The sequence below is a fragment of the Cinclus cinclus genome, chromosome 9, assembly GCF_963662255.1.
Source record: "Cinclus cinclus chromosome 9, bCinCin1.1, whole genome shotgun sequence".
Taxonomy (NCBI): Eukaryota; Metazoa; Chordata; class Aves; order Passeriformes; family Cinclidae; genus Cinclus; species Cinclus cinclus.
In genome coordinates this window covers 1,171,495-1,312,433 of record NC_085054.1, presented here as the reverse complement: position 1 = coordinate 1,312,433, position 140,939 = coordinate 1,171,495, and the positions used below count along the sequence as shown (strand labels likewise).

At 39.8% G+C, this 140,939-nt stretch overlaps 7 protein-coding genes and 1 long non-coding RNA gene across 15 annotated transcripts in view; 5 read left to right on the top strand and 3 right to left on the bottom strand.

Moving 5' to 3' along the window:
• The window catches only part of BOLL (boule homolog, RNA binding protein), an 18,776-nt gene extending 7,323 nt beyond the window's left edge, over positions 1-11,453 (top strand). The window contains exons 4-11 of the mRNA XM_062498400.1: positions 74-128; positions 1,527-1,605; positions 3,905-4,071; positions 4,596-4,667; positions 5,354-5,401; positions 6,438-6,563; positions 8,028-8,102; positions 11,436-11,453. Coding sequence (XP_062354384.1) covers positions 74-128; positions 1,527-1,605; positions 3,905-4,071; positions 4,596-4,667; positions 5,354-5,401; positions 6,438-6,563; positions 8,028-8,102; positions 11,436-11,453 — 640 coding nt within the window. The remainder of the gene's footprint in view (positions 1-73; positions 129-1,526; positions 1,606-3,904; positions 4,072-4,595; positions 4,668-5,353; positions 5,402-6,437; positions 6,564-8,027; positions 8,103-11,435) is intronic.
• A 10,795-nt stretch (positions 11,454-22,248) lies between these two features.
• On the top strand, positions 22,249-48,546 carry RFTN2 (raftlin family member 2). 2 transcript variants are annotated; one of them, XM_062498511.1, is made up of 9 exons: positions 22,249-22,396; positions 27,272-27,455; positions 29,369-29,480; positions 31,391-31,703; positions 34,609-34,809; positions 37,114-37,235; positions 38,342-38,445; positions 43,996-44,074; positions 48,277-48,546. In XM_062498511.1, the coding sequence occupies exons 1-9, from the start codon at positions 22,258-22,260 to the stop codon at positions 48,544-48,546; spliced, it is 1,524 nt and encodes a 507-aa protein (XP_062354495.1). In that variant the 5' UTR covers positions 22,249-22,257. The 2 variants fall into 2 exon arrangements, with proteins under 2 accessions (XP_062354495.1, XP_062354494.1); XM_062498510.1 differs by having other exon boundaries at positions 22,258-22,396; positions 31,391-31,712.
• A 4,461-nt stretch (positions 48,547-53,007) lies between these two features.
• Positions 53,008-63,035, bottom strand: MOB4 (MOB family member 4, phocein). 2 transcript variants are annotated; one of them, XM_062498081.1, is made up of 8 exons: positions 62,948-63,035; positions 60,870-60,932; positions 60,331-60,431; positions 58,988-59,030; positions 58,656-58,742; positions 57,029-57,108; positions 56,186-56,297; positions 53,008-55,337 (listed from the first exon to the last, which is right to left on the bottom strand). In XM_062498081.1, exons 1-8 carry the CDS (start codon positions 63,005-63,007, stop codon positions 55,206-55,208), a joined length of 678 nt encoding a protein of 225 aa, XP_062354065.1. In that variant the 5' UTR covers positions 63,008-63,035; the 3' UTR covers positions 53,008-55,205. The 2 variants fall into 2 exon arrangements, with proteins under 2 accessions (XP_062354065.1, XP_062354066.1); XM_062498082.1 differs by lacking the exon at positions 60,870-60,932 and having other exon boundaries at positions 62,948-63,026.
• A 158-nt stretch (positions 63,036-63,193) lies between these two features.
• Positions 63,194-67,613, top strand: LOC134047140 (uncharacterized). The gene is made up of 3 exons (XR_009933415.1): positions 63,194-63,316; positions 65,417-65,584; positions 66,543-67,613. It is a non-coding gene; the product is annotated as an uncharacterized LOC134047140 (long non-coding RNA).
• Positions 67,614-67,756: 143 nt separating this feature from the next.
• HSPE1 (heat shock protein family E (Hsp10) member 1) lies at positions 67,757-72,075 on the bottom strand. Of its 2 annotated transcripts, none has more exons than XM_062498086.1 (4): positions 71,996-72,075; positions 69,938-70,102; positions 68,630-68,719; positions 67,757-68,113 (listed from the first exon to the last, which is right to left on the bottom strand). In XM_062498086.1, exons 1-4 carry the CDS (start codon positions 71,996-71,998, stop codon positions 68,063-68,065), a joined length of 309 nt encoding a protein of 102 aa, XP_062354070.1. In that variant the 5' UTR covers positions 71,999-72,075; the 3' UTR covers positions 67,757-68,062. The 2 variants fall into 2 exon arrangements, with proteins under 2 accessions (XP_062354070.1, XP_062354069.1); XM_062498085.1 differs by lacking the exon at positions 71,996-72,075 and adding an exon at positions 70,263-71,058.
• Positions 72,076-72,519: 444 nt separating this feature from the next.
• HSPD1 (heat shock protein family D (Hsp60) member 1) lies at positions 72,520-81,451 on the top strand. Its single transcript, XM_062498080.1, has 12 exons — positions 72,520-72,586; positions 73,372-73,547; positions 76,106-76,358; positions 76,879-76,961; positions 77,544-77,639; positions 77,963-78,056; positions 78,179-78,347; positions 78,612-78,711; positions 79,544-79,789; positions 79,987-80,161; positions 80,785-80,963; positions 81,052-81,451. Exons 2-12 carry the CDS (start codon positions 73,374-73,376, stop codon positions 81,202-81,204), a joined length of 1,722 nt encoding a protein of 573 aa, XP_062354064.1. The 5' UTR covers positions 72,520-72,586; positions 73,372-73,373; the 3' UTR covers positions 81,205-81,451.
• A 124-nt stretch (positions 81,452-81,575) lies between these two features.
• COQ10B (coenzyme Q10B) lies at positions 81,576-99,261 on the bottom strand. 2 transcript variants are annotated; one of them, XM_062498083.1, is made up of 5 exons: positions 98,834-99,261; positions 90,163-90,309; positions 88,512-88,704; positions 86,310-86,411; positions 81,576-83,724 (listed from the first exon to the last, which is right to left on the bottom strand). In XM_062498083.1, the coding sequence occupies exons 2-5, from the start codon at positions 90,282-90,284 to the stop codon at positions 83,557-83,559; spliced, it is 585 nt and encodes a 194-aa protein (XP_062354067.1). In that variant the 5' UTR covers positions 90,285-90,309; positions 98,834-99,261; the 3' UTR covers positions 81,576-83,556. The 2 variants fall into 2 exon arrangements, with proteins under 2 accessions (XP_062354067.1, XP_062354068.1); XM_062498084.1 differs by lacking the exon at positions 98,834-99,261 and adding an exon at positions 93,668-94,022.
• A 59-nt stretch (positions 99,262-99,320) lies between these two features.
• SF3B1 (splicing factor 3b subunit 1) lies at positions 99,321-122,247 on the top strand. Of its 4 annotated transcripts, XM_062498531.1 has the most exons (25): positions 99,321-99,452; positions 105,270-105,436; positions 107,377-107,478; positions 108,165-108,279; positions 110,106-110,185; positions 111,369-111,536; positions 111,720-111,954; positions 112,716-112,928; positions 113,314-113,435; positions 114,070-114,267; positions 114,359-114,460; positions 114,936-115,115; positions 115,551-115,637; positions 115,765-116,035; positions 116,322-116,467; positions 116,555-116,701; positions 116,847-116,972; positions 117,359-117,580; positions 117,822-118,004; positions 118,097-118,208; positions 118,298-118,418; positions 118,700-118,831; positions 119,708-119,980; positions 120,460-120,676; positions 121,623-122,247. In XM_062498531.1, exons 1-25 carry the CDS (start codon positions 99,425-99,427, stop codon positions 121,779-121,781), a joined length of 3,906 nt encoding a protein of 1,301 aa, XP_062354515.1. In that variant the 5' UTR covers positions 99,321-99,424; the 3' UTR covers positions 121,782-122,247. The 4 variants fall into 4 exon arrangements, 2 of the variants coding, with proteins under 2 accessions (XP_062354515.1, XP_062354516.1); XM_062498532.1 differs by lacking the exons at positions 99,321-99,452; positions 105,270-105,436; positions 107,377-107,478; positions 108,165-108,279 and adding an exon at positions 108,353-109,794; XR_009933441.1 differs by lacking the exons at positions 111,720-111,954; positions 112,716-112,928; positions 113,314-113,435; ... (14 more) ...; positions 120,460-120,676; positions 121,623-122,247 and adding an exon at positions 109,739-109,794 and having other exon boundaries at positions 111,369-111,430.
• The last annotated feature ends 18,692 nt before the right edge of the window (positions 122,248-140,939 follow it).

The following is a 140,939-nucleotide window of genomic DNA, read 5'->3' as shown; positions in this document are numbered from 1 at the left end:
GTACATCAAGTAACTACATGCTGTGTTTGTAAATACAAATTTTAGAGGCTTAGCTTCTGTCATTTTTGTTTAGGTATGGCTTTGTTACGTTTGAAACCCAAGAAGAGGCACAGAAGATTTTACAAGATGTAAGTGACAGTCCCCATTGTGTTTGTCTCTTAAATGAACTAATTCCTTTCATACTAGGCCTGAGTAGTTTGGTCCTCTGTTTGCCAAGTAGCATTTAAAGATGAGTTGGTCTGATTGTTAATAAAATAGTCTAAAGAGAGCGAAGGTAGAGATTTGGAGATCTTAGTATAAAGCTAAGATTTATACTGAGATATTCTGGAACTAAGGAAGGAAGTTCTAGTTCATAGTACTGTTTTTGACTTTGACATTGGTCTTTATTTTCTTAGTCTACAGTAGATATAGAGTTAGGAAAATTTTATCCTTCACGTTCCACTGCTGTCAAGATTTTTGTCTGGAAATTAGGAAGATCACTGCTGTCTTTTATTCTGTCATGCTTCTTTGTCAGACCTGATTTAGTTCCTTTTAGTAACTATTGGGTTTCCTTGAAGCCTTCAGTGATGAAGCTCAAGTAATTTAATTTTTGCTTCTCTTAGCTATGTTACTGTATTGATGCTCCTTGTAGAGCCTTCCTTGAGACATGGTCAGCTCTTCAGTTCCTTTGGTTTTGTGAAATGTGTGCTCTTGTAATTTGTTTGGAATGTATTGGAGACATCTGTCAGTCAGGAGTTACTCATTCACATGAGGGTTATCAAGGTGCAAGGGAAAAAAACCCAAGAAAATGGCATTTGAGATTTGCAAATTGCCTTCTCACAATTAGAGGGCTGGTTAAAATGTTGGAAATTCCGAACCTTTGTTTGACGTTAATGGAGCTAAAAACGTGTACAACCAGCAACTTCTTGAGTCAGCTGGCTTTCCTGCCTTGGCGTTTTTTAAATTGCTTCATTTCTGTGAGCTAAACACCAATGGTACTGAGTACCATTTTGTAAATTGTACCATATTGCCCCTTTTGTAACTGAAAGGTTGCTCCATGTGAAGTCTTACTGATGTCTTACTTTGCCTGCTCTAAGTTCTTTAATACAGATGTACTACAATATTACCACCTTTTTCATCTTTGCACATTTCTACTATTTCATATTTGTCTTAAGCTCATGTAGCATCTAGGTCTTTCTCCATTTAGGCTGAGTTTCTAAGCTTCAATTTATGTATGAAATTAATGGATTTTTGTTTTATGCTGTTGAATATTTTCGTATGCAACTCTGATTTTTTTTTTTGTCCTTTTGTCCTATTCTTCTACTTTGAGTAATATCTCCAGAACTTCCTTTTATGTTGCAGTCTACTAGCAATGTGTTAGTATTAAAAACAGACCTTGGAGTTTCACCAGGTTCCAGACACAGATCCTAGGGTCTGGTTTCAGCATAGTTGCTCTCATGTATCTAACCTACTAAGTTATTTTTTACTTCTCAGATGCCTAGGTCTGTGTGGAAAATAATAAAAATGTCTTCCTTCTTTAATTCTAGGCTAAAAAACTCAACTATAAGGATAAGAAATTGAATATTGGACCGGCAATAAGAAAACAAGTGCGGAGTCCTAATGCTCGTATGTATTTTTGCTTGCTTTTGTCTATTGTCAGTATGAATGTAAGTTTTTAACAAAGATGTACCTGGTCTTGCACTGCACTAGTGCTGTGTGTGGTATGTGCTCAGATGGTTTGCAGTGGAAGGAAATGCATGTGACTGGAAGTGTTGAAATAAATAGATTTATGGTCTCTTGGTTCTTTTGTCTCTCAATATGTTGTTTCTTTTACTTTATTGGAGAGAGTTACCTATCTAGGAACAAACTGGATGGAAATTCGAGTTGCCTGGCAGAACATTTTATCTAAACATTTAGTGTGTCCTCACAGGTTCCATAGGATAAAGCAGGCTCTGCTGGTTAGTTTCATTGTTATTTATGGATTTATTTATGATATTAAAATCCATCAGGATTGTTTCATCTTGGTTTCTTTGGAAGAAACCATAAGGAATGGGTGGTTGCAGCCCTCACTCTCTTCTTGAGCTGTTCTAAGATACTGGATGGATACTGAAAATGTCAGCTATAAATCACCAACTTTTAAGATGAGATCTGTCAGTTGTCTTCAGTAAGGGCTGTGTGCCAGAGGTGTAAAATAGATTTCTTTTTGAAGTGCAGCAGGCAATGAGGTGTACTTTGGGACTTTGCTGCAGTATTTGTCCTATGGTAACTTTTGGAAGAGTTAGGAAAAACCCATCCTTGTGCTCATCTTCATTCTGATGCCAAAGTACAGAAGAATGTTGGTTTAATTCTGAAACTTTCTTCAGTTTTGTCATGCTCTGTTAGAAGTAGTTCATGTGTGCACTAATGCTGTTGCTGCCGATACACTTGCTGAAGACAGGAAGTTTGCCTTCTCCCCACCTTGTGGCTAAGTATGCCCTTTTTCCTTGTGAAAGTGTGTGGGTTATTTGCCCACAGGAAATGGAATACTTTTTCCAACTGTATAGTTTCTTGGCTGTAGAAATTATTCAGTATGATCTTTGCTCAGTCATTATCAAGAGGTTGTATGCCGTTTTCTTGCTATGCTTTATTTCACTTAGCATTTTTGACTTGTGTCACTTTCCAGCTTGTGTTGCCTGACTTGTGAGGCTTCGTGCCTCTGACTCTTATAATGTATGTGTATATTGGTAGAAAAGAGGCGTATCTCTGTGCTTTAACTGAGACATGAGGCTTTAAAAAAATCTTTCAAGAAGCTTTTTGAAGAAAGCTGCTGCATTCTTTTGAGATCTTTATTTGTGGACCTGTTCAACTACCCGTTGTCTCTCATGCCTAGGGTAGGTCTGTGTTACAAGATCATATTGGCATCCAGACACATCCTAGGGCCTTGTTTCAGTACGTCTGCGCTCATGCTTAGCGTGTATCAGTCACTAGGATGCTTTGCCCTACTGCAGCTCATCTTGGGTTCATGAAGCCAGAGCAACTGGACTTTAAATGGCACTGTAGAGCTGTGGTTCCATTATATTTTGCAGAATTAAAGAGCTGTCCTCTATAGCCCACGTATATAGCTCTTGTCTTTCATTGTGTGAAGCAAAATGATTTTTAGCTCTTCTGTCGTCACAGGATCCCTTGTGGTAAGAGCTTTGAACATAACTGGGAGAGCCACTTGGTTTGCCTTTCCCCTGCATCAAAATGTATTTTGAATTGAAGTGAATTGAATGGAAATGAATTTTCTGTGTTTGATGGAGAGGATTTCCTTTTTCTTTGCCAGAGTCTTGCTCAACACTGGCAGAAAGTCTGTGCAGCGTACTTGGTAGCTGGCATTGTTAGATGTGGGATCGTGTTGATCTCATCTGAGATACCAGTAAGTGCAATTCTAGATTGCTTACTGGAGCTAAAACAGCCTTTAGTTTTCCTAAGGTGTGCTTAATGTTATCCTAACCAACATCTTAGCTTGTCTGTGGATAATATTTCAGCTGTGTTGTATCCAGGTGTCTTGATGTTGTGATATTGTACTGATATTGTTTATATTGTGTTCTTCCTGATTTTTTTCGGTACTATGTTACTATTTTGTGGTTTCAGCTTCAGTTACGGAATTAATTTTCCCTTTTTTTTCCTCTCCAGAAATATCCCCATATTGTGTGTTACATTTAGTAGTTTATATGGATGTCATTCTCTGTAGCCTTTCCTATCTAGCTGTGGAGACAATCAGTGGCCATCTGCTTTCATGATTGTGTTTGAGGGAATTGAGATGGCATTAGACACACTGCTCTATGTTCTTTCCTTTGAATGTTTTCTTTCTGTAAAGATCGGAAGTGATCATCTCTTTTTTTCATTGTGTAAACATCTGAAAAAAGTTATTTGTAAATAAATTTTAAAATATTTATTCCAGGTTCTGCTGTAACACCACAAGCTGGTACAATGTATGCAACTACTGCTGTATCACCAGAAGCTGGTACAATGTACTTGACCACTTCCAGTGGCTATCCATATGTTTACCATAATGGAGTGGCTTATTTTCATACATCTGAAGTCTCTCCTGTTCAGCAGCCATGGCCAGTAAGGAATTTATTTTGGTATTTATGCTTTTCTATGGACCAGGATAACTGCAGTGTTTTCAAGTCCCTTCTGCTTCAGTTTCTTCAACTATGCCTCCTGCTAGACGTTTAAATGGCTTCCTTATCTTAGACTGTTTATTTTCTGTTGTTTTGTTTGTTTTTTTTTAAATAACACTTCAGTTTATTTTGCTTCTACAGAGGACTTTTCCTTTGGTGTAACCTATTGAACAGGATAGTTCATAATCAGTCTGGGCCTTGCCCCAGGAACAAGTTTTACTATCTCTAGGTAGTGATGGCCTAGTGCTTTCTAAAATGGTGTGGGTGAATGTGCCAGAGATTTTTGTTTGATCTAACAAAAGCCATTAGAGACAGTGGATTTGAAGCAGTTAAAGTGTAGGTTAAAATTTCATGAAAATTTTTCAAAAGGAAGGGGATGGTTCAGCATTATAGTGTTCCAGAGCTGTAATAGAAGTGACAGTTTATGAAATTGCTGCATTAAGATTTGTAACTTCTTTTCTTTTGAAGTCTCGCTCTGTTTCCAGTTCACCTGTGATGGTTGCTCCACCTGTTTATCAGTCTCCTACGTACCATTATCAGGTATCTGTTTGGAAATTATTTTCAGACCATCACTAATCCTCCAGCCATGCAGTACTGTTTGCAGCACTGTCCCGGATCTGCTTATTCTTAGGAAATAAAAAGATTATTCGTAGTAGTCGTGTGAAACATATTTTAACTTCGTTGAAGACTTTTCACTAGAATACAGTTTATTTTGTTTATGTAACTACATGAAGGTTCAATAAATTGCATTTTCTTTTGTGTTGCAGGACAATTGGCTTATCATCTAAGCCAAACTCCTGCTCGCGGGTAGGGCTGGTTAAATCAGGTTTCTTGGGTACTTGTCAGGTTGAGTTTTAAGTAGCTCCAGTGATGAAGGTTTCACACAACATTACTGGAGAGCCTCTTCCTCTACTTGACCCTTCTCATCATAAAAGACTTTTTCCTTAAAGCTACAGCATTTTTTAGTTGTCCAGCCTGGGTCTCTTGATTCTTGTGCTCTGATGTCCTCTTCTGAGAATCTGACTTAAGTATTTTTGAGGTTTATGAAATGGTAAAGTTAGAGTCTGAGTGGAAATAGCCAAAACCACGTTAGTGAATAATTTGTGGCTTAATGAAAATCATATTTCCTCTTTTTAATTGAGAATGAACTACAGATTTGAGAATAAAAGTATTCTATGTGTGTTTGTTCTTCGCCACATTAGTGACATCTTCTTGTTCAATTTTAGGCACCAACACAGTGTCTTTCAAGTCAGTGGCAGTGGTCTGTTCCACAGGTAAATGCAATTCATAGTTGCAGCATTTTGCCATTACTTTTCACCTAGTTTGAAGGTATGCTGTGCTTATCTAAGAGTGGTGTTTCTCACTATTGGCAACTTGGTTGAAATTAGTATTAATTGCTGTATTTTAGCAGTGTATTTACAACACTTATTGCTACAACAGAAGGCATAAAATAGCATCTGTTGAAATATTAAATGTAAATGTGATGTAAAGAAAATATCTTCCCCTCCCCTTCAATTTAGCAAAATATTTGTATCAAATTACGTAACAAATTCTTAAAAAACAGGTAAAAACTGCCAAATTTTATCTGATTTAAGAAATGGATAATAACTGTGACATTTCATAGGAGAAGAGTTAGCAGAAGCATGTGGACACACACAGGGTGAAATTAGACCCAGGCTCTTGAAGTAGGAAAAAGATACTGTTAGCTTAGTTATTGTGGGGGAAGAGTTTATCTGTTTTGTGAAAGAGCAGCTTAATATGGAAATCCTGACACTTGAAAAACTCAAAGAGTTTGAACCTGGAAGGAGGACCAAATCCCTTAAGCTTCAACTGTTACAATGCAGCCTCATTACTTCAATAGCAGCCAGCCTTGTCCAGTTATGGCCTGTTCCTCTCTAATAGATTAATCCACTGCTTTGAAATCAGGGTGCTGAATTAGAGAAACTCTCATTATCTTAAAACAAAAAATTTGTTTTGCTGGTGTCACAGTGTTGCAAGGGAAATTTTAACTGTAGTGTATTTCTGAGATCTTAAGTGTGAATTTTGCAAGTTTTAGGATTCTGCAATGCTCTCCAAAATGTAAATAAAATCTGAAAGCCACATAAAATTGCAGGACTTTTTTTCTCCTACTACCTAACCTTTCTATCCATTTATTTTCTTTAGGTTATCAAAGATTAATTTTACATGTTAAAATAAAGCTCTGTCTTTTATCTTTATATACATATATATATAGCAAAGAAGTCTGTAAAATAAACTCTTCTCTTTATCCTGCTTAAATCATAAAATTTATTAGAATGTGTTTTATTTCAGTCTCCTACCTCTTCACCTCCACTCCTGTACCTGCAACCATCTGAAGTCTTTTATCAGCCAATAGGAATTAACCAGGAGAATGGATGTATATCTCCACCTCTCCTAATGGAAGCTGCAATTCCTGAGGTATTTTTTAAAATGTAAAAAAAGCATGCTGAAAATCAGAGTGCTTATTTGCAATTGAAGAATACAATCTTTTATTTAGTAACTGGCTGCTGGAGCAGTTAAATACTGGAATGGTTGGCCTCTGCTGATGTTTAATAATTTCAGGTGTCTTCAAGTTAGAATTTCTCTTTTGGTCTAGGAGATTTCTTTGATTCTGGAATATTCTAGAGAGTCACAAATCTATTACAGACAGCGGTAAAAGGACTTATCAGTTGGTTTTGTATGCAAGTAATGTTTAAGTAAAATGGGAGTTCATTCTTTGGAATGTTTGGTTTAATATCCCTGAACCACAATAGTTTCCTGAAGGAATTATTCTGTGAGTAGAAGCTTGTTTCTAAATATTCTAATGATATGAATTAATTAAGAGTGCTTTATTGTACTTTAAAAATCTCTTCAGCATTAGAAATATTACTGATAGAGAATCAAAAAGCTGTAAGCAAAAAATACTTAATCTTTCAATCAATCTCTTCATAATTTGATTTTTAAAATGATAGTAAATGGCTACAGAAAGACTGAATTACATTTTCAATTTGGTATTAATTGGTGCTTCTCAAATATTCATTCTTCATGAACAGGAACGCCAAAATAGATGTTAAATTAGGACGTCTAATTACTAATGCTAGTAATCAAGTATTGTTCCAAAAGTAAATGGGTATTTTATTACTACAATAGAAATTCCAAAACTGGTATTTCAGACATCTGAAGTGGAAAATTCTGACATGCTGAAGTAATTAATTTCCCTACAAAGACAGGGAATAATACAAGGCTTGGGTTATGGGGGCTTTTCTTCCTTATTGAAAGTGCATAAATGTTGGTATTTATTTTACAATCATAATCTTTTTAACAGTACTATGATACCTGTACTGGTTCATGATTTTGATACAAAGGTGTACAGAGATCTGAACTCTGTGAGCACTAAGAAAATAGATGAAATTATTTAAGCAATATTTGATGTGCTCTTGGTTTACAGGTAGGCAATTCCTTCATGTTAAAGGAAGCAGTCTGTCAAATTTCAGAAGAATGGTGTAAAATTCCAAGAATAGTCTGTAGTACTTGTATGAAAATATTTTACAAGTCTGATACTGCTGGGATTTACATTTTCAGTGTACTAATCTACACATTTATACACTGTTACTATTAAAGCTGAGTAAAATGGATTTGTAATAGAGAAGCTGCTGCTTCTGTCAAGGAAAGCAATTTGTGACACTGATTTAAGATAAACAAAGTTTACTAAACTTTATTGATCAGTTGGGAAAACATAGATTTAAATACTGAAATGGTGTTTTTTAAAAAAGGAAGTAGTTCAGATAAACATAGCCCTCAATTTGAAGTTTTAAGGATTCTAAATTCATACGAAGGGCTTGAAAACTTAACATTGTGAAACAAGCTTTTGTGCTAAGTTTTTATACTTTTTTTTAATACCAGCTGTATTCTGATCATGGAGTTCAAGCTCTACATCACCAGCCCTATGTCCAGAGCCACATAGCCATGCCTGCAGCTGTGAGTATCAAACCAAGATAGTTATACAGCAAGTAAGGCAAGAGGGGAATGGATGAAAAAAATCTTTTATTAATTGGTAAATAAGGAAATGGGAAATGTTGGAGGGAAACTTGAGATTTATTTTTTTTTCAATTGAAGTTTTGTTACAGAGGGACAAACATGTTTTGTATATGGGAAAGCTAAGAAGTCAAAATATGACTAGTTGTTTTAAAACAGAGCTACAAAGTAAACTGCAAATAAGAAACATTTTGAGAGGAAATGGTGAACCTTACTTAGTTCTTTAAGATGATGGTTACAAATGCTTGCTTCTTTCTCTGGGTCTTGACCTTATATTCATTACTTCAGCCTTAGAAGAACACCTCATGTTGTGAACAGTTGAGATTTTGAAGCATGGAGAACAAAAACTGTCCCAGTCAGTCACCTCTGGGTGTTTTTCTGTGCAGTTCTGATTTAGGAAGTCCATTTGAATATTATTCAAATGACATGAATATTATTATGAATATTTGAATATTGTTATTATTTGAATATTATAATGTCACATGATGCAAGTTGTTGAAACGTTTTCGTTTCCAGTTTAACGTCCTCTTGTCTAAATTAAGAAGGCTGTTCACACCATACATGAAAAAAATGTCAAAACTGATTTGCCTGACAGAGATCTAAAGTTGTCAATAATTATACTTGATATTACAGCACTTACTCTTCTGTGAAAGGTGCTTACTCAGCTGCAAGTGGAGGATTAAACACGAGTGAATAAAAGCCATGTTATAAGCTCTCTTTCCTGTCCATTTTTAATTTATTTTACTTTACTTAGCCTTTTTTCCGACTCTTGTGTAACAATATGTACTAGATATTTCCAGCAGAGGGGGCTGTAACCTAAGCGTTGTCTTGGAAGAAAGTGCACCGTATTTCTTGCCCATTCTTTCATTTTTTCTCAGAAGTCTTGTTACCTAGAATTGAAACCCTGATCTCTTTAGGTCTTGTGTAGATTCACAGATAGTTAAACTCTTCCAAAGGCTTACCGAACTCTGATAATTTTATTTATTACAGCTCGATGCTGAATATCTCTGGGTTTTATTTATTTAATTAGCTGCATTTACTAGTAATTAGTGATTCTAAAATACAGCTCTCCCTTTTAAGTTCCCATATTACCATACCCACTTGGAGTTTGAATATGTTTCCCAGGTAGTGAATATGATCATCTTGTACTGTGTCTGTCAGTGTGGCTGAGCTCTCATCAATGATGGAAAAAGGCAAATGTTGTCAGCACACTGCTATGTGTTAAGCAGGTGGCTGTGGTATTACCACCTGCTCCCCAGCTGCAACAGGCGACTGCCTGGTGGCTGTAGTCTTCTTAAAATACCCAACAAATGCATCTGCTGCTTAAAAACTGCCAAGCACTGGTCACATAAGAGAAAGCAGGTGCCTGAAGTAATGACTGTACCTTGGAGGTAATCTGCTAATTGCCTCTACTGCACTGTGTATTCCCAGTGCCATTCCTGGGCTTTATCGTAGGAGCTGTAAGTCAGGTGGTGAGAGTAAGATGCTACAGCTGGGATCAAGATCTTTCGGACAGTTGTAGAATTCTTACAGCTTTCAAATGTAGCTCACAGCACATCATTCTCTCTGTTCTACCATCAGTAGAACCAGTAGTAACCACTGAGTTACATCAACAAAATGCTGGTTTTAAGTTCAAAGGTTTTAATAGTGCTAAATGAAAATTAGAAGACAACATTGTCCAATTTCCAAGTGTAAATTATTTTGAGATCCAAATTTGGTATTTAGGATCAAGTTTGAATCAAAAATACTAATTCCATCCCTGTGATCATGTGTTTGCTTATGACATTGAATATATTTACTTTAAGCTTATTCTTTTGGCAGTTAATAGAATGTTCTGTTTATGAGCATGTGGAAGTGACTTCAGATATTTACATCTATACAAATAGATAAGGCTAGCATTCATTCTCAAAGGCTGCTAGGTGACACCTTTTTTAGGAAGTGAAAAGACTTCTTACTTGTACTGGATGTTTCAGATCCTATATAGTTTTCTAATGTGGAGATGAATGTTTGGATGCCTCCAAAGGGTATATGCTAAATAATGTCTGGTAGTAAAAGTTAGCTGGGCTATAGTAATGGTGGAAACTTGAGGGAGGATTGAAATTTGTGATCTTTGATTTCAGGCCCAGGACCAGTATCTGTGAATTAAGTTTTGGTTTTGTTAAGTGGTTATCTTAAGTTCTGAGGCACTGGCCTGGTAAATATTTGTTGTATATTTTATGTGTATATGAGGGAGACCCCTGAGGCCTGAGGAGCTGAGCACACAATTGCAGTCTACACAGAGTGAGCAAAGTGTAAAAGGTTCTGCTACAAGGATGGAGTGGGTGGGTAGGGTTTGTTTTATTTAATTCTTTTAGCTTTTATTATTAGTATTATTATTAATATTAATAATATCAATAATAATATTAATAATAATATCATTATCATCATCTACCTTTTTGAGCTGCAGTCTCCCCTTTGGGGGGTAGGCATGGTTTGAGTCTGTCACAGTTACTGCTTTCCCATAGTTTGTGTCAAGCAGTGTTTTTGGGGGGCATCAACAGTACCAGACAATAAAGTGTCATTTGTATTGTAGTTCCTGGTTGTTTGTGTTCAGATCATTGTGGTGCATGATGGCCTTTGGGTTGTGAGTGTTCTGTAAATTTAACTGAACATAGCACACTGCTTTTTCTCTGCAGTTAAGAGTAATAAGGGAAGATTTGTGTTCAGTGTGTATAATATACATAAATATATGTGTGTTTGTAAATGTTTGTGTAGATACACATGCAAGTAGATTTGCATAAATTGTGTCTTTCATAAGAGTTCTAGTGTAATAATTTGGGGAAAAGTTTAGTTATTTTATACTTGTACTGCATGTTATTGTCTGATATTGCATCTGAAACAACAAAAAATATTGCTGCATATTTTCTGCATATTTTGTTTATAGATATGTTAGTCTAAAAAACATGAATCTTCCAGTTATATGATTGCCAAGAGACTTGTCACCAGCTGCAGCTAGGTCTGTTGTCTCTAAAATGGCTATTTTAAACTCCACTTGCTAATTTGATACTAATATGGGAAGGTACAGGGGGTGTGTGCTGTTTCTCTCATTATTTCATTTTGTGTTCTCTTTACAAACTTCTCTTTTTCTTTTCTACTAGTTTGCTCTTACTTCAGTTCAATGGGTTTTTTCTTTTGCTTTCTCTTTACTTGATGACCCTATGGAGCATTCACTATTAAAGCATTTGGGCCACTCTAGTCTATCTTAACTGATTAATTTTTTTTTTTTTCTATGTCCAGTCCTTCCTGTGTGGCTGAGATCCATCATCAGCATAACAGCTAGCAGCTGCCACTTATGGAATTTGGGGTCAGTTGTTTCATTGCAATGCTTGCTATTTATGAATTAGTGATTCATAAAACATGCTCAGATCTAGCACAGTCTGCAGCATCACTTACCTGCTTCCTGCAGTTTGACACTTGCTAATAATTCTCTTCATAAAACAAGCTCTATATACAGTGTCATTCTTATCTGGGATGGTAATGTATATGTAAACTCCATCATAATTTTATGTAGGTTTGGATTGTTTTCCTGCAACAAGAAAGAAATTTTCAGTACTTCCAGTGTAGGATTTTTTTTCTTTCTGGAAACCATTCTAATTCCCTTTTGACAGCTTCTTCCCTTTTCCTCTCATTTCATGCAATTTAGAGTAACTTGTGTTTATAGGGCTGTGCTCTGGCAGGTGCTCAAGCATGCTTTTACAGTGAAAATGCTGCCTCTTTTTGTTGCTTACTCTTTTTTAAAAACTAGGATTTTGGTGAAAGGAAGCCTAGGGAGGAATGTGTGTTTTGCACAATATAAAATTAGAGTAAATTCCTTACTTGCTGTCCTTTAAACAGCTTACTGGTTTGTAGCAGGGCCTTTTGCTACATGCTAAGAAGTGACTTCTTGTCTGTGTGCCTGTATGATCTATCCCCAGCTGTGGCTTTTAAACACATATTAAAAGCCTGCCCATGTAAAACTGAGGATAATTTTTGCAGTAGACAAAGAGAATGTGTTTGTGTCCTACCTATACTAATAGGAGTTAAACTTAAAAGAAAAGAGAAATACATTGGGCTTTAAATCCTGTAAAGTTGATATGAAAACTAAAGAGCATGGAACCTTGGAAGTTTTGAAAAACAGTGCACAACATGATGGGGGGTTAGTAGATGATGGAAAGAGTCTGATATCTTGAGATTATAGCAGGTTAGATATTCTGATAGAGGTGTGTGAACTGCAGCTGTTGTATTGGGAAACTGTCAGAGCCAGAAGGGAGGGTAAAAAGTTAAATTTAACAAAACAAAGCAAGAAGTTAGTGCTGAAAAGGCCTGGGATAAGAAATAAGGTTGGACAAAAAGGACAGTTTGAGTCTATCATATGGCATAGTTAAGAGTAAAAGAGATGGACAGTGCAAATTTTGGATATAGAGCAAATTTTGGAAATAGGGGGACTGTGAGAGAATTTGATCTTTGGAAGAAGAACCGGAATAGTACAAGTAGTCTAAAATCTCCAATTTTGCCAGCACCTAAAATGGTAGCTGTGTTTTCTGCATCTTACCATCCTGTTGTCAGGAGCTAGCGGCATCCACTGACAAATTATGTAAACACAGTCCATTGCCTCTCAGTTTACAAATAAAACAGCTTTCAGTTCTTTACCTCAGGTTTTGTGTCAGCTACTAAAATCTTAATGTAAGCATTATTATAAGTACCCATAGTAATGCATTGCTCTAATATATATTACAGAGAATGTCAAAGTAAAAAAAAAAAAAAGTAGAACTGGTTATATAGTTTTTCACTGTACACTTTGTAAAAATTATTTTCTCCAATCCAATTATAAAGAGGATACAATTGTTTTAATAACTTGACATACTTTAGTAAGACTGTATAATCAATGAACAAGACTGGGTTTTTTATTTTAGTTAAAGAATTCTGAACTCATTCTAAGATTCCATGCTTGTAAATGAAGGAGGGTATTTCCTGCCACTGTGGGCTTCATGAACTAGGTGCTTAATGAAAATCTGTTTTTCCTTTTTGAGCTGAGCTGGTCCAGCTGACACAGTAGTGGACTGTAGGTATTCATTGAAGCACTGTTAATTCAGTAAGTGGGACACACTTTGGAATGGAAGAAACGACACAGCGTTCTTCTCTCTCTTTAGGAACCGAGGTCACGTTCTGTGAGAAGTCATGTTCTGCATCATACGTCTGTGAGTCTGAAACCTCACTCTGCATGAAGTCATCACTTTCATCCTAGAAAAGATTACAGGATGGAAGATAAAATTTTACACTACCTTCTACAGATGCTGTAAAACACTGGGGGTTTTAGTCATGTATTTTATTAAAATGCCTATTACAGGGAGGGTATGTTCTTCCTAACTTCTGACATTTCCCTGGAGATTCCCCAGTTAAAATACCACTACTTTTGGTTAAGTAACAACGTGAGATTTTGTTGTTTGGGCAGGTAAAACCACGTGAAATAATAATTTTATCCCTGGACTTCTTTTCCTATTATAAACCCTGTTACAGGAGAACAGGGTGATTCCTGAAGCACAGCCTGCTGTATGTATTCCAGACGCTGTGTAACCCGGATTAAAGCCAGCGTACTTTAATTTCTGGGTTGCATAAACTTTAAAGATTCATTAATTACAAAATTGAAGCTATTTTGCCACGTACAGAATTTTTGTACTGTGGATAAAATCTGGTTATTTAAATCTGTGAATTTTATTTCCATTCCAAAACAATTTGTCTAGCTTAGTTTTTCTTGCTGTCAGTATTCTCTGCTTTTACAAGGATTTTACTTGTGTGTCATTTTAGTGTTTGCAGTAATAACTTTTTAAAATAAAATTTGGACCCATAGTTTAATGATGAATTGTTCCTATCCTAATATTTCTCTTGCATATGCATTTGATTTTATAGTATGTTTATAGATATTGAAAACAGCAAGAAATGACTACTTGAATTAGCAAAAACATTGACAGTTTCTCTTTAGCATTTTCTGTTGTCTGTATGAAAATAAGGAACTCCCTGGCACTGTCAAAAATTGAGATGAAATACAAATTTTTCCCTTGGTTTCAGGGAATTTTTTTTGAGGGTTTTTTTGTTTTGTTTTGGGTTTTGTTTTGGTGTTTTGTTGGTCTTTTTTTTTTGTAGTGGTGGGTTGTTTGGTTTTTGTTTCTCCCCTCACCTTCCTATTCATTACAAAAGTCAGATTCCCCAAAGGTTGAAAATGCAGCCTCTGTATTTACAGGAGTGCAAGGTATGGCTTATTGCTTCTTGTAGCACTGAAGTCTTTATTTTTTGTATGTAAAATATCCTTGAGCTGTTAAATTTTATCTGTTTTGTAGTAATTTGGGGGTTTTCTTTATGTGTGGATTTATTTTGTTGGTACTTTTTTCCCTTTTAATCATTCCGAGATCTTGCCAAATGTGCATTTTAGTCAGTGAATAATCCATGTCTGATTTGTAAATCTCTTTAAAGATTATTCATAAAGCAGTGCTTTATGGTGGTGTCCAGGAAGAGAGTTGGAGTCCAGTTCTGGTTTTATGCTGTTTTGAAATTGTTAGGAGATGCCATGTACTAGGTGTTGGTTGCAAGTTTCCTCAAGTGACTTTGCACCTTCTGCTAGATAGAAAAAAGTAGTAGTAAAATTACAAATGTAATTTTAATAGTTTTTCTTCTTAACAATTTGTTGCTGTAGCAGCTGTAGTGGATTGTTTTACCACTAAGTATCAAAAGAAATACACAGTTTTTGGAGATATGTAGAGCTCAGCATATTTTTGAAGGGGGAAGTATTAATTTGTTTTAGGTTCTCATGTTTCTGAGCAAGTCTGTACCACTAAATGCATCTGTCCAGTGCCTTAATTTTCACATTGTAGAACTCATCAATACAAATATATCACAAAAATCTTGGCTCATCAAAGCCATAATTCATTTCCATGGAGAACTTCTACACAGTAAATATTTTTTAATGAAGTTTTGTCTCTGAAGATACCAAAGAAATACTGTCTTCTTGTAGAGCCTTACTTCTTGTGTCAGGAAACAACATATTTGACCCAGGATTCTGGAGATTTAGTCCCAAGCCCTTATTATTTGGAATCTGCACTTTGTTTACCAAATGTGACTTGCCTGTTTTTAATAATGCTTCAGAGATTCAAGAAGTAAATTTTACAGTGAATACTAACTTAAAAGAAGAGTGCTTAGAGAGAAGTCTCTTGAACTAATTGCTTGAAAGTGTACAAATACTGTGCTGTCACATGTTATCAGATAGTGGCTCTATTCCAGACATTACAAAATGTAGTTTATTTTCTCTTAATTGGTACAGATAACAGATTGTTGACAATGAGTTGATCCCATGGCCTTTGCTTCAGAGATCACTCACTTTCTTTTTAGTTGTATGTGAACTTGATTGTTTGTAAGGATCTTCAGTGTCAGGCACTTAACCATCCTTGCAGTGTTCCCCTGTGGGGTGTGTAACATCACTACTGTTAGTTAGGATTGTATCTTCAGGTCTTAACAAAGCTTTGTTTAGATTTGAGAGACAGAGAAGAAACCAAGTAGCTCTGAATATTGGTTTTCCTCTAGGAGCTGGAAGTCACTGTTGAAATACTGAGGCCTTTTCATATATGTTATAGCTCATCTTTCTTCAGCATGCTTGCCAAGAGTGATGGTGTGACATCAGACAGCAGTGACTGAACCAGCCTTTCAGGAGTTGAATCTCTGTAGGCACTGTTGAGATGTGACTGACTTACCTGTAGTTGAATTAAAGATCTGCTGAGGAAGAACTGCATTTCCTCAGTGCCTACAGTTGTGCTATTTTGATGTTCTAGCATTCATTACTTGTTCCTTTACACTGCACAGTTCTATTCTGCTAGTTCAGCTTTCCAGAATGGGGAAATTCCCATGCTGTTAAACAGAAATAACACAGATCTTCAGATGAGGATTTTGGGGGTTGGAGAAAGGGTCACGTTCTCTTTGGCCTTCTGCAGTTTCCCACTGATAATTGTGAGTCTCCACACTTATGCTAGGAGGGAGTGTATCTCCATGTGCCCTGAGGGTTTGCAGTAACTGATAGCAAATCATCCTTGTGCATTGGCTGTTCCCATATTAGCAAACTAAGTTTCTGGCTTCCACCCCTTAGAATTTAGGAGAATCAGTTGGTATCTTCTGTTTCCTACTAAGCTAGCTGTTATTTCTAGCAACTGCTGCCTGCTTTGATGTTATGTTGCCATTGCAGAAGGTTAGTTCTAGTACTTTTTATTTAACACTGGATTAACCTTGGACAGGCAGAAAGCTACTGAAGTTGTCTCTCATATATTTTTATATATCTGGTTAACTAATTTTTTTGTAAAATGTAGAGTTCTCTAGTTCACTAGCATCTTTGGTTCCTGCTACTTCAGATCTTACATGTCAGAAGTCCATTTATTATCCCTGGAAAACTGTTTACAGTTTTCATTTTTAATTGGCAAGTCTTTATATTCTGAAAGTGATTTTCCAAAATAGCTAGTAAGTCATTGAGTAAACTGCATTCCAGTAGTAACTGAGCAGAAACTAGCAGAACACATGGCTCTCTTGAAATGTTTTTCTCTGTTTAACATAGATATAAGATGTGAAAAATTGTATGGCTGCAAAATACCTTTTTTTTTTTTTTTTTGGAAAATAGGTTTGTGCCTTTGTAACGTTGAAGTACAACAGTAGATTCAGTTCACCTGCTGTAAAAACTTCATAAGTTTCCTATTGAAATAAAAATATTCAGCTTAAGTCCTTTCTTTAAGGATCCAGAATACAGTGCCATGTGTGCAGTCCTGCACACTAATCCATATATAGCTGTTATGCAGAAAATCCAGATCTAGACCATCCAGTTTCCTTCTAGAGTCCATGGGTTTAGTTGGTGACTAACATATGGCTGTAGTGTTTGATACAGTATTGGAGATTGAGATGATGCACTTGCTACTGCCTTGATAAATGAGACACTGTGAATGCACTGAGAGAAAAGTTTAATAAATTTGCAGATCTCATTTTAGAGAACTGTTAACAATTTTAGAAATTAAAATCTCTTTCTATTGAAACTCCTTGTAATACAGCAATATAAGCAAGCTTCTGTAGTTTTGGATTTCTAGTAAATTTCTGAGTTGGTAGCCAAAAGTTTTATTCCAGCTGGTCTATATTTACTGTTTGGATTGTAACTTTTGTTTATTGTGGTATCAGAGTTTTAATGTGACTTTAGAAAAACATGAAAAAATGAAATTAAACTTTGATCATTAAACTATGTTTTAATGACTACAAAAGCAAACTATTGTTGTCATCTCTGTTCATTACTTTTAGAACATTTAAATTAAAACTTACATCAGAAAAGCTGGCTTTTCTGCTCAAGTTAACATGTTTAACAGGACTGTTCCTGTCACATTCACAAAATTTTTCCTTCAAAGGAAAAACTTTTAGGCTGAAGAAAAAAAGGAGATTTCCAAACCTCAGAGCCTTCAGAATGGAACGCTGCTACTTTGTTAGTATCTTTAAATTGAGTCATTCTAGTGAAAAGAAAGAAATGTCAGTGTTCTAGCTAGAGTAGCTTGGGAATGGGATATGAAAAATATTTCACAACTTAGTTACAGAATTCTTCTGATGGAAGCTTTTTGCTTTTTCTGTCATTATCCCCTCTCAAGCAAAAACTTTACATTTGCTTTAAGTCATAAAACGATGGAAATAAGCCTAAAAAAAGGTTTAAAGAGGAACTGAAGTTCAAAAATGTTGCAATTTGAGGTAGCAGTTCAATTACCTTCAGTTTCTGAAGAAATCTTACTAATTGATGTTGTGTTTGTAATTTGTTGTGTTGTATCTTATTAATGACTGTCCTCTGCTTACATTTTGTCAGTGATGACTGATCTATAGCCAATAATAATGCCAATTCCTTTTTTTTCCCCCATATATCCTTTATAAGATGAATAGGAAGTGTGCTTGGTCCAAATATTTTATGCATTTTCACTTTGTCAGAGGGAGTTATCATTTTCATTTTTCATGGAGTCAGTTTTAGTCCTAGAGAAATCTTTATTAATAATACTGCTTTAGGTAATTGGTAGAGGTTTAAGTATTTGCATTTCTGCTGCTCACTACATCAACTTTCAGAATAGGAATGGATCTTTACTGGTGGTACATCTGTGAGAAGGTTATTCTCTCAAAATTTTTCACTAGTGAGCTTACCTGGAATAAATTCACTGATACAAGCTGCCCAGACTAATGGCTTTGTCCCAGTGGTGACCTAACAGGCTGGAAGATGGGAGATGTTCTCTTGGAATCTTCATCCAGTTCTAAATTGTGGGATTGAGCAGGAGTCATGTCATGGCTTTGATACATCTTAAGTTTATAGCCCTCTCATAAAATCTGTGATTTATGTTTTGAAATGTAAAATTGTAATACTGCTGCTTTTGCTTATTTTTGAAATTAATGTAGCATTAAAGTGGTGTGATTCCTCTTGCTTTTAACTCACTAGCCAGTGTCCTAACCAGAAAGAGACAGGGTTGTCTCTAAGATAACATTTGGTATGGATGCTGGTGTGTCTGACTGAACTGCAGATTCAGTAATTTAGGATCTTCCTTGAGTTTAGAGTCTTCCTTCCTTTAGTTTTGGTTTAGATATTGTTAATACAGACAAGGAACATCTCTTGTGTACCTGCATTGTATTCATAGTTTCCCATACATTTCATGATTTTAATTAAGAGGAAACTCTGATGATCAGGTACCATCTCCCATTCTTGATGAGGTAAATGGGGCAGGAAATGTGTCAACTGCATTATTTAATGGTTTATGCAGACCATACTGGGTTTTGGAGAAGTCAATAGCTTTATTCCCATAAATAGGCTTTGTGTTCAGGTGGGTTTTTCACAGATGTTCCAGACCTCAAGATGGGTTGTCTTGACATTTCTAGCAAGAGAGATTTGATCAAAAAGGGATGCCAGTACCACTTGTTTGAAAGCAGCAGGGTCGTAGACAGAGCCTGCCCTGGCTGTCATATTGACTGCAGCTCAGCACGGAGTCAGGAACGGGGGCCATCTCTTTCCAAACTGCAGTTTAAAGCATGGGGTGGTGTCCTTTTGTTCAATAAGCCTAGCAGTCTAACAAGGAACACAAAAATGCCTCCCACATAAACGTTTTCAAGCCTCCCCCAGACAAGAAGGAGCAAAGATCATGAGCAAAGGGGAGGAGCAGCCCTGAGGTGTGGTAGACAGCGAGGCGTGTTTGTCTCACAGTCTGGTCAGAGCTGCTGTGCAGAGCTGCTGCTTCTGTTTCTCATCCTGTGTTGCCAACAGGCAGTCGGTAATCCAACATGGGACACACATCCATCCCTACTGATGTGCTGCTCTTGCTGTCTTTTTATCGTTTTTCCATTTAATCAGAATCAAAACTTTTTTGGGGAATCCTGAAAGCCTTCAGTGGAGGCCAGGTTCCTTTGGATTCATTGGATGCTTTGTCTGGCTGTCTTTGCTTTTAAAGTCTAAAAAAATTACATCAAGCTTCAATGAAGGAGTCAAATGCCCTTTCAGAGGGGGTGCTGTAAATGCAACATGCTGGTGAATCACAGTGTCATTTTAGGGATTTGCTCTTCTCACATACCAGTTCCCAGAGCCTTTGCACTTTGGGTCACTGAAAAAGATTATTTTGTAGTTTGTAGCCACTTTGCAACAGGAAATTGCGGCTCTTTAAACAGCTCTTGAATCTTAAGAATCTTGTGATCCTGTGTCTCTCCTGAGTCATTGAAGTGTTTTGATGGAGTTTTGAACTCCTGTGGGGGATGCTGCTCCTTCTTGCTGATTCTTCTTGCTGATTTTGTTTAATTTTCTTTATTTTGGTCTGTGGGACCTTTGGTGTACATTGATGCAGTTTAGTGACTTGAGTCAGGTCTGCAATGAGAACTGTTGACTGACTTCCAACTTGGAAGCTTATAACTGTTTACACTTATCTAGGATTCCACAAAATATGGACCATTGCATCTATCTCTAACTGGGATTCTTCACGGTGTTGTAAGAGTTTGCTTATACTATGGAAAATCCTGTGTTGGTGAGAGGGTTGTAATATTGTGTAAGCCTTGCCATGAAGAGTTCAAAATACATGTTCAAAATAGCCTCACTAAAAATGTAGATATTTTAAGTTAAATATAAATGAAAAAGCAGCCTGCTGACAACTGGATCAGTGTTGCAAAAAGTTATGCTCACAGCTACCTTACTCATACCATGGCTTCATACAAGCAGTTACAGTGAATCTTAAGGGGTGTGTGGAATGAAGCAGCAGGATTCTCAAGTTTGAATGGACAGTTTACATGTATGGCTGATATGGCAACAGTTGAGGGATAACCTTCACTGAATAAATAATAGTGTTTGGGAGCAATTTCTCTGTGAGAAGACTTGCAGGAAGATGAGGAATTCTGCATATTTTCCATGTTTTCCTGGGTTTTAATTGAGAAGACAATACTTGAGAATTTCCTTTCTGTTTCAGCACCTGGGATTTTGTTTGAAAGATTGCAGTAATTACAGCTTCAGTTCTAGGCTCTGCGCTAAGTGATTTTTAAATTTGTTTCAGAATTTTCTTCAGTCTATAATGTGTATTTCAAAGGGTTGTCATTTCTAGATTTATTATTCCTGGTAAGTCACTTAAATAAAAAGTTAGATCACTTTGCTTGCAGCAGAACAGAAATTAATAGTTAATGCCTAACTTGGTGTTACTTTTTAATAGAAAATATTAGCATTTTTAATATGGTGTGTATATATTTCAATGCCAAAAACAGAAAAGCCTTTTGAATGTAAATATGCAGTTCATGTAATCTACTGTGGTGTTATGAACCTTCAGTTTTCCTTAGATGACCCTTAATTTCTTTGGGTGCAGTCTAAAAATAAAAAGGCAAATTGCTCACAGTTCATCCTGGGAACAGCATAGAAAATAATTCTTGTTCCTTTCCTTTTCCCCCTATGCATTACTGTGGTCTGCACCAGGTGTAATGCAGTTACAACTGACTTGCAGTAGTTAATGGATGAGTAATGAGAGCCCTTAACATTATACTCAATTTTTAGAACCTAAAGAAAAGTTTACATAGGAAACTTTTTACAGTTTTGAAATTCTGTGGCTGTACCAACTAAGGTGACTGTAACGGAGGAGAAAAGGATTCTGTTTATTCAATACCCAGGAGTAATGGAAAACAAAGTTTTGTAACTTTTTTCATATGTAGTGTTGAAAAAGTCTTTCCCATTTGAAATGAGGAATATTTCAGTGTGATTTTTTTCGTGTGTTTTTCAAAGCCAGTTGCATAAGTTAATTTTCATGTTGAAGATTCCTGTTGATTTTTCTGGACAAGAAACTAGTATATATTTTTAACACTTACACTGTGCTCATGCTGGTTTTTTTCCTCTGGAAGAAAGTCCCTGTAGAAAGGAAATAGGAGCCAGCTCTGAAATCTAAAATAAGGACTAAACAGCTTTTCGTTTGCCTTTCTACCCTTTGAGATGCCAGAAGCAATTTCCTCTTGAAGCTGACTTCCTTTCTGGAAGTGATTTTCGTCTCCAACCATGTTGAGGCTCTTTTCTCATTCTTTCATTCTGACTAACTTGCTTTTTTCCTGTCTGACTTTCTACTGCAGTTGGGAACTTCTGGAGGTAAGTAATAACAGAGAAGTTTCTCTGTAACTTTCTTTTTCAGTTCTTCTTCCCCCCTCGCCCCCCCTCACCCGGTCAGTCTAGAAGGACAAACAAAGCACTCTTGGTGTCCTCTGCAAGAGAGCACTGATAGGGGCTGGCTGTAAATTGACGTGGCATGGAAAATCTCTGCTAGTTTGGAGCAGCTCTAATGTTGCTGCGAAATCAAGCCTACTCTTAACCAAGTTTGTAGCTTGAAATTATCACATGCTTCCTGCTTCTATATTAAAAATGAATGGAAAGTACCTTTGCTTTTTGGTCTGGGAGCTGGTCTTCTTCTCTGTTTGGATTTACATCTAACAGAAAAAAAAAATCAAGGGGAATTACTTGGTTCCTTTTTTTTTCCTGTAGTAGGAGCGACAGATCTTGCTGCTCCCCCCACCTTTTCCTGCGACTTAATCACTTGCAGATCTTGCCATGGGGTGCGGACTGAGAAAGCTGGAAGACCCAGATGATAGCAGCCCTGGAAAAATCTTTTCTACACTGAAGAGACCACAAGTTGAAACAAAGACGGATTCTGCTTATGAATACGTATTGTTGGATTTTACTTTAGAAGGTATTTTTTTTTATGCTGTATCTTTACTATTCTGAAATAAGAAAGAACAGGTTTTAACTTAGTTTTGTCTTGTTTGACTTCCAGTAAATCTTAGGCGCTTTTATCAAAGCTAGCCAAAATATAAGACTTTTATTTTGAAACACAAATCATGACGAAGGTTCTTACTTGTATAAAATTACAGTGGAAACTGCTGAAGTATTTTTAACAGCTAAACCCTCCAAATTATACAACTGTCCTCATTAAGGAAGCTGGCTAAAAGCTGTTAAAAGATTTTTCCTATTTTCCTGTGAGTCAGATGCTGCCATCCGTATTCACTTTGAATAATGGTTGTCTGAATTCAGTGTGACGGTTCAGAAAATACACTGTGCCTGAGCCTTAATTGAATAACAATTTTTTAAATGCACTCGACTTCCGAAAACAGGCTGTCATTGTCCTTGTTACTTTATGCAGAAGTAAGTGTGTTCTTTAGTTGTGCATCAGGAGTAACTTCCCCTCTTACGCCCACCGCAGTCTCTTGATAGATGTTTCTGTAGAAGTCTGAGTTTCATCATACTTTTTTGTCCAAAGGCTTTACTTGTAGTTGTTGAATGGCCTTTTTAAATTGTGACTGAAATGAAACAAAATCTGTATGCATAGCTAGAGGCAGACAGTGCTCAGTGGGATACTTCCTTCCCGAGGGTGTCCCATCTCTAACAGAGCAACTCCCTGTTCCACAAAGTTGAAAACATAAACAAGCCCAGATGGCTGCCCTCAGAGAACAGACAGCTCAGTTTTACACTCACTCTGTAGTAACTTGCATTTTGCAACAGCCCAATCTACTGGTAATGCTTAATAACAGGGATTTGAAGTAAATGCTGTTACTAGAAGGACTGGATAAAGGGAAGCAGTGTAAGTGTAGGTCTTACTGCAATTACAGGAACTTTTTCATAAACAAAACTTGTCTTCTGATTAGTTTTAACTGTTGTAATATTTTCATTTAAGATACAGAAGTCTTTTCAGTAAAAAACTGCAAGGTACTAATAGAAGATATATTCTGCCAGGTTACTGTACTGGAAATCTAACACTGCTCTGTTTATTTACAGTAAAAGTTTCTCATTGTCTCTTTCCTTTTGAAGAAACAAAACTGTTGAGTAAGTAGTGGTAAGATGCTGGAAATAAATCTAGGTTGCCTAATGCATACATGGGTTGCCTACTAATCTACTGATATAGAAAGAATAAATTTTTTGGAAACTGAAGACCATTCAGTGTTCTTAAATAGCCTCTGTTCAAGATAGTTCTGCTGTGTTTTCAAGTTACAGTTTCTAGTAATGTTATATAAGTTATTTGTTGTAAAGGTCGTTGTAACTTTTTAAGTAAAAGCCCATCAAACAAGTGCAATTAAAAGTGTATCTCTGTTTTGATAACCTAGCAGTACAGCAGTAAAGATGAGTTTTCTGTTGTCTGATAATCAGAATTGCTTTGCATCAGTGGAATTATGAATGTTAAATAACTGAGGTCAGTTTCAGAAGAGTTACCTCACTCTTCATTAGGTTTCTCACTGGAAGTAAGGGGATTTGTAAACACAGTTATCTTTCTGTTGAATGCTTCTAGTTATGTGTGTATATAACCTTCAAATATATTTTTTGAAGTCCCTGTTCTTTAGAACTAAGATGAATACAGAAGGAAGACATGGTGCATATATATACTGTCTTGGAGGCATTTTTCAGTTCTCAGTGTTTCTGTAATTGGGGGATTGGCTCAAGTACTGTGGAGAATATATTGAGCTTTTTTCTTTTTTCCTTGTACTTCAGTCAGCTTGCTCGTGTACTTGTTGCTATTTGAATATCCTTTGGCTAAGTTAAACTAAGTGAGAGCCCTTTATCACTTCAGACCAAAGTTTTTGCTCTGCTGTCAAGTTGTGTATTTATGGCACTCATCCTGCTTTGCCTATTTCCAGAGCAGAGCCTTACCCTGCCTAGGGGATTTGTGTGCCTGAGTGATTTCTTGTCACTAGATCTTGCACTAAGTAAAACAGAAAATCTGCACTTAATAATGTTTTAATATCTTACAGGAAGCCATGTCCTGCATCAAGATAAAAGCAAAGCAAACATAAATGTTATTTCAGTTCAGTATGCCATATTCTGTGCTTTATCAGATATATGCAATGTGAAGTCAAAATGAGCCTGCTGGAGAGACTTTCAGCAGTCCCTGACCTTCTCCCAGGCTATGATGCAGATTAGGTCAACCTTGCTGTAGTCTGAATTTGCTGGCTGGAGTCCCTATGCATCTTAACTAGTTATTACCTGTGCACTGAACCTTGGCTTCTCCCTTCCTGGTCCCCAAAATGCTCCCATCCCTACTGTAAAAAATTGGCTTTGAGTTCCATGGAGGATGATGTCCATCAGGGGAATCGCATACAAGAAAATTACAGCCAATCTTTTATTTTGGTAGAACAAATAGTACAAAGAAAAGGGAGCACTGGACTCTGAAGTGTAATTTTGAATGTTGGTCAATGGTTGTAAATTCCAAGGTCTCAGTCGTGAGGTATACGCCAGTCAGGCAAACAGCTGCTGTTTTTTGAAGTCAGCTTAACCAGAAAGTAGGGATAGTTTATATATTTCTACTAAGCTGAATGCTTAGGCTTTTTCTACTACCCTCCTATTAGGGAAAAGAAGAAATATTGATGCAGCCTGCTGAGATGACACGCTCTCAAGTCCTTGTCACTCTGAATGCCAGTATGAATATGTATGAAATGGCTGTTTTGTTATCATCTTCAGTATTCTGCATCTAAGGCTTACTGTGCTGCTGGAAAGTTACTGCTACAGTATTTTGGCTACCTGTTGAGAGCACATCAGGAAGGAAAATTTTCTCATGCAAAAGGGATTAAGACATTTATAAAATCAGGGAAGTGATGATGATATTGCATCATTCCTGCTTTTTTTGGCCTGTGGGCTGCAGAGCAGTTATTTTTCAATACATGTGTCTCCTGGATTTACAATGGGTGGAATCATGGGATGGTGGTATTGCTAACAAAATATCATCTAATTGCTAGCATCTAATTGCATCATCTATTGCTAACAAAATATCATCTGTTTACAAAAGGGGTGCTGTGATACACTGCTTAAAGAAAAAGTACAACAGCCCTGTCCTTATGACTGAGAATATCTGACAGCTTAGTTTAATAGATTGAATTTGCTGGTTATCAGCAATAAACCATCAAAGTGTATATTGGTGATAATTTTTGGTAGTGACAACCAGAGTAGGCCACCATTCCTTTGTCCCATTAGTAGAAATTGGTATTAAAAAGCATTTGAGTGTTGTGAAATACTATGGTCTGATAGTTTGTGGGTTTTTTGTGGTCTTTTTTAAAAAGTCCTCCATAAGTGTAGGTATGTCAATATTGTCCTCATTTTATAGTGGGAAAGCAGTATAGAGAGGCTTTACAGAACGCTGCTTGTGAAGCAGCAGAGTTCTAATTCAGTTTATTAAAATCAAATATTCCTGCAAACTAAGGAGTCAGATCTCTGGTTTATGATAATTTAAAACAGTAGGGTAGGCAAACTTAGTGACTTGCTTTATCTTAGGTCCTTGAATTCCTTGCTCTAACCAGCCTGCACTGTAATGCAGATAGACAAGAGAAGGTATGAACAAGAAATTAACAAAGTGATGAGAGATTTATTTTATGCATTTTTAAAAAATTACAGAATCAAAAGAGAGTTAGTGTATTTAATTATTTTGTGTGGTTTGAAAGAGAATGTTCAGGGCAGCACGGTGAAGTACTTTGTATCTTGGAAGAAGTGTTGTGAGATCACTTAGTTTTGATTGAGACATCCTTTAATGCAGATGGGCACTGGTCTTAATGCACAGAAAGTCCTACAAAGAGGGACCCATCAGAATCCAGACAAGTAGGCTGCTTGGAATGGGGGTCACCAATAGACCAGATTTCCAGCCAGGCTGTTTTGTTATCAGAGCTCCTAAGTGCAAAGGATGAAAGCTTTGGCAGATCTGTGCTGGCATAATTACTCTGTTTGTGTATGAGTATTGATTTCCTGCTTTCTGGGAGCATCTAGAGTTCCAGCTGTACTTGAGACAAACAGGAATTACTGACCCATCAGACTGACTGTAGCAGAATGTCATCTGTTAGTAGTGTGGAATCTTTCTTTTCTCTGCAAAAGCTGTGGACCATTGAAAAAAGATTCTCCAACAAGTTTTCCCATTATCTCTGTAGTTTTCCCTAACAATAATGTATTATCTAATACAATAATGTATTATGTAGGTGCTCCCTATTGATGCAAAATGCCTACACACACTGAGAGGGACCCCCCCTTAGAAATCAGTGACAGCACAAGCTTACTTAGGTGGTGTGTAAGTCTATTGAAAAAAGGAACTGGGACTGTCAAAATGTCAACTGATACTCCACAGATCATTTCTAAGGAAAAAAAAAAGTTTCCTTTTCAAAAGAAAATGAAAACAAATCAGTTGTTGTAGCCTTAAATGTGTTACGTGGACATTTACCTCAAAACTAGACTTGAGGGATACTGGATCAGTATGTTTAAGGCTTTGGCTAGACAAAATAGTTGCTTTGTTAGGTTCTGCCCTGTTATGTGTTTAGATGTTAATGCAGCTTTTAAATCAGCTTGGCAGACCTTGATCAAACAGAAAATGTTGGCAAGTATGTTAAAAATAGATCATATTAAGTTGTAAAAATAGGTACTTGAAGTAGTTGAATAGTGTTGAATCATCCATGAATCTGCTTTTTCTTTTATAAATAGAGCTGTAGTTTTAATAAATGCCTGGGGATAGGTTTTGTGTGGTTTGCATAAAAGGAAGTCACCCAAAATGTTTATAGATGTACACAGTATCACATGCTTCTCTTCTGCTTTCAATGCTTTTTAGCCTCCTCCAATCCAGAAGTCATCAAGATCAGTTCTGTGTTGGATATAGCATCTCGGGTGGAAGACTATTACAGCAAAGGCTATATTGTAGGAGCTGTTCATCCCATTATGCTGCCAATTGGACAGAGAAGGAATTTCCCTGCAAGTCACATGTATCGAGTGGTACTCTCACGACTAAAAGCAAGGTACCAGTGAAATAACTTGAGTACACCAATCCTTTACTGAAGCTGTTTGTGAGTGGACTGCTTGACATTCATTAACTTATCAACTTGGAATGAGCACCTTAGATTAGCCAGTTAGTCATGTTTTTAATTAATGCTAAGCAATAAGCTAAAGTTTCCTTTCCCTTAGTAAATACACTTTTGATTTTTGTAAGGATAACATCATCTGTCTTAGAACTTGTAGCAAATAAAAGATTAACCAAAATACTAGGAGAGTAATAAGCTGCTTTAAACTATCTTATGCATGATTTTTCTTGGTTTTCAAAACTTTTGTCCTTTCCCAGGGAAAAAATGACATATTTGCGAATTAATTTATCAGGGATGGTTTGGTTTGATTTTTCCTTATTAAGAAGGAAATCATCATTCTGGATCAGAGTCATACAAAATCTTTGTTTTGACACTGAGGGAGAGGTAAGAGCTTGTTTATGTTCCAGATCCATGGTCTTATTAGTCCTGTTTTTACTGCATTGTAATCACCATGTGATCCTAAGGAACACATACAAAGCAATTTACTATTCATTAGTTCCTTTGAATGCAAAGAAGATAACTTCTTGTTCTTATTTTGAATAACTAGAAAAGTGGATTTCTTACAGCATTAAAACCTGTCAAACTTCCCCTACTCTCCTCAGTCCTTATGTGATGCACAAAGGTTCTTGCCTTTATTTGTGGTCTGGGTGAATTGGAAGCTGCCTCACTGCCACTCCAGTAATGCTTTCATAAAATATTCATCTGAGAGAAATTCTCAAACCCTTTGATTAAACAAGCATTGTCCAGAGTATTTGCTGCTCATACAACTTAACCTTTAGAAATTCATCTGCAGACCAGGTGAATGTTCTTCTTGTGGGCAAAAGGTTGAGCAAGAAAGCAAAATGCTTGCCCTGGAGTTGAGGCTTCCAAGACACTGCCAGCACACAGCTCCCACAATTTGCCTTATCCCTGTAGATGGGGCATCCTTTGGAAGTTGTTGTTTGGCCCTTAAGGCCCTTGAATGGATGAAGGATGAGACTCTGTAGCCTACGTGTGAAACTGGTGTAGGTTCCAGTTTCCTTCCCAGGTGCCATATGTACCAAGGCTGGTTTTGCTGTAGGCAAATATTCCTTCTCCAGCTACTGTTTGGAAAATAAACTTTTATATTGGAATGTGTCTAATTAATATTATTTTCTAAATTAAATTATTATACAAAGGAAGCATCCGATGAAATCCCATTATATTATTGGCATATGCAAAATATTGTCTTGACTAATAACACAACTGGCTTTAGATGAAAGATGAGTACTAATCTGTAACTTTAAATGGAAGTTAGAGTTTGTCAGCTTAAATATGAGTGATTTAAACCTTATTTAACCCTCAGTAAGTGTTTTTGCACTGTATTCCTAGTATTTGCCTGTACTATTTCATTTAACAGCTGTAGTTCTGCTTCAGTTACAAAAACTAAGCAGCAGGATGTTAACAGTGTAAAAGGACCATTTCTATTCATGGTGTTTTCTACAAAACTGAACCTGCTTTGTGCTTCCTAAATTTATAGTTTAAATTTGCACGTTTTGCATTGTCAGCGATTTTTGCATTTATTTATTTATTACAAAGGCAGAGCTGTTTGTCAGTAAAGCACAATTTCCAAAATACCTCTCTGCGTGGTCTTCAGATTAAATTTCTGTTAAATATTAATATCCCTATCCTGGCATTGAAACACATAGTACCTGCCACTTTGTGTAAGAAACAGAACAAAACACTGAAACCCACTGAGTTATAAAAAGTATGAAGAAGCGTTGTTAGGGTTTCGTTCATAACTATTCCAAAAGAAAAGAATTCTATATGCAAGCATTTGCTCAAGTCCGCAGCAAACTCCTGACAAAGACTGCTTTCTTTGTGTGTTCTAGCCAGAAGCATGCAGCACCCAGAGGACAAAGGCATCCCAGGCTGGTGATTGAGGAATGTCCTTTAACATATGAAACACTGACAAATGAAGTCGTGAAAGAACTGCTAGAAAAGGTAATGGAGGTTTTTTCCAACTTCTCTTCAGATTTTTTGTTTCTGTCATACATGTGAGTTACAGTTAGCGGTTGTCATTTTAGTTTTGTGTTTGTTTTATAGAAGCTACAAAACTTTTTTCAAAGTGAGAAAAAAATTACTTACTGTAATGTAGGACTAGGTATCTCTGTGAAGATTTGGAAGTCTTCACTGAATGCAGAATCAGGCTCAAGCTGGGTCACTCTTTATAAAATACTTGTATGGTATGTGAAGTTTCATGGTTTTTCTGAGTGAAGTACCCAAGAAGAAATGTTCTCTTCATTCTTTAACAAAAAATGCAACATGTATAGAAACTATAACAAATATTTACTTGGCACAGCTTTTGAAAACATTGTATAGTTACAGTAAACTTCTGTTGGAATGCAAGTTATAGTTCTTGTTCTTTTTGTGTTTAACTTCCTCTGCAAACTTGAAGACTTTCTGAAGCAGGAAGCTGTTGTTATTACAAGAGTTAGTGATATCTTTTACATTAGTTGCCAAGGAGGGTAGTAGAAGAAAAAGCATATTGGAGATCTTTAATCATCTTTGAAATTTCAAGAGTTGTTTATATTTTCTTAATGGTTTGTTTTGACTTTGTCAGGCGTTTCAAATTTAAAATGTGATTCTATTGAGTTTATAATGCATATACCTTTTCCAGGTTGGTGGTGTAGTGTACCAGACAAAGATTAGAAGGAAAAACACACTTGAAATGAGCAGTGATGGAGTCTTGGAAGCCTATCTGTTACAGAAGTAGTGTGTGAGAATAATTTGATCTCAAAATGCTCTCACTTTTAAAAGACGGAGCCATTAATCCAGTCATATCTTAGTACTTTTTTTTAAGATCTGAAGCAATAAGACTTTGTGGTGTTTCAGCAAAAACATGTTGTCTGTTTTCTCTGTTGCTTGTTAAATTTAGAACTATTTTGGTTGTCCTTGAAGCAGCAGCTCTGTATGTATAACCACAGTGATTGGCATATTGTATCATTGCTGAACATAAATAATGGCAGTAGATAGACTGAAGTGTCACCATCATGATATTAAACAGGGATTGCAGTACCATCAGGTGTTTGACTTTTATTCTCTCTGGGAATTAATAGTTTATGTGAGTAATCTAGATAAAGATCCTTCCCCCTCTGCCCTCACTTAATCCAGTACTTCCCCTGTGATGTCTCCTTTCTGAGCTGAAGCTCAGAGTCTTTACCTGTAAAGACTTTACAGGGGAGCTTGTAGTACAAGATGTCACCGGGGTCACCTTCCTAAATGGCAGCACTCCTTAACCCAGGAAAAAACAGCACCTCCAAGAACAGGCACATCCCACAAGTGGCACGGATGTTACAGTTGTGTTTTGAGACTTCAGTGCAGAGAAGACACCACTGGCTGAAATGAGAGAATTTTCATTTGCTTCTAGCTCCCTCCTTTCTCTGCTCCTCCACTATCCTCAGTAATAACAAAGCTGGGTAGCCTCCAAGGGAACCAAAGGGTAATGGCTCATGGCAAAGATACTTATGTAGTATTGGAGGTGGTTATTTTTAGTATGACTGGCATCACATATTTAGGGAAATACTATTTATTGCTCTACTATATTGCTTATCAGTACAACACAGGAAACAAAATACTTTGAGTTTGTTCTAAATGAAGGATTTTGTGTACTCTGAAGTCAGTACCAGTGTTGGCCCCCTTTCTTGGCCTGACTCCAAAGACATGCTGGACAACTTCCATTTACTTTGAAGCAGGGGCAGCATCAAAGACAAGATTACCTTCTGTAATACAGTGTTATGCCTTTATATCCTGAGCAGTTTAGTAATGTGATTCATGTATGTACAAGCTTTAAAGAAGAAAAAGGTCCATGTAATTCTAAAATGACTTTGCAGCTAAGTTTATTTGTATTGCAGGTTAATGAAGCTGCTAAAAGAGGAAAGAAGTTTGTGGGATTTATAACACAGCATTTTCCTCAACCTAAAACCTGTAATGGAGCAAGCACAGGTGGAGGTGCAGAGCTGGAATCAACGCTGGGCAGAAGAAACAGGGAGCACAGAAGGGAAAACTTGGATGAAAACTATAAAAACTGGAATGAAGGGACATTGAGCGGTCACTGCTCTGAGAGTGGGCTAGAGGAGGAAGTGCACGGAGAAAGCAGACTGTTAGAGGATTCAGATTGCCAGTTTGCAAAAGAAGTCAGCCCTTCTAGACCACAAAAAGGAGATGGTAATAAATGCTGCTTGTTTGTTGTAGAAGTAAAGTATTTTATTGAGTTGTTGAGGTTTTGGAAAAAATAGAATAGCATTTTCTGTCACATCAAATGCTGGTTTTGGAAGATTCCTCTTCACGTGCATATGTTAATGCATACATATTTCTAAAAGAGTTGCCAGTAAAAGAAGCAGAAGGAATACTTCTGCTTTATGTATGTGAGCTGTAGTAATATATTAAAATGATATATCAGTTTTCATATAGGCTATTATAGAGGTGCTGTCAGAATTCTAGTTTGCAATTTAAAGAAAAAAAAAAAGAAAACCACAAACAAACCCCCCAAAATCACCCATGGTGGCTTGAAATGTGCTGCATATAGAAAGGTTTTTCACTCTATATGTGTGTAAGAAACATGTGGCAGTAAAAATCCTTCCTTTTAGTAGGATGCAGTTGTTACAAAATATTTTCTGCAGTGCACATGTAGTTTTACTTAGTATTAAATTATAAACACGTAATGATTTCCAAGTATATGTTATGATTCCAGTTGTGCCTGTTTCAAAGCTGACAACAAAGAGAGCCCCTTTCAGCTAGAGCCAGAATTTTACATGCTTCCAGGCAACTCACATAATGTAGCAAATAAATCTGTTCATAATGGGTTTTTTTCTGGCTAACCTGCCTTCAAGACCCGTCCTGAAAGAGATCACTGAAATTAATGCATTGACCATGAAATCGAAGACAATAGTTGTTACAAAATTAATTTCTTAGAGAAAAGTAAGCATTAGAAGTAGAGGAAGAAAGAGCATAATTGAAAAAATGCTGGTGCTGTGATAGACAGCTTAGTTGTAGAAAAATGAGGTACTTGGTGTAATCTCTGTAAAAAAATGTCCTGAAATACTGACTTCTGGTACTGAAGTCTCTAAGGCCTCCTGGCTGCTGAGAGGAGAAGGTAAAAAGGAAGTAATTGAAGTCAGAGAACTAATGCAGGACAGTATTGTTTGGAAAGCAGGCAGCATGACACTTTGATGTCAGGCTGCATTCCCTGATGAGCCAGACATGTTTTAATTGCTCTCTAAAGCAACCTTTTCGTTTTCCTGTTAAAGCAGCCTCTCCAGTTTGTAGACTGTGAGAAAAATTACTCTAAGCACAGAGATAATCAATGTCCCTCTTATGTTTAACACTTGAGTAAAAGCAGTTTTTCTACAAGTGAGCATAATCTGTTAAAGCTTAACTCTTTTCTTATTTCTCTTGAAATAGTGGATTTGCTATGTATAGCAGAATAGAAGTCCTTTAAGGAAGAAGTGGAAAACTCTTGGTTCTGTTCAGGAGCATTGTTTGTGCAGGCTGGTGTGACCAGGTAGATCAGCAGCCAATGCATCCCCTACATGTAGTGTTCTCAGAAAACTTCAAAAAGCTTTGGCAAGGTTATGCCAGGCTTCTCTACACTAGTCAAATAGAATATCACTGGAGTTCATAAGATATAACTTCTGGAAACGTTACCAGTATGTTTTATGTAATCATCATTTTGAAATTTTATGTAATTTTTCCAAGGCAGTCTTGCATATGTGTAGGTATGTACTGTTATGCCAGTGTGCCATTTCCATTTAACTCTGCTCAAAAGAGGCAAAACTGTGTCCAAGTTACAGATTTGGGGATTGTAAGTATGAATTTTTACTGTTATGTTGCTTTTTTGAACTATTCTATTGAATTTTGACTATAATACATTGCTCACAGAGGTGAATTTCTGGTAGATGAGAGGAACTGAATAGTTGTATTGGGAAACAGTTTTTTTTTCAGAAGAATAAGGGATCTCATTTAATATAGGGGAAAAGAAATTAAGGTTTGTTAGGATAAACATGCCTATTCTTATGTAAGCACCTGTGAAAGTGATAAAACTGTATAAAAAGAGCCACGTCTTGCTGAAAGTTCAACATTTTGTTCCAGATTTGTCTTATTCTAGGCACCTGATGTCACCTGCAGTGGGTGTAGTAACACTTCTCAAAGCAGAGAGGGTTTCTTCCAGACAGTGCAGATTACTTAAGATACAAATCCTATTTTGGAAATGTCTCTGTTTCTGGAGCCTAGAGAGACTGACTTCTTAACTGGGGTCATATAAGCATATTCCTTTGTTTTGACAGTGTGAAAACCTGAGTGTTCAGAGGTTGGTTTGTGTTGATTTAGGCTGCCCAGCAGTATTAGGCAATCTCAGAATATTTCTGTGCAACTGCTTTATCCTCACCAGTGATACACAAGTGTAATTGTAGAACACAGTCATATAGTTAGGATTTCATAACTTGTACCAGTGATTTCCTGAAATGCTGTGGATATGTCAGTTTTTAATGAGTGCATGCTTGTGACTGGCTTTGTTACAGTGCTGTATTAATACCTAGACAGAAAAACAATTTGAGGGTATGTTGGTTTTGTATCCTTAACATGCACTGATCATCAGTTACTATGGGAAATTTCTCTGTTTCTGTAAGCAGCTAATTACACTGGTACTTAACTCAGAGGATAATGGGTAAAAATCAGTACAAGGCATTCCTTGTATTTGCAAGCTTAGAAAATTGTCTTTGGTTTTTATAATTGCAAATATTTATAGCCAGAAATTCCAGAGTGGCAGAAATGAAGGCTGTTTCCACTGGGTTTTTTCTTAGTCCTTATATGTTTTCTTTATGCAAATCTCAATTACCTAAAGAATTCAGTGACAGCCCAGCACTAATAAGTTCACATTTTCCTCATACCCCAAAGTGTACCTCCTCTCATACCCTGTCCTGAGTGTGTTCAGGTCTTAAGCAGAGCCACATTAAGAAACAATTACTAAAGCTGTTGCTTAGAATTAGAAAATAATGTTGAAATAGGAGATTAATAATATTACTAATTTTGGAGCACTGTCTTTGAGGTTCATTCTTCGTTTCTCTCTCCTTAGACAAGCTCTATTCAGTCTTCAATGTTTTTGATGATGATTCTACCTGCTGGACCTATTATGAAGGTGTTTTGTCTATGAAAGTTGCAAGAAAAGGGCCAGTTGTTAGTACACTGGAAGCAGACTGGCTAGAATTAACTACATTTTATTATAAACAAGGATTGGCCTTAGTTGATTCTTTTGTACACTGGGAAACTTCTAAAGGTGAGTACTGTCCCAGGATATCATTAAGATTTTGCTTGTTTATGTAGAACTACATAACTTGAAAAAAATTATATTTTGCTTCTTGGTGGGAGGGTATTTATGTAAACATGTTCAGATAGATCTGTAACTGTCCAGAAAATAAATGATTCCCTTTTAGGTATCAGATTCCACAGATTTATAATAGACTAAGTAATGGAAATTTTTGCTTTTTTTAATCAAATTGACAATTTACAAAGCAGAAAACTAAAGTAGCTTTATAACAAAACAGACCTTCTGTGCTAGTTCTTCTGGTTTGGTTTGTGCTTTTTCAAGGAAAAGGCAGTGGGATGAAAAGTATTTAGAACTCTCAAACTCTGTTGCTGGTAAAATATGTAATTGAGAGATTCATTTCCTTTTGAACTGGATTCGTCTGAAAGCCAGAAGTTAAAAGCGAGCAAAAAACAGTAGGTAGCTGCTGCTGTACAATTACTTGGGAAAAAAAAAAAAAGAAAAAGTGAAGGAAATGGTAGTAGCCTAGGGGTACAGACCAAGACAAACTGACATTAATAAATTCCAAAGCAATAAAGTATTTTCACAAATGTTGTTTGATAGCAAACCTACACTTTATACTTCACTAAGGTGATGCTTTGGTTGCATTTGCACCTGTCTTGCTTGTACTAAGTTGCAAGTTGTTGATGTTCCTTTAGAATTAATTCTTGCAGTGTAAGAAAGCAAAATACAAGGTTGCAGTAAGGAAAAGCCCTGTCAAATGTTTGTTGAAAAGGTTTCTGGGACCTTAAACAGTTTTTTGCAATGCTCAGGATGATTAGCTAGTGCAATAGATAATTAATAATGTCTTAAAGTGGCTTTCATTAGTAATTCTGTCTGCTTTTTTACATTAATTACAGGAGGAGGGTAAAATTACTGTCAGTTTGAATAGTTGTTATATTTACTATGCTTTATGCTTCTTTCTGATAATTTTGATTTAAAACAATGTGCACTCCCCTTTGCAAGGCTTGTATTATCGAAGGCCTGAAATTTTAAAAAAACCTGCAAAACATCAGATCTTTGCAAGTTAAATTATGATTCTTCAAAAACAAATGCCTGACACTAATGACAGCTCTTCAGTTTTCATTGCTCTCCACGGTTTTGAGTGTGAATCACTGTGTTTCTGTAGCTCTGCAGTAAATTTAGTGACTCAGAGGCACAAAAGCTCATCAGTGTAGATTTCCTTCTGATGGAATTTGGCAGCTAGTCCTTCTCAAACTGCCTGTCTTGTGCACGTGAACAGTCTAATGCCACAGTTCCTAGCAAGCATCTTTTTTACTCTGAAACTGTTATTCCCGTTCATTTAAGTCAGTGCAAGAATCAGATTTCCTTTGGTGGAGGAGAGGTGAGAATTCAAACTTGCAGTTTTCAAGATGGAGTTTTTTAGAGCTGGAAAAGAGCTCTCTGCAGATCTGTTACAGTTCACTGAAGGGTGGTTTTGGCAGCTGTTGACATTAATCTTTGCAGCTGTTGTCCAACAACAGTTTTACAGTCTTCCCATTTCCCGCAGAGAGAGCTTTCTGCTCTTCTCTGCATGAATAACTCCCTGTTTTTAATACCCAGGTAATAACATACCTCATCCAGTATTGGAGGGGATTTCATGCTGCTGTTCTGAGGATTGCATAATTTTGCCATACCAATTCAGTTTGTTGGACAGCTGTCAAGATAAATCTCCACAAAAGGCTTCCCAAAGGCTGTTAGGAGAAGCAAAACCATAAAATGAACCATTTGATGCACAGCTTTAGTTTGGGCCAAGCGGATGCTACTGGGCTTTGACATGTGAGTCAGGGAGTTGTGCTCTGAAACTTCCTTCCCATCAGGAATCCTCCTACAATTACTTGTTTCAGGCTCTTCCTGTGGCCATTTATGTATTTAAGTAGCCATAGTTGAGTTTTTCACTTCATGGTTCACTCATTTTTGTGCTCTCTCCCACGACACCAAAAGCCACATGGCTTGTCAGGAGAACAATACTGAAGTTGAATAAAAAAGGGTTGTGCTCATCCTCTGCAATGGATACGTTGAATATAGGAAACTGGAATTCATACTGGAGTATGGAAGGGGTTAATGCTTTTGAGAAAGTAGTTAATAGTTCAATTTGTATAGAGAAAAGAGATTTTAATAGTAAGTTGAATTGCACACTCCATAAATAACCACAAATTTGAGTTTGCTGAGTCATTTAATGTTATTTTAGAGGACTGTTCAGTGAGAAAGAAACATCTTGTGTAAGTCTTGGTAATCTATTAACCTAAACCTTAATGCTTATGTTTCTGTCCACAGGGGATTATTTGCCCAAATCTTTAGAAGGATTATTTATCTATGAAGAAGAAGGTGCTGGGGTACCAGGTTCTAACAGGAAAGGAAATGATGCAATAGTTGTTGAACAATGGACAGTCATTGAGGTAAATAGGTGATGATTTAGCATTACTATTTCCTACTTGTATTTTTCTTTGTTTTTTCCTTTAGGATGCTGGTATCAGTGTTCCATAAACATTCAGGATGGTTTCCTGAAGTCACCTGCATAGGCTTGACTACAGCCCCAAAAATGAAATCAGATTTGTGATTGGGCATTGGTAAATGTGTATAAAAGAAATATGCCAGAGGAATTCTGTCCTGACATTTGTAAATATTCATACCAACAAACACAACTGCAAAAGAAAATGTCTTAAGGGTTTTTTTGTGTGTTCAGACCAATTTAGGTCTAATTTCAGCAAGTATACATCACATTGATAATGTGAAGTATTTTTTTTAAGAGGGGGAGAAAATAGCTAAAAGTAGAAAAACAATAAGAGAAAATTGTTAGTGAATTAATTCAGGATGATATTCAGATACGTATTTTTATGAAAATGTTCCTGTTAAATAGGAAAGATTTGGGTTTCCTAATAAATTTGCATCTACTGCTGTAGTAGGTTACAGCAATAAAATTACTTAAATTACTCTTTAGTAATATTCTAATCTTTTAGGATTATTGGTATGAATAATGTCTGAAAGCAATTGTTGTTGGATTAGGTCTTACTTTTGAAGTATCCAATGATAAATACATTTACCAGTGTGAAAAAAAATCAACATCAGACTAAAAACATGTATATTAAAAAAAAAATAAACACCACAGCCAAAAGCACACACCAAAACCTTAAGTATGTAGCTAAGTGAGGTGCTTATTTTTCACATGCGGAGTAAACAGTTTAAAGATAACAGTGCTTAAAAAGTTTCAGGCACTAATTTAGCAAAGTGACAAATTTAATGAGTGAGATATGCTTTGAATTATGTCTTGATGAGTCAGGGCTCATACGTAATGTTAATAAATTCTGTTTCTAATGGATTTTGTAGTCTTCAACTTTACAAGTTGTGTTCAGTTTTGGATAATGAATCTCCATCAAACAGCAGCTTGATGTCATCTCAAAGTATTATCTCATTAAAAGCGAGAGGGGAGGTGTTGTAATTGTATAGAAATGCAAATAAAACCTGTACAGAGTCTCTTTACTACTTTTTATAATTATTAATGTAGGGGTGTGAAATTAAAACAGATTATGGACCTTTACTGCACACGCTGGCTGAGTTTGGATGGCTCCTGACCTGTGTCCTGCCTACACCAATTGTACGACACGACAGGTACTCCGACTATTGGTTACAGCATTTTTGGTGGGAATGGCTGAGAATTACCAAATAATCACTTGGGTACTTAAATGTAAAAGGAAGAAAAATGCCTATGATGTTAAATGTGTGTAAAGCCTAAGGGATAAGTAGCATTTTCATGGAGTGCTTTGCCACTTGTGCTTAGGACTACTGATTTCAGTGAGTCTAATTCTTAAATTTAAAATACATTCTGTAAACCTAAACATGAAAGATTTTATTTAGGAAACGTTTTAACACGTACCCAGTCCACAGCAATGGGCTTACTCATGCTTCAGCTAGAAACAAGTGTTGAAATATTTCACTAGTTTGGGACCTTGGTGGATGACTGATTTAGACTATGGAAAAAGTCATGTTGTCACAAGACAGTTATGGAGCATTTGTTACAAATTAGGGCAGAGAATGTGCTAATCCAGCAAGTTATTGAGCTGTTTCTTTTCTCTAATTTAGACATTATGGTTCACTTCAAATACAGTACCAGGGAACTGGATTTCAGGTCTCTAACTGTAATACTGATTTAGAGCATTGATGGGACTCTTTTCTGCATAAGAAGAGCTAAATTGCATGGATTCCCCATAAGGTTCCAGGTTTTTTTTTCTATTGACACCCCCACCTCCCATCCCCCCCAAAAAATAGGTATTCTGGCTTTCATCACAGTATCAAGCTAAAAATGGCAAATGAAACACTAGACCAAGCATTCTTAATGCCTCACTTCTCTCCTCGTTTTTTTTTTTTTTTTTTTTTAAAGATCTCCACCCATTAGATTAAGATTGCCACACTTCAAAAACAAGCAAATGTACTGAGGCAGGGTTTAGGGCTCATTAACAGCTGTGGAAAGAGTGGATGACTTGAGTAATCTTTGGATCCCAGACCTCACTGTGTTAAATCAAGACAGCATGAAGAAGATGTGAATGAAAGCTTCTAAGAAATCTGCTGCAAGAAATTTAACCAACTGGTTAAATGCAAAAACAAAGAAGTTGTGGGAAAATATGGCGTACTCTGTTGCCTTATTTTTATTTTTTTTAGGGTTTCTGGTTTGTTTTCCTCTGGAAAAAGAAGCAGTTTCCAGAAAGTGAAACAAATAGTTATCCCTTAATTTCTTCAGTAATTTTGTAGTCCGAGTGTATTAGCTTTGCACATGGAGAGTTATAGGCTATATAAACTACTGGGCATGGTTTTCATAAACAGCTGAAATTTTGGCTAAATCTTAGCGCTTGAGAGTAAGTCTTCAGAATCTGGGTATAATCTCTGAAGAATGCCAGTGAAGAATGGGAGGGAGATTTTAATAGTCGTGGTGTGTTCTGAGTCATAGGATGAGAGAATATTTAACTTGCAGCCTTTTGTGTGCCACAAGCAGTGTAGCTGCACCCATCCCCGCAGGGTTTGGACAGCAGGGTCAGCAATGTCCTGAGCAGCTGCTGAGTGACACTCTGGGAGCATCAGCCTGTCCTTACAGCACCTCAGATGGTGCTGCTTTGTACCTCCGAGATCACACAGCAAAGGCAGGGCCCACTAAAAGAGGCAAAGTGCTGTAATAAGAAAATAAATAGGATGTAGTGCTGCAGGAAGCATTAGCAGATTGATTAGGCTGGAGCTGGTCCTTGAATTAGTGAGAATGTATCAGGAAGGTACTTGGGTCTCAAATAGTGCTGTATGCCAGATGTGAAACAATCAGAGCATTAATAGCACTGCTCATGCTAAAGGGGTTGTAGCCTAGCCAAATCTGAAACTGGATGCATTCTGTATCCACACTCTAGAGTAACTCAGCCTAATAAAAAACATTTGTTTTCTGGCCTAAATGGTTGAGTAGCAGTCTGTATGGATTGTCTAATGCTTGGTGTATCCCACTGTAGCTTGTGAGTTACTCTTGGAAGAAATAGGATGAATCATGTTTTGTGTGCCTGTAGTACATTTCATACACAGCAATTCAATTTGCTTTAAAAAAGGAAAAAAGCTTATGAACAAGAATTCCTAATTAGGAATTAAGAATTCATGAGAATCAGAAAATGACTGTCTTCCTGTTCTGATAGGCTGAGTAGTGATTGATAACTACTATTTTTAGGCATTGATGTTGGTATTTAAATAGGAGGGGAAATTCCTGGATAGTTACTGTGTGTCTGCTATGAAAGATGCCATTACTGTGGTAGTGTTGGGTTATCCAAGGAATGCAAAAGTCCTAATAAAGAAGGACACTTTATGCTGCTCAACAGCTGTTTTGTTTTTTTTCCCAGACTTGAAACTCGGAGCTCAAAACCCAGCCTGAATATTAAGAGGCTTCAGAAAAACTGAAAAAACAAAATAAGCAACAATTTGGGATGATTTGACAAAATTATGTTTTAATGTTTATTTTTAAAATAGAATTTGTACATAGTATTTAAATAAAATTTTATCTATTATCCCCCTTTTTGCTCACTGTAGTGCTTCTCTCTATTCTGTTTTCCTTATCTCCTAATTTATTGCAAAACTGTCCCTCGGATCTTTTGTGAGTATCTAGAAAATACTTTGCTTGTAAATTAGTGGCTACTGCAGCTTTTAGTATGATATTACCATGAGTTTGTAGAAGTCCATACATGTTGGTGGTTGAAAATTAGCATTCTCTTTAAGGCTTTTTAAATTTTTCATTGACTAGTAGATCCTTTAAGCCAGGACACTTAGTATCCCAGGTTGATGTCTGTCTCAAAACTGAAAGTCTAGATACTACCCAGTTCCAAAGGAGTGCAAATTTTATTTTGAGAAATTTAAAAAAAAACAACAACAACAAAAAACTGAATACATGAAAATACAATTTTCAGAAAATCTCATCTAACATCTATTCTAAGTGCTTTTTATATTAAATGTTCATGCATTTTAAAAAATGCATCTGTAAAAACCAGAGCTATTGGCAGTATCACTGAGCTTGTAGCCTCATGGTTGTTTTGGAGGACTTAAACACAGACATGTAAGAGGACACAGTTTTTGCCTATACAGCATAAGCAGACAAACAAATTGCTGGTGTTTCAACAAAAGAGTCTCTGTTGCTCTTCATGACTCTTGAAAGAAGAGACAGGAAAAAGGCTTCAGCAGCCTTACTCTGCAGTGACCTTTGTTTCCCTTCACTGATTGCTCTAGTCCCTGAAAATGGGCAGAGCAGACAATGGGCAATGCAGTGCGAAAACACTGACTTTATGTTTATTAATTTATCCTGGCTCACTGCTTACTCTGTGTTTGCAAAATGCCCTGACTTATGAGGCAAAGAGGGAATGTAGAAACGTGAGGGAAGCCATGGGGCTTCCCATGCTCTAAGCACTTTTTCTCATTTAAATTCTGTGGAAATCCCACTGTCATTCAGTTCTTCGTGAATTAAGCTCATAGCAGCTTTGTCGTGTGAGGCATTTTAATAAGGTCAGACTTAGAAATCTGTTAATTTCCTTCTTGTCTACTCAACATCGTGTCCTTTTTCTGTTCTAGTAGAATTTGTACAAGCTGTAGTTTAATGTTTGGGTTTTTTTTCTTTTCTCTGAAGGAATGCAGAGACACTGTTACAAAATAAGCCTTAGGCTCTTCCCCTGCCAGGGACTGTGCTCAGCCTTGTTGCTTGGAAGAGACATTTTTCAGTTGATCAAAAGAGACATAACTGAGGCACAGAGAAATACCTAGCCAAGTGGAATAAGGTTGCAGGATTGCAGATTTCCTAGTAATGAGACAAAATCTAAACACTTTTAATGAATGCAAATGCTGAGGTAGGGACCCTTGGAACAGGAAACGATGTTAGGCATAAGGAAATTAATTCATTTGTTCTCCTCCATTTTTGTTTTTCCCACAAGCTGGAGTTTTTAGTTCTCTGTTCTCATCCAAGGAAGACGTGCAAAGATATGCCATGACCTGAATTCAGCCAGACTGAAAGGAAGATTGTGAGGGACCAAACACAATCACAAATCTCTAATCATCACTAACTGTTGATCTGAGGGGCTGTCTGTGCAGAGAATAGTGTACTGGTTTGTGTACTTCCTCAGAGCCTACTTCCAGAAGCTTTACTAGGGCAGGCTGTTGACAAGCTCTTCTGCTCTCACAGGAACAGTTTTAATCCCTGTTTTTTCTTGGAGCAAGTCCCTGATGTAAAATCCAAAATAATTTTCAGTTATGAAACATGCATCAGTTACCTTAACTTAATGTGTGTGGTTGTTAACCTTGTGACAGATGCATACTGAAGTAAAAGCTTACATTGTTTTAGTAGTTCTTTATGTAATGTTATGCATAGTAACAGTTTTATGATTGATAGAATAGGTAGAATCATAAATACTTGAAATGAACTCCCATCTCTCTGGTGTTTCTATTTTGTGCCTTATATTTAGTGCACTCTTAAATCTGTAGTCACCCTTTTGCCAAACAGTTTCAGTGTTTTGTCTTTACATGCTTAAAAATCTTACTGAATACTGCCCAGAAGCAGCTGGGGGAGAAGAGCTTATAAAAATGTAGTATTTGATATTTAGAACACAGGATTTTTTAAAATCTTCTCATTCTAGAGTTCTCATCTTGAAATCGTTTCGCTTTCAGTGACGTGGAGTTGGGGTTTGTATTATATATTCTATCAGTGGGGTGGCATGTATTTCTGGTGGAAGGGTGATGGAAATACATTAAAACTTAGAGGATATATTTATCACCACTACTGAGGGGGTGTAATGCTTATGAAACATCATATCAGTAATACCTGGTCTGGGGAGCAACCTCACTTGTCTTGTTCATTTTTCTACACTTACTCCCTTTTGGCAAAAACCCAACACCTTTGCTTTATCTACCACAACAGTATTAGCATCTGTAAAAGTTGCAGGACTGAAATTTCTCTTTTTTTTCCCCGCCCCTTTATTTTTCTTACTAAATGGTTCTGTTGTCCTGCCTATGCCAGTACCTCCCTTGTACAAAACACCTGGTGTCATTCATCTCATTCTTAATATAAAGCTTATTAAAACTGAGCTGAAGCCCTTTAGGTGATGAGGCAGCACGCTTATCCTGCTGTGTCAGTGAGATGACATTTTGCAACTTCTGTTTAGCAATAAAGAATGTTAATTCCCAAGTTTCATACCACTAAGTATTGAGAGATTTGTTGAAGCTGTGGATCTATTAAGATTTGACCTGGTTGTTGTGACATCATAATGTGTTGCTGTATATTTAACAGTGAAGCTTAAGCTAAAAAAAAAGAACAAAACTTGTGGAGGTTTGCTTCAGACATAAATGTGCAGACTTGGATTAAAGTAAGAGCTCTGATATTTAAACTTTCAAGAGCACACATGTTAAATAATTCCAGTCATGGTAACACAAGTTACTGGTCTGTCCAAATTTTCATGTGCATCACCTTAACCCAGTTCCATGCTTCTATTTTTTTTAAAAAATATCACTATAGAACCATTGAGGAATTGATAAACTGGATAATACTCTGTATGTAGTCTGTCCTCTTCACACTTGTGGTCTTTCGCCCACCTTAAAGTTGGCTTTGAATATGTTAGTGACAATTATTGCCTTTAAAACATGGAAACTATTTTCTTTACATTTTAGTGAAGGAAATCTGGCCACAAAGCAAGTAATTTTTCTTCAGAGACCTGTTATGTGGAGTTCTGCTGTCCAGGCACCAGAGGTGAGTAACACATTTGTGGTATTAATATAAAAAAATTCGTGCTTCACATAATGGTAAGATACAGAGACAAACTAGACTCAGGATTAATGGGGGAAAAAGTGGCAGAACAGGGTTTCCCCTCAAACAGGTTAGAGTTTGTGGATGTTTTTTGCAGCTGGATCACATTACTTTTTTCCTCAGCAGTTATATTTCAAGCTATGGAGGAAAGCATAAGTATGCTAAAAACCTGTTTTGTGCTGAGGAATTACTGTGTCTCAGGTGAATGAGGTTGGCTATGCTATATTTCCTTGGGAGTTTTAAAAGTTCTGATCAAAATCCTGCATCTCTTGTGCATGATACAGAAACCTCTTTTGACCTTCAAAATGTCTACTTTCACATTTTTAGAAGCAAGGAGTATGGAGCTGTGCTGTAAGGGATACTGTAGTCTACAATGTTATCAGGGTGGAGGGCTGTTGTTGCATGAAAAGGTGTGACAGAGATAGAGGCTTTACAATTCCTGCAGCTGAATCTCAACAACTCGTTGTCCCTTTTGAGTGGAGCTCCCATAACAGTAGTTCTATCAGCTGCTTTGAGGATTAATTGATTGAGAGTCTCCACATTGTGCTCAAAATCAGTGTCACAATTACTGCACCTGCAAAGTACTACAGTAAGTCCTGCTATACCCAGAGAAGAGTGAGCTCCTCTTCTGACGGACTGTGATGGGTTTCCATTTTTGGTTCTTTCTTGTTTTCAGTGGCTGGTCAGCCTTTCTCTATTCAACATGTCTTTCCTGTGATAATCTTAAGCAGTTAGGAAAGCTATGAATGTTTTCACTCATGTCCAGCAGCAGAGTAGTAACTTTACAAACTCATTCAAAGCATATATAATTACATGGCAGTGATACCTAGCTACTTCTTTCTCTATTTGTATGAATACTTCCATAAGTCTCCAAATTTCTTGCCTTTGTATATGATCTTTGTGCTTTTTACTGTCTGTTCAGTGTGTTGCCATAATCTGTGTTTTCCTTTGTTTAGTGTTTGTAAAATATACTCTTCCTTTTTTTGTTCTTCTCCAGGCTTCTGCTTATCTCCAGCCTAACTTCCTTCTCACTGTGTCCCCTGATAATTAGTACTTGCATGCCTGGAAGAATTTGCCTTCATTATGCACAGTTCAAGTCCTGTTTTATTGTATTTCTCTCTGCCACTGTCTCAATTCCCAAATAGTTCTAGTATGCTGTCATTTATTTCTTCATTTTCAGAATGGGATCTTTTGCTTTTTTGCTCTTCAGTGTTCCATGTAGTCTCCTTTGACAGTGTCTTAATCCCTCTCCATTCATACCCTCTTCTAAGTTCTGCCAGCAGAATTTTTCCCTAACCACCCTCTGTGTTGAAAGCTCCTCCAGCTTTTATCTTTAAAACCTTCTGACTTTTCTCACATGCCTGACTTTGTAGCTGTTCATTTTTTTCCTAACACATTTCTGAAAGTATGTTTTGGACCACAATTTTTGATAGCAACTTGGTAAATATATAAAGCAATATCATGTCAGTCATAAAATAATGCTTTTCCTGATATTTTTCCCTTGGTGATGCATAATGTTACTTCTAACTATGTGTCTCTTAAAAGGCACCATAACTGCATGTTGGAAGTTGGATTCTGCCAAGAGATGCAATACAAACCAGTTCTGTAAAAGCATCCAGTCTGATGAACTGATGAATCTTTGAGACATGGCTTAAATTAAAAATAGGAAATGTTGTACTCACTGTTTAAATTATTTCACCCTGTTGTGGGGTGATGAGCAGCCTTGGGTTATACAAATAAAATGTGTTTTGTAGTTGTTGTTTTATTTTGTTGGAATGGGAAATGTTTGACTTAAGCATTAAACATACTCAAAGTAAACAAGAAATAGCTGATTTATAGCCATTTACATCAGGATTTCTGTGTTTGAAACCTGAAAAAAATGTGCTTTTTCAGTGCCAGTGAGTGTTTTGCTTCTCTACCAGGAAATTTCAGTATGCTGAGATCATTTAGCTTGGGATAAATAGGTAACTGGGGCTGAAGCTGAAACATTTAGCAGAGTTACATTTTCCTTCTGTTTTGCCAGTTATGTTGGTTTTCCTCATAATTTTCATTTATTTACTTTATTGCTTTGTTTACCAAAATCTTTGCTAGCTTTGCATTGAGTGCCTAGGTTTCAGGAGTAAAACAAGCTATTAAATTTGAAAGCATTCCCTTTTGCTCTAGAAACTGTAATGTTGGTGGGGGAATTGAGGTTTTTACTTTGGTTGTTTTGGTTTTGTGGAGGGTTTTTTGTTTTCTGTAACTTAATTTGAAATGTCCCCTGGACACTGATGACACAGCTGTACAACTTTATCAAACTGTTGCAAACATTTTTGTAAATGCATTTAATTCCTGTGATTGTATGTTGTTGGTCATGGCATCTTCCTTTTCATTTGTACTGTGTATCTGTTCACTGATGTTCATGTTTCATTAAAGCTGGTGTTAAAATACTTCACTTCCACAGCTTAGGATATTTTTGAAACAGGAATATTTCAGTACCTCAAGTTTAAGTAAAAAAAAAAAAAAAGACCACATCACAATTTACGATTATTTAAGCATGCAAATGTTCACAACTTAGATACCTTAAGAAGAATGCTGCTAACAAGGCTCTTTCATTATTGAAATAAGAAAGCAGCCTCATCCAGGCCTTCTCATCACTCAACTGCCAAGCCCTGGTCACATCACTTTCCAGGTCCCCCCAGTGCAGCAGGTCTGGCCATGAGGCATGTCCAGCTGTTGGACTTCTGTCACTTCCATTCTGGAAAATGGCAGCACAAGAGTATGAGGTGTTTTCTGTATTCAAGGTAGTTTTTTAATTGTTGGATTGAATTTAGCATTTCCATTCCTGAATTAAGTTTTGCTTCAGTAAGAATTGAGGGAAACCCCCCATTACTTCTTCTCTTAATCTCACAGGGTCTCTTTCCTGAGGATGGAATATGTTATGTCCTCACAGCTCATCTCTCTGCCTTGTATATTTGTGGGGTAGTGTGTTATGGCCTGGCTTATGGTTTATGTGATAAATAAACCTTGGGTTATGTGATAAATAACCTTGGGTTACAAGGGCTGTATCCTATCTCAGTGGACTTCTTGTTTGTCACATACCATTTGCTTTTTTAAGAAAGGGTTCAGAGGATGAGATGCAAGGTTGAACCATACAGTGCTTGAGGGGATTGGTTTTTTCTTCTTTCTTTATTTCCCTTAAGCAGACTTTTCCATCCTCTTACTGTGGCAGTCAGGCAAAACTTACTTCCTTCTGTTTCTCCTGAGGCAGTGCTGTTTCCCCTTGTCTAATTTCCCAATGTCCCCTGTAACAGCTTTCCTGAATATGTTTCCTTTAGCCACGTGGGCCATTGTTTTTTCTGATTCAGAAGGATTTGAGAAAAAGCTTAGCAATGTACAGAAGGGGGACACAAACTTGCCAAAGCATGGTAAAAGTCTGTGGAGTGTTTGGGGTTTTTTTTAAGTGTCTGCACTGTGTCCTTCATGCACTCAAATGCAGCTCTGTGCTGAGGCTAGATTCCCTCTTAGCTAAACTTGCTCCTTCTGAGAGAGCAGGGCAGTGTCCCCTAGCAGACATCTGCTGTAGCTGTGTTCGTGCTGGGAGCAGGGCTCCAGGCAGCTGGCTGGGACACTCCAGCCTTGCTGACCCTGCTCCTGTGTGACTCAAGGCACTGGCATTGTCTCTGGAGGTGCTACATCATCACAGATCTCGGGGTCTCGGGTAGCTCCTGATGCTGAGCTGAGATAAACCTTTTATTCATTGCTGTGTCTCAGACAACCTTTAGCATCGTCTGCTAGGTGTATTGTTTGCAGAAATCACAATCTGCTTGCTTTTCTTTTTGGCACTGTCAACCATCACTTCAACAGGAAAGATGTCAGGCAGTCCCAGTACTAATGTCAGACTGTACTTACACTGAGTTTCTCCTGTGCAAGGACCCTGTAGCTCCCATTTCAAATGGCTGTGTAGAGCAGCCACTGCCTTCTATCTGCATAGATTTACCATGGGAATTGTAATTGCCTCCTCGGATAATGGCATATTTCTTGAGAATTGCACTCAGTGTTAAAATGCAGCTACACTAAATCTGTTCATGATTCATTGCAAAGTGTTTGGCTGGATTGGTTTTCCCCTAAGTAAGCTAAGATTTCATTATCTTCTTGTTTTTCAGAGGAAATCCTTAAGACAAGAGACTGGGGAAGAAAAAGGCAGACTGCCCAGCAGAAGTGTTGGATCAGATACAGCCACTTCTTGCCCCATAGAAACTGGACTACCACCTGACGAGTTTCACCTATCTCCTTCTAAACAATATTGGATCAGGGAGGGATCCTCCCATTATGGAGGCTTTCCAGGATTCAGTAGCAGTGATGGAGTGTTAAGGGAACTGGATGATGGACAATTTGATCAGGAAGATGGAGTCACTCAGGTCACGTGTATGTGATAAGTAAGTAACTGCATCGAATGGACATGTACATAAATCACCCAAATGGATTTTTTTTAAAAAAATTACACTACTTTAAACACATTGGCATAATCCTATGACTCTTCCCAAACTCCTTTTGTATTTTTGTAATTTTCCATGTCATGTTAATCCTACTGTAGTAATAATACTACTGCAAAATAATTTTTCTGTCTGTCTTTAATAGTATAACTACATGACTTGGGTGCTCTGCTAACTTGTTAATGCTTTTGACAAACAAGGAAGCAAAAGCTGCAAAACAGTGACAGTTTGACTTATGTGAGAGAGAAAGGAATGAGGATGTTTAGAATTTTCCACAAGCTGGAGGAATGTTTTTGGGTTGGTTTGGTTGTTTTGTTGTTTGGGGGATTTTTAAGGATGTTGTAAATATTGGTTGGGAAAAATGAACTGTCTGGCTGTTGTTAAGTTCTGATATAATTTTCACTTTATTTGCCTTGCGGAAATTCAAAAGCCCAGATAAATGTCAAATCTTACACTAGAGTGTTAATAATTTAAGCTACATCCAGACTTGGTATGGACAGAAAAACTCAGGAGGCTGTAGGTAGGTAACTTACTCCTGGAATACAACTTCACCTATGCAGTTTTCACAGGGTTCCTTGTACATGTAAGCCAGGAGCTTATAGCTTGTATTATAGTGATGTGTTCATAATATACTTGTGAGTGGAAATTAAGAGCTGCTCATCTCCTGAAAGATAACTTGCAGTCTGTAAACAAGTAGTTTGAGAAGCTCCCTAGGAAGCACTGAGGGCAGTGTGCACACTATGCTGCTAATGCATAGGAAGAGGATACAGGCTACACTTCATAGGCAGTATTAGATGGATGTATATATTAAAATGTCTCAGCTAAATGTATCACACTGGATAAAGTGTATTGAGCTGCATCCAGTACCAGACTTGATGTTCAGAGGAAAGGATCAAGTTGCTGTGCTTCCATCCTTACTGTGGGGAGCAGCTGCTTGTGTTAAGGGAGGTTAATTAATGCTGGCAAGGTGCTGTGGGGAAGAGGAACAAACAGCAATTGCTTTTATGCTGCTGTCTGGGAAGTGTATTTTACAGAGGAGAAGCTGAATAAAAATGCATCTCCAGAAGGTAAATGTGATTATAATTAATTTTTTCATGTAGTTTTAGAAGCTAAGAAAATTATAAATGCTTATAGTCTTTAAGCTAGTGCAAAATAATGTGGTCAAAATAAGTCAGAACAGAACTGAGTAAATGAATTCATAACTCCACTGTTTGCAGTACAGCACCCACATCACCCAGGGATTTTGGTACCTGTCTTTGTGTGTTGTGCTGCAAACATAGATGTCATGAATCATTTACCTACAACATCCCATTCCCCATGGATGGCATCCCACCAGCTGCTGTGGGACTCTGCCTAATCCACAGAGGTAGACACTAGCACTAAATTCAGTGGGCAGATTAATGCAGTGATAGGAACACCAACAATTAGCTCCAAATAAGCACTGCAGGAGATGGCCAGGATAGTAGTGAAGGTTCCACTGCAGTCTCAGAGCTGTGCAGAAGGAACATGGGCAGTTACTGCTTATTTCAGTAAGCAAAACTAATTCATGCAGAAAAAAAGTAATTTTATACAGCAGGGGGAAAACCCATTCTACTGACATAATTAGCATGGGGGAGCTTGAAACAATATTGCTTTGGAGCTGCTTCCTGATTTACTTGTGAAATTCTTACTTGGCAGGCTTGCTTATTTTTTGTTTGGAAGAGGAACTCAACTGTTTGTAGCAGGTTGGGGGTTTTTCTTCAGAAAAAATCTACAGCTTTAGAGGCTTAGCTTCAATCTCTTTTTTCCACTGGACGCTATGGGGAGTGATGGGGGCACCTCAAATAGGAGGTACAATATGGTACCCCTTCTGGGAAAGGCTCTTTTCCCAGCTTTCCCAGCAGCATCTGGAGGTCAGGGATATGGGGCATGAGCCTTGTGTGTTCATTCCCTGCCTGGGAGCACTGCAGGGAGAGGATGATCCCCCTGCTGAGAGGGCAAGTGCTGGGCTGGGTGTCCCTGCAGAGCCTGCCCCAAGCGCTGCTTTCTCTTGTGGCACTTCTTGGGGAGCACTGGTCATGGTCACAGGCAGCAGGGATCTCCTCCACTCCATAGGACACAGATGGGGAAGAAATATGAAAACACAAATTACAGCCATCTCTGGCAGAAAGGCAGGTAACTCCAGCATACTCAAAATGGAGTAACAGGTGCTCTCATGCAACCTGGAATATGTTGCTCTGCTTCCAGAAGTATTTTTTATGACTTATCCAAAACTTGTGTGTATGTGTAATTAACTATTGGTCATTCTCCAGACAAGTTAAATCTGTAAAATGGGCAAAAATTGGTCCAAAACTCCAGTTCTGGATATTTCAAGTTAGAGCTTTTAAAATAGATCAAAGAAATAACCTTTTATAAAGGTTAAGGTATTAACATTAGTGAACCCTAAACCAAAACTGAGCTATGGGTATTTAAGTAAGTTACAAAGTATAAAGGAGTAAATTTAACCTAGTTACTCTTTCTGGAATTCCTTCATTGGATAAAAATTACTTAACTTTTAACTGAGATCTTTCCATATCACCTGTTGAAAGTGCAGAAAATTCAAGTAAAATAGTATCTTTCTAAGGGAAACATTCTCCTTAAAATTAATGGGATTTTCCACAAGAGAGACTGTTTTGGAACTAGGGTGGAAATTGAGTATGTCCTGGATGTCCACAGGTACAGTAGAATATCATCACTTTTAGCAAGAAAGGCTTTTTTTTAAAAAAAAAGAAATAAAACCATATTCTTTTTCAGTAGCCCTCAGTTTTAACTGTGCTTTAGTCCTTGCTCATGAATCTCACAGGTGTTGACAATGCTGTAAACCTCTGAATTTCTTTCCGTCTTTTTAATGCAGTGTAACTATGCTAAATTGTTTCCTCTGAACCCACTCAGCAATTCCTAGATTGTTAAGGACAGCTGGGTTTTTAATGTGGTTTGTCTCACAGTGTCAGCCTGTACTGTAGAAATACTCATCTGCATTGTTTGCTTTTGGCAGTCAGGGCAAGTTGCTTGCTCAGCCTGTGTGAAGACAGTGCAAGAATTATCTTCATGCACTTGACCACTCATCTTCCTAAGGCTTGGATGCTGAAACTGAAAAAAATTGAAAATGCTTCTAAAACAAATTATAGAAAATCTTCTGGTTTTCTCCTTGTAGTAAAAAAATCTGAAAGCCAACTCTATCTTACTTGGATGAGTGAAAAAGGGAGGGTGCATTTTGGGTATCGGAGATTTGATTTCAGATCCTCATCACAGATCTGGCAGAAACCAGAGCATTAAGGTTTGGCTTTAGTGGTGTGGTTACCAGCACTGTCCATTACATAAAGCAGCGTTGTAAATCAGAAGAATTCTCTGAAAAGAACAGTAAGTACACTTTGTGTAGTCAGTAACAAGACTTCAGCCAGGTGCCTATGTGTTTGAAAAGTAGTATGGAAATCCCTTTGCTGATTGTGACAACAGAAATGTTCTGCAACAATTAGGAAGAACAGAAGGTAGCCAGTAGTGTTCATGAACCTCTGCAAAAGACTGTTTATACTTCCTGAAGTTTAAATTGTTTGGAAATAGTTTTCCAGTGTTTACAAACAGGAAAAAATTGTCCACAGTTAAGTTTTGTACTTTGCTTATAACTGTCAGAACAGTTTATTTACAAACCTGGTCAACTGCAATAAATGGCTGCTTCACTTATTTCTGGTCCATAAAATATTTTTTTTGTATAGGTTCAGATCTTTTCTGTAGTTCATATAGCTTCTCACCTTTGGTAAGTACTTACCATATGAGTTACCAGTTTATGATGTTTGTCTCGCACTGACATTAACTGGGTTAGATCATTGTATACCTTGCCTCAAGCTAAAATTACCTTCTTGCAGTCTTGTCTGAACAGCAAAGCCTGATAGAATTAATGCCATCTAGTAAAAACTCATTAGGTTTTCCCTGTTCTTAGCATATTCATCTTTTGAAGGCAAAGTAGAGATTGCTGTCTTGACAGTTCCCTGTGGATTAACACCACGGCTGATGTGCTGGAAGATGTGCTAAGACAAAGGTGAGGAAAAGCTGCGGTGGAAGGAAGAAGTAACGTCACAGTGAGCTTTTGCTTACAGTCTGTGACATGCAGTCATAAATGTGCTTATTCTGTATCTAGAGGGGCTTTTTAGACCTCCCATATTTTAACTGTGGAACCAGTATGTTCTGATTGGAGGGGTGTATGAATTTGAGGTCGGACTTGCAAGTTCCTACTGAGTATTTTATTTCTCTACTTTGGAAAGAAGAAAGACAACTTGATTTGAGCACACCTTGTAGGAGAGATGGGGGAGCACCCAAGGGTCTGTTGGAAACAGTTGTGTTCTCAGACAACATGAAAAAAGAGAATAACTTGTCAAAATATAGTGGTATGGATAAAGAAACAGTTTAATTTTTATCCTTTTTTTACAATATAATTCAAAGACAGTCTTAGTTTCCCTATGATGTAAAGTCTAAATTAAACCTGTTAATAGACAAATCAATGGTTTGCTTAGGCTTACTGAAGTTTTATGGTACCATCCAGGCACATGTGTGTACACAGTACTCATGTAAACAATAGCAAGGGAAAATACAAGCAGTGTCTTACTTAGGCCTTATATAAAATCAGCTTAGTAGAGCAAGTCAACCTTACAGTGCAAATCTGAATGAGAATAAACAGGATTCAAACTTCCAAGTCTTGTTTTGAAGTTAATCTCTTAAAGCATAAGAGGAAGAGGTTTAAAATTTTAATGCAGTCCTGAGCACCACATAATTTTCTTCAATTTTGTAGAGGAAATGTAATTAGCAACACCAGTCCCATGTTTTTGCCTGTCCAGTCACAACAGCCAGTATACACATGCAGAGTGACTGCACAAAGGAGCCACACCATGGATGGTCCTAGAGCTGACAGTAACAAGCTAAATACCTTTTACTACCTCCAGAAAACATCCTCCTACCCTGCAGTACTAACTCCAAGATACCTATCAAAATCAAGTATCCTGGTCTATACAAGGCAAGTTACAGCTAAGTGTATAGACAGTAACTAAAGCTACTTCACTCTGACAACATCTCATGCAATTACCCTGCTGACAGTTAAATACAATGATAAACATGAGACAAGAAGCTGCTGAAGAACACAGCTGTTGAAGTACTTAAGCTTAGTCTCTCCATTTTCTCATTGTTTATATTCCCTTTACATCCAGGTGATAACAGTTGCTTGAGGTGTGCTTGATTCATATAAAGAAAAATAGAATTTAAGGCATGTTTAGTATATTATGAGAAAACACTTAGTAAAAATATGTGGACTCCCTTCTTTCCATGTAAATACAATGTAGAAAACAACGTGTAAATTACTGAAACTAGCTGAGCTAGCTCATTCTGACCTGCTGGAAGAAATAAACCTCAGAGAAACAAGCTAACTTCTTAAACAGCAAAGCAAAATTCATTCAAGAACACAGCTACTGCTTTTAGACCCTGCATTCATGTACACTTAGCAGTATTTCTCTTATATGCATCTCCAAAACACTTAATTCTATCCTTCTAGACAAAACACAATTAAGCAGCACTCATGGAAATTGTCAGTTATTGCAAATCTGCAAACACAACTTGAAATAGACACTTGATAGGGAACCAGAAGCATGAATCCAAATCTTTCTGTCAATATAGTTAAGGTAAATGAAGAGAAACAAATATATGTTGAAAACATAATTAACTCTTGCAAAGAATCAGGTTTGATATTTCAGGTACTGAGCATGTTTTGACTAGGAATACAAGCAGAGACTGTGCCAGTGTGTTACGTAGTGTAACATGAATAGCTGAGGTATAATCTGTAAGCAGTTGCCATAAATATGCACAGGTATTCTTTAGAGAGGCTGTGGACTGGAGAACAGCAGAAGTCTGCCTTAACAGGACAGCACCTGTTCTCTGCTGTACACAAACCTCCACTGCTGACCAAAAAAAAAGTCCAGAAAGTGTGTTAGATAGCTATCAAGACATAGCTATGTTCAATATCATAGTGAAATTGTCCTTTTGGTTAATACTATAGATCCTGTTAGTATTTGGATATACACATACAGCAATATGCACATCCAGAAGTAAATCTTCAAAGCCATTTTAAAAAAATAAAAGGTAAATTAGGAATAAGCTACATTGCAAGAAGCTTCCTGCAGAATTATACATTTAAGGAGATAATCTCTGAACTAAGACTTAATATAGCTATTGCATTACAAAATGGCTGGCTGTGAAATCGTAATCTCACTTTTTCCCCACCCAATCAGACACATCTTCAGGATTGTGATTCAATGATTGTTTAGCAGCACTTTTAGAGAACTGTAAATTCTTTTATTAACAGGCATTATAAACAGATACTACTACTTTTATTTAAAAACCATGAGTGCCACATTGATGAATATACAGCTCATGAATAACTTAGAAGTATTTCCCATAGTAAAAGGCAATGCACACAGCATACAAAAAGTATACTAAACAAAGCTATGAGGATACGTGATTGAAGTGTCTAAAGTGATATATACAGTACATAATTAATGTTTTGTTTATATTCAGTACAGAATTCTATACTGCTCTTCCCATTATGCCTCACTCTCGCCTGACACTGAATTTTGCACTTCTTCTTCCAAAATTGGTACAATCAGGTTATCCTTGGACATCAGATTATACTTCATCACAAACTTAGTGAACCGGTGACACAAGAAAGTTTCGTTCTGGAGGGGAAAAAACAGTATGTACAGAAGGATTATTTTAAACCATTATGAGGAACATGCTGCTATCTAATTGTCTCATAAAATTTACAGGTCTTAGTCACACTTAAATAGTAAATTTATGTTGCTTCTTCTGTATCTTTACTGGTTGCTTATAGTTACTACAACTACTAAGAAACCTACTGAAATTGAGGCTTCAGTCACAGCTCAATTTAACAGCATTTAGACAAGAATATATATTTAAAAGTATGGTTCTAAAGTTCCTCCTATATGCAGTATCTCCAGCACAACAGGGCACAATTATTTGACAGCTGTTCCAGAAACCTTAAGTGGGATTTGGCAATGGTTTCCTTTTATATATAGCTGTACCCCTTATCTCCTTTCTATCTTTCTACTTTCCCATTAAAAAAAAGTTACTGGTGGTGCACCAGTTGCCCTCAATTACTCTGATCTTTTACAGTTACATAATTATAATTCCTTAACTGTTGTGCAACATACACAAATGGGAAATACATATATGTAAGCAGTACTAACTGCACTCAAGAGCTTGAATGCATTCAGGATTCTTAAATACAAGATGAATTTGAGTCATCTGTAAAAAATCCTCAAATTCTGGCCTTTTATCTAAATGAAGGGAAACCATACCTGAGTACACTAATCACAGAAATGATTTTTTATGTGTAGATGTAAGTATAACAGCTTTTCAGTTCTTGTAAAACTGGAATCTACTGTAATCAATCCTTCACCTGAATATAGATCTTCTAGTAAGACTAAAATATTTTATACAACTTCTTCACAGCTGTAACTTCAGTAAATGCCCTACTTTCAAGATGTAATTTCAAATTACTTACTTCATATTCATCAAATATCTGCCGGTGGTGAAAATAAGCATGTGAAAATATTCTGTAAATCCTTCGGCACACTGATCCTAATTTGGCTACAGAGGATTCCTTTATGCTAACCCTGTAAAGCAACAGGAGAAAGGAGAAAGGTTACACAACTGCTCCAATGGAATGACTACTGAGATATGTGTTGACATAAATTTTGATTCTTAAAACTATTCTGTGTAATTGCATATGAAATTTAGACTTGTTGATGCAAGCTCCACATTTACAAATTGTACTCTTGACTACAAGAAGTTCTGACTGTAATTAATCATCATCAATTATTCTAGTTTCTAGGTACTTGCAGTTGCACCTCCTTGTCCCTACTGAATTCCTAGAGATGCACAGCAGGGAGTTTTCTCTGATGTGACCTGCCCATTCAGTAGCCTGTCTGTGTCTTCTGTGATTGCCATGTCCCACAGTAGGTTGGTGTTGGCTTCTGGAGGGTTTTAATGGTGTCCTGTTGAAGGCCTTTGAGGTGCAGCATCTGTCCAAAGGCCATCCTCTTGTTTAGGTGGGTACTACTCCAGTGGAAGCCCTGTACCACTAGCAGATATCACTAAAACAGTTTTTATCTAAAAACCATCCCTTGGTTCCAGTAAATGGCAAACTATTTGAATAAGCCAGAATTCTTCCTTGGCTTAGAAGTGGCAATAGGCCTCCCAAGTCCTAAGAGCTGCAGGACTTTTTCATAGTTCTAAGAGAAGTCCATGAAAAATCCATTTCACCTCTCCCTGAACTGTCACTGCCTTAAGTTCCAACCTCCTCCCTCCTCCTCCTCTCCCTCCTCCCAAGAGAAAATGTTTTTACCTGCTGGGGAAGTATTTATTGCTATTCAGAAGACAAGCAGCTCCATCGAGTGTGTGCCTGGTGTAGTCTATAGCAGGACACTACAGAAACAGACAGGGAGTGAGTGCAAGCATGACATTGTCAGAACTTGTTGAAAAAGAAACATTTCATTGTCGTTCCTGATGCTTTGAACTTCACTGGTCATTTTTATTCCCAGGAGTCACATAGCTTGTCTAAAGGTATAACTGCATTTCCTCCTTAAGGGAGTAATTTCTTTTCTCTGCTTCACAACCCATGTAAGAAGAAAAAATGTTACTGTGGCAATGCCATTATGCACCTGAGTAGCGAGTTTTATGCCTGTCCTTGAGCAAAGGTGTATAATAAAAATACATGCTAGGAGTACCCTGAAAGGAAAGATGATTGTTACCTCACAGCTCATTTGGTTTCCCACACAGTCAAGTTGCCAGACTTGCTCTTTTACAGGCTCTGAAACCAAACCTGCACCTAAATCTATTGGTGCTTTTTGCTTTGGCAAAGGAAACTAAAATCACAGTTACTAAGTGTGTAACAAGTCATCCCTGGCTCTGCAATCAAGTACACCTACATAAAGAAAGATTAACTGAGCCAGACTGAGAGAAGGAATGTCTATCCATCGTCCATTCACCAATTTCAGGAAAAAGACTTGTCAGTTGTCCATTTCTGTCAGCAGTTCTAAGTTCCATCACCCCCTCCCTGACCCTGAGTTGGTAGCTACTGCCATGGAAAACAGGAGATGAATGCTGCATGCTCAGAGATAAAATGAATCCTGAAGTTCTCCAGTCTATCTGAGGACACCTCTGCCAAGATGCTGAGTAGGGATAGGTGTTAAAGGAGAGACTGAGAAGTTGCCTAAATCAAAACATCTCGGGAAAGTAAAAGCAGAACAAAACAAGAAAAAAAAAATTAGAGGACAGAAAAGATAAGGCTAAAAACAACCAATGCCTTATTGTGGAAGGTAAAATACAAAGATAAATATGACAAACTGTGCTACCATCCTACCCAAAAAGCAACAAAGACTTTCTGCAGGCAAAAAAAAAAAAAAAAAAAAAAAAGTATCAAGTGATTCAAGAGAAGACCTGAACAAAGTTTAAACTAACTGGACACAGATGAAGACAAGCTAATGCCATGCTGATAAACCCACTTGACTAGAAACATTTTTATGACTCCACCACCTTTCTGGAGTAACTGCCCTCAGGATGAGCACATGCAGTCACGTTTGGAGTGTCAGGCCTACACTGTGGCTCAAGGCCAACGTTTGAAGATGAGAGCCTGTTCTCAGCATGGACTCTTCTATCAGTTAAACAAAGCTTTTTTCCACTGAGTTTCAGGCAGGCTCAACACCAACCCAGAGAGAAAAGGGGAATGTGCAAAGCAAATGTGCAAATACTGAGGTAAAAAAGCAGTTCCTCTTACCTCATCCTGTTCCTCTCTACAACACTTCAGAATGGCAAAGAAGAATAGCTCAAGTGATATTTTTAACCCACATAATGACTCGACTAGACCAGAACACTCGACTAGAAGCCACCTCTAACAGGCTCCCCATGAACATAGGAACTGTGAAAGAAAATCCTTGCATCACTGGAGTCAGTTTACCAAAATACATCCATACCTCTTTGGGAGTTTTATGAGCTGCACAAAGAAAAATCCACTGTTCAGTTGCTGTCATCTGAGTACATGTGTCGGGGTGACATTCACTCTGTTAAAGTAATGGTTCAGTTAAGAAGAGAAACCAGCAGCAGAAAGGAGCTGGTCTTTTAAAGTCACTTCCTTGCCCTGTCCACCCCCCAGAAGATTTATTTGCCGTAAGCCCTTAAAATCTTACAAAACCTCCAACCACTGCTTAGCCCTGTGTGCATATATTTAGAAGAAAGCTCTGCAATTTACATAAAACAAAAAAAGTCTCCTCCCTGAAAAAAATATAAGTCTTGAGAAAATAATTACCTGAAGCTTGACAGCTAGTCCATTGAGCTCAAGGCAGAATTGTCTAAAAGAAATTGGACACAGCAGCATCAAAACCAGCTGTTTGTTTCCTCACTGCAAGTATCTCATAGAAAACAGGTTAGATATTCTGATCTTCAAACTAGCAGATGTTTTTTTTTACTCAGCTAAACAACTGTGTTTTAATTCTTTACTGACAGCAGAGACTGAGTTTAACATATCATCTAATGAAAGTGTTTAAGATACCAACTTTGTTATGAAAGAAGGTACTATTTCACAAATAAAGATTTTTTAAAAATTAACACTTCAGGAGAATTAATTTAAGAGTGTACATGTTAAACTCTTAGAGTTGAATTGTTCCATCCTTCTGGGATGTACTTGCACTCAATTAAGGGGCTAAAGTCCCATCTCAGATCAGTAACAGAGTGGGACCTCTGGAATACTGCTTTCACTGGAAAGTATCTGAAAGTGCATTCTTGAACTTTACAGAACTCAGCCCTCCATCCTACAAGAAAATCTGAATAAATTTTCCAAAAGTCACAAGTGACAAGTCCCTTTTTATGAATCTGAAGTTTTTTGGGGGGTATATGAAAGGACAGGGGGAATTCTTAAAACATGACTTTGCAACTGTATGTAGATACTTTTTCCTTTCTTGAGGATTCCCTGTTGTCTATTAGAACTATTGCAGACCAGAGAAGAGAAAATGTGAGGAAAAAACCAAGATGTCTCGATGTAGGATGAGCTTAGAACTGTTCTTATTCTAGAGTACTCAATAAAGCAAGAAGAGATGCTTACAAGAAAATTAAAAAATAAAAATCAGGACAAAAGGATTACTACATATGTATTAACAACTACACTGCAGCTGCAAAATACTTTAAGGCAGAACCTTCCACAGCTGAACGTATATATTGTACTGCAATTAAAAATATCCACAGAGGTAGACAAAAAGGTTTGTTTCCTTACAATCAGAAAAAGGACTGTAAGACACAGGTACTCTTGCTGTCCCTGCCTATTTGCCTGCAAGTTTCAGAAAAAGCATGGGGAGCATCTGGAAATCACATTATCTATTAGTGGAGATGGAGAACTGACAATACTGTAAGAAAGTGCTGTGGAAATTCAAGGAGTGAGGTACAAATATTTTCTTTAAAAAAAATAGAAGATCAGAGCACATTCCAAATCTTTAGAAATAACAGGGAATTCAGAAAATAATACCAATATTTAACAGTGGAAAAATCAAGTTTCATTTAAGTTAGTTTTGATGTGTCACATTCAAACAGATTCACTAGGAGCATCAATGAACAAAACTTAGAACCAAGACAGAGTGTTAACAAAAGATGGATTTTTACCTTAAATGTTCATACTTCCATACACCTTCATCCTGGCCTTCAGGAGGTTCAAGGATCTTATCAATGTTGGAACAGTCTGCCCTTATGTTTTGTTGAATATACTGGGGAGGGAGAAGAAATAGAACTAGATATTGTTGTACTTAGAGCAAGACAGCATATTTAGAACATTACATCTTGGAGGGGTTTAGTTTTTACTTAAATGATTAACAGACTAAAAAGTTCAAAAGTAGATGGGCAGGGTAAGGTAACTGGTATTAAAAATGTCAGATCTGAAAAACGCCTTTCTTCAATTAAAGAAGGTAAAAGAATGGAGAAACCCCCAACATTTTCTTAATTTTAAACCAGACATGGGAATTTAAGTTACTTCTGCAAACAAAATTAACCATTCATTTGTTAATATACATAGGTGCTTAGGAAATTAACTGCTGTGCAAAAGCACCCTAAGCAGTTAAATATCAAGCCCTGTTCCATTTTATATACCAGAACACAAAACCTGGGAAACTGCACTCATTAACAACATTTCATGTAAGTAAGAATACCTGCTGCACAGCTAATGTACTATCCATTTCTTCAAAGGATTCATCAGGCCAGTTGTAGAAATCCTGTTTTGAAAAAAAGAGAGTTTAAAGCAACGTAACAAAACCAGAGGGAGAGGAAGAAAGGCACACAACATACAATAAGCCTGAGCATGCAGGAACATAGATGGAGTTTATACAATTCCAGGAAGCTGCATCTGAAGAGAAGCAGCACAGAGTCATGGCAGGAAGAGGGTGAGATGGGATTTATATTCCCAGCACGGCAACAGCAGCATACCATGAAATGAAATGAAACTGAAATGAAGTGCTCTGTGTGACTCGGCAGGTGAACACCCCCGCTGCCCCACACCCTGCTCTAACACTGTATTGTGGTTTTTTACATTAAATACAGCACACAGCATCCACTGCAGGTGTTAGACCAGGTAGCAGTGGGGAAGAAGAGGTCTGTAGAGAGCAGCAGCACACACTGGTTATGAAACTAAAACTCCCAGTGGTGACACAGCAAGAAAAACATCTCCGAGCTGAGATCACGCAATGCTGTGCTGGCCTAACCTGGTACCACATTCCCACCTTACCCTCGGTAAGGTCAGTATGCCTTCATGAATTTACCTGAGAAAAGCAGAGGTGGGGGGGGAAAGTTACACCTGGATGCTTATCAGCTCTGTTAATGATAAAGTCTTCCTGAAGTTTCACCTCAGATCCAGCTGCACCTGTATTCTGCAGCAGTCCACATGACGTGCTGCACCCACAATCATCCCAACCACAGGCATTTTCTTACTGTGCATTTTTCACATCTAGAATTTGGTGCTACTCCCTCATATCAAGCAGAGATGCTGTACATCAGCTTGCTGTAGTCATGCCAGTAGGTGCAATGACTCAGTGAAAATGTGCCAACTGCAAAGCTCAGCAATCTGTTCCTAAGACAGTAAGTCAGCTCTGGAAAAAAATACCTGAAGTGCATATCCACTGTTGAAAATATCATTACCTAACTGTATTTGCAAACTGAACAGCTATACAATGTCATCCAAAATAAAACATTAAATACAGCCACACACACAAATATCATGCCAATGGAGAGAAATTATCATCACTATATATAAAACTGTTCAATCTACATGAAATTCATAATAATTTACTAAACCTAGGTCCGTGTCCAGCTGTTTTTCAGAATACCCCAAATCAAAGGCACACAACATTCTGTCTCCCTCATTGATGAAACATGCATAGAATGACCTGATTTACAGGATTGTGTAATAATTTTATCTCTGTGCTGTGACAAAGAACAGGAGGAGACGTGTCACACACTGCTCCTTTCCCACCCATCCTCACAAAAGCACAGGGGAAGGTCTCACATAAATGTCTGACAGATAACTTCTTCGAAAAAATCTAAAAAATATGAAGCTTCCATGTTTGAGGTGTGCCTTTTCCAGCTGAACGTGAAACCCCAGAAACAAATGAATTCTATTTTGATTAAGAGAAGCGAGGTGACACCAGCATTTCCTTGTGCGCAGTTACGTAAGGGAAGGACGGCTTTCCCTGCGGGATGGGCAGGCGGGTCCGGTCTCTCTGACGGTGCCGAGCTCCCACCCGGAGCCCTGGGCAGGGTCACGAGCTCGCTCCCGGAGCGTGTTCTCGTTATTTTCAGAGCACCAACAGCAGCAGAGTCCGTCAGTACCGGGGAGCCGCCCTGGCTGCGGCTGTCACAGGTGTTCCCCGGCTCGGCCGAGGCCCCCGCGCTGCAGGACGCGGCCGACCGGGCCCGGCTCGACCTCCGCTCCCAAACCCGCAGCCTGCAAGCCCCGGCGGCGCTCGGCGCTTCCCCCGCGGGAGCCTCGGCCTTTCCGCCGAGCCCACGGGGAAGGAGCCGCCGCCGTCCCCGTCCCCGTTCCCCGGCAGCCACCAGGTCCCGGCCGCGGGAACAAAGCGATCCTCGCAGCGGGACCGGGGCCGCCGCCGCCCCTGCCGCGGTAGGCCCGGCGCGACCCTCGGCGCCGCCCCGCCGGCCGCTGGGCCCTGGCGGCGGTGCTGCTCGCGCCCGCCCGGCGGCCGCGGGAGGAGCGGCGGCGGCCGCGGGGACTCACCTGGGCCTTGGTGCCCGGTCGGTTCCGCCGGAGCACGGCCGTGCCCTCCGCCATGACCATAGCGACCGCGGGGCCCGGATGTGCCGCGCGGGGCGGGGCGGGGCGGGAACAGCCGCGGGGCGGGGGGGCTCGCGGAGGGAGGGGCGGCGCGGCCAGAACGGCGGGGGCGGGATGAGCTTCTCGCGAGAGAAGGCGAGAGGCGGCGCGTGGGGGCGACCGTGAGGGAAGGGGGGCGAGGCGTTCCTATTCCTATTCCCATTCCCGTTCCCTCTCGGCCGTGCGGCAGCACTGACGAGCCGTTCTCCGCGCGGCGCTGGAGGCTATGGGTGTGCCCTGTGGGCACCTGCGAGTCCCTCTCCCAGAGCAGAGGTTTGTATTCCTGAGGGACAGCACTGACCCCCCCCCCTCCCCCCACACGCACACAGGGCCGGGAGTTTTGGGGCGGCCGCTCGGTGCTGGCGGCGGGGCCGATGTCGCAGAGAGTGACCCGGTTTGTGAGGCGAGATTGACGGCCTGAGTTGTTCTTGAGGAAATCCATCCTTCGCATTTCACCCTGTTTCATCAGCATCCCTCCCTGCCAGGCCCTGACTGTGCGTGGGCAAGGTTAGTCCTCGCTTGTCTCTGTACAGCCGACTCCCTGGTGCTCTGTACAATACAAACCATACGGGTGTGGATTTAAAAAAAAAAAAAAGTTTTATATTCAAGATTTATAGTTGTTATCTCTAAAGGTGATGAGTAAGAAACCCACCCCAACAACGGTTGTTTGGGGCAAAATAATTTTAAAATAGGCAGGAAGCCTTTCTAGGCGTCCAAAGGCAGGACTGAGGCCCCTGTGAGCTTGGTGTGCAGAGGACACAAACTGCTGTGCTAATGGCAAACAGATATAGCTTAGGTTTCAAGGTTAACTGAGTCGGGTGTTGACCCTATTTGGGAAGAAAACAGAAAAAATACACTGTTACCTCATCGCTGGCTGATAAATACATCTACCTTACAAGCGAATAAACATTTGTAAAAACAGAGTGACTAAGTCTGTAGGATAAGTGAGAAGAAAATTGTTCAAAAGCTGTTCTATTTCTCAAAAAATACATGGTAGAAATTAGTATAGGATAAGGAGGGGTGAATTGCTTCTGTGTGCAAGAGCGATGGAGCAGCGAGGTACAGATGAGACATCTCCCTCATACAGCCGAGGAATAAATGGTTACAGCTGTGTGGTGTTTCCTGCCCAGTGCAGAAGGTGCTGCCCCTACTCCCACCCCATAGTGTCCCCCTTCACTCAATTATTTTTGCTTTAAACAACACGTTAAAATCCCTTCCTTCTACCCAGCGAGAGTTACAGCTTGTGAAACACTTTTAGCTTGAAAACACTGCAAAAAAAAAAAAATCTCTAATTCGGCATTCCCGGCTTGAGAAAGAGAAGCGCACTTTGGGTCGTGGCTTTGCTCGGGCAAGGCCGCGAGCAGGAGCCTGCCTTGCCCTGGAGGCCCCTCGGAGCCGAGAGCCGGACACTGTGCGAAGGAGCAGAAATGGGTGACGGGCTCAGCGCCCGCCCCAGCGAGCCCGCGGCTCCTGCGGCCCGGAGAGGCGCTCCTCTCACGTTACACCGTAACTCGGGGCTCGGCGTTCCTGCCTGCGGCGCCTCGCTTCGCTCTGCAGTAGTTACTTTTTTACTCCCGGCCAGCGTTCCTGCCCCAGGGATGTCAGCTTTTCGGGTGGTGTGGCGAAACTCGGTTTGTGTAAGAAACCGTCGAAAGGTTTAAAATGCTGTGAGGAAAATGGTGTGTCGGAATGAGGAGTAGAAATGTCCTATTACCTCTTTAGACCAGCTGGGTCTAAACATTTATTTTTTTAACGAGACTGACACTATTACTAGCCAGTGTCAAAACACGAACAGTTCTAGCTGCTCGAGTCCTTCAAAATTCAGCAGATTGTTTGCATATTTTTTTGTTTCTTTTTGTTTTTTTTTTCTTTTTCCATCACCATACTCAAGGTTTAACTTTAAAGCACAGAAAAATCGGAGACTTGACATTTTCATTTGTCCCTGACTTTGATTTCATGGCCATCTTGCTTTTAACATGGAAACAAATCTGATTGTGAAGAAATGCCTCTCAGAGCAAAATATGTCTCTGTTAGTTCAGTCTGCATATGGTTCATGTGTTTGGAGTAAAAAGGAAAGAAATCTGCCTCGTTCATTAAGATCTTGAATTCTGTAGGGTATCTCGTGTTGCCCTTGTATTCCTGGAAGATGCTTATTATTTTTATTTAATTAAATTTCAAGCTGTTTTTGAACAAAATCTGAGCAGTAATTCCAGTTTTCGGGTTTCAGCTGGTCCTCATTATCTTACAGCCTTCAATAATGAAAATTTGAAAGTTTGGCCCATATTTTACCAATCATTCATATGCTGTTAGGGATCTGGCTGTCCTTTCTTTTCTATTGACTTATAAATGTTCCACCTTTTCTTCCTGTGGCAGCATAACGTAACCAGGGTGAGAAATGCTTTCTGAAAACCCTACAGCTGCTGATAATGGAAGTTATTCTGAAGTATTAAGAAAGTCTCAAAAGATGGAGTCTACCTGGTTTCCCTGTGTTACAGACAGACTGAAAAAAAGACTGAGGACTGCATCTCCTCAAAAAAGCAGGTGGGCCAATGTGCAACATTCACACCAAAGCTGAGGTTTTGAAACCAACTAGAAAACAGTGGAAAGAAACCTAATTTCCTACAGAAAGAACACAGCAAAGAAAGGGTTTGTGATTGATAGTCTGTCTTTCCCTGGAGAGCCCGAGGGTTATGGGGTTTGGCACAGTCATGGCCTGAGAGGCAGTAGCAGCAGATGGATCACCTTGGCTGTGTGGCAACTGCCTTGTCCTTGACTGCAGGGGGAGCCTTGTGCAAGGATAGAATGTTCCCGTCAGTCCAGCAGATGTTCCAGCCTGTCCTCCATTTGATGAGGCTTAGGAACGCTATTTTCCCCTCACATCCATGAATTAATTATTCCTATGAAGTGTGACTTCTGGTTTTAATCACTCGTGTAAACTGTAGTAGATACAGCCATGCTAAGTATTTTTAATACATAGGCATTGTTTCAAGCTGCTGAAAACCTGCTGGGCTGGAAGTGTGGGCTGAAGGTGGAGCTGGGGGCAGCCAGGTTGTGTGGTGAGGGCTGAGAGTGATCCTATGCAGTTCATGTCTTTTAGAGACATTATGGAAAAAAATGGTGACATTTTAGGCCTAAACATTTCTCTGTTGGCAGCTAATTCCTACTGCATCTCAAGATGGGATATAGTATCTGTAAGCAGTTTGTAAATATTTAAAATACCTTCCCCTCTTTGGTTTGTGACTGCAGCAGACTGCCTTATCCTGGGAGATAAAGGCGTGCTGGCTGCAGTGGAAGATAATACTTCCCAGGGAGTTTGTGTTTCATTGCACAATCAATTGTCTTGCAAGGTCCTTGGGGTGTGATTATCTTAAGTTTCAGCTTCAACGCGCAGTGCTGTAACTTTTCAGTAAAACTGCAATGGGGCAGATTTCAAGAAGCAGGCCTTTTATACTAAGAAGTGAATTTTTATTAATTTAGCATCTTCCCTGTCTGTCCATAGCTCAGTGCAAATTTAACCCCCGGACCAGTGCCTGGTTCGTCTTCAGCTCCAGAGCAAGCAGAGGTAACCGGCCGAGAGCAACCACCCCGAGCTAAGGGGAGCAAAGGGCACTGCAGCCAAGCCTGGCAAATGCAGCTCCGGCTGGAATAGCTGGGTGATCAGTGAGGGATCAACGGCATCTAGGGAAAAACTCGGCTCCAGCTCGCCCCTGTGCTGCGCAGCTGATGGGAGGGACTTGCTGCTGGCAGAAAATGCATTGTTTTAAACTGTGTCAGAGCTTGAGTCCCACGCTGCAGCAGATAAATGGATCTCTGAAAAGTACTTTGTTACAGCTCTTTACTGTTACCTCTGGAATAAGGGTTGTAATGTATCTAGCAGTGCTGAGCTCTCATTAGAATAACTGGAATGGGAAAGTAGTTTAATTCCAGCCAATGGAGTTTCAGCAGCAGTAAGTGATGTGCTGACTGACTTCACCGAGACTACCCTAAAGGCACTTGAAGGTGCTGTCTGCTCTGAGGCTGCACTAGAAACCTTTGTGCACCCCGGCTCCAAAAGCCTTCTCCTGAATCCTTTCCAAGGCAAGAGAAGGCAGCCAGAAACAGGCAAATTGAATTGCTTCAGCAATTACTTAAGTCAACGTCTTGCTATTTAAGAATGATGTGTTAAGGATAAAGGAAATATAACTTGTCAAAGCAGGGAAAGCTCAAGATCTGTGTGTGAGTGGGGAAATCAGTAAAGAAACTTATTTAAGATCAGCATCAGCCCCACTTCTGCCTTATTAACTGCTGGGGGGAGGTTTTTTTATTTTCTATTTGCATAATTTTGTGAACAATAAGCAAGAGTAACTGTTAATTCTTATCTGCTTCATCTGGGAACTGGATGATTGTGTTCCAGCACAGACATGACTAATACCAAGCTCCTTCCAGCTGCTGGGGGACAGGTTGTGGCAGGGTGGTTTGTGTGCCTTAACCTTTCAGTGTTCCAGGGTCTTCAGACAGAAGTTAAAAGAACCCATGCTATCTCAGGAGTCCAATGTCCAAGGGAGCTGGATAAAAGTCCTCAGCAAGATTGCATCAGTCTGGTAACCATTTTAAGCTCATTTCATACCAACTTGGGGAAAACAACATTACTGCCATTGAATGTTTCAGAGAGCTCATTACACAACTGAGACTCAGTTTCACTGAGCAACAGCAGAAATTGAGGCAGAAACAGAATAGTTTTGTAAGTTTATTGTAAAGATCTTTACAATCTCAGTACAGAGATAAGGATATAAAATGATGTTGTTTGGAATAATTAAGGCTGGTTGGTGGTCATCCAAATTTCACTGCTCAATGGGACTCAAGCAAGAGCAACTGATTTCTGACTGTACATATTTTTATTTGTGTTCCATTGTTACAGTGTGATCACAAGTTATTTCAAAGACTCAATGCCTGTTTATTATAAAATAAAGGACATTATTTACATGATGAAAGAAAAATTTCAGCATTTTAGTGGAATGGATGACTGATACTGCAACAGGTTTAGTCCACATATTTCCCAAGAATATCACCATCTCTAAACAAGTAGTAGTCCTGCAAAGAAAAGAAATGTTAGCTTCTGTCATGCAAATATTTTCCTGGTTTAGCAAATACTGTCTTGTTCTGAGTCAGCATTATTTCAGTCATTAGGAACAAAATCAAAAGCAAGCTAACCAAGAAGTCAACATGTAGAGCTAGTCTTAAAAAAATTATTTTTGTTCCTAATATACTCTTTGGAGAGCTATTAAGTTACTACTTCTCTCAGTGGGAAGTGCAAGAACTGTTAGAAAACAATTCTGCAGGCTTTCCCTGCCAAAAGCAAGGATGCCCCCAGGAATTTCTAAACCTTTTTGGATTCCCTCTAATACGTGCTTGACATATGGAACATTTTGCCCACCCAGCAGAGGTCCCGCGGTCGCTTCCTTTTATGCAGAGGCAGAAGCAGCAGTAGCACAGCTACCAGAGGGAGGCTAGATCCAGCTGCTCCCTTTCTTGAATGGTGCTAACAATATTTATCACTGCTGCTTCAGAAGCCATTCTGATCTGTACTCACGAAGATGGGCAACCTACCTTATCTTCTAGTACGATCTTAGTACCACCATATTCTGGGAGCAAAACCTTTTCACCAACTTTTACGCTCACTGGCTGAATCTCACCATTCTGAAAAAAAGAAAGAAAACATCCTTACGTTTCCACAATATAAACTGACGTAAAAGAATTCCTCCAAATTACAACAATCCACCCGTGTACAGAAACATTCAGGAAATCACAACTCTGCATTTAGTTTTGACTGTACATACAAGTGTAAGGTCTTTGGTTGACACACTGAATAGGACTTCACTCACCCATGAGACCCCCTTGGAAAATAAAGGGATAAAGTCCATTTCCATATTCTATAGCCAAGGATACCTTCTAGTGCCAGTTTAAAAAGTACCTTCCAATTTCTGCAACTTTGATCAACTTGTCACTGTTGCCATCAACTCACTTCCTTAGAAACAACTGATAGACGTTAATTACATTTTTGCATTATAAATAAAACATTAACACATTAGTCAAATATTATCACTCTTTCACGATATAAACCTTTAAAAATCAGATCCTGACAGAAACCAGCCTGGGACATATAGAGGGACTCACGGTAAGGAAAGGCCAAGGAAACATGCCCAAGTTGAAACTGAACCAGTTTTCCAGTGTTACTACTGACTGAACAGTGCTCTGGTGGGGAACCAGCCCTTCCAATGTGCAAGTCCCCAGGTACTGGCATTTTTGTGAACTGTCTTTTTTTATTTCCATATACATATCCAACATGCAAAATTAGCAAGCAGTTATTCAACACTTTGTTGGATCGCTGACTTTCCTTAGTCCAACAAGCCTAATCCTTATGGACAAAGATATTTTGCACAGCACAAGACAGCCAACACAACATTCTGGGGTTCCACCCTGCTCACAAGTCACAGACATTTGGGCACATAATAATTTTAACAAAGTCTGTTGGTCCCTCAAGGTTTTGGCTGAGAAGTGAAACATGGTATCATGCAGAACACTGTCTACATATTTAAAATAAACACCACCAACAACTCCCCCAAAAAACCCCCACCATCAAACAAGCAAACAAACCCCATAAAAACCAAATACCAAACAAAAGAAACCCCACTCCATTTTACAAACAATGAAAGGAATGTTGGAATTCATTTCAAGACAACTTGAGATTTCTACCTGCTTTTTGAATCTCCACTTGCAATTTCAGCCATCACAGTCATCCAATTTTGTGAGCTGTCACCACTCTTGCACTCTAGCCATCCCACTCCTTTGGCAATATTCCAGCTACCACCACACCATTACTGGTTCTACCCAAATGCAATGCTTCAGGGTAATTACCTTTCCTCTGGCTCCAGATCCAACTGCTACTACTGTTGCTTGTAGCACCTTCCCTTGGGATTTTTCTGGTATCATGATTCCTCCTTTGGTTACCGTCTCGGCTGCACATCGCTCAACCAGCACACGATCAAAGAGGGGAAGAAATTTCCTAAATGCTTTTCCTGCCTGTGGAAGTAATTGTACATTGCAACAAGAGAGCCATTACAAAAAAAACTGCAATTAAAAGGAGTTTTTAAAACCCCAACACAAACTGATTTCTCTTTTGAGAGAGAGGAATAGTGTAAGACAACTGCCGAGCAGTTATTTAACAGCAATAAACAAATACCATTTCTGATTGCATCAGAAACTCCTGAAGGCACAGGCAGATGCTGGGCAATCCTGACAATTCAGCCACAGGAAGAGGTACTCCAGCTGGGGAACAAACCACCCATAGATGGAGCAGATGCCTCTGTCTGGAAAGGCCTCTAGGCTTTTACACCAAACCCTGAGTTGCTATAGCTTGGTGAGCATAGCTATTGATTATACAAACTGTATTTCCACAGTTCAAAACCACACCTAATGAAGATTAAGGACTCCTTGGGACAGCTGCATTTGTAGTTGTGAAGACGTTTACATTAAAGAAGCACAAGTCTAGCCAGCTACCCCACTGTCAGTCTTTCTCAGGTGCTTCCAAGCATTACACTTTCACAAAAAAGGTGAGAATCTGCAGCCTGAGCCACAGTGCTGCTACTTATACCAACACCTACAAATAGATTTTAAAAAAAATTGAAAAGTTTAGGCCAAGCCCCTGAAAATAATAAGGTAGGCACCTTCTAGCTCAACTGCATTGGTATCTGCTTCTGCTTAAGCAGAGTCAAGGTGAAGGGTTTTTGTGAAGTTATTGGGTTTTTCCCTCATATGTGGTTTAGGTTTGGGGTTTTTTTGCAAGTAACTACTGCTACGCGTCTGCATTTCAGAACCGGCAGTCGAACTCCCATAGGCCGGATAAGTGCAAGCATATACATTCATCCCAACAGGCAGGGGTCAGGCAGAAGGAACTTGCTTTGATTTAGAAGGAAAGATACGGCAACGTGCCAAGTCACATGGAGACACTGCTCCACTAGACAGGTACGCAGAGCCCACACTCACAGAAAGAGCTAGAAGGGCCTGGCATCCGTGTGCCCTTCGCTGGCACTCATCGATATCCACACGCTCTTGAGAAGTGGCAGAAAACAAAGTCACAGGCAGAGCACCAACAAAAGGCAGCACATGGAAGATGCTGTGTTCGACTGCCTTCGGCAGCACGGGGATGGAAGATTACCAAGGCAAAAGGCTGCCAGTAGTAAACATTTTCATTCTGCGAAGATAATATCGCTGATCTCTTTTTTTAAGAGCTGGTCTACGTTTACCAGAAATAATGCTTCCAAACTTATGACCGTGAGCATTTTACACTAAGGTTTAATTCTTCACGTTATTATTACCGCAAGAATCAAATATCACTACAAGAACGAGGGCAACTCGAACTCTCCTCCTTCTCCATAAAAAACTCTACAAAGCTTATAGAAGGAGCTCTCCAGAGCGTGGCACGGGTTTCTTTTCCATGTCCGCAGAGAGCCGCCGTGGCCTGTGCGGCCCTGCCCTGCGGCGCTGCTGCCGCGGAGTTACTCCCGTTACTGCGGCGGGGAGGAGCCCTGAGATCGAGCGGCTGGGCGGCCGAAAGCAGCCCCTGCAAACCCGCGGCCACGTCCTGCCCCGCAGCCCCCGCGCCTGCCGGGAGAGTCGCTTCTGCCCCACGGACTGCGTGACCTTGCGGCGCTGCCAGCCCCCCCGCCTCCGCCTTCCTCCCGTCGCTCCCAGCCCCAGCGCTGCCCGCGGGCGCGGCACGGACCGCACGCGGCGGCGCAGCCTTGCCCGTTCGGGAGCCTCGGCAGCGACCCGACCGCGGGGGAGGGGTAGGGGCACCGCCAGGCCCTCAGGGTGTCGGTCCCCGCAGCGCCGAACACCGTGCCGGGCGAGGCAGCCCGGAGCGGGGCCGCAGGAGCGGCGGGGAGCCGGCGCGGCGGCGGCCCCGGCACTCACCATGATGCTCCCGCGCCGCCCGCACCGACCGACCGCGCCACCGCCGCCACACACGTGAGGAAGGTCAGGGCGTGCGCATGCGCGACCGGCGCCCCGCCCCGGGGCGGAGCAGACCCGCCCGGCTCCCCCGGCGCCGGGCGCCTTTAGCGCCGCCGGTTTTTTCTGACCGCTATGGCCCCGTCCCGGTCTCGGCAGCGGCCGCGCCCAGCTGGCGTCCCGAACCCGCCGCGGACCCCCCGTACGGAGCGCGCGGCGTCCCGGGCCGGGCCCCGCACGGAAGTGAGGTCACTTCACCCCTGACCCGCGGCGAGCATGAGCGTTCCAGAAGGTTCTGGAATCTCAGGGCCCCGAAACATGGATGGTTCATGCTGCAGCCCGTGGCGCATGCGCAATCGTGGCCCGCAGCCCAGCGGGGCGGGCGGGCGCGGAGATCATGCTGGTTCCGGGGCCGGGCGGCCGGAGCCGCACATGGGCCGGCGGCGGCTCGGGGGCGGGGCCGAGGCGGTGAGTGCCGAGCGCCGCCCGCCGCCGCCGCGCCAGACGTGCCCCGCGAGTTTGCAGAGCCGGGGTGCTGGTCCCGCGCTGCCGCAGGTGAGCGGGAACGCGGCCGCGGCGCTGCACCCGCGCCGCTCTGCCCGGTCTGGGGAGGGCATGGCGGCCCCACGCTGTGGCCGCGGTTACCGCGGGGTCGCGCGCCGGGAGAGGCTGGGCCCGAGCGGCGGGAGCGGGGAACGGCCGCGATGGGGCCATCGCGGCCGGGTGGCGGGAGCGGGGCCCACGCACTTTCCCGCGGCCGGCGGTGGCGCGGCGGGCCCGGCGGGCGGGCACCGGCGGGGGGCGGGCGGCGCTGACCTTGCTGCGCGTGTCCTGGTGCAGCGGCCATGTGGCCGCGGGGCCCTGCCCGGTGCGGGGGCTCCGGCGGGCTCGGGGTGGCGGCCGCGGCCTCGTCTCTCTTTTCTCTGCCCTTGATGGCGTAGGGGGGTGTGGGAACCTTACCCGAGCTCCCCTCGTCACGGCCCCGCCGCTGCAGCCGCGGGCGGGCGCGGCCCCCGCGCTGAGCACATGGAGCCGCGGGCGCTCCGCGGTGCCCTCGCCGTGTCCTGCCCCGCGCCGGGGGAAGGCTCGGCGGGAGGAGCCCGGAGGTTCTGGAGGCCGCGCAGGGAGGAGCTGCTGCCGCGCGGGTCTCGGCCTGAGGATCGGGGATACCCAGCCCCGGTGGTTGCAGTTACTTGTGTGTCTCAATTTTAGCCAGCCGAAAAATTAAGATTCATCATGCCTGCTGTGCTTCCTGAATCTGTTCTTCCTCTTTTCCTGTAGAAGTAGCTGTGCAAACCGTAATGCTTTTGTTTTTCTCCGTGTTTCTTTTAATATTCTAGACATGCTCCGTTTATCTACAGTACTCCGTCAGATAAGACCAGTTTCCAGAGCCCTCGCCCCCCATCTAACACGAGCCTATGCAAAAGATGTGAAGTTCGGAGCAGACGCGAGAGCGCTGATGCTACAAGGAGTAGATCTTTTAGCAGATGCTGTAGCTGTCACCATGGGGCCAAAGGTAATGGAAGATTTGGCCTTTATGTTGCACGGACCTGGCTGAAAATACTGTAACAGAGAACAGTTGTAGGGTTTCTCTCGGTGACTGGATTTGCAGAACCGAAGCGCCGCGGGGTAGGGGCATGGACAGGCTCCTGCAAGCAGCTGTATAGTCTCATGTTTGCACCAAAAGTGGGACAGTAGTGTGTGTGCTTCTCATAGTAACAAAGTAAAATTACTTGGATTCCTGTGAAAGGTACAATATATTAGTCCAAACAGTTTGAAGGCAAAGGAGATGTTCATAATGTGTTACCAGCTCAGTTGATAACCTGTAACAGTGCAGTAGATAATGTAACTGTCTGTGTCATGGGGTAGGTTAATTAGCATGTGGGTGGCTTGGTTGGGGTTTTTTATGGTGTTTTTGTTTTTTTTTTTTTAAACAAATCACAATTTTATATTGCTTTGCCTTTCAATATTAGCAAATTTAAAAAGACATCCAAACTAGAATGTTAAGTTTTCAACTGGCTGGTAAATGTTACCAGCCTAAGTGAAATTTCATGGTAGTAGCATTCATTGGTGTTCCCCTGTATTCCCTCCTGTGAGGGAGAACTGGGTCTCTTGGGAAACCAGCTATGATATTCTGCATAGTCATGCAATGTGCAGTAGAGCTTGAAATGACATTCTTTTTTCTGAGGAAGAGACACTGATTTTCTTGGGGCTCAGTACTGTTCCCTGCAATAGCATGCGCATGATATTTCTGAGAGCTGCTTGGCCTCTGTAATATTATTTCATGTATTTCCTGCACATCTTTCACGCTCTATCAGCTTTATTCAGAGGCAAAAAACGCCATAAAGATGAGCAGATGAAGGTTAAGGAACAATTATTTCAGGAAGCTGTGGCTACTTCCATAGAGGAAGAAAGTTTATAAGTGTAGCCAGTTAATTTAACTCCTGGATTTTTTTTTGATCGGGCTGTTTTGTGAATGCTGAAGCATAGTTCTAATCCACTGGCTAAAGGGCAGTTGCTGATGCAACTTCGTGTAACCTTAGGGGATTTTTCTTTGTTTTGCTGTTCTCCATATATTTGTAAAAATGAGGGGTTGTATTGCAGTGCCTGATTCTGCTTCTGGCATTTTTAAGAAATATCATTCTGGTGAGGAAACTTTCTTTGGCCCTGTTCTACATTTCAAGGAACCCAGTTTGCAGTCTCACACAATCTTTTGGTACTGCTCCAGCACGTGGAACAGAACAGATTTGTGTGGGAGCTCAGCTTCTGAATACACAGGATTGTTCTAAATGCTTGTGTAGTTACTGGTGGTGTTTGATCCCTTCTTGAGGAACACAGACAGGTGTTTTTGCTGAGAGCAGGCCCTTCCGTGTGATTTGTTGTGTGTAGGTTTTGCTGTGCTCCTCAGAGTTGCAAACCAAACATTTAGAGTAAGATCACATCAAAATGCAAAAAAAAAAAAAAAATCAAGCAAACTGGTAGCATGTTCCTCCAGAGAGGAGCTTGCTTATTCTTGAATCACTTTTATATTGAGAAGTGCAGGTCAAATAAAATAGTAGTAGGGAATGCATTATTTTTGCATAACTGTTCCATGACACAGTTCTGTAAGCTCTTCCCCGAGTTCAGCCTGAGTAAGTGAAGCAGAACCTTTCCCTTGGAGCTGCTGGGGTGGTTGTGCTTCAGCAGCAGCGTGGCCTCATCCCTGGCAGGCAGCCAGAGCTGGTTCAGGCATTGAGGCAGATGTGTGTGGGCTCTGAGCAGGGGAGGGGCACAGGGCACCACAGCCCTGGGTGCTGCATGGCAATCCTGGCTGGGGCAGCAGCAGACCTGAGGTAGCTCCCTGTGTTTCTGCTGCCTCCAGCTCAAACTGGAACATGATTGCCTGGGGCAGCTCTTGGCTACTGAACTAATGTGTGAACAAGCCATGTCCTTGTGCAGGTGCATTTGCCTTGTGGTCCCTTATGGTCCACAGCTTCCCATGTTAGCTGTGTCTGTTGGATAGAATAGTGCAGTTTTGCAGCTGGATCCAAGTGCGAGCTAAGATGAGAAAAGCTGGGTAACTTGCAGTGTTTGAGAAATTATTCAAAGTATTTTCAGTTCTCTTTGCTAATCACTATTGAGGTTTGAAAGTCTTTGCAAGCTTTTCTTCCTTCCAGCACATGCAACAAATTGAGCTTTTTATTATTTGTTTTCCAATCACAGAGAATGTTTGTTGTGGTCTGATGACAATTTTGGAAGCTGTTTCTTTGAGTTGCTATATTTTAATTTTGGGATAAAATATTAGCATTAGAGGAAATCATAGTTTGTTTTTTTTTTTTCTGTAAGGTCAGTCTTACTTAATTGCAGACTGTGGTATTAAGCGTTATGGCTGAATATGGAGCCTCATTCTGTGAAAGCATAAAGCCTTGGAGTCATTTTTCTTGGGATTAAGGTGTGTGCTTGAGAAGTCCCAGCTGAATCCCCTGTGTAAGGTGTTCAGCTGTGGCTGTTCAAGATAAGGTTTTTCAGTTGAGCTCTTGAGAATAACATGGTGTGAGTTGGCTTGGATTTAAAATTTGTTGTTTGTCCTCCTAGGGAAGAACAGTTATTATTGAACAAAGCTGGGGAAGTCCCAAAGTGACAAAAGATGGCGTGACAGTAGCAAAGGCAATTGACTTGAAAGACAAATACAAAAACATTGGAGCCAAGTTAGTTCAAGACGTTGCCAACAATACCAACGAAGAAGCAGGAGATGGTACCACTACTGCAACAGTCCTTGCACGTGCTATTGCCAAGGAAGGCTTTGAGAAGATCAGCAAAGGAGCCAATCCAGTAGAAATCAGGAGGGGTAACTTCTTTCTGTTGCTTTGAATTTTTGATCACTGTCTTTTATTTTTCATATCCTAGATTTGATTTTTTTTTTCTGTTTGGAGAGCCACCATAAAGGATTGTATGAAGTGATGTTTAGAAAACACAGTTGTTTTTCTTACACGGCAGACTCTGAACAATCAATGATTTTTCTAATCATTGTAGTATTTTACATGCAGTCAACTTATTTAGTTTGTGGTAAGTGATCTCCAGTTAAAGCCGTTTCTACATTTAATTAATACAATAGCCATGTAAACAAATATGTGGCAAATTTTGATCATGACAGAATCTCCCACCAATTTAAAAAGAACTATTACTACATATACAAATGACAGTATGGAACAAGAACTGTGTTTTTGTGCATGTAAACAATGCGTTTTTGCAGTGTGGACTTTCGTTTGAAAGGAAATTTGTTGCTTGTGGTGGGTGGGTGCTGGGTTTGTGTTTTCTGTGCTTGGTACCTTGTTTTGTTTGCTCACAAGTGCTCTGTTCATCTTCAGGGGTGATGCTGGCAGTGGATGCCATCATAGCTGAACTGAAGAAGCTGTCAAAGCCTGTTACAACTCCAGAAGAAATTGCACAGGTAAGAAAAAACGCACAATAAAATGTATCCCAAGTTTAGGTGGCTGCTTCTCAGGAAGTTTTGTGAGGTCAGGTTTAATGAAGTTAGGTTGTGTGTATCTGACTCTGGGTACTTCCCTTTATCAGAAGTAGTCTTTGGTTGCACTGCTAGAAGCTAGTTCAGAAGTGGGCAAATCTTTTCATCTCAGGTTTCATTACAAAGTGTGGTCTTAAAACATAAATGTGTGTACTTGGGAAGAATTGATGGGAGCAAAACTCTGTTGAGAATGGAAGAGATGGCAGAGTACTGAGGGTGTGATAGATCTGCTGTGTGAGATCAGGTTCAGGTGTGTTGGTGGTCCTGGATTATTCGTGCCTGGAGATGGCCTGAGTGTGAGCCCAGTGCAGGGAATCTGGCTCTGTGCTGCAGCTGCCCAAGATCCTGAGCCCTTCTAACAGAGTTCCTGGCTCCTGCTGTGAGCGTGCTGCAGTCAGCTGCCCTGCCTTGTCAGAAATGGGAGCATTGCAAATGGCTATTCTGATTTTTTTATTGTGAGGAAACACCTTGCATTGGGAAATGAGATTAAATGTCTTACTTTTTCAGGTTGCCACAATATCAGCAAATGGAGATCAGGAAATTGGCAATATAATCTCTGATGCAATGAAAAAGGTTGGACGAAAGGGTGTGATCACTGTCAAGGTAAGAACTGGCCAACATATAAAGTGACAAGTGACTGTCTCTTGTTAGTGCTGGCTTTTGTCACATGTGGTGATACTGCTGCTGCTGCAGCTCATGTTCAATAATTCCCACCATAATTCCTCCCCAGCTCCTTTAAAGATCAGAGTTTGATAGCTGTTCCCTCTTACATTCCTTCTGTTTTGGAGAGAAGCACATGAAACTGATGTGGGATCCAGAGCCTTTCAATCTGTTGTCCACAAAGCTGTAAAACTGCTAAAGCTGTACTTGTGCATTTGGTAGCAAATAGGGGAGATTTTAATGCCAGCTTTCTTGCATCTAAACAGGATGGAAAAACTCTAAATGATGAACTGGAAATCATTGAGGGTATGAAATTTGACAGAGGCTACATCTCTCCATATTTTATTAACACAACTAAAGGTGAGTTTACAATAAGCCTTGTCAAATACCTTACAGTGGCTGCAAAGTAGCTGCTTAAGCTAAAAAATGCTTGATATGTTTTTGTAATGGAATTGTTCAGATAATGCATGTTGTTTCTGCAGGACAGAAATGTGAATTCCAGGACGCTTATGTTTTAATTAGTGAAAAGAAAATTTCTAGTGTACAGTCCATAGTTCCAGCTCTTGAAATTGCCAATGCCAACCGCAAACCTTTGGTCATCATTGCTGAAGATGTTGATGGAGAAGCTCTCAGCACTCTTGTCTTGAACAGGTGAGGCTTAAAATCCATTGGTTTGGGGTTTTTTTTATGGTGTAATGCTGTTTGTTCTCCTACCTGTGCCAAAGAAACAGCAGCTTCTAACATCATCATGCTTTGTATGAACTCGGATAGAACTTCAGTTGTATCCTAACTACCTTTTTGAGAATAACCACCTCAGTTCATGATGTTCTCTTTGTTTGCTTGACTGTTAAGAGCTGCACTGAAATAATTTGGCTTATTAATTAGACTCATTCTCTGATGTTTTTTTCTATCTAGACTGAAGGTTGGCCTTCAGGTTGTTGCTGTGAAAGCTCCAGGTTTTGGTGACAACAGGAAAAACCAACTTAAGGACATGGCAATTGCTACTGGTGGTGCTGTAAGTAATGATGTTTTAACCAGCTCTTTGCTTTAGGAAGTGTTAATGCTTTTTAAGGAGGAAAATAGTGTGCATTTTTAGGTCCTTGGCTTGTATTTGCTGGGTTACAGGCTGCATTTTGTTCTTTCAAAAATGTAACAGTAGCTAATGTTTGAATCTTCTGTTTTTTCAAAAGACACTGATGGTTGCTGTGTAATACAGTCCTGGCCAACCATAAGTGATATGTTCTTGTAACTGACTGAAGGCACCTGAGATTTCCTTGCAGGGATTAGGTTTTTAAGGGAAAGGAGGAACTCCAAAGCAATTGTTGCCTTTATAACACTGATTGTTTCACAATTACCTGGACTCAGATGTAGCAAATACAATAATTTAAAATGTTTGGAATGGACTGAATGAGTTTTCTTTCTATTAAACTTTGCATGTAGTTGATGCATTGATTAATGTCCCTTTAGCTGCCCTTTTTAAATATGCACTATAAAATTATAGCATGATATTGGCGCCCAGAGGAAGCTGTTGAAATTAAACTTGTTTAAGGTAATGGCAACAGAAAGTGACAAATCAGCGAACTGTTATAAAGTCAGTGAGTGTCAATATCTGTAACTTCTCAAAATGCAAGGAGATGACCAGTGACAGGAGCTAAGGAAACACCATGGAACTGTGTCAGGGGAGGTTTAGTTTGGATATTAGGAAAAGATTCTTCACCCAGAGGGTGGAACTGCAGTAACATAGTTACTTTGCACCATTAGCCTGCTGTATGTGTTCATGCACTCCTAGATAAAGTCTGATGTGTGGGGAACCTGTGACTTCCAACTTCTCGCATAATTTCTTTCAGGTGTTTGGAGAAGAGGGTTTGAACCTAAATGTGGAAGATATTCAGCCTCATGACTTCGGTAAAGTTGGAGAGGTCATTGTGACAAAAGATGACACCATGCTCCTTAAGGGGAAGGGTGAAAAGGCTCAGATTGAAAAACGCATTCAAGAAATAATCGAACAGCTAGAGGTTACCACCAGTGAATATGAAAAAGAGAAACTGAATGAGCGATTGGCCAAACTCTCTGACGGAGTAGCAGTATTGAAGGTATTAAGAATTTGATGAAATTATGAACTAAAGCTTAGGCTTCTTGAGTGCTGAGGTACAGAAGAAGGCTGCCAGCATGGGAGAGGGCGGGTTGGCTTTCTGGCACTTCTTAGGCATTGGCTGCTAGATTCGGTGGCAGCAGCGGTGTCCCGCCCGCGCTCTTGTGCAGCCCTTGACGTGTGGCTTGCCGCTCGCAGGTGGGCGGCACGAGCGACGTTGAGGTGAACGAGAAGAAGGACAGGGTGACCGACGCCCTGAACGCCACGCGCGCGGCCGTGGAGGAGGGCATCGTCCCGGGCGGTGGCTGCGCGCTGCTGCGCTGCATCCCGGCCTTGGATGCCTTGACTCCAGCCAACGAGGATCAGAAAATTGGTAAGAGAACGACTTGAAGATGGGTGTAGAAGTGATACAAGCGGGCTTTCTCTTGTCCTCCGGCTTTATAAGGTGGCTTCCAGTGAGTTTTTAGACACTCGATCTTGGGAACGTTGCATTTCTGTGGTGTGGTGGCCCCTGCTTTTGGGGGGGGGGGGGGGGGGGGCGGCTCTTTCTGCTTCTTCACTGCATTGCTGATGAGATCGTGTAAGACCTGGTAGCAGTAAAGCAGCAGTATCCCAGCACAGAGTGACAGATGTTCAGAGTTGGGAGATGGCTGTTCAGGTCTTTGCAGACAAAATCTAATAATGCTTAACAGACTGTGTGGCAAAATAAGTGCAAAAACGTTTTGTGTCATGTTACACATAAATATAAAGAGTAATAATACTCCTTGCTACTTTTTGTAGAAGTAAAACGAAAATGTGCATGAATATCCCGCAGAGATGTCATTTGTTGGCAAGTGTCAAGTAGCAGAGAACCTTTCTTCCTGGAATATAATGATAAAAATAGCTTAATGTTCTTGCTTGGAGGGTTCTCTTTGTATTGGTCTCCAGCATGAGGGCATTCCTTGGCAGTGGGAGTGGTGTTTGTACATGGAGCTCCAACTATCCTGTTTCTTGCAGGCATTGAAATAATCAAGAGAACACTGAGAATCCCAGCAATGACTATTGCAAAGAATGCTGGTGTTGAAGGATCATTGATAGTTGAAAAAATCCTGCAGAGCCCATCAGAAGTTGGCTACGATGCAATGCTTGGGGATTTTGTAAATATGGTAGAAAAAGGAATCATAGACCCAACAAAGGTAACTTAAAGGTCTCAATTCTCAGTTTTATTTCTTCCCACTTCCTGCGATGGTCAGCAGGTTTGAACTCGTTTCTTGCCTGTTTTAGGTTGTGAGAACTGCCCTGATGGACGCCGCGGGTGTTGCCTCTCTCCTATCGACAGCAGAGGCAGTGGTGACTGAAGTTCCTAAAGAAGAAAAGGAGCCGGCAATGGGAGGAATGGGTGGGATGGGCGGAGGAATGGGAGGTGGCATGTTCTAATTCCTGGGGTAGGGATGCATCATGAGCTGTGCTGTTGAAGACTGACAGTTCTGACTTAAAAAACTTGAGCTATCAGTGTGAGAGGATGGATAGTGACTGAAGTGAGGCTGGTGTTGAAAAGAATCACTGTAACCATCAGTTACCGGATTTCATTTAACACACGTGTAATTGTTTACAGTCATTGTCCATGCCTACAGATAATTTATTTTGTATTTTTTGAATAAAGACATTTGTACATTCCTGATAACTGGGTGCAAGATCCATCTACCAAGGTCCTGAATTGAACTTAATTAAGGCACTTGATACTCTTATTTCAGAATTTCTTGGTGCTTACCAGTAGTAGAAAGAACTTGGAAGCCACTGTGCATGAGACTAGACAATTGTGTACAAAGTAGGCAAATAGAGTTATGTGACCTTTATGTAATAAACTGCTCGAAAGTTACAAAATGTATCACCTTCTTCATCTGCACACAAAGCTGTAGTCATGGGAGAGCCTGGACAGCCTGCTGCTGCTTCTAAGATTCAGTAGGAATTGACACTTATGCTTGAAAAAAATGACAGGGCATTTCACTCTGAGAAACATTCATTTGTCTAGAACGTTTCTCAGAAATGCAAGTGCTTTAATTTTGATAAGTATCTAAGCTGAACTGCACTACAGTTCTTTGAAATATTAAACAATGCTCTGGAAACAAGGCAGGTGCACTGACTTTATTTTGCCCTGTGTGGTTGTTTCACATGCTGGAACAGGCCCAGGGGAAGGGAAGTCCCCTGAGGGCATCAAGCAGGTAAGTCTTTGCTAAGAAAGGGTTCTGGGGTTTTAAATAAGTTCCTTTACTCGGTTACAGTACCTGGTTACCTCCTCACTTTGAGCCTTCTATTCTTAGTTTTCTCTGTTCTGGTCAGGGGTAAGGATTTAGTTATTTTGTAGTAGAAATGTTGCTTTGACCCTTTCTGTGTTCTTTGACCTGACACCACCACTAGCATTGTATATGGGAGAGTGTTTTCTGCATTCTAGCCTGCAGAAGGATGGTGTGCCCAAACTTGTGTGTGTTTATCTCTGATTGCCTCAACAGTCAAAATTGCTTTAAAACTTCTCAATTCTGTACAAATGACCTTTATCCAGCTGTTGCTTTCCCCAGCTTCCTTAATAAGAACTATTCCACATTATAATTTTTTTTGAAACATACCTTTCTATGTTATTTAATAGGTCAGTCTGTAGTAACCATATGGATTACTTATGCTGCAGAGAAAGTTCCAGCTTCAGCACCTGGCCTGAAGCCTCACCTCATTTCAATAAGGAAATTTGGTAACGCAAGGCAGCATAAAGTAAGGATTTAGAATCTGTTCAAACCTATTCACTTGGTTTCTTAAGAGACTGGGAAGAGAGTATTTCAGGAATAGAAGTACTGAACATGTATTTAATCAAGACTGCAGTATGACAGTAGGAGTATAGTACTGAAAACCCTTGAAGAAGGAAGGTTTGGTGCTCTCTTGTATGATTTATGATGACAGCTGGCCTTGGCTGTGCTTGCCTGTGGGAAGTGCAGGACCTCTTGTTCCCTGCTTCCAGGGAGGACAGCACTGGTATCTGCTTCTCAGAGAGGTAACACTTACTTGTGTTAAGGTGTTCTGTTTGCATTAGATGAGATGGAGGTAACCAAAGTGCAATGTGTAACAGGGAAGGAGGGGCAAGGGCAAGTTCAGCCTGCCAAATGTACCACACATTCCAGACAGGTCCACTGGGAACCACTGGCTGTAGCTGAGACTGCTGCACTCAGATTACAGCACTCCTTATGCATTTTATCCCTGAAAGTGAGGGGGAGTTTGAGAGCAGTTGTGGTCATGCCAGGAGCAGCTGGAGACCCCTGACTTACCTTTGCCATTAATTTGGATTAAAAGCAGCACTCCTCCCTCAGTGGTTGCCAAACTCTGCCATTCTCTGGGAAGCCAGTGTCAGTTGGCTTCTGCTTGGGCAGAGCTTGCTGAGTTGATGCTGTGAGGTTAGGTTCCCACAAAGTCGAGTTAATGTGTTACAGTGCTGAAAAACCCCGGGAGCTTGGCTAAGGCAGAGCTTGGGCCGTGATTCCCTGGAGCCGTTTGGCGTTTAACGGCAGCCTGAGACAGCCCGGGTTACAGAGCTGCCAGGTGTCTGTTACTGATAAGGCTTTAAACTGCATTTGATTGTAGCTTTTGAACATTCTATAGATGTCTGGCTGAGCAGGTGTGTTTGGCACAGTGTAAGACCACACCCACAGCTCAGATAAGAAATAGTTGCCCCAAAGGAGGAGCGTGGCACTTTGTACAAATGAAGTGTACAAACATGTTTATAGCTGAGGTTGTTAGAGGTTCCCTTTACGTCTGATGAACTTCATGCAGCATCAGCTCCCGAGGGATGCTGGTTTCTGGGCCATGGAGTTTAGATGCTCTTCTTTCAAAGGCAGCAACCATCTGCTTTACAACTTCATCAAAAAACAGTGTAGCAAGTTTTGAGTGTAGAAGTGAACGAAATTCAAAAGAAATCTGTTTAAGAAAATAGTAAGATTATTTTTTGCTATATATACTGTTGTAAAATGCTGTTACAAATAGCCTAAAGATTAAGGATTAATTCCTCGATTACAGAATCTCCAGTGAAGGCTGCAGGTCAGTTGTAGAACAGTTAAAACTGAGGAAGAGGTGAATGTGGTTGAGAAGGAAACCCGTATTCCTTGGTCTGAGGACTGTACCCCTGGGCTTTTCCACTAGAAGAATCCTCTCATTCAGTTCTCTAACACAGTCATTTACATTTACTAAACTGCCTTTTCTTTAATAAATGATTCATTACAAAAGAGGTTTGGGGCAACGAAAAACCACTGACAAACAATAACTGTTATTTTGTGCATAGAATTCACTTGGGGGACAAAAATTGCCTGAAGAAAATCCTGCACAGCAAGACAGCAGACTAACGGGTAAGATGAAGCATGCCAAGAAACTTAAAAGCGGTTTGAGATAGTTACCTATTAAATGCCAGTATTTTAAATCAATCTTTCCTTGTTGGTGGCAGTAGTTATGATAGGTTCAAACAAGCAGTTTAATGACTGAAACTCTATATTTGGTTTGTGTGTCACATCTGCCACCTGAACAGCTCCCATTCCTGACCTGACACCAGCAGTCAATGAAATGGATTGGAACTTAAGTAATTTTTGTCATTCCTGAAAAATTAGCAGATCTAATGCCCCAAGGAGCAACTACAGCTTCTCCCCAATTCCTTATGAGCAATGCATGTTAGCTGCAAAGCAATAGCAGAAAAGTAATTAAACAGCCTGGCCCATAAGCCAAGTGTAGCTTCATTTACATTTGCTTGACCTCAAGCATCAGTAAAATAACCCCGCCTCTTGCAAGTCTGAGAGCTTTAGTCATTTAGGGCATGCAGAGTTCTGCAGAGTGGGGGTAATGAGTTTGGTATCATGTTCAGCAGTTATGTCAATCTTAAGGTATGGTATACATTAACGAAGTCTGCAGGTGGTAAAAATGGTTGTGTGCTTCAGTCTATGAACCAAATAATTTCAGAGCTGAAACCAAAGTAGGAAAGTTCTCTGCTCGATGTGGATGTCTCCTGGACACAGGCTGGCACAACAGGATACAGCAGCTTGTGGGAACCAGCATAGCCCAAAACTCTAATAATGTTTTCTAAAGCAAACATTCTTGAAATCAAAGTTTTCTTTTGAATATTTGTAATTGCAGGGCCTCTTTTGAGGAGTTTGTTGTGAAATGCTTATTGTCTTTGCTTGCATATGCCCAGAGGCAAGGAGCTGCAGGGCAGTAACTGGCAGAGGTTAAGTTCAGCCAACTCTGCTGGCTTTTGCTGCCTCAAAACAGGGTAAGCAGTAAGACGTGTAGATAGTGTTCCCCCAGGAAAATGAAAATCTCCATATCCAATTCAGTTTTGATTCCCTTTAACTGAAGTTCTTGACCTGAAATGTCAAAATGTGGCTTTGGTTTCTGAAGGTGTGGTGCTGTTTTCTCACAGAGCCTGTACTTAGATTGTAGGGTTTTAAAGAGTTTTTAAATTCAAGTTTTTAAAAATTATGATTTATGGCTTGGGTTAAAAGATAGCTTATGTATGTTATTAGAAAGAACTGCCACTTTTTTTGCACAAAGAAATACAAATAACATGAGCACATAACATGCAAACCATTAAAAATGTGGTTCTTTGAGCACCTGTAAATTAATTTTTATTGTTGACCTGTATTAAGTGCAATACAGTAATAAGCTGAAAGTCAATAACCCAAGGAGGTTAATGTGCTAATTTAAAAATACTCCAAAAGCTTCTTCCTATTTACTGAAGATAATTTTCAAAGCAGAGTATTCCAGTAGATGGCAGCAGGATTAGCCCATCTCTGTGTATTTTTGCAGCCAGTTACAACCCCCAGCTCAATGCAACACCTACACTTTGTTATAAAATGCAAGGGAAAAAAAAAGTGATGGCAGACACAGGCAACATGGAAAAGCAGTAACTCGAATGGAAATACCTTTTCTGGGAGTGAAATCAGGCTAAATCAGGAACTGGGTTTAAGGACCAATAGTTTTGGGCTGCAGTGATATCCCATCATAGATTAGAGACAGAAAAAAATCTATTACACTTGTATTAGAGAAGGAAGGAGTAAAGCTTAAAATACATGAAAGAGTAAAACTGGAAGACAGGAAATTAAACTGACCAAACTGCAGACCAAACAGGACAGATGGCAGAACAAGAGTGTTTAGGTTGCAGAGTGATTGAAGAAAATAGCAGAGTATATTTAGCATTTCTCCTGCATTTGACTGTCTACAAACTTGAGTGTGTTTAGAACTGCAGGGTGAGAGGTGCCTACAGAGAGTTGTTGTCCTAGACTATTTCATAATGCATGGACACCTCACAGAAGGCTGCTGTCTCTGAAGGATACTGAAGTGGTTTCCAGCAGTAAAGTTTGTAAAATATTTTTTTGGACAGAATTGGCTAAAGCTAACTTGTTTTCTGTGTATAAGTGCTTAGAGAAATAGTGCGGGCATTTAGAAAGGCCCCCTCAGTTGAAGATAAGTGTTTCTATGTGCTGCTCCTAGCATGTGGTAGTTTTAATTACCATACTTACTGAAAAATCCAATGTACACGTCCTTGGATAACCAGGGATACCAGGGCTCAAACGCCACACTGTTTCCAAGTGATTAAAGAGTTTCCCATCTGTGCATGATGCCTAAAACAAAATTTTAAAAAAGCAAGTTACAATTAGACTTTTACAAATGTGACAAACAGGTATTACTGAGGCTTGTGTTTGCATTTTGTTAAATAGTGATGGTCACAGCATAATTAAAACTGTTCTTACAGCATAGACAGCATGAGATCTTCTATGCAGTTGTCAATTATGGCAAAATAACTGAAGTCCTTTCAAGGCAGAGGAAAAAATTGTGTGTTGAGTGTCATAAAACAGATCTGTGGCATGATGCATGGAACATCCAAATACATGACCTCAACTGGCTTGGAATTTATAGGGAAAATTTCTGTAACTTTTTTTGGGTCTTTCTTATTGTTACCCAAAGGAGCTCTGCTCCAACAGACTGCCCTCAGGGAATAGGTGCTGCTTGGGTTGGAAAGCTGTGGTAAGGTGACTCATCTCAAAGACAAATCACCAGCACAAAAACACCCACATTTATTTCTCTTTCCAGGAATGAGATAATGCATGGCCCTGCTACTTCTACATCAGAAATGGAAGGAGTAGAGGAAAGATTAGATAAAAAGAGCTGGGCCTGCTTTTCCCTACTGCTGTCAAAACAGCCGGAAAAATGGGAAAACTGTGTCCCCCTTTCTCCTAGTCTTAAAGTAGCAAACTCACTCCATGCTTTCCCCCTCAGCAAAAACTCCTGTTACCAATCTGATTTTTCCATTGTTTAAGCCCTAAGAAAGGGAAAACCTTAAGCAACAAACCCATTCCCATTTTGTGCCTGAGCACCACACAAGGTTCCTTTGCCTGGAGTTACTTGAGAGGACAGTGAAATAGTCCAAGCACACAATCACTTCCCTAGAAATGTTCCTGCAGTTCTGTGGACATAATGTAATAAACCTCTAGGAAAAGTAATTGCAGCAGAGAAGAGGCCAACGAGTCTTGGGGGAGGAAATCTGAAGAAATGGCTTTCCTTACCAGTTCTGTGGGGTTTATTTCTGAGACAAGAATGCTTCTTTTAAGTGAATTAAGAGGCAAAAAGTTGGTAAGCCAATCTGATAGCTGTGTGAAAGAAAAAAGCCTGTCTTCTTAGGGAGCAGTAGAAAAGGAAAGCCCTCAGCATGTAAATCACAGATTTTCCATTATAGCTACTCAACTTTTTTTAATAAAGGGAGGAAAATCTTTTTTCTTTCCAGAATCAGTAAGGATATTGAATTAAGGCATTTTGTATATTCCTTTTCCAATTTACATCTCCCCTGTACTTCAGAAACTCATTTTCTGTTAAGTGTCTCTTATTTGGAAGCCTAGAAAAGAATAGTGAAATAGGATTTCCAGACAATTATTTTCAACAGCAATCAGCTGCTATAATTTCCACTAATTATTCCAAACCAATCAGGATCTGCCAAGGGAGAGGCAGTTTTGCTATAAGGAATCTGTTCTGAGCCATTCTTTACCAAAACACATTTGAACATTTTAGGCAAACAAATAGAAGATCCAGCATGATTTAAAAGGTTTTCCTTGACACTTTTCCACTTTTCTCTTAATTATTGTTCTTGAAAAGCTGAAAGGAAAAATATAACAGCTTCTCTTCTAAAAAAATTAATTGGAAAAAAGTTGACTTTAAATCCACACTTCTGTCTTCTCATCAATGTATTGAATAACAATCTCTTCAGCATATTCTGCTGAAGCAGAGCCCTTTTTTTAGGCTTTTCATGTTAACTAGTTAAAATTGTGAGAAGTAATGACAGATAGCAAGTTCATTAAGGGATCAGAAACTAGACTTGTCAGAACACTTTTAACTGAGTACTTATATTACATTCAGAGAGGCTTGGACAAAAATTAAAAATAAACACAAGAAACAAGAAAAAATGTTAATATCTTCACTTAATGGCTGCCAGCTTTGCCAATAAAGGCAAATTTAAAAGTGATTCCCTCTCCTCCCTCTTGTGGCAGGTTATGTTTTAGAACACATTCAATTTCTCCCGAGTTTATCTAAAGTTTTTAAAGAAAAGCAACGCAAGTTTTGAGCCACACAAAGAACTGGCAGCATTGAAGAAAAATGTTCCTGGAATATTCGAATTTCAACAAACAAAAGTTAAGGAAAATTATGGTTAGGAGAAAAAAAAATGCTATTACCTTAACTAAATGTGGTCTCACTAGGGTTACAACTGATGTGTATCTCTCTACTACAGGAGGGAATCCTATTTCTAGTTGTGCTTTGCAGTACCCGGAGCGCTTCAAGAGTATGTCTGACTTTTTACACCAAGGAACAAAGAGTTTGTAATTCTCCACAACAGCAACGACTTCATACATTTCCTGCATGGAATACCTGAAAATGGACACATGAACATTACAGGTAAAAGTTGTTTTAACTTCAAATTCAGTATTAAAATGTTCCAAAGGTGGTATACATGGCATAGGTAGCTGAAAAGTGGACATAGTCAGTGCTGCTGATTTTGGAAATTGAAGATGCAGCTTTACTAATTAAGGGGAAAGCAAAGTAATACACTGGTAATTGCTTTTGCATAAAGAAGCAAAATATCACACACCATCCAGCAGTAAAGTCAGTGAATAATGAACTTAGTGCCTTCTACTGTCTGCAGTCTATCAGGTAAACATGCATACACTTCAAATGGAAACATTTTTTCAAGCCAAGCTGTGTCTTCATTCTGGCAGATCTTGGACCTTCCACAAAGGGAAAAAAAAAAAAAATCCACACTTTATGGCTCCCAAGACAAGGTGTACCAAAACGAAAATGCTATATTTCATAAGGTTTAAACAGAGGAGCACTACCTTCCTTATTTTAGCCCAAAAAAAAAAAAAAAAAAAAAAAAAAGCTTAATTAAAACACAGATGCAATGGAAAAACTTTCCAGCATCACAGAATGGCTGATGTTGGAAGGGCCCTCTGGACCTCATTTTGCCCAACACCCCTGCTCAGGCAGGATATTGAAATTGGATGAAACAATATTAAAGCAACTTTTTAGCTGATTCTGCTGTAACATGGCAAACTATTACCTAGCTATGGTTTTTAATTTTTCTGACTGAAACAGATGGGATTAAGCATGTGCTTAATTTCCTTTAAAATGAAGCATATGTTCAGCAATACTCAGCAGTGAGGACTATTGGACAAAGGCCCTTTTTAAATGACTAGGCAAGATCTGTTGCACTTCAAGAACTACCACAAAAAGGAATATTAAGTATAGTCCAAAAAATGCTAACAAATAGTCCATACTGTTGAGGGCCAGAGACTGGGGGCAGATCCCAGTATCATTAAATGAACTGAGATTTTCCCACCAGCTCTAAGGCAAACAAGACTCAAAATCTTTTTGTGTGTGAAGTTTCTTCATCGCAGAACTAATTATTTTTCTCTTTTAAAGAAATAAGATCTTGAGAAGTATAATGCAAGAGCAAACATTAGCATGCATTTGGGAGAGAATGAAACAGTTTTCACACCTGTTGATTTATTCACATTTTACTAGATGAAATTATTAGTGTATTACTCCAAGGCTGGTTTTGTTTTGTCATGGAATAGAATGGTTATTTCTGATGTTTCTTGCTATGGGCCAAGGGCATTTGGTTCCTACTTTTTTTACAATTAATTTCAGACTGGTAAACCTGATCTCTACAAATTCTGAAAGTCAAAACTCCTTTCTAGGTTCCCAGAGTCTTAGGGACATGTGTCTTCAGGGATACTCAGTCTTTTGAACTACTAGTGTCTTGGATTAATTACAGCGAATACAAAACCAATAAGCATTTCAAGTCTCTTTCCACAGTTTTATACTAACCCTATAATTCTTCTTTCAGAATATTCTTTTCTTTTATTTATTAGTGGTGCAGCAACATTGAAGAAATTTCTTGAAAAAGCATGGCTCATTACAGGTACTGGCAAAGGAGAAGTTCTGTTCATCAGAATACCATAAGAAGCCAAGTGCCTGAAACAGGGAAAATATTTTTAGATGTGTTTCGTATCAGCAAAATAAATAACAATGCATTCAGGTAAGACAGTCTATTGTATAACATTACAGAAAATGTCAGCCAGATGGAAAAATGAAGGCTTGTAACAATATACAAACAGTGAAAAACACAAGGGACACCTTTTTTTTTTTTCTTTTTCCCCCCCTGAGAGAAACTAAAACCAGCCCCCAGTCATGACAGAAGTAGCTGGCAGAGTGAAATACAAAGGGCCTCATTAACCACTGGCTGCATGGCAGCTTGAGTTCACACAAGTGTCACTGTACATTTAGTCTGCAGAACAGGCTTTCTTAATAGCCACAACAAGGCAGAGTTTGCAATATTTTACCTCTTTGGAATACACAAAGTAGAGAAGGTTTCACTTGGAGACAGAAAGCTGAACTCTGCTATAATCCCTCTGCTGCCACCCTTACTCTAAAAGGACAATTTAATTTTGAAAGTCCTTTCAGAAGGTGCTTTGTTTGGTCAACTTTCAACATTTCCTCCAGAAAATTTCACCAGAGCTTTGGATGCAGTGTTTTTTATTACTAAAACTTAACAATTTATCTTTAAAAATACTAGTAATTCTAAGAATGCACCTCAGTGTTCTCTCTGAACATCTACATTAGAACCTAACAAGTACTCATGATGTTTAACAGTTCTGATAAATTACTGATTTTGCTCAGATCAGGTCAGTCAAGATGCAAAATGCTGCCTCAGAAGCTCTGAATTTTGGCACCAGGAAAGTTAAAAATGCCACTCTTTGCCCTCAGTGACTCTACAAACATAAGCTAACTAGTAACCCAGGTCTTTTACTGATCTTTCTCTAACTATATCATCAGGATTCTTCTGGATTCACGTGGTTAAAAATGGAGCCAACCTCTTCTATGTAATGCCCTTTTTCTTTTTTTTTCTTCCTTTTTTTTTTTTTTTTTTTAGCCAAGCAGCAAATTAGTCAGCATATTAGTTACTAATTTTGAATTAATTTAAATTAGCAGTATGTTCTTTGAAAATCAGCATAATTTAGAATTCTAATGAAATACAGTAGTTACCCATGACTGAACACATCAGTTTATATGGTCACCGTATTAGGAGTTGGGTAAATAATAAATTGGTAGAGTTTAGAGGAAAATAATCATCATTAGCAGCTGGCAAGAAACAATATCTGTACAGACTTTTTAAAAACCAACTATGCAAATGGGATATGAGGCATGATGCCTGAAAACACATTGTGATCACTGCAGTTGAAAAGAAACTAAAATGGGACAGAAGTATTGTGTCAAAATTCAGAAAGGATAGGTCCACTTTACAAGCCTTTGGACAGCTCTGCAAATATTTGTAACAGTATCCCAAGGGATGTGGACAAAGTCTGTTTTTTTTTCCAGACATACCACATTAAGACTGTTAAGGAACAGCTTTGACAGGAAAGCTGGAAGGGTGCCAGTAACATTGTAGCTGCCTCAACCAGATTCACAGAAGGTGCTCAAATGTTGGGAGCAGACCTCATTCTGCACCACTGACAATGATTCCATTATCTGGGGCTATGTACGGGACACAGTCCAAACCAGCCACCAGAGTTTGTCTCTTGGTTTGTTTTTTATTGTAATGCTGTGCCAGCCTGTTGTTTCATGCACCTTTATCTAAACTTGTTTCAGCCACAGGGCTGGAAAACAATCCCTACAAATAATCTCTCAGCAGCTGAGAGACAATGTCCTTTTTACAAGTACAGTGCCATTTGAGGAAGGCAGGGTTAAGAGGTTATAATGCTAACAAGTGCTGTGAGACTTCATTTCTCTCCCAGTTTTATCTGAAGAACAGATGCTTTGAGAATGTGCTGGGCTGGGTCCCAGGTCAGGAAAGCAGGTCTCTCTAAGAAATCCCTTGGTTTCCATGGACTGTCACACGTTTTGTGAACCTGACCTGGGCCACTGAAGAAAAAATCAAATCCATTCTAGAATTCAGACACACCTGCCACCTCTGTATTTATCCTCGGCCAGTGACAGAACCATCTCCACTCACTCCTGCCACCTGCCACTCCCTGCTTTCTCCCTGAGCACTTGAGGACTGATCACAGCACCACTCAACTCCCATGACCTGAAAAGGAAGCATTTCTGGTGTATGACACGCATGTGTAAGTGATCCATATTCTGTGATTTTTTTTTTTAAATAACTACACAATTTTCTAAGTCTGAAGGTTAACTTTTTTTTTTTTTTTTTTTAAAGGGCTTTCTTAACTCCTCAGTGTAAAGCCTGAAATTAGTTTCAGGAGCATGCAAGGGCAAATGTGTTTACTGTACCCCAACTGATGCTTTCATCAGGTTAGTGAGATCTGATTTTATGGTCTGTGAGACATGAATTGATCCAATTCAAATTCTTTGCCAGCAGCTGTTCATATCCCAAAAAAATGGGTGTACCAGCAAGTGTCCTCATTAGCACATCAGTCTGAATAAACACACGAGACTATTTTACCACCTGAGCCCTTGAAGCCTGCTGCTGAGCACAGTGAGGTTCTGCCGAGCTGGGAGCAGGTACAGAAGTGCATTCAGGGGACAGCTGCAGGACTGAAGCATCCCCACCTCCAAGGCTACAAGTAACACAGCACTGGGTTTGATCCAGCTTATGCTTACTTAAAACCAGCTTCCAAAATGCTTGCAGCTTCCACTAGAAACATTTTTAAACTTAGTTTGCAAGCAGTTATTTACTGGGTTTCCTGATACCTAACACCCTTCCAGGAATTGATTTTGCCCTGGAGACTCTAATAAATTACTCTTTAAAATAGCAGTTTTGTTTACCAGGACTGAACGAATTTAATACTGCAAACACAACCCTAAGATTATACCACAAAGGATATACAGTAAATAATGTGGTCCAGTGTTACATTATACCGCTGCACAGTAAACAGTTCTGTCAAATGATTGCATGAAATATGACATCACGAACCAATCTCTGTTCCAGTTTTTAACAGTTTTTATGAGGATGACAGAGTTTGATAAAGGAGCACGGCAGCGCTGCCATAACGCTGGTAACAGGTGAACCTTTTACACTAAGATTTTCAAGTCGCACTCTCTCTTGTCGCCCTTTTTTTTTTTTCTTTCAGTTCCAAGGTTAACTCTTCCCCAAAGCACATCGTTTTTGTCGAGCAGCCAGCCTTACACGCTCTTAGGCGAGAAGGAACGCGTCGCATTGTCTGAAGGGAAAACACCTTCCTCAGTGTTTTAATTCCTTTGACGCATTGCTCGCAACTCCGCCGCTGTCTCGGGCGAAGAGGAGGCGAGTTTCTAATCAGGAAACCGGCCCCTCTCCGTCCCGCCCGCGGTCACCGCGCCTCGCCCCGCGTACCTGGCGGCGGCCCCTCCGGCCAGCGCCCTGCCGAGCGCCGCGCCGCTCCGCGACATCCCGGCCGCGCCACCTGTCGCCGCTGTCGCCGCTGTCGCCGGGCCGGCCCGCCCTGGCTGTGGGGGCGCGCGGTCACGGGACAGCGCGCGCACCCCGTGCCGCTCCGCCTGATTGGCCCGGCGGCGCGCGAGCCCCGCGCGCGGCCATAATTGGGCTGGAGCGCGAGGGGAGCCCCCGCCGAGCGGCGGGAGCGGCTCCGTCCTCGTGTCCGTCCTCGTGTCCGTCCCTCTGTCCGTCCGACCCGGGGAGTCCGCGGGAGCAGTCGCTGGCGCTCGTCCCCGCCTGTGCCCCGTGCGTGCTCGGGGTTGCAGTCAGCAGCAGCGGTTTAGCAGTACGGCCCCGGAGCTGGTTGTAATCGCGGAGCACCGAGTGACCACAAATTGCAACAAAGAAGTCGCTAATTAACGCTCTCTCGCAATTCACTTTCCAAATAAAGGCTCTCTCAAGGAAAGCGTGTTTTACAATTACTCTGCGATTAGAAACCTACTCCTCACACCTTTCATATTGTGTGTAACGTGTCATGCATAAATTGTTAAAACGTAAGACTGGAAAAATCTGTTTCCATAAAATAGTTTTGGGCTGGCTTTTGGTTTTGTTTTGTTATTCTGGTTTTGTTGGTTTGTTTGTTTAATTTAGTACCAGGTATAGTCTTGACTGGGAATCTTGAACTAAAACTGCTATTTTCACATCCTGAACTTGCCTTGTGTCTGGGCTGTATGCACTGGAAAACCAGACTGGATATGTGTCCCTTCAACTACGGGAGGAACCCATTCCCACCCATTTAAATGCAACTAGAATTTTACACTCAATGAAACAGTTTCAGTTAAAGCTGTTGAATGCTGGATGCATTCAAGAAGTGAGAAAATTTATGGACCAAAATAACAGTTCAGTTATATAAACCTACAACATCCTCTTCAGAAAATTGATCCTTTTAATTATCCCAGCGTGCTTGCCATAAGCAAAACTACTCATTATTAAATAAGCACACCACCAGTTTGGATGACAGAGACTCAGTGGAACAGCTTTTACTTTATGACCTCAGGGTACGGTGTTTTTCAGATAAGCTGTCCTGCAGCATGTCTGTATTAACTTGAAAAACAGAAATCAGTAAAACCTCGTGTTCTCCAGTGCAGGTGAAAAACAAACTGCAGAGCAGAAATACAAACAAAACCCCAATCCTATGTTGTCCTCCCCTCCTCTAACCCTTACCAATTACCTCATCTGTATGTTTTGCAGCTTCCACGAGGGCTGCTGTTGTTTGCTGGATTGTGTGTCTGTCATTCTAGCTTGCTCTCTGGATCAGGAATTACCTCTAACAAAGACTGACATCTTTCAGTGTTTAGAATAACTCAACAGTCACGTGTTGAAAAGTGATGGATGTCTAAAGCACTTTGAGGGGTTTTCGCCTTTTTTGTTTTCTCTTAGTAGACTCAGGATTAAAGTTCTTAAATATTGCTTGATAGCTGTTGCAGGAAGAGAGAGTTGCATTTACTAGCTTTGATAGGAAGAATGGCCCGAATGAATCCTTAACACCAGAGGAATGCAAGACATTTCTGATACACTAGAAAGAGATGTACTGTAGAACCACACAGGCTGTTTTCTTTCAAATGCTGCTTTTTATAACACTACCGTCATCAGAAGGTTGGGTTTAAATTCAGATTGTGAGGCTTATGCTATTAACAATTAAGAATTTTAAGGACACCTTTCAGTGGGCAAAGAGTCAATCTGCAATGACGAGAGCATATCCCCATGTAAAAAAAAAAAACCCAAAACTATTTTTTATTCAGCTCTATTCCTACAGATGAGCGAAAAGAGCAGCTGGTTTATTATGTTCCTTAGGCAGCCAGAGATATGCTGAGGAAAGCAAAAAGATAGGCATTATGTTCCTGTTTATAAAGGATTTTTGAAAAATACTTGCCTTTGAAAGATCTCAAAATATCTCACAATTACACATGTAGGCTGAGAAAAATGATTTACAAGTATGGATGATTAATCAGGACATAAAATCACATAAACTTTCTCATATTTCATATAGCACCAGTGAACTTGGTGTTAGTAATAATTGAAGTATTTGGCTGTAAACATGTTGTATAAAGGATTAGACTTGTTAGATTTTCATAAGGTTTTGGGGGACCAAAAAATAAAGAAAAAAAAGGTTTAAATCTCAGTGTGTATTTGCTCACAGCTAGTTTTGAAATCCAGCTGCTCCGTTCTCACTCAGTCCCATTTCCAAACCAGTACCGTGTGTATTTATTTAAGTGCTCGGGAAGAATCTGACCCGCACTAAAGCCCGCAGAGCCCGGGCTCAGCTCGGGCAGGCTGGGGCAGGGTGGCTGCCTGGGGAGGGCTGTGTCTGCAGCAGCCCTTACCCAACCACCCTGCCCCTGCCGGCCCTGGGGACTGTGCTAGCTTGGTTCCTCCCGGCAGAAAACCTGCCCACAAGACTGTGGGAGCACGGATGACAGCCCCATGCCCTCTCTCATTTATGTTGCTCAGCCCATCCTTACCAGCAGTGACACAAAAGCAGGGGTGGTTTGTGTTCAGGTTATGCACATCCTGCAGAATGCAAAGCAGCCTTCATTTGAAGTCTTCCAGAAAGCTTATCTTCCAAAGTGTGTTTTTTAACTCGCTGGCTTTCCAGTGACAAAAGGGATCCTTTCTACATTATTTCTTCTTGACATCAGAAGCAAAAATGGGACTGCAGGAGATTTTATTTTGTCCTATTTTTTCTTCTCATATTGTTTGAGAAGTTTCTACAGCACTGAAACACAGCTCCTACGGTTAAATATTTTCTCTTTGTTTTAAGAACTTCTGCCTTTATCTTTAATAGACACATGAATGTCAGTGAATGTCCCTGGCAAATGAAGCTAAGCACAGACCCGGGCAGAATGAAGGACTAGGAGTTTAGATCAGGTTTGTAGCTTTTTGCATAATGCCAGCTCATTGTACACCTCTTTATAGCATTGGATGGGGGGGGGGGGGGGGGGGGAAATTCATACAAACAAAAAGTTATTTTTGGAAGAAGCAGCACGAGGGTGTAGTCAAAAAGGCTGCCTTCTTTGAGTGAACCAATGCCAGAAACTTCTGCTTGCACAACAGATGGGGCCAGCCAAGGACAGGCAAAGACTCTGGATACTTCTTATAGCAGCAGTGCCAGCTAGTGACAGCTTAAGCTGCCCGTGAAATTGGACCTGAAGCTTACATAAAGCGGGATCTCGAAGGTCTGTGGCTCAGGTATGATTCCAGATCTGCAAAGCTTCTGGGCTCTTAAATCCAATCTGTTTCAAATCCATACAGGCATCTCCGGGAACTCTGTGTACACTTGTATCTGTGGGAAAGGGATGGGAACTCAGTAGGGCTGGTGAAGCACTAAGTGCCAGCCCTGTCCCTATCCTGTGGAAGCTGTGTGATGGAGTCAATGTACAGGAGGCAAAAGCACACATTCAGGGATTTGGCAGGCAGACTAAAAGAACCCAGGGCAGCATACAGAATTTGGTGGAAAAGCAGTGAAGAGACACAAGAGAAAGGCAATTTTCTCATTGTTTCATCATGGCACAACTTCTGTCATCACTCACAACGCATAACTCCTTTTTGTGTGAGAAATGGCACATTCCAAAATGACTAAAGCATTCCTTGGGACCCCATCCCTAGCTCAGGTCTGTTTAATGACAGAAGAAATGTAATATTGCAGCTGTTCTGCTTAACATAAGTTGGAAGTCAGGCTGGAGAAATGAGAGAAAGTTACTGCAAATTCACTACTTCATAGTGAATCTGAGCATGTGATGTTCACTTAAAATAGTTACATGCATTGAATTCTTGCATAGGATATTAGTTTGCCTCAACCTTACTGTCACATGTTCCTAGGCAGCTTGGTAAATAACTCCTTTTGTAGCCTATTAGCAGGTGCAAGTGCATCTTGCTAGAAATGCAGAATGTGAGTTTTATAACACTGAGTATAAAGAACAGAAGACTTCCTGCACCTTCAAGTGACAGTCACTCTTAACATTTGAGTATTACATTATACATTTACATGTAGTTAGTAAATTATTAAAATCAGAAGTGTTCAGCCAACTCCTGCAACCAACACAAAGACTGACAGATCTTCAGATCAGTTGGTCAATCAAATACACATATTATCTTAAATATTAAACATGCACATATGAAAATATGAGCTTCACATTATTTTCTTTAAGACAACCCTCAAAAAGCCATAATGTGAACTACCAGCTTTCACAGGGCGAGTGATTAGTGAATAGCCAATGTGAGTTTTGCCATCATGCATTTATTGCTCTTTTCAGAAACAGTTGATGCATTTTACCTGATGAAAAGTTCTCAAGTTGACTTCACTTGTTGCAAAGGCTTCTGAGGACATTAGGGACTTAGCAGGTGTACAATAAAACCACATTATAGTAAATAAATTACAGAAGTTTACATATTACACTGTTATGAAATGTCATTGATGGGCTGTATCATTAAGCAGTCGTGGACTTTGTACTGAGGTTGCATAACCAGCCTTGGTGTTTTGCTGTTACTAAAAGTTGAGATGATAAAAAAATAGCTTGTTCACAACACTTGACTCTAAGGGAGAGCTCCCAGGGCTTTGCATGTGACAGAATCAATCTTATTCAGTTATTAGGTATACAGTAGACATTGATGCTGAAATGTGTGTACATCACATCAACAGAACTGGGGAAAGAAGTTAGTAATTCCCAAATGAAATGTGGAAGTGGTGTGAAGTCAGTTTTCGCAGAACAGCTAAACAATTTGTTGACATCCCCACCTAGGTCATGAACATAAACATCTGATCGTTCCTCCTTTCTTCTAGACTATATTGAGCTCGCCCAGCTTTCTGTTGAACGCCATCAGTGGCTTTGGCTGAGCTACGTAAAGTGAAATGATTGCTTTCCAGGTTTTGTACGCAACACGATTTTTAATGGCCTGGAGTAAGACTTGATTCCACTGCAGCAGCATATTGCTACAGATAGTCATATGGCTTTGATTTGCTTTTCCCATGTCTTCAGTTTCTGAATATTTTTGCCACTTTGAATTCATACAGTGACTTAAAATTCCAGTATGTAGTAAATTCTGCTTTTTGTTGTTAAAGCTTACCTCAGCGATCTCGGATTATTTCGTGTACGAATCAATGTAAGATGATTCTCAATTCCTTCTTCCACCCGCCAGTGGTTTTGGCCAGTTCGGTGACATCTGCCAATTTTGTTCCGTCTTTCGAACCCTTACTAAAATATCGACCAGACTTGACCCGCCCGAAGAGCGAGATTCCGGTTAACCCCCATCTTGTAGCAATAAACATACACCTGCTTTATTCTGATATCTAGAGATCCGCCTATTGGCACTGGGCCAGTTGGCCGGGCCCAGACGAAACACACATCAAGCAGTTTAGCAAACAGGGCTGGACACCCAAATTCCCATGGGGCCAGCCCTCAGGGGCTGTGGGAAGGAAGGTTCCAGGAACCGGTCCCACCTTCGGCTCTCCCACGGCCCCCGCGCTCGCCGGAAGTTCCCTCACGGCGGGCTGGGCTCAGCGCGCGCCCCCGCGCGGCCATCAGGCGGTGGGCGGGGCCTGGCCCCGGCCCGCGGGATGGCGGCCGCGCCTGCGCACTGCTGCCTCTGGCTGCCCCCGTTCGGCGGAAGCGGCGAGGCCGCGCCAGTTCCGCCTCGGCGTCGTTGGCGCTGCACAAAATGGCGAAGATCGCCAAGACCCACGAAGGTAAAAATAGCCCGGAAGGCCCCGTGTGCACGCTCGCTGGGGCCGCGCTTGGGCATCGCCCGCTGCCTGTGGTTCTCCCCGGCTCCGGGCGGCGTCAGGCACGGCTCATCGGGCGGGGGCAGGGCGGGCCGGGCCTGTGTGTAATGGCGGCTGCGCTCGTCAGCACCGTGCCCGGGCCGGGCGGGGGGACGGGCGTGAGGGGGAGCTCTCGCTGTGCTGCTGCAGGACGGAGCGGCGGCCAGGCCTGTGCGGGGGAGCTCGGTCGCTGAACTCCCCGCCCCCGGCCTCTTTCCGCCCATCGAGCCTCAGCCGGTGCGCTGTGAAAACCCCGCGGTGCTGATGCGAGTTTCGCATCAAAAATGCCAACAGCGCCCGCTCATTCCGAGCCCTTTGGCCTCGGTGAACGGGTGTTGCTTGCTGGAAGCCGGCGCGGCCCCGGCTGATACTGAGTTGCCGCGGTGCTCGCTGAGAAAAGTGCCCCGGAGGAGGGGAAAGATCGTGAGGGCTGGAACATTTGAGCTGCCATTTTACACAGACTTCCTGCCGGCCGGGCGTTGACGTAGGAAAGCGGCTCTCAGGGCGATTTAGCGGCTGAGGGCTTTCCCAGGCGGTGTGTTCTTCTCGAAGGTGCCGTGAGCCTGTGTGCGCTGCCGCTTCCAGCGCTTCTCAGTGTGAATCAAAGCTCTCTTTGTGGGAATTGGCTGCGGCTTGCCTTGAGCTTAAGTATTTTCAGGCGCCGGATAATAATTTGTGGAATTACACTGCTTATGTGTTTTTGCTTTGGGGTTTTTCACTTGTGTTTCTGTGTACTATAGGTGATATGCTGTATTTTTTCTTAATTTATATGCGTAATTCGCTGATCGACAACTACTTCTGGGTGGTGGTTGTGCACTGTGAAGTGGGCAGGTATTTATCATCTTTTAGAATTTTTTTTCCTTTTTTGATTTTTTTTTTCCCAGTTTTGCATTGAAAAAGCTGTTCAAATGGAAAGCCATCACCTCCCGTGGAAGTGGGGTTAATGTAGTCTTTAACACTACAGGCCCAGTCTGATTTTAGGGATGAAGAAAAGCTTAAACTGTTGTCCTTACTTTTTTACAAAATTAAAATTTAAAATTAAAATTTTGAAAAGAATTCTAAGGTACTTTGGTATAATTATGTAAATTGTAATTGTAACCTTGTCCTTTGTTTATATGCTGTGACATGCGTAAGGGCTGTGAGTGAGTACTACCCATCACAGTGCTCTTCCTCTCCTACTACCTAAAGAGATTTTTGTCATAGGATAGTAGAATTGTTGAGGTTTGGGTGGTTTTTTTTGTGGTTTTTTTTTTTTTTTTTTTTTTTTTTTTTTTGTTTTGTTTTTTTTTACCGAGCTGAAATTGCTTATTTCTTGGAGTAAATGGTGATGCATTGGCTTCAGTGAAAACATTGACATGCTTCCAGTTGCATGTGTCGGAACAGGTTTTAAGAGAGAGGATAGTTAAATTAAAAAATACATATCACAGGGTATGTTCATGTAAGGGTCTTTCCCAGCATGGAGGCATAGCTGAGCAGCTTGATTCTTCTGCTTCCAAGTTCTATCCCATCTTTTTTCAGTTCCTCACTAATCTTTGGAATTGTTTGTTACTAAATCATCTTAAAATACTTTAAATATATTTGTACTGTTTTTTAAATACTTATTGATTGATATGTTCAAGATACAGCTTGAAAGAAGCATCAAAACAGTTGTCAGCTTCTTAGTTAAAGGGGAGCTCTGTGCTTGAGGCTGAAAAGTAAAGGTTCAAGTGGCAGCCTATAAAGTCTCAGTAAATGCATAAGCTTCCAATGCTGTTGAAAGTCGTTTTTAATTTAAACTCTTTTTCTTGCTCAGGAAAGAACAGAGATCTTCAAACATAATAGATGTAATGTGTAAGAGTGCTAAGGTAGCTGAAAATAAAGCTACACAAGAGCAAGCTAAATGTGCAAAAATATGATAAGGCATGAAAACAGAGAACCTGTTTACTGTGTAAAGCACCTCTCTAGCACAGTGCCTTCTTTCTTTTTCCAACGTTCAGAGCAGAACTACATGTGTGGTAACACAGCACATACATAGAGAAAGCCTCTCTGTGAGCTAGATGTTCAGAGACGTTGAAGTCATGCGTGTTGACTTCAATAATATTCAGCATTTATGGTATGTTTTAAATCAACTGCACATTAAAGTTACTTCTGGTAAAATACCAAAATATATAAACAATAGAGTAAGATATAGAAAAGGAATGATCAGTAGAATATTATCCCCGTCCTCCTTTTTTTTTCTGCAATATACTGCTCCTTTTACTGTTTCTCTGTGAGTGAGGTTTCCATTATGTTCTGCTTGACTAAGCCATTAAATAAGTAGTTTACTTTGCACCATGTATTTTTAAGCTCTGTGATTACTCTTTCTTAATTTACTTTTTGTTAAAGAGCTTTGTTAAATATTGTGTGAGCTTTTGCAAGGAGGTGCCAGTTAACTCCAGGAAACTAACACTGGCACATCTTGTATGTCAAAATAGTGTTTTCCACCTAAATACGTTGTGCTTGCCAAGCACAGGCTACCTGTGGCTATGGGCCTCCTGGTTCAAGGGGTTTTGTGGAGTGTTCTCTCTAGACTGTTTCATTTAAACTGGCACCTGGAGGCTGTGTGGCATTAGTTAAAAATTAGGGTGGCAATCAGTAAGGTTTGTTGAGTCTATATAGACTTTATTTGTTGGTATAGATAACCCAGCAGGTTTTACTGTAGGAAAATCCCTGTAATTTAAAGATGGCAAATAATGAATGAGACCTCTACCCTCTTCATGAAATATAGCTGTTTTGAAAATAATGTTAGAGAACAAGGCCTTGGTATGTTAAGTGTCAGTAAGAACTATCAGTAGGAAAATACTTTTGTATTGGCATTTTTACTGCATACTGTAAAAAAAATTACCTAGTTGTTTTACTTAACTCTGTAGGTCGTAGTAGAGGTGGGACACCATGCAGGAGCAGATCTCTCTGGCCTGTCCTGCAGTGCAGGGGACTCGTTGGTGTGTTCTATGTTTGAGCTGTATGGCCAGGTTGGTTCAGGTGACAAATTGATTCAGATGAACAGGTGATGCCAAGGCATGGTGATCCTGTAGGCAAGATCCATAGGCTTTTTTTCATATTGAAGTTGGTTACAGCTATGAATGTTCAGTCAGGCCTTAGTGTGTCCCTAAAGAGGCAGACTGTTTATTCCAGTGACTGCTCCTTGGAAATAAGGGAAATGGTGGGATTGTACTCTCACATCACCCACTCTTCTTAAAATGTTGTCCTTGGTAGAGCTGGAAGCTCCAGGTATTCCCTTCCACTCCAGTACTGCAATGCACCAGGCTGCAAAAGTAACCAAGAGCTTCATCTGCTCTCTGGGAGAAACAGAAGTAGCTAAAAAATCTGTGGAGAAGGTACTTGAGTTACACTGGATCCATAACCTTGCCATAGGATGATACCACAGAAGTGAAATACTTTAAGAGGATGCTGCAAGTGCCTCTAAAGGTGATCGGAGGCCTCTGAGGGCAAGAGAAAGATATCTAATTTGGCAGTAGTTTCTTTCTGCTGCTTCTCCAGGAACTAACACGTTGGGGAGCAATGTGTTCCAAGTTCTGGACTTGCAGAAATCCCCATGGCTGTGCAGGATTTTAGAGGGAGCAGGATGTACCCGCAGGCAGGATTCACGAGGTGCTCATGGCCAGCAGTATCAGGCTTTTGTGAGCTTTCAGCTTCTCATGGCCTTAAGGCATCACAAGTTTCTGTAACACAGAGGTGACTGAAGTTTTTCTGCTCTAGAAAGCTACAAAAGTTCAATGAAAGCCCTGAAGTGGCTGGAGCAAGATTCTTCTTATCAGCCTTTAGGGTATATCTTCTGTCTGTGGGATTCTTGATGAGTTTAGAAACACATTTCTGCTGGTTTTCCTCCATAGACCAGTGCAGGAATTGCTGATTTGCTGCCAGTTTTATGGTGCTTCACATGAAGTCAGTGTTTCTTTCTAAGTGAACACTTAGTCCTGCTGTTCTCACTCATAGGTATATGGCAAAGATTTGTCAGGTAAGACTCTGTTAAATTGTCTCTCTAGAAAATATGCCTTTGTACAGAAGGCATAATTTGGCTTACAGTAGGTTTGTGGTTGTTCGTTGGACTTTTTTTTTTTGTTGTTTTGTTTCGTTTTTTTGTTAGTGGCAGTCTGTCATAAGAAAAGGGCCCACTTGTGACATTAAAGCTTGAAGTTTGCAGTGTTTACATTTTAAACTTTCAAATTAAGCAATCGTGATCCAATAATTTGCAATAGTGATAATCTTAGCTTTAAAAAAAAAAGTATTCATATTTTTGTCAGGTTTCCTAGCAGGTGTTGCATAACATTGTATAGTATCTTTTGCAAGATGGCTTGATGCAAAAAATGTGTCAAATTTATTCAATCTGAAAAGATAATTGAGCAACAGTAGTGAACAATTATTGAATACTCAAGATTCAAGATTATTTGTGAACGAAATTTCATGTAGATTTTTGTAAATTGACAAATTTTCTTTAAGTTAATGTAGCAGGCAATACCATTTCAGGTGGGAGAGGGTGAATCACAGAACTGTTGATGTTGAAAGGGTCTTCTGAGACCATGTAATCCAATTCTTCCTCTCAAGCATGATCCTTTGTATTCCTGCAGCCATGAAATGCAACTCTTGGGGGTTTTCTTGACCATTCAAGTAGTTATTTGATCTAGTAAAATTTACATTGTATGGTTGTCTTTCTATATCTGTTGACTCAATTCACATGAAAACAATAATAATTTTTACACAGCTGTGCCTCAATATACCTACATTTACATTTATTGAAGATTGTTGGATTACTACACAATTTTATTATTATTTATTTTATTTATATTATTATTAACTTTTTATTACTACGCAATTATTTTTTTGCGTTGCATTACAACAGATGGGAGGAAGGCGTGGTTTAATTTTGTTGCTTTTTATTTGGATTAAGAAGTTAATGTTCTTTCTGAAAGTACCAAATTTCTAAGGTCAAAGATAGCCACCAGAGCTGATCTGAGTCAGATCCTGATACAGCACAAGAAAGACAGAGCTCCCATTTGTCCTGTTTGAAGGGTGTTTTTTTTATCCACAAGAATAGTAGTCCTCAAAGATGGTGGTGCAGGCAGGAATGATGATGAGTAAATAACATTTGAGCTGCCAAAATGAAAAGAAACTGGTTTTAAGTTCTCAGGGTTTTTTTATTAACTTGTTACCCAGTGGCATATTAGAGCTGGGGCATTTTTATTTACTTATTCAAAGATAGTATTGCTTTGCAATATGTTAGAAAACACAGTACAGTGTTTTATTAAATCTCAGTTTTGAGAACCTGTGCAGTAATTCTTTTTAACAGAGCTGTTTAAATTAGCAAAATCGGTGATAACATTATGAAAGGCTTTTTTTAAATGAGACGATTACATTTGTTGTGAAAGAGTTCTTTTAGTGTAGTGTTGAGAAATACTGCTGTGGTGTAAAGGACCTTCTCTGCTACCTCTGTTGGAGGATGAGATATGGTAACAGTGAGTTAAATAGTTTGCTTTAAGCCATAGAATTAAAATACTCTGTACTTTAATCATGAGGGAAAGCTGTTTATGAACAACTGCTTATGAATTGCGATTTTTTTTTTTTTAGTTTTGTGAGTCATATATGTTTATTTCTTTAATGACAATCAGGTTGGAAAAAAACCCCTCTGTTTGCTGTACATAATAACATGACTATTAGATTTTTTATGTTTGTATAATGAGTTTTGTGTGTGTGTCTTTACCCTAGATATCGAAGCACAAATTAGAGAAATTCAAGGAAAAAAGCCTGCTCTTGATGAAGCTCAAGGAGTAGGCCTTGATTCCACAGGATATTACGATCAAGAAATCTATGGTGGCAGTGACAGCAGATTTGCTGGATATGTCACTTCCATTGCAGCAACTGAGTTGGAAGATGTGAGTAGTTTTATGTATTTTGTTTGTTTAGGGCATGCATGTAATTATTTCAGAATTGATTTTGAGTAATTTTCAGTAGCAGTTGCTTGAAGTAAAACCAGTTTTCATTAAAGCCGTAGTGGGCCCAAGTATGTCTTATCTGGGAAGCACATAATCATGAAATTATTTGGGTTGGAAGGGGCCTTGAAGATAATTTTGTCCCAGCCCTCTTGCCATGATCTACACCTTTCAGTAGATCAGGTTTCTTAAAGGAACATCCAACCTGGCCCTGAACACTTCCTGGGATGGGGCATCCATAGCTTCTCTGAGGAACCTGTGCCAGGGCCTCACCACCCTCACAGAAAACAATTATTTTCCTAATATCCAATCTAAACCTACTGTCCTTCAGTTAGAAGCCATTTCTCTTTGTCCTGTCACCACATGCCTGTGTAAAATGTCCCTCTCCAGCTCCCTTGTAGGCTCCCTTCAGGTAGTGGAAGGCTGCAATTAGGTCACCCTGGAGCGTTCTCTTTTCCAGACTGAACAATCCCAAGTCTCTCTCAGCCTTTCCTCAAAGGAGAGGTTCTCCATTTCTCTCATCTCTTGGCGACCCCCTCTGCACTCACTCCACCAGGTCCCTGTCCCTCGGTGCCGGTCCCTCCTGTGCTGGGGCTCCCAGAGCTGGATGCAGTGTTCCAGGTGGATCTCAGAGCAGAGGGGCAGAACCCCCTGCCTTGCCCTGCTGCCCACGGGGCTTTCCATGCAGTCCAGGACACGTTTGGCTTTCTGGGCTGAGAGTGCCCATTGCTGGCTCATGTCCAGCCTCTCCTCCACCAGCTCTTCCAAGTCCTTCTTGTCAGGGCTGCAGTTCTTTTATTTTTTTTTTGCTTTGAGAGCCTTGTAGGCCCAAGCAGAAGGCAAAAAGTTGTGGCCTGCTACTTAACGTTAGCCTTGACTGGAATAATTAACTTTGTTCTGCCACTGCTGCCAGGATTACAAATGATGATAAAAAATTAATAAAACTTGGGCCAACAAGCTTTAGTGACTGTTTTGAGATTCCTGGTTCAAATTTCAGAGCTGTTTATAAGAATTGGCTTTTTCACTGTGTTGTATTGTGTTCTCCTTATGTATCCTGCTTCTAAGATTATCTTATGTTAATTTCTAATGTTAAACATTGGACCATATTTTTAGTTGCAGGAATCTTTAGATCTATAGGCCTTGTCATTGATGCATAGGCAATGACATTTTACACTGAAAGAATTATATTTCTAAGAATGAGGAAGATTGTTTAGTTTAGTACTACTTGATACATGAGGTGTTTTTTTAGTGATGTACTTGTGTCATCTACAGACTTCTTAAGAATACCTTATGAGAAATTTCCATTATTCTGGGGCTCAGTGAAAAAGTTTAATGGTTTTGTGAGCAGTTTTTCTTTTGGGTTGCTGTAAATAATTGAATAGAAACTACTGGTGAAGAAGTAGCAAAAGCAAGTGTTTGTTATTGCCGTTATTATTAAGTATAACTAAACTAACATGAATCTATCTCTGAATTTTTTACTCTTTCTAAAGCTTTTTATTGGGTTATTAAGTCTTGTTCCATATATATATAGCTGATGTGTAAGAAAAATAATTTGAATATCTCTGCACCATTTCTCACATGGAGCTGTAATGGTAGCACTAATATGAAGTACAGACTTTTTTCTAGTTAGTGTAGATAGCACACTTGATTAAATGTAGCATGTTGAAGAATTCTTGAGCCTTCTTATTGATACGAGCAGGTTTATCTGATTCACCAGTTGGGGAATAATAAGAAAAGCTATATGAGAGAGCTTGCTAAAATTTTCAATTACATATTCTATTTGTCCATTTTCATCTTTCCTATTGACCATGGCATGTTCATTTGATGTTACTTTATCTAATTATAATACCAGCATGACAAATTCACTGTGTCTTTACTGACAGGATGATGATGACTACCCTTCTACAAGTTTGCTTGGCCAGAAGAAGCCAGGATACCATGCTCCAGTGGCATTGCTTAATGACATACCACAGTCTACTGAACAGGTATGTCTTAATTAAAGGCACAGTAAAATACTTTTGTAAGCACTGAGGAAAACAAGTGTTAGCGACAGGTTTTGTTTTCTGGAAATATAAGATGTATGTTAACAGCTATGTTTTTTTAAATGTTGCTGTAGCCCTGTTACTATTTTAGTTTGGAATTCCACAGGGTGATAAAGATTGGCACTTGTGCATGTAAAGCCAATGTGAATATAGAAACTAAACTTGAAATTTTAAAAAATTGAAATCAGATACTTCATTAAATGCAAACAATTGGGAAACTTAATATCCTTTATACTTCTCATTTTTAAAAGAAAATGTAATCCCCTATGTTTTATATTCCTGGAGTATTTTTCTGTAAAATTTAAAAGCACAACAAGTAGCATTAAGTCACCCTGCAAAAAGAAGGGGAAAGGTCAACAGCATGGAATGCTTTGGTAAGAAGTGAATAAACTCTTAAAATGCCAAATTTTTATCAGAAATTATTTAATGAGAATTTCTGTGTTTAAAAAACTGAAATTCTAGTTGTGGAAGTAAAAATTTAAGTTTGTATAGTGTTTTGACGTTTCCTGCATAGTTGAGGCAAAAAATAATTTAAGTCTTTTGAATAATAATGAAAATGAATACAGTACCAGACAGTTTTCATACTAGTCTTGATAAATCTGTGACTAACAGGATTTCTTGGTTTTTAGTATGATCCTTTTGCAGAACACCGTCCTCAAAAGATTGCAGATCGGGAAGATGAGTACAAAAAGCACAGGCGGATGATGATCATTTCACCTGAGCGTCTTGATCCTTTTGCAGATGGTAATTTTTTTTGGCTTTTCTATACCCTTTATGAAATTTTTGTCTTTAATTGTCTTTAGCCCTTTGATTTCTGTTGGCATGCTTATAAACTTAGTTTTGTTTTAAACATTCCCTTTTCATAGAGATTTGGTTGAAAATTTAGATGCCATATTCTTCACCTTTATAATACGAGTTTTCTTTCCAGGTAGAAGGACAAGAAAATTGTCAATGAGCCATTGCCATAGAAACACAAAGGGTTAAAGGTTTCTCTTTTCATTTCGTTTTGGGTTGTGCGTTGTGCTTTGAACAACTTGTGTATTGAGTGCTCAGATTCATTCAGTACCTTGATAATTTTCATTCCAAGTTATAGATTTGCAGGGTTACTGCTTTTGAAATGCTAGTAGAGCACCTAATTCTTACCATCCTATGTAAATTTTAGGTGGTATAGCTAAAAGAAGCAAAAGCATATATAAGACTTTGATGCTATCAATAGTTCAAGTCTGTTCTGATAATTTTAGAGTGGAAGTCAGGAGAAGGGGTGTTAGTGGGTCTGAAATTTTCTTCAGGTGAGTGAGTTTCACTTGTGGCAATAAGGTGCCTGTTGGCTTAAAATTAGTAGCTATTTTGCAGGTTTTACAAATGAGAATTTCAGCCTGCATGAATTAATAGGGATATTAATTATTTTACTTGCTTAATTGTAATTGATATAAACATGTATTGTCAGAATTCACAGGCCCATACTAACTGTCCTTAATTTCTTTCCTACAGCAGTACTGCTATATGCCAGTCCTGTCTGCATTCTTAAGGGTGCAGTTCAACACATCCTGTGTAGATTATGGTGAAAAAGTATTCCAAAGGAAAGTCCTATCAAAGCTAGTGTCAGAAAGACACAGCCAATTGGGCAGTGATCTTCAGCATAGAAATGTTTAAGAAGTTTATTTTTTTCCCTGAAGTATAAGAGCTATACCACTTGTATAGCAAATCTGCACATTTTTCTTAAAGAAAAGTATTTTTCTTGACAAGTCTCATTTCTTTAAAGTTGGGCTTCTTTTAAAGTATTTAAAAATTAAATTAATGCAAGATACAGAGTGTAAAACAGCCTATGGTGTACAAAACCCATTACCTGTGAGTATTGTTGTGGTGGTGTATGTACTGTATTGCATTCAGCTCCCAATCACAAGTGTCCCTTGAGAAGAGGAGGGGGAAAGTGTCATCAAAACAGTGTTTTGGGGTTTTTAAATTTTGTTTTATTTTTAATGAAGCCCTGTTACAATGTGACACTAGAAGGTCTGTGAGACATGTCCAGATTTGTCAAACTTATAAATGGGTCTTTATGATAGAACAATTTAAACATTACTTAGGTATGCAATAGTTATTTATAGTCAGATACCAAGTAGGATTTAACAGCTTGCACAAGGTAATGTTTTGATTATAAATATCTTTCCAAAGTGTTACTAATGGTAAAGAGATAATTTTCTAGGCTTCTATTCTGCTGCTTGAAGTCAGAACTGCTGATGGAGACAAAGGCACGAAAGTGTACGTATTCCGGATTAGCAACCCAGGAACCCATCACTTCTGAAGACTCTTAACTGTGTTGTCATTTTATCATTTTTATCGGCTTTAAAATATTTGTTTGAAACTGCAGTAGTTGTTTGTGTTCAAACAGGTTAAATTGATCAGCAAACTGAATAAACGTAAGATACATGTAATTTTAAAAATTTTCAATCAAAAAGTAAAATTAAATGATCATGGAATAATATAATACTAGAGCAGGACAGTAGAAGTCCATAGTTTCTGCTTATCCTGTACTCATTGTGCTCCATTCCTGTTGCTGTTCTCTTCTGCAGGAGGGAAGACTCCAGATCCTAAAATGAATGCCAGAACATACATGGATGTTATGCGTGAACAGCATTTAACAAAAGAAGAGGTGCGTGGAGGGGAGGGTTTTCCACTTGGACTGAGTTTCGTATTGCAGCCTTTGAAAGCGTGTTGAGCAAGTGGGAGCATAAATTCTCTTGACTTTGCCTTGACTTAAAAGCCCCTTTCTTTGGAAAATTGTGTTGTTGTATGTTGAAAGTCACTAGAATTGAAAGATAAATGTTATAAAAAACATCTGTTCTATGCAATGCTTAAGCAGTGCAGGGAAAAATAATCTCAGTATATTTTAATCTGGAATTTTCTTTTTGGTAGAACTTGGACTTCCTCTTGTTTCTTTTATTTCAGAGGAGGAGAGACAAAATCTAAGAGTAACTGAGAATTACTCAGTGTGTGAGATGTGAGATATTTGTTTTTGTGAGCTCTGTGTGTAGCAAAGCCAGGGAGTTTTTAAAGGCTTTTAATGAAGTACTTACAACAGATGTTGCACTGCTAAGATCTGGTATAAGACTGGCTTTTGGTTTTAAATATTAAAAAAAAAAAAGGAGAAAAACCAAAAACATGCTTTAAAATTTATTTTAATAGTTAAAAATATATTGGTAATATAAAAATATTTGTTGTGTAATAGCTACAGTAGCATCTTGCTAATTGGAGCAAGACCTTGTAGTTCTAGTGACTTGGAACATTAATTGTCTTATCTTAAGTGAAGAATTAGTTCATTATTTTGGCAGTTTTAATGCTTATGGATCCACTGGTAAGTGCAAAACAGTCGCTTAGTGTGTTGTTTTAGCAGTATAATCTCAGGACTTAAAACAAGAATTTCAGGGCTTTTTTAATGTCATGGGATGTAGCTCCTGTCAACATATTTTTTGAGTCACCCACCTTTACTGAAGTGGTACTTGTTGGAAACAGATGGGTAATGGCCTTAAGGCATATACCTACCAGTGAAAGAAACCAACAGCTTTAAAAATTCTCTGTGCATTTGCTGTAAGAATGGCTTTTATTGAAAAAAATGATTTGCAAACAGTTTCTCAAACTGGGACTGGACTTGACAGCTGATCTGTCACTATAGAAGAATTTGGAAAAAAAAAAAAAGCGGCCTTGAAATGAAAGCAGTAGCTAATTGCAGGTTATTTGAGCAAAACCTCAAAATAGCATAAGAAGATATCGAAAAAGCTCTTTTAAAGACATAATTTGAGGAGTTCTTATGTTTTTCTTTTTGTGCTCTTGAACAGAGGGAAATTAGGCAACAACTAGCTGAAAAAGCTAAAGCTGGAGAGCTTAAAGTCGTCAATGGAGCTGCTTCTCAGCCACCTTCAAAACGCAAACGGCGTTGGGATCAGACAGCTGATCAGACCCCTGGTGCTACACCTAAAAAATTGTCCAGCTGGGACCAAGCAGAGGTAATGACTTAATTTTGTTTTAAACTAAGTTTAAAATCAGCTGTCTACAGAAGCTGTCTGCAGAAGACATTATCAGTGCTAATCCTCTTGAGCATTTGACGTTTCTTACTCTACTTAAGAACAGCTATCAGTCTTCTGTTGTGTAGGATGAGATGCTGATACTTTTGGTTTTGTCTTGTGTAGACTCCTGGACACACCCCATCTCTGCGATGGGATGAAACTCCAGGCCGTGCCAAGGGTAGTGAAACTCCAGGTGCCACCCCAGGCTCAAAAATCTGGGATCCAACTCCCAGTCATACACCAGCAGGAGCTGCAACGCCCGGCCGGGACACGCCTGGTCACGCTACACCAGGCCATGGAGGTGCCACTTCCAGTGCACGGAAAAATCGATGGGATGAAACCCCCAAAACAGAAAGAGGTATTTGTGGCAAACTGGGAGGTGCAGAACAAGTTTAAAATGGTTAATTGTACTGGGAATTTTCACCCTAAGCAACGAGTGAGTTTAGAAGCCAGGCAAGAAGTAGTTGTAGTCTGACATCTGGTGGTTGATACGGGGATTTTTCTTGTCTGAGGTATCAGCATTGGATTCTGCCTGTGCTTAAGTGGCATCCATGAAAGTACCTCAGCTCAAATACGGAACCACAGTTTTGTCATATCTAGTGACTGCTGCAGGTTGGGATTTTAAAGCATAAAGGATACAGTAAAGAAGCACACGTTGAATTACTTTCCGTAATATGTTTGTGTGTGTTATTTTGTAATGGCTTTGTGGTTTTTTAAGAGGTTGTTACTGAAACATATTTGAGAAGCATGTCACCTGCCTAATTTGAATTTGACTCTTGTGTTAGAGAAGAGTGGAACATTTATTACCTAATGCTTTTATCCAGGAGTACGTGGAGTACTTTGTTCAAAACTAGAATATCTGAGTAGTACTTTTTTTTTTCCTTTTTTTCTGAATCTTATCTTTTTCAGCAAGAAGTTGACACTTTTTTCATAAAACAAAGTTCCCTGTTGCATATTTTCAGTGTAATGCCTGCATTTTTTCAATATTCACAAAAGCAGTCTTTACGTTTTGCCTCCTGTTTTTTAATTTGATATTGAAAATTGATTTGAATGTTGATAGTACTGGTGGAGTATATACTGTTCAGCTTTCTGAGAGAATTTGGTTTGTTTTTTTCTTAGATACCCCAGGCCATGGCAGTGGCTGGGCTGAGACACCTCGTACAGATAGAGGTGGTGATTCCATTGGTGAGACACCAACCCCAGGAGCAAGCAAAAGGAAGTCACGCTGGGATGAAACACCTGCGAGCCAGATGGGGGGCAGCACTCCTGTTCTGACACCTGGCAAAACACCCATCGGTACACCAGCTATGAACATGGCAACTCCTACACCAGGTAAGCCCAGTCCCTTGTCTAAGGCTTCACTTGGTATTGTGGGAATGGAGCATCTCCTTTTGTATTGTCTTTTGAAGCAGACTTCTGCCCAGCATGCTCTCCTGCCTGTATGAAAGCAGTCAGTGTATGCTCATTTTACTGTTTTTGTGGCAATGTCCACGGCAACTCATTTCTGGATAGGAATCGAGACTAAGGTTACATGTTTATTGCTGTTTAGTTTAGTAAAAAGGTTGATTAAAGGCTCTGTAAAAGTTCAGTCTCTTGCTTGGGTACAGAGTTGAGGTGCTAGGAAAAGTTTTACTCAAGAGAACATTTAAAAATAAGTCATCTGTTTCTGCATACAAAAAGTTTTTTAAAATACTTTTCTTGGTAAATTTGAATATAGGTCACATCATGAGCATGACTCCTGAACAACTGCAGGCGTGGCGCTGGGAGAGGGAAATTGATGAGAGAAACAGACCACTTTCTGATGAGGAATTGGATGCTATGTTTCCTGAAGGATATAAGGTAATTTGTCTGAATTAAAATACAGCAGATCATGATGATGTTTTTTACCTACCAGGGATTACAGATTTTTTTTTTTTTCCCCCCGGAAGTAGAATGTTTCACATTAAGTATTGACTATTGATTGTACACACTTCTGTGACCTGGTTACTGATTTATTGTAAATCCCTTTGAAATGGGGGTCTCAAGGTGGTTTCACAGGCTGGTCACTACTGTGTTTCTCAGTGGTGGAAATGTCTGTCAAGGCCAGAAATGTAGTCCGTATGGAGTGATAGAAATGGTGAGTCCAGATGTAGACATGGAAGAAGGTCACAAATACTGAGACAGCAAATATTCTGTGTTGATTCAGTTATTGAAGTGCTTCTTTAATCCTTGGAGACTTCACAATTTATTATCCAAGCTCTCAGCAGTGGGGGTGAGCTTTCTCCTGAAATGTTGTCAGTACAGGATAAGTGCAAATACAAGCTGTCCTGGTAGTTTGTATTGCTGCAAACATGGGATCTGTTGTATGCAATAACACATAAATCCCCAAAGAAATACAAGTGGAAGCTACAACTTCAATCAATGTTTTGTATTTGATGGCTTCTTCTTTTTATATCTGTTGCAATTAAAATGATTTTTGCTCTTCCTTCTTTAGGTTCTCCCGCCCCCAGCTGGTTACGTGCCCATCCGTACTCCTGCTCGGAAGCTGACAGCGACTCCAACGCCCCTGGGGGGTATGACAGGATTCCACATGCAGACAGAGGACAGAACTATGAAGAGTGTTAATGATCAGCCATCTGGCAACCTGCCATTCCTGAAGCCGGATGATATCCAGTACTTCGATAAGCTGCTGGTAAGGGAGATTTCACTCATTCTGGTTTAACTTCCCTGGTTTCTTTTGATTATGTAGCAATGCCCATTTATTTGTCTGGAATTACTTGTAGGTTGATGTTGATGAATCGACTCTGAGTCCTGAGGAACAGAAGGAGAGAAAAATAATGAAATTACTTCTGAAAATAAAGAACGGCACACCTCCCATGCGAAAGGTAAGATGAATTATCAGATACGTTTACGTCATCTTGTTTTTCAAACTTTGGTGTTTGTTTTCAGGTTTTGCTTCAGTTGTTCATGGGATTCTCTTGAAGATAGATAATCTCCTAAACTTTGCCGTCTCTTGTGGTTGAAATCCAGCTGGTAACTAAGCCCCACACAGCTGTTTGCTTCTCCCCCACTTCCCTTAGTAGAATGAAGGAGAGAATCAGAAAAGTGAGAACTTGTGCACTGAGATGAGAAATGAACCCCAAGAAGACAAGTGATGCAGATGGAAAACACACTGTCATCACACATTTGTGTTTTAACAAATCAGCATAGAATTGCTTGAAAAATTTTTGTAGTGGTTGTGGCAAACATTTGGAGGTCTGTGGATGCAGTCAGTTACATTTTAACTTGGTTCATAGCTGTTTCATGGTTGTTCAGGGTTGTTCCCTTAGTTTAACTGGCAGGTTTTCTGCTTTCGCTCAGGCTGCGTTGCGGCAAATTACCGATAAAGCTCGGGAATTCGGAGCAGGGCCGCTGTTCAATCAGATCCTGCCTCTGCTGATGTCACCAACGCTCGAAGATCAGGAGCGGCACTTGCTTGTCAAAGTCATCGACAGAATTCTTTACAAATTGGATGACTTGGTCCGACCGTACGTACACAAGGTCTGTTGAGTTTGCTATTTCATCTCTGATTTGCTCTTTCTGCGTTTTATGTGCCTATCAGAAGAGGATGGTACCGCTTTTTTAAAACATATTTGGCTTTCATATGTCTTGAACCAAACTTTGAAGTTTTTATAGTGTGGTTGGATTGTAGGCTTCAGAGTATTTGAGGGATGATGTAAATATGATATATGCATATTTGGAGGTGGGAAGGACCTTACCTGATCTAGGTAGTATCTCCGGACCACATCCTTAAGAGACTTAAGAGCTATAAAAACCAATGTAATAGATTATTTTAATGTAATAGAATATTTTTTTTCTGATCATTCTAAGGCTTTAAGCTTGAATTAATGGAATCATCTGTTTCCTGGACTTTAATAAGGCTAGAAATACTTCAGGAAGTATTAATAAAAGGAAATATTAATTTATCTTTTTCAGATCCTTGTCGTCATTGAACCACTGCTGATTGATGAAGACTACTATGCGAGAGTGGAAGGCAGAGAAATTATTTCAAACTTGGCTAAGGTAAAACTCCATCCTTTATTAAAGCACTGAGTTAGCTTACATATATCTACATGTTTATAGGCATGGCAGAACAATTGACTGTGCTGTTCATAAATCCCATTGGTATGTTTTGTGTTTTTTCCTGCAGGCTGCGGGTTTGGCAACAATGATCTCCACAATGCGACCTGATATTGATAACATGGATGAATATGTCAGAAATACAACAGCTCGAGCCTTTGCTGTTGTTGCATCTGCTCTGGGCATTCCTTCTCTGTTACCCTTCCTGAAAGCTGTCTGTAAAAGCAAAAAATCCTGGCAGGCCAGACACACTGGCATCAAGATTGTACAGCAGATTGCTATTCTTATGGGTTGTGCTATCCTGCCTCATCTCAGGAGCTTGGTTGAAATTATTGAACATGGTAAGTTCTGCTTTCCCCAGACAGTGTCTTTTTTTTTTTTTTTTTTTCCTCAATATCTGGAAAATTTTTCATACTTCAGTAAGGTGCAGTGATAGTAAGGCCCTGGTTTTGTTGTTGCTGTGACACCGAGAAACATTTCAGCTGGCTCTGTAAGGTGAATAAAGACGAATAATGGTTCAGTATTCCTGAAAATAAGTGAATCCCTTTTACTCTCCTCCTCTAATTTTGCTATTTTGAACTTAAGATGCAAGTACAAGAAGTGATGCTAAACCCTGCTGTCTTGCAGGGCTGGTGGATGAGCAGCAGAAAGTTCGCACCATCAGCGCTTTGGCCATTGCTGCTTTGGCTGAGGCAGCCACTCCCTATGGTATTGAGTCCTTTGATTCTGTCCTGAAGCCCTTGTGGAAGGGTATACGTCAACACAGAGGAAAGGTAAATCTAAAATACTTTCTTTAGTTTGGACTGAGATGGATATGCACCTGCTGTGACTTACTAGAGACATGTTTTGCATTGAAATAGGGTTTGGCTGCGTTTTTGAAGGCTATTGGTTACCTGATTCCACTCATGGATGCTGAGTATGCAAACTACTACACCAGAGAAGTCATGCTGATTCTTATCAGAGAGTTCCAGTCTCCTGATGAAGAGATGAAAAAAATTGTACTAAAGGTACATCAGAATGTAGTTTAGCATTGATAATGAATATGTGTTAAAAAAATTACAAACCAAATAAAAGCAAAAAAACCCCTATCCCAAATCACCCACTCCACACCCTACACCAGATTAAAAATGTTGGGTTTTTATTTCCTGTCAGGTGGTAAAGCAGTGTTGTGGTACAGATGGTGTTGAAGCAAATTACATTAAAACAGAAATCTTGCCACCCTTCTTCAAACATTTCTGGCAGCACAGAATGGCACTGGACAGAAGAAATTACAGACAGGTATTTTTGGTGGATTTTTTAACTGGGAAGTTACTTACAGTAGAAGAAAATTAGAATGTTCACTCAGGCTGAGTACTTATTTTTGTCTGTGTCCTGAAACTTGATTTTTGTTTGTACTAGCAATTTAGAAGTTGTGTAGTTAAGATTTTTAGGTTCTTAGGAGGCTATCATGACATTTTATGTCTCTGAATGTCTTCACCAGTTGCAGGGTGGGGTGGTTGGCCCCATTTATGTTCTTAAAAATACTGTATGATTTCTAAACGTAAAACTAGTTTTTTATAGTGGGCTGAGCACATTTCTTCAGATGAGGGAAGTTATTTTCAAGACATAGAAAGTAGTTTTTAACTGCTTTTAATGTTTGCTTATTCAATACTTCTGTATTTTAGTTGGTTGATACAACTGTGGAGCTGGCAAATAAAGTTGGAGCAGCAGAAATTATTTCTAGAATTGTGGACGATCTGAAAGATGAGGCTGAACAGTACAGAAAAATGGTCATGGAAACAATTGAGAAGATAATGGGAAATCTGGGGGCAGCAGACATTGATCATAAACTGGAAGAGCAGCTCATTGATGGTATTTTGTATGCCTTTCAGGAGCAGACAACAGAGGTATGGCCAGCTGTTGGAGTATTTGGTTCACTGTAATTGTAAGCCTGTTAGAAGCACAGATTTCTGTGTAACTAAGTTAGATTTTTGGAATCCCTTTTTAGATGTCAGTGCTCTAATCAATGAAATCCAGAAGCAATCTCTGGAATGTTAGCATTTTAAAAGCAATTTTAGATTATGACAAGTTCAGGTAAAATGCAGTGTTGCTGTCTGTCTGATTTTCCGTTATTGTTTTTACCCTCAGGATTCTGTGATGCTGAATGGTTTTGGCACAGTGGTTAATGCTCTAGGCAAAAGAGTGAAACCCTACCTGCCTCAGATCTGTGGTACAGTTTTGTGGCGTTTGAACAACAAATCAGCCAAAGTCAGGCAGCAGGCTGCTGACCTGATCTCTCGTACTGCAGTGGTCATGAAGACTTGCCAAGAGGTATGGACTTCTCTTCCAGATCTGCTCTAGCAGGTCATAGTAATGAGAGGGGAGGGGAAAATTGTCTTTTAACTCCTTTTTCTTGGTTGTAGGAAAAACTGATGGGACACTTGGGTGTTGTTTTGTATGAGTACCTGGGTGAAGAATATCCTGAAGTACTGGGCAGCATACTCGGAGCACTTAAGGCTATTGTGAATGTTATAGGTATGTTTTTGTACTGATTGCTTGGCTGTTCAGGAGCAAAATAAAAAACCACTACTATAAAACTAAATGTGCCTCTTTGAATTCAATAGGTATGCACAAGATGACACCACCAATCAAAGACCTGCTGCCACGGCTGACGCCTATTTTGAAGAACAGACATGAGAAAGTACAGGAAAACTGTATTGATCTTGTTGGGCGTATTGCAGACAGGTAAGCTGACAAATGAGACAATATCTGACCTTCTTTGTGGGCAATTATTGTAGGAAAAGCTCAAGTTTGTCATCCGAGTACTTATTGTCATATCTCTTTATATTCCTGAAGTTGTGCATAAAACTTGAGATGTTTAGCAGGCACACTGTTGGATTACCTAATAAAGGAGATGCATAAGCTGTTACCTGTGTGGATAGCAAATGAATAGGTTCTACAGTTTGTGGCTTTATTTAAAATTTTCCCCCATCACTGAGGAGATAACTCACTTTATTCTCTTCCAGAGGTGCAGAGTATGTTTCTGCAAGAGAGTGGATGAGGATCTGCTTTGAACTGCTTGAATTACTAAAAGCTCACAAGAAAGCTATCAGAAGAGCCACAGTGAACACTTTTGGTTATATTGCAAAAGCTATTGGGTAAGTTGGTTTAATGCTTACCCACTTCTGCACCAAACATCAGTTACCAAACATCATGATGTTAGTGATGACTGTTAGTTTTCTGTTGGGAAATATTCAAACTTCTCTACATTTTATATGTGCAGACATGGTTTTGCTCATTTTGAAGAATACAATCATGTATTCTTCATTAACATAGGACGTTGCACTTCTGAGCTAAATTTGTGGACTAATAATGTTAGAGTCTTATTTGGGAGTAAGAGCTGTTGTCTGATGAATTTTTGATGTTGTGATGTGCATTCAGACCCTCTTTGTAGTGTTTCATAAACTCTCCTTTAAACAATTTTATCTTCTCTCTCTTTTTTTTTTCCCCTTCCCCCCACCAAATTAGTAGAGTTATTGATTTTTCAAGGTTTGTTCCCACTAAGGTCATACTACAAGTCAGCACATTTTAGAATGAAGCACAGTTGCCACCTTTATGTGTATTCTGTGAGTGGCTGATGACTGACTGAATGAAGATAGAGCAAGCAGCCAGGGGTGCTGTAACTGTTCTCTGTGTAGGGCATAACCTATCTCTGTCAATGCTTATGGTTTTATAAAGTCTGTACTTTCCTGTGGGATCAGAGTAATAGTGGGGAGGCAATGCTACCCTCCAGAGTTCACAAGAGGAAGAAGGCGGGGAAAAAGCCAAATCTAGATAAAATTAAAAAACGTTGGCTGTGGAAATGAATCCTTAAGCTGTTGCAGAGTTTGGAGTTTCATGTTTAGCATTCAGTTTCTCTAAACTTTTTATGAGGGCTAATCCATGTTTCTCCACCACTTGTGTGAAGCTTAACTAATTTTATCTGAATCCTCACTGCATCTTATTGACATGGATGCCCATGTTGTCTCTTCCAGACCTCACGATGTGTTGGCCACATTGCTGAACAACTTGAAAGTACAGGAAAGGCAGAACAGAGTATGTACTACAGTAGCAATTGCTATTGTGGCTGAAACATGCTCACCTTTCACAGTGCTGCCTGCACTCATGAATGAATACAGAGTTCCAGAACTGAATGTCCAGAATGGCGTGTTAAAGTCTCTTTCTTTCCTGTTTGAGTACATTGGAGAGATGGGAAAAGATTACATTTATGCTGTTACGCCATTGCTTGAAGATGCTTTAATGGACAGGTGAGTGCACTGCCGTGGTACAGTTACCCATAGTCATATTTTTAAGTATATACCTCATCGTTAATTATAGCAAATATGCATATTATCCTTGTTTGCTAAAGGCTTTAAGTGACCAGCATAAATCAGAAGCCATTATTTGCAAACAATTTGGTTTACGTATGCCCTTATTCTACTAATAATTCTGAAGATTAAAATTATAATAGCATTTTCAGTGAGTCACGACTTCTTCCATTAAAACTGCTTTTAATAATTTCTGTTGTTGGTGCTTCTGTGGAATTGGAGTGCAGTAATAAGTCAGAAAACTCCCATCTTTTTTCACTTCACTGATTTTTTGATACTTTGCCTCTTGCTGTCAGTAAGTATGGCTTAAAAGTGTTACTAGTACTTTCAAGAAAAGTGTTACTGAAAAGAAGCACTGTGCTTGTCCAGTCATGTTGCTTCTAAGTCTCATTGATTAATACCCATTGTTCTCTTTGCAGGGATCTTGTGCACAGACAAACAGCCAGTGCTGTGGTGCAGCACATGTCCCTTGGTGTTTATGGGTTCGGCTGTGAAGATTCCCTTAATCACTTGTTAAATTACGTGTGGCCCAACGTGTTTGAAACCTCTCCTCACGTCATCCAGGCAGTCATGGGGGCTCTGGAGGGCCTCAGAGTCGCTATTGGGCCCTGCAGGATGCTGCAGTACTGTTTACAGGTATGGCCTTGGGTGTGCTGGGACAGCAGAGAGCACTTGGCAGGCAGGCATTCTTTCCAGAAGACAAAAAAAGATGATTTCCAGCAAAGGAAAAACTGGCTTTTTTTCTCCAAAGTATTATTTAAGCAGGGTAATCTGTGCCAAGGACTTGAATAGTGTGAATAGGCAGTAAACAGAGGGTTTGGTATAGGGAGATAGCTGATTACGTCACAGAATAGTGTAGGAAAAGCAGGTAACTTAGAATATCAGTTGACTAAAATAGCCTGGCACTTTGATTTCTAAATTGGTAACATCTCACAAATTTTGAGGATGTGAACTAATGACTGGGGAATAAATTAGATGTGGGAGAGGTTGTGACAAGTAATCAGTGGGATTATTAATCCTGTCCTCTCATTTATTTGTCATGATTTGTCCTTAGCCAGGAAAAAGAGTGAGACATTTAGAAGAGTGCAGCACTATAAAACAGTGCTTTGATTAGACTTGGTACTTCTAGATCAACACTAGGCAGTTCAGCTTCTGTAAATGTGCATGGGGTGGTGAAATCTGAGGGCTTCTGTTCTGTGTAATCATATGTGATGGTGACTGTGTTGGCTATGAAATTAAAACTCTCCTAACAGGTTGGAAGCAAGGATTACAGTAATACAGGTTGGTGTAGAGGTGTGACAGCATTTTAGTAATAATTTGCAGATAGGAAATTTCATACTTTTGCAGTGTGGGAACCTAAGCATTAAGATACTGACATCAGTAGGAAGGTGAAAGTCTCTTGCAGTGTGTATTCTTGCAAGTACTGTTGGTATTTTGTTATTACATGGAACTGTTTTTTTTGCTAGAGCTTATATGTTCTGCCCATTTATTGAATGCTTATTTTGCAATGCTTGATTAAATTCAATAAAAGAACATTGGAACTTCAAGCTTTGATTATATTTTGTTCTGTTCTGTTTTCTAGGGTTTGTTTCACCCTGCCAGAAAAGTCAGAGATGTTTATTGGAAGATCTACAATTCAATCTACATTGGATCACAGGATGCTCTGATAGCCCATTATCCAAGAATCTATAATGATGAAAAGAACACCTATATTCGATATGAACTTGATTACATCTTATAATCTTCTTGTTCAGTTGTTTGTGTTTAATGCACAGCTGTTGTTCAGTTAAATGCTTTGGATTTCATGATGTAAAATTTTAAAATTTTGGAGATCAGTGTAGAGCTGGTCAGAGGCAGAGCTAGGTATCCAGTAGCATGATTTTTTAAATATGTCCTTGTTTTTTGATGTTAAACAGTTAAAAGCCAGTAGTGACCAACAAAACAGTGATTACAATGTACTGGAGGGATTTTGTTTTGGATCCATCTTTATGAAGATTTAGATTTCAGTCCTTGTGTTTAAAGGGGAAGTTTATTTGAGAAATAAACATTTGTGTATAAAAACTAATTTGTGTGTGGTTTTTGGACAGAGGGGCTTGTAAGATAAGTCCCTTTTGATTAAGTATTTGTTCATGTAATGAATAGGTGGTATAAAACATTTTAACTCCTTTTTGTCATCCACTAGCTTTTGAATAAATAAGAAAAATGTACCAACTGTAGTTAATGTGTGTATCTTTGTCATGCAGTAATATAGCTGTAGCCTGGCTGGTAGTTGTAGTAGTATCAGTTTATTTTCATGGAAAAAGTACTATTTAATTGCTTGTTGTTTCTCCTTCATCTACAGTATCCTGTTGAACATAGCTTGTTAAATTTTCATAAGTTAGCAGGTTTATTGTAAATTGCTTTTGTAAAATCAGTTGTGAAAATTATGCATACTGACCATATTATGTTTAAAAAGCCAGGTATTTATAGGCTGTGCTATAATTCTGTTAAAGAACTAGAAAAGTTTAGTCCCCAGCCCCTTATGGGAGGCAGTTTCTAAGAAAAGCATTCTATTTTCTCATTTGCTTTTTTCCTTTTGTATGTGTACTAGGAAGAAAATGGTCTTACTATCAGTAAACCATCTAAAACCCTAGAACAAATGATTTTGGTGGTAATGTACATTATACTGTGGTCATAAGGTAACAGGAGGCAGTAGATGGCTATCAAGATACCTTGTTCTGCCAGTCCTTGACTCGAGTGTTTCATTTCCATCTTAGCAAGTTCAGTGCAGTGGTGTTATCTGACTTCTCTGCTGGTTTACCTAAATGTGAGAGTTTTTAACTGTTCAGCATGTAGGAGAATTTCACCCTATCTTTCAGGTCTAATTTTTTGTTGAGTGTTCGGGATGGCACAAAAACAACTTGGGACCCTTTTGTTAATAAAGGTACTAATTTGTTAGGAAAGGGGAAAAGTGGCTTTTTTCAACAGTGAGTTGTATTCTAAAACTTAAGTAAATACCAGCTGTAAGTTCTTGAAGTCTTTGTTGCTGAACTGTTTCCTCTGAGAATAAGGTGCATTCTAGTCTATTTCTAGTGCTTTGTCACTGAATAGTATTGTTTGTATTACAGATAGCCTGCCATCTTCATTGCTTCAGAAGTTCTGCAAGACAGAACCAAGCAAATGCCAGTAGAGAGGGAGGAGGGCTGAAAAAAAGCAGTGATTTTTGAGAGATGAGCCAAAACAGAGATCTGATACAGGTAGGAATGGGTGATGGCTCCTGACTTCTAGATATGCTTCAACAATTTCATTATTCTTACAAATAAGTTAAAGTGTAAACATTGTCTCAAAGTGGAAGGGAGCAACTTCAAATTGTTCTAATTTTTGTATTTTTGAAGGCCATCATTTTTAAATCGCAAAAATACTTTCATAAATCTTTTTGAGGAAGGTACAATGTTTCCCTTGTTTCCTGAGGAAGACAGAAAAGGGAAGGAGAACTGTTTGATGAAATAGAATTGTACATAAAACTGTGTTCATATTTGGGTTTTTGCTATCAAGTATCTGGTATGAAATCAAGTTTGAAGTGGCAGTATTTAAGTGCAGTTCTTGATAAGCAGAGTCATCAGGAAGCATTTTTATCCTTCTTGAAAATTCGTGGATCTGTGGGGCTCTTACCTAAAGAGGCCATCTCTGGATCATAGACTGATGAGAGTTTCTGGGAGCCTACAGCAGCTCATAAAGGATTTTGCTTTTGTTGTTTAGCAACCACACTGAGTTTTATTCATCACAGAAGGATTAAGGAGGAAATTGGGGGAAAATAAATAACTACCTAGATGTGACATCTGTCCACCTGTAAACAAACATGTTTCTTTTCCAGTGCAAACTAAAGTCATTAATAAATGGCAAAGTTTTACTCTGAGGTGTGGTGGCTGGTATTCACCTGCAGACTTCTGGTTCTGGACAGCAAAGATCAAGGCGTTTAAATGAATGGAAGGATTTGGATCACTACTACTTAAATTCCTTTAATGGATAATTAATTGTGCCATTAATGCAGAAAAACAGGCTAAGTGAACAAAGCATCTGCTGTTTTGCTACTTGTTTATAGAATGGGAGACATGCCATGGCTTGGCAACTGAGAAGTTAACCTAGTCACAGAATCAGTGTGGTATTTGTAAATACAAGTAATGAGCATATAATCTGCATGTCCAGACAATTCCTCAACTTCCTTAATTAGGTTTTCTTTTAAAGGGAACCAAGTTCCTTTCCTCCAGCCCCCTTTCTGGATTTACATAGAGCTCCTAACTTTTATCAGTGAATTGCAAAGGAAGCTCTGTGGACAGAAGCTTTGTTGACAGTTGATTCTCCTGAACAGGCTCATCCAGTATACAGAAAGAGGTAGAGGCACCTGTAAGAAAGAAAAGGTATGTGATTTTTTTATTTTAATCTATTTTTAGAAATTAATTACAGTTACACATTTGGATAGGGGCAATGAATTAGAAGAATGTAAGCCATACTTCTTTGGGCTCTTCCTAGTTTAGGATATTGTAATTTACCACTTAATGTGGGTTCTGATTACATCTGATTTTTTGAATTTGTCCTTTTTAATGGAAAAAGATGCAACAGTTGTATATACCTACACTTCTTTACAGTCTAAACTTCTTTATCAAAGGATGCCATGCCCCTTTACAGCTTGAGCTGATGGAGCTAAAATTAGCCAAGGCTAGCAGTTATCCTTAAGGTATGCTAATCTTAAAAGTTTGGGAGAATTTTTTTTGTTTGTCCAAGCTTCTTTCAGAGAGCAGCTGAAGATAAGGATCTGAAGTTTCCTTGATTTTATGTTTGGTTTTAGTTGCGTTTTGTTGCTTACACTTCTGTGTCTTCTGATCTAATTTCGCCCACATACATTTCCTTCAGTGCCACTGCTCTGATTTGTACCCATTTCGCTTGTCCCTCATTTATCCATGGATCTCTCTAACCTGCATCGCTCACCTCATTTGCTGCCCTGAAAGCTGCACTCTTACCCCTGTATGAGACTTCCTTTTCCCTTGCACATCTTGGCACAGTAGCAGTGGTGGCAGTGAGAGCACTGAAGAGAAATCCTCCTGCCCTCCTGGTTGCACTTGCAACTGCAGGAGATCCTGGATGTGTGGAGAATCACTCACTGCTGGAAAAGTCTCACTCTGATTCTGCTGCTCAGGCTGGACCAGGTCCAGGGGCTCTGGAAGACCACAGCTGCCAAATTTTAATGGTTTTGGAAAATACTAGGGAGTACAGTGTGCAAATATAGTCTGGTCTTTCTTGCCCAGCCTGAGCTACAGGGGCTCTTCCTCTGCCAAACAAAGTGGAGATGGAGCCTGTTCAGTGGCTTTTTACATTCAGCTTCTTGATCTTATAGTGCAGTCATTTTAGGAGTCAGATTGAATTTGTCACAGTGTTCTGTCCAGATAAGGAAATGGGATAACAAGTTACTGAAGTGCTACGTTTTCTGTGATGGTCTCTTCTGTGCACCTCCAGAGGGAACATTGCAAAGCTTATTTCCAAGCACAGCAAAACTTACAGCCTGGGCTGTTGCTTGAGGTAGAGTTAAGTTCAGATTCATAAATAAAGGTTTGCACATGCTGGTTGTTGTTGCAGACATAAGGTCAAGTTAAATTCTCCTTTTTTCAGACATCGTGAGATGGCTTAAGGAAAGGCACTTGTTTTCACAAGAACAGAATTTTGATAGTCATAATAAAGTTTTGAGATTTTTTGACAGAATTTCAAAGAATTATGCAGCCAAGTATGAATGCCATCATTTTAAAGTAAAATTGCAGGTAAGAATCCTCAGTTTTTAGCCAGACTCCTAACATTTTGTTCATGTCATGAAGTAATTCCACTCTCTGAAAAATGGTTGATTGTGAAGTAGCTTCTGACATGTTACAAAAGAGCTTGGAGCTTGGTATGGTTGTAATAAACAGAATGATCATAACAATAAATGCTAGGAATCATTAGGAATGTTCGTAATCAACTGTGGCATGCATGCTGTTTACTGGCTTCACAGGCAAACTAAGCCAGAGTGCTTTCCTTATCAGTTTTGCAGCCGTGTGACATCCAGAGATTACATAGCACAAGTTCTCTTTTCTGTTACTTTTTACAAGTTTGTCTCTTAAGACCACTTTCTTAAACCTTTTTGGTGCAATGACTGTTGTGAAATCAAGTTTCAGCCAGTGTTGCATCACACCGATAATTCTACATATTTTTCTCCAAGCTAAGGAACATATTTTCCCTTAGTTTAAGCTGCTGTGATGAATACCCTTATTACTAATAGGCTGGGGTGGGATGGGAAACAGCTTTCAAATCTTGGTTCTTCACTAAATGTGGGAAGTGTTGATGTGCAAGTAAAGTGATTGCCTGCTACTTAATGTATATGTGTGAACTAACTGCAAAATCTCACTCTTGTCAATTTAATAAAAATGGAAGAGGTAAATGTGCGAGTCTCTGATCCAAGGTATAAATGTGTACATCAGTGTGATGCTATATGGTGTCTTGAATCTCGAATCTCACCTGTAGTAATGGAGATTTCTGCTCCCCCTGGCCTCCAGTGGTTCCTCTGACCTGTGTGGTTTGGAGTTCAGCCCTCCCTGCACCCCCCTCCCAGCTGTACCCCTGGAAACCACGGTAGAACTGGTAGAGGCTGCCCAGAAACCTGGTTAAGGGATCCAGCACAGCATTGGGTAAGGAGTGCTGCTTCTTCACTCCTAATATGAGCCCCACACCAGATGTTCTGGAAGTTATGAATAAGCTGTTCTATTTGCAGGCTAAACAGCAGCAAATGTTTTACAAATTCGGAATAAATGAGGAGGGAGTAAATTAATGGACCTGATCTATTTATCCCAAGATTGTATCAGATTGATCTCAAAGCAATTACTGTGACTTACTTAGTATTAATTACTAGTGGTCATAATTAGAGTTTTGGGCTTTATGACAGTTTGCTTTCTTGATGGAAAGAGATTTTGTTTGCTTGCTTATTTGTTTTAAAAATCATCTCCAGTGTCTACACAGATTTGTTTCTTCACTCGAAATCTGTTTGTTTCAGAGGTAGGAGATGTTTTGGTAGTCTTGATAGACAAATGTTTCTTTGTTTTATTAGCAACCATCTTCTGCACTGAGCTGGCCAATAAAATTCTTCAGTGAGCTGTACAAGTTGTTCCCTTTGTGCCCTATTTCCGCTGAGTGCTTGTGTTTCTTGCTGAAGAATGCCATCTTTCACTGGTCCTGCTCTGAAGCAGTGGTTTCTGTTAAAACCATCCCTGATCCAAGCCTGGGAATAGGCTCGCCCTTCACTGTTGGTTCCTGGCTATTGATTGAGACCAGATGTGGCAGCTGTTCACCAACATAGGGTGACAGGGTCTGAGGTGACTTATTTCTAGACTTTTCTTAGGTAACTTTAGAAACAGTGACCTTCAATCCCTGCCTGTCATCCAAAACAGTAGAACAGAACTGTGTTCAAATAGTGATTTTTGCTTTGAAAGCCATACATTTTTGTCTCTGTTGATCTCTTAAGTCTCCAAGGATGTGCAGGTCTTGATAAAAGGAGTCTAACTGGCCATTTATTATTTTAGCTAATAAAAGAGGATATTGTATATTAACTTCTTCACGTTCTGAGGCACTGACAACAGAATGAAGTTTAAAGGCGTCTGATATTCACAGCTGAAGAATGGAACCTTTGTTTTTAGCACATATGCAGCTGAGACAGGGAAGGAATATGGCAGGAAATGAAAACCAGGTGGCTTGAATTTCAGTTTTTAAGACCAAAGAAATGACCTTCAGAAGAGGCTGTTTCCTCACTCAATAAAAGCAAGTTAAATACATACAAAATAATTTAATTACTCTTTACATTAGTTTGCAGATGTTTCTGTACATACATCTTCTGTTTCCACAGAATTAGCACATCGATGTGTAGATTAGACTTAAAAACCCTGCTGAGATAGAGCTAGAGCTTTCTGTAGCATTAAGTTCTAAGTTCATTTTGCAGGATTGGAATGTACATAATACTCAGTGAGTGCAGGCAGTTTTTAACTTCAGTATATATTAAACATTCATGGGTATACAAATGTTAATGTTTATATTGCTGTAACACCGTCGCCAGTTTCAGGGTACTATAGACTCATAGAGTGGTTTGGGTTGGAAGGGACTTTAAAGATCATCTAGTCCCCCTGCGATGGGAAGGGACATCTTCCACTGGGCCAGGTTCGTCAGAGCTCCATCCAGCCTTGAACGCTTCCAGGGGTTGGGGAATCCACAACTTCTCTGGGAAACCTGTTCCAGTGCCTCACCAGCTTCATAGATGCCCTCTTTCAGTTAAAAGCCATTCCCCCTTGTCCTATCACTCCGTGTGCTTGTAAAAAGTCCTTCTGCACCTTTAAAGCCCCTCTCCAGTTTGTGTCAGTACCTTAATAAACATCACAAACACCTGATATTTTTTAAAAAAGCAAAACCAGAGGCATAATTGTTTCTTATTCTCTCCTGTTTAAGTATTATATTTATTGTGAAAAATGTAACCACGGAAACTTAGCATAAGGCATCCACAAAGTACAATGACAAGTCATCATTTAATACCAATGCAATTTTTTTCAGGTACAGGCTTCATTTAAGCTTAGAAAATTGGAGACAGCACACTTTGCAAGTCAACTTGGGTTTTTTTCCTCTTGAAAATGGTGAACGTGATTTCTTCATGGAAGCTGTAGGGTTGTTTTGCTACCCATGCAGCAGCAAAGTTGTAGTTGCCATTTAGAGCTCCAAACTCTAGTGCAGCTGGTGTCTCCTGCAGAAGGCTGGATCACTGTTGTTGCTGTTTGCCTGGGTGATGCTGGACCAGTGCATTGGAACTCAGGTGTAAAGTTACTTCTCCAGTTGCCGAGTCTGCAGCTCCAGCCCCTTTGTCACCTGTTTTTCTGTGGCAAGAGGGTCACTCACATGAGACTCATGGAGGACTGTCAGGTGGTCGCTGAGAAGCTTCTCTTGCAACTTTTTCATTCTAGAAACTGGGCTTCCTGCTTAGTATCTAAACTAAGGCTAGATGTGCCTGCTGTTGTGGTGGGTGATTCTGCCTGTGTGAATTAACACATTGTTTACCACATCTTACAATTTGTTGGTGCAAGGGTGAAGTATACTTTTTTCAACTAGTTGATGCCAACCCTGGTTATCTTAACCAGGTAGTGTGTTTCCAAAAGCTTTTTCTTCTTATCTGAAGTTATTCTGTGTTTTGGGATGATGTTTGAAATTTTCTGCTACCTCCACACAGAGTATGATAGGCCTGGGACAGCAATGGGCCAAGATTCATATAAGAAACTCAGTCTTACTTTTCCAATCTTTTTGCTGGCTCTGGTATTCTACTGAAGAGGCAAGTGGGCTTCTTGATTTGCTAAGCAAGTCTGTCTTAGTCCAAAGTGCTCCTCTGCTAGTTATCATCACCCTATGTGTTTTTGATTTTGCTGTGTTGTGTGTAATATTTTGGTAGGACACTTCTGCAGGGTTTACAGAAACAAGGATGTTTTGTTACCAAATGCTGTCATGCATAGTATCTGCTTACTACTTGTAGAAGTTACAGTTAGTAATTGCATAAGCATTCATATGTCTTATATGTATTAAGATCTCTCTGAGTCACTGTCTGAAGATGGGAGAATAACTTCTCAGATATTCTGTCTTCCCATGATAAGATGCATTTACATGCCCATGTGCAAGTAAAAAAAACACATCTATGCTCCTGGGTGCAGGTTGCTTTTTCTCTTACAGCCAGTTGCAACTTCTTTCTATACTTCTCTGTGTTGAGACAACTCTTGGGCATTTCAGTCACTGGAGACAGACCTGCAGTACAAACTTCTTGGAGTTACTGTTTTCATACTTTGATTATTTTGTTGGTGTTAGAAAAGCAAGTCTGCTGTTCATGACAGCCTGTCAGCTGCCAGCTCTGCCTCCTTCATGCTGGTGTAATGCCATGTACCACAGTGGTTTTTCATGTAGTAGAGGATAGGCAGTGATTTTAAAAAAAAGGCAAAACCAAACTGAAGCACCACCACATTTACATGTTAGTGTGTGTCACCAGTTGCTTGAATCGCATCCGTTTTCGTTGGGTTGTTTTTAATCACTTTCTAAGCATGGCCTATAAAGAATTCTCCATTGTCAGAGGCCTCCAGTCTGGGTCCTTGCTGGCACTGCAGGATGCCTATGTGATACAGATATATCTCCATCTGGGAGATGTTTTGGGACTTCCCGTGCAGTTCAGGTATCAAAGAACTTCCTCACACATCTGTTGAAGGTTTTGCTTCTGTTCTTGCCTCCTTTCAAGTTCTTGATGTTGCCTTGTTACCTGCCTCTGGAGTTTTGCTGCTGAGGATTGTAATTTTTCCTCCCATAGGAATAAATGTGCATCTGATTGTAATACTTCTGTTACCATTGCAAATCATCTCTGTATGCAATCACAAGCAATCCTTTTGTTTATTCTCCCCTATTTCAGGAATGTGACCTCTTCCCATTGATAAAAATAGTAATCCTCCACCCTGTTCAGTTCCTCTCTTAACACCTGAGCTGATGAGCAGTTACTTTTAATTTTTTATTTTCAACATGTTTCATCTGTTGAATTTTCATATTGTTTTTATTCATACAGTTTTCTTCTTTAATTGGATCATTTTCTTGTTATGTCTCATCCATTTTATATGGCTTAAAGCCTAAATAAAACTCCAGGTATCTTAAGTACCAGCTACCACTATGTTTAGCTCCAAGTGCTTTCTTTCTTACCCCAGAATATTTTTGTTGAGGACGGAGATTTAAGTTCTTGGCCCAGTGTTATGTACAAGGGTCATAGAAAGCAAATAGTTTTGTTTTGCTCTTTTAATTTACAGTTGAAATGTGGAACTGTCTTGTACACCTTGTGTGTTGTTGAAAGTTTGACTTACATGCTTAAAATTGGGCAAGTGTGGGCATAAAGGAGCCGTGCAGTCATTAAAGCACAGTTGTGGATGCTCGGACTTCCTTCTCTGCCAGAGGATTTGCTGTGTCTTCATTGCAGAAATGGTCACAGTACCAGTTCTGGGAAACCATCTTGAGGGGAGTCAAGGGGGTCTTTCAGTAAATCAGAGGACATTTTTTACCTTGTTCTGAGAGGAAAAATTTACTTAGCATGTGAAGGATTAATTTTATCTGCTATTTTCTTTTATGTTGTGTATACATTGGATATCGGTACTTTGGGTGGTTTTCTGTTTCATTCTAACTAAGGTACATCACTGAAAGTTGACCCTTTAGCCCAGTTTCTACTTGGATGTTTCTGCGGAAAGAAGACACTTATCCTCTGGAAACAATAGGCTTTGAGCTGATTTTAGGGCCTGCAGGGATGAGTGTCAGGATCTGACCTCTGAGGAGACCAGGAGATCTGCAAGCCACGACTGAGCTGGTAAATCCCCTGTAAATCTTGAGAGAGTCACTTGAGGCCACTTGCTCCCTAGGCTTGAGCACCTGGGCTGTGCACAGTTGGGAAGGCTGTGCCAACCGTGCTTGCAATCCCTTCCTCTTCTTTCTAGACATATTGATGCAGATTAATCTATTTTATTGTCTTTCACATTCAAGAACACTAACAAATACTGCAGTTCAGTAGCTGTTGAAAATTTAATCACTTACTTGCATCTAGGGTAAATTATTGCAAGGCATGTTTATGGTGTGAATTCTTCCCAGCAGCCTGCCTGTAGAAGGCCTTCTGAGAGCCCTGCTGGTGCTATTCACTGTGACAGGACAATGCTTTCTGTCCTTCAGGAGGCAGGTTCCCTTTCCTTTCCAGGGCTTGGCTGTGTCTCATTGCTGAGATAAGAATGCTTCTTAGTGTTTCTTTTTTCATAGCAGCTAAACTGAGTTGCTGGAGTGAGCTGAGGCCATCTGTCCTGATGCTGGAAAGGAAGAGTACAGCCTGCTGTCAGCTATCTTAAGCTTCTGGAAAATCAGTGGTGTGACGTGGGGGACTTAGGAAGGAGTCTCTTGCTGAATTGCAGACCATGGTGATTAAACCAGTCTGCCCTACTTGGCGGACTGGTTCAAGATGTTGCTGTTTAGTGGGGAGCATCCCAGTAATAAAGTCATGGCTTTTCCTGCCTCTCTGGCTGGGTTCTCCTTCCCTCTTCCACGTCAGTGGGTCGAGTCTGTAACATACTGTTTGGAAAATTAGTTTCCTGCACAGTCAACAGAAAAAGTCGTGGAATCACTGAAACACTCTACTGAAACAAGTTTCCTGTGCTAAAGGAAATGCAAAACCTGCCAGGAAGTGCTGTGTGATAGTATGATCTGTAACATTATTTATTGTAAGTAGTCACTAATTCTGCTGTGGCTGGACAGCAGAGTTAAGATGTTAACGTATTATTAAATCATTAGCACTATTATACAAGCATAAATTTGCTCTTAATGTGAAGTATACATCAAAAAAGGTATATCCTGATACACTCACATACGTTTGCTTTGAGAAAGAACAGAATGAACTCTCATCTTGCCATTCCCCAGACATGCCGGTTTGACATTTTTTAACTTCAGCATTCATATCTGAACACTGGCTGCTTTATGGCACTGTATTTCTACCAGCAAGGTGTTTTTTCATTCTCACTGTGCTCTGGGATTTAGGGAATTAGAGGGGAGTAAGGCGGCTGTACCATAAGCTTAGAAGCTCATTTCTGACCTGCTTTATTCTTGTAGCTGTATCTGTTGCCATGTCTGGAGATGTTAATAGTGACATTATCTGGAACACAGCCATTGACCCAACCTTCTGATCTTGCAAGAGGATCAAGGAAGACATCTGCACTCATGCAAAATGTTACAAATGTGCTTCAGGCTTTGTGCAAATGCAGGGCCCATCTGTATGGGCTGAATCTATAGATTTTTATCTGGGGACCAGGCATGTGTGCTGAGCATTATTTATTCCATCCATTGCTAAGTCAAAATACTGTGCAAAACACATGTATAAGAGCACACAATGCCAGAAGAACTTTAACTATTGTACTCTGCATACAAAAAGAATAACTCACGTTGCTTTTTAGAAACATAGAGCAGCTATTCACATTGTGTGAGCTCTGAAAGTCTTCTACAGCAAAGACAAATCCTTTAAAAGGAGATTGAATAGACTGCAACAGAAGTACTCAGTCTTGGAGTCATGATTTCCCTCTCTGAAACCTTGTTCCAACTTAAATAAATAGAGGGTGGAATCCTCATTTCTTAGAGGCAAGGTAGGGTTTAGTTGTAAATGCTTCATATTTTAGTCTGTTGGATCTTTCTTTTTATTGAAGACTCTCAGGAGTTCTTACCCACAGAGGCAGGGTTTTCATAAAGAACGTGAAAGATGAACTGATGTTGATGTTTGTAAGCCCGAGCAAGATCATTTGCTATCCAAAAACCCAGTAGAAATAAGCTGATCAACCACAGGATGTTCCTATCCATGGCACATTCTCCAAGGGCTCCACCACTGTCAGTACGTGCTGGGCTCTTCCCCAGTATGCATTGTGCAGGCAGCATGGCTATCAGGCAGGTCATTAGGATGTCACCAATGTCATTGCAGTTAAGGATGTATTCCTCCATCTCTACCATTTCTCTCCAGTTGCTGTAAGGCTTTAAGAGACACTCATGATCTAAAGAAATTATTTTTTCCCCTCACAGGAACGCAACAAGCCCCTGTCAAAACAATCAGTTGTTTATTCTGATGAATGTATGTGATGATTAAAAACAGAACAACCTCTTGGAGAAATGGAGCTTCCATCAAAACCTAACGAAATTCTTCCATTACCTTGTTTGGAAATGAAAAGGAGTCGGGGTAGAGAATTCTTTGTTTTCTTTTTCTTTGGAAACATCCTTTTTTGGCATCTGTAAAGCATTTACATTCTCTAGTTCTGGATCAAAGTCCTTTTAGGGCTCATGTTACTTATTTCCTTCTCTAACTGAAGCAGAGAAAGAAAAATGGATTTTTTTCCTCCCTCAGGCTTACAGCATAAACCATTGTGAAATGTCAAATCCTAGTTTTTAGCAAGGAAGTAGTGAGCATGAGGAATAAAACCTCTCAAAATGTATCATCTGAAGAACCACCATCACCCACTTCAGAATGAATAATCTATAAATGCAAGTCCCTATAGCAGTTACAAAGCATATAAGGTAAAATCTAGTAAAACTAAACTAAGTTAGCTGTGATGCTGGATTTCTTTCATTCCTCGTGTTCCAAAGGTTTGTGCTGTTCAGGAGAAGACCTTTGTCCTCTTCAGTCTGTGAGCAGCTAATACAGTTGGCCAAAAATTGTGATACAAACTGCAGTTGGACCAGGCACTAGAAAGATTACAAGCAAAGCACTCTTTTGTTTGCATGGGTAGCAGGATGAAATTTGGAGCTGGCAGAAATATTCTCTGATAGAAGAACAAGAAACCCCTGTGTATCAGCTATAGCACATTATCTTGTTTTAAACTTGCAGGAGAATGTAGATAGTTTTGTTTCTGAATGGAAAACAAACTCTTTCCAAGTCTGCCCCTCCCATTGTTTCTGTGCCCCAAAGAGCTTGGTGTTTCTGCTTATTTTCTGAGCTGTGCTGGCTAGTTGCTGGCTTTCTGCCTTTTGTACACACATGGAGCTGAGCCCCATCAGCCTCTTCAGCTGGCAGACAAGCTTCTAGGCTGTGGCCTGTGACCTTGAATATTTGTTTCCTCCTGTTTCCAAGTACTGCTGCAGCAGAAGTGTATATATTGGTTGGGTTTGATTTATCTTGTAGGGAGAATTTGGATGTATATCAGTTTTAGTATGGCTTGGGAGGATGCAATTAGCTTGAGGTAAGCCAGTACTATAGTATATGTACCCTTTGTTCTCCTGGAAACAAATCACAAATTCTCATCTATATTTTAGTGTGTTGAGATATTTAAACTGGTTTCCTTCACAGACCTTCATTCTAGGAGGCTCTAGTCTAGAATTTCTTTGTTACAAGGGAAGGCACTGTAGTACAAAGCATGTTTTATATCTAGCCATAAAGCAACATGGACTTCAGGCTGTTGGGCTGATTTTTTTTTTCCATTAGCTTGCATTGAACTTGCAGGTCAGCAGATCTGAACTTATTCCAGAGTTCCAGCATTTCTCCAAAAATAACGTCACTGATACCCTCTGTCACACTGTTCTCCCTACAGAGCTCTGAGCCACATAATTTCTCTAATGCAAGGAGAGAAGTCCCTCCCTTTGGATTATGAGCTAAACCCAAACATCAGAGAGAAACAAACTACCACAGACAGTGCTTCTCCCTCTTTGGTGGCAACTGCATATTTGTCCCTGTGTGCTTCCATACCCCTTCTCATTAAATGCAGTTTCAGCAATCGCCTTTCATTCTTTGTGTGACATGAAATTAAATCTTTTGCTTGCGTTTGGACCCTGTGAAAAATATAGTTGGGTTTGGGGAAGGAATTTGCTATCACAACATTCCCAAGTCTTACCTGGGACTTAAGACCTGGCGTTGGACTCTTGCTGCTCAGGCATAGGCCCTTTCTTCCTCTGCACATTGAGAAGGGATGCATATGGATTCCTAATTTTGCTTGTGCAATGTTCTTCACTTTCAAGACTGCAGCCTTGGACAACTGACCCAGTGGTTTCTTTCTAAAATTAATCTATTTCGGTTGATGGATTTCAACACAGCTGGCACTGGTGTCCCACTGGCTGCCCTAATACAAGACAAAAATTAAGATTATGCAGGTACTGTGAAGCAAAAAAGACCAAGGTCGTGAAATCTTCCTATATTAAAATGATGATTTCCTGATGCAACTGAGATTAAAAATTGGTATTTTATATTAGTGCAACAATTTGATAAATTTATCCTTGAGGATGCAAGTGAAAAAGAGACTTCAGAACTAGGGATTGTAAGTAACTGCTTGCTATAGTTTATATAGTTCAGTGGTATGTAAAGAGAGGTTGGTGTAGTGTCCATTTGAACTCTCTATCTTTTTAAGGAGTGTGAGGAATTAGATGAATACAATTTACACAATTACCTGATGTTTCACTCAGAGGGAGTGTAGGGGATGTTTCAATGTTACAGGAGTCCTACCCCCTGGAGACTATTTGCTGAATTCTTTAAAGGTTAGGCATACTTCAAAATGTAAATCAGTGGAAATTTTCATGTTTCCCCTAAATGATTAATGACATAGAAGATTGAAGATATTTTATGAACGCATAAATAGAATAGGGCTGAGAACAGAAAGTTTAAATACTGAGCTTCCCTCTTGTTAATCTGGTTTTGCTCATCTTTTTCCTCATTTATTTTTCCTCCTTTTTTTTTTTTCCTCTGACTATGCGTTGGTATAGAGTCTGTTGTGGTGGAGTCCAGACTTCACAGCCAAGCCTGCAGCTCCATAGTGTGGTGGAGTGTAATGTGTTGGGGTTTTTTTGTTGGTTTTATTTTTTTAATGTTTTTTGGGCTTTTTTTTCTGTTGGAAAGCTTAAAGCAGAATCATATAACTTGGTGTTTTCAAGGGAAGAAGAGCAGGAGATAAAAGTAAAAACCCTAAACAGTAAAGTAACACAGATCTCTGGCCCTTTTAATGTGATACAAGGCAGTAGACTTACCTGGTTTCTAGATTGAGCACTGGCTTATGTGACAAATTGCTGAAAATTTTGTTGCGGTCTCTTGTCAAAAATGTTAAAGACGCATATGTATTTTCACAGGCAAGCCACTAACATGTTGCTTTAAGAACTGAAGTGAGGCCAATGCTTTTTACTGTCAGTGAAATCTTTCTCTTTTCCAGGGAAGCATTTCTAGACTGCCGTAACCAGAAAGGAGTTGATCCTCTCTAGCCTGTCTAGTTGTCATCTGGTTTAATTCCTCCCGTTTTCAATACCTACATGGACATCTGCAAGAGAGGTGCTAGCTCAGATCAGCTGTAAGGACACCTTAATGTATGAGGGAGTGTTTATTCCTTTTGGATTAACACAGCAGAAAGCTGTAATAATTATGATTCCAGCTTTACATTCACAGATTCTTATTGTATCATATTTCTAAGCATTGCTGTGCATTAACTATATGGCTGCAGAAGTATAATGAAGAAGTATTTGAATTGGAGGAGGCCTGTGTCTGAACAAGTGGACGTGCTTCCAGGGTCTCCTTTTTGCCCCTCTCTGCCCTTATCAGTGGATTGATTCACTTCATTTCATTTCACCTTGCCACCCCTCTTTTCCATGTAAATATTTAACAAGTAGATCTGGGAGGAAAAACAGCTTAATGGGATAAAAAGTATCACTCTTGGGTAAAAAATAATAGAATAAATTGCACCTTGTGAGAAAGAAACATACTGAAACAGAAGGAAGAAGGCTTGGAGAGGGCAATGACAGGCAGCTTGAAACATCTGAGATGACCACCCCCTCCCACCTCACAGTCACCCTGTGTGCTGGAGCAATGCAGGAGGGCAGATGGTGGCAGCAATGATTAGTTACTGTCTCTGGTGTTCTGCTTGCCAGTCTCCTGCTGTGGCCAGTCTGCCCTTCCATTTCAAATTCACATAGCTCTGTATGTTTGTGCTTGTCTCCCCCACAGCAAACACTCGTAATGATGCTTATGCATCACTCCAATCTGACTCCCACTGATCTGCGAGGGGAAAGAATGTGCAGCAAGATGTTCACATGCTGCTGTTAGAGGATAGGCAACAGGTGGAGACCAGAGGCATGCCAGGTATCTGGTGTTATTAGAAATGGTTAGAAATAACAAATATGTTTTGTAGTATCAGTTCTGTCCTTTATGCGTGCTCAACAGTGGCAAACAAGCACTACTGAGGAATATGCTGACTGTATGTAGTTAGTTTTCTTCATGAGGCAGGAGCCAAACATATGTCTAGGAACAATTGCACCCTCCATCTGTGAGTGATCGTCATGCTTAAATACAGCAGCAGACCTGAGTCTGGAGTGAAAACCAGAGCAGAACCCTTCCCCTGCCTCTGCTGCTCACCACTGCAGGCAGAGCAGGAGCAGGGAGGAGGGTGGCAGTGCAGACTTTTGGCTGCCTTAAGGTGACCACATCCCGTTAAGCTGCAGAAACATCAGACTAATGTAGAGGTCTGTCTGTTTGAGATGCAGGAGCGTTTAGAGGGATTCAGCAGATCATTTGTTGCTGGAGGAACAGGGTGCAGGAAGAACTCCTGAACTTGATCTTTTGTGTAGGTTGTTCAGCCATTTCCCACCCATGTCCCAGCTCACTACAGCATGTATGTACATTAAAATGGATTAATTTCAATAAGATTGCTTTCTTCCCTGATACCACATGGGGAAGTGCATAAGTCTTAACTCTGAGTCTGTGGTGGCAGAGTAATGCTTAGAGCAGTAGCCAGCGGCCTCTATCTGAAATCCTTCCCCAGCTGATGCCTTGAGACTTAAGGCATCACAGCCATGTCTGAGGGTGTTCCTCACAAAATGGGAGAATTTCCTTTTACAGGCAGCAAGCCAAGCAGCATGAGGAACAAGCACCATGAAGGAATGCTGTGGCATGAGAGAGTACTAATGGTGAGTCTCTCAAGTCCTAAGCCAATACCCAAACAAAGACTTGCACTATTACCCCATATGAAAATGACATCTAAGATCTTAACCAAAAGCTGATCATTTATGATGATGATAAAGTTCTGTTGAAGTCACATGCCTAGATCTAAGTGTGCCTGGGAGTTTTGTTGAGCCCAAGTGGGTATAAGAATGCTAAGAGGCTTTCCTGACACAAAATCTAAGTGAAGAAGTGTCTCATATGTGTATGACTGCTGCTAGCAAATGGCTAAAAAATCCAGTTAAATGGAACTGGAGGAACTTTGGTTATTCTGGGGACAAGGTGAAAAGGTAAAAAAAAAAGCAGACACCTGTGATACTGGGCCTGTACACTACGGAACATAATTGTGTTGTGGCCAGAAGATCAAGAAATCCAAGTGTGGGCAAACACAACATATTTGGGGCAGTTCTCTTCTTCCTTTCTGTTGGGCAGAAATTGCTGAAATTCTGAAGTTCAAACTTTCATGTTCCTATTTTGCTTTTTAAAATATGCACAGCACCCTCTTAGGATGGCTATGGGTCAGCAAGGAACAAATGCACCCGCTGTCCTTCTAGGGTTTCTTTCCACTTCCCTGTCAAAGGCCCAGTGTAGCCCTAGGGGTTTTTTCTTTCCAAGTACAAGTTTAATCCAAGATGACGGTATCTGGCAAGCTCAAGTGTGTTCTCATTAAGGATGTTGCATGCCTATTTTGATGGTACTTGTTAATGTCTCAGTATGGAAAGTGAACATTAGTGCTACAGGTTTGAGAGTTGCAGGTAGGACCATTATTTGAAAAGTTAGCTAATGGCTTTGTGACTCTTCTTAAAAAAAAAGGGCAGCTGAGCATATGGCATAATTTCACAGGAAAATGTATAATGGAATTAGTGATATACCAGCCTGGGCTAAGAAGTTATTGAGTATAATAGCTCAGAAAATCTTTTGTTGATAGTGCATGACTGGAATATAGTAGTTTGTGCTATTTTGTGAACAGGAGAGGAGGACATTGTACTTCCAGAGAAATCTTGAACTCCTTTACTGTGTGGGTAATGACTGTAACACTGTGACTACTCCTGGCAGTTCATGCAAATGAGCCTTTAAATGGAAAGTAAATAAAATTGTAAGGACCTCTGTAAACTGAGAGTTTTCCAGTTAATATGGGATGTGAACATTTTCTGCACTTCTGTCTGTCCCCGGGAGCCTTTCCAAGGGGTTGCATTGAAGGTGGTTGGTCCTCCTAGACACCATCGTGTGGGGCCTGGGAAAGAGGAACTGGCATGAGACTCTGCTTGTTGGGAACAAAAAACTTGAGAGAAATATTATAGCACTGTCATGACCCATCCCCTCTATGACCACTAGCTTGCATCTAGCCTAGTTATTGACTCCCAAGCAGCTGGGCATCAGCAGATTTCCATTCAGATTGTTTATCTCCCTGACAGGAGAGTGTCAGTGGTCCCAAAGAAGCTACAAGGATTTGTACAAGATTTTTGGATCAGAAAGTGAGGGGAGCAAAGAACAAATCTGAAAAATCATTTTCCTTATGTATCCACCAAGTTTAACTGCAGGGAGAAGGCTATGGTGACTGGTAGGTCATTGGAAATAGGCCTTTATAACAAAACAGACCTTTCCTTGTAACACTAAAAGTTCCCTCCATTTTCCCCTCTGTATTGTTTTTTTTGTTTTGGTTTTTTTTGTTGTTTGTTTGGCTTGCTTTCAGCTGCTTACTTACTTTCTGCTTACTTTGACCTCAGTATGGTGAGTGTGTTTTTTTAACAGAGCTTGAGAGTGGACTGTCAAAGCAGAGTTTCTGGCCTGAATTAGAGGGACACAAAGTATTGGATTATCTCACTGCTGTTTGGTTTTTGTTTTTTTCTTTTTGTTCCTTTAAAGGACTGATTTATATTAATACTATTTTACCATTATGACCCCTTTGAAATAGTTGGAGTTAAAATGTATTGTAAATTGTGTGATATTTTTAATCCCCACATATAATGATGCCTCAAAAAGCCTGAAACCAACATCTGCTTCCTTGCTGGATTGTTTTTTCTCCATAGAAGACACTTCCCTTTTTTTGAACTACTAAGAGTCACCTCATTCTGTAATTAAGAGTTGAAAAGCCATAAATCACTGTCATATTGGATGTGCTGCGGCATACGGGAGTTTCTTACTGCAGAATCTCACTTGTGGGAGAATACCTGGCCTTTATGTGACTTGGAGGAGGGGAAGAGGGAATCTTCAGTCCTTTCCTCTTCAGTTACATGTCCTTGGAAAAAAATTAATTACCTGCTTTACCTTCAGCATGTGTGTAACTCCTGTTGCTGTGCATTGTGCCAGTGATTTTAATCAAATCACACGCTTCGGGGATTTAGTTTGTCAACTCTGAGGGGTAAGGAAGAGTGTAAATTTACC

Coding starts and splice junctions, on each gene's coding strand:
- COQ10B (XM_062498084.1), bottom strand. CDS start 93,723: ATGTCGCGGAGCGGCGCGGCGCTCGGCAGGGCGCTGGCCGGAGGGGCC. Junction 90,310..93,667: donor GCCGGAGGGGCCGCCGCCAG/GTACGCGGGGCG, acceptor TCCCTGTTTCAG/GCACTTGGCTTCTTATGGTA. Junction 86,412..88,511: donor TGAGACCACATTTAGTTAAG/GTAATAGCATTT, acceptor ATTTTGTTTTAG/GCATCATGCACAGATGGGAA.
- SF3B1 (XM_062498531.1), top strand. CDS start 99,425: ATGGCGAAGATCGCCAAGACCCACGAAG. Junction 115,116..115,550: donor TCCGACCGTACGTACACAAG/GTCTGTTGAGTT, acceptor TATCTTTTTCAG/ATCCTTGTCGTCATTGAACC. Junction 118,419..118,699: donor GTTGGGCGTATTGCAGACAG/GTAAGCTGACAA, acceptor ATTCTCTTCCAG/AGGTGCAGAGTATGTTTCTG.
- HSPD1 (XM_062498080.1), top strand. CDS start 73,374: ATGCTCCGTTTATCTACAGTACTCCGTCAGATAAGACCAGTTTCCAGA. Junction 77,640..77,962: donor AGGGTGTGATCACTGTCAAG/GTAAGAACTGGC, acceptor GCATCTAAACAG/GATGGAAAAACTCTAAATGA. Junction 78,057..78,178: donor TTTTATTAACACAACTAAAG/GTGAGTTTACAA, acceptor TTGTTTCTGCAG/GACAGAAATGTGAATTCCAG.
- RFTN2 (XM_062498510.1), top strand. CDS start 22,258: ATGGGGTGCGGACTGAGAAAGCTGGAAGACCCAGATGATAGCAGCCCT. Junction 29,481..31,390: donor TGAAAGAACTGCTAGAAAAG/GTAATGGAGGTT, acceptor TTTGTATTGCAG/GTTAATGAAGCTGCTAAAAG. Junction 44,075..48,276: donor CTGCTGTCCAGGCACCAGAG/GTGAGTAACACA, acceptor CTTGTTTTTCAG/AGGAAATCCTTAAGACAAGA.
- MOB4 (XM_062498081.1), bottom strand. CDS start 63,007: ATGGTCATGGCGGAGGGCACGGCCGTGCTCCGGCGGAACCGACCGGGC. Junction 60,933..62,947: donor GACCGGGCACCAAGGCCCAG/GTGAGTCCCCGC, acceptor TTTTCAAAACAG/GATTTCTACAACTGGCCTGA. Junction 56,298..57,028: donor AATAAATACTTCCCCAGCAG/GTAAAAACATTT, acceptor GTTGCTTTACAG/GGTTAGCATAAAGGAATCCT.
- HSPE1 (XM_062498085.1), bottom strand. Junction 68,720..69,937: donor GATCTGGAGCCAGAGGAAAG/GTAATTACCCTG, acceptor TCTTTTTTTCAG/AATGGTGAGATTCAGCCAGT. Junction 68,114..68,629: donor AGATCGTACTAGAAGATAAG/GTAGGTTGCCCA, acceptor TTTTCTTTGCAG/GACTACTACTTGTTTAGAGA.